We start from the raw sequence: 144179 nt of genomic DNA on the forward strand, positions 1-144179 counted from the left end.
TTTTCAACGTCCAATTCAGAATGTAATAAAACCAGATCCAGCTATAAAATGCATCATTCTTTTTTGTTTTAGACAACATTTCATGCACTGTTAAACATGTTAAAGCAAGTTGCAAGTGAAAATCTATGTCTCTGACTGAGTTTGCATTACTGTGATTTGACCTCTCTGCTGGCTGAGATAAGCTCATTTTCAACGTCCAATTCAGAATGTAATAAAACCAGATCCAGCTATAAAATGCATCATTCTTTTTTGTTTTAGACAACATTTCATGCACTGTTAAACATGTTAAAGCAAGTTGCAAGTGAAAATCTATGTCTCTGACTGAGTTTGCATTACTGTGATTTGACCTCTCTGCTGGCTGAGATAAGCTCATTTTCAACGTCCAATTCAGAATGTAATAAAACCAGATCCAGCCATAAAATGCATCATTCTTTTTTGTTTTAGACAACATTTCATGCACTGTTAAACATGTTAAAGCAAGTTGCAAGTGAAAATCTATGTCTCTGACTGAGTTTGCATTACTGTGATTTGACCTCTCTGCTGGCTGAGATAAGCTCATTTTCAACGTCCAATTCAGAATGTAATAAAACCWGATCCAGCTATAAAATGCATCATTCTTTTTTGTTTTAGACAACATTTCATGCACTGTTAAACATGTTAAAGCAAGTTGCAAGTGAAAATCTATGTCTCTGACTGAGTTTGCATTACTGTGATTTGACCTCTCTGCTGGCTGAGATAAGCTCATTTTCAACGTCCAATTCAGAATGTAATAAAACCAGATCCAGCCATAAAATGCATCATTCTTTTTTGTTTTAGACAACATTTCATGCACTGTTAAACATGTTAAAGCAAGTTGCAAGTGAAAATCTATGTCTCTGACTGAGTTTGCATTACTGTGATTTGACCTCTCTGCTGGCTGAGATAAGCTCATTTTCAACGTCCAATTCAGAATGTAATAAAACCAGATCCAGCTATAAAATGCATCATTCTTTTTTGTTTTAGACAACATTTCATGCACTGTTAAACATGTTAAAGCAAGTTGCAAGTGAAAATCTATGTCTCTGACTGAGTTTGCATTACTGTGATTTGACCTCTCTGCTGGCTGAGATAAGCTCATTTTCAACGTCCAATTCAGAATGTAATAAAACCAGATCCAGCTATAAAATGCATCATTCTTTTTTGTTTTAGACAACATTTCATGCACTGTTAAACATGTTAAAGCAAGTTGCAAGTGAAAATCTATGTCTCTGACTGAGTTTGCATTACTGTGATTTGACCTCTCTGCTGGCTGAGATAAGCTCATTTTCAACGTCCAATTCAGAATGTAATAAAACCAGATCCAGCCATAAAATGCATCATTCTTTTTTGTTTTAGACAACATTTCATGCACTGTTAAACATGTTAAAGCAAGTTGCAAGTGAAAATCTATGTCTCTGACTGAGTTTGCATTACTGTGATTTGACCTCTCTGCTGGCTGAGATAAGCTCATTTTCAACGTCCAATTCAGAAAGTGATAAAAACAGATCTAGCCATAAAATGCATCATTCTTTTTTGTTTTAGACAACATTTCATGCACTGTTAAACATGTTAAAGCAAGTTGCAAGTGAAAATCTATGTCTCTGACTGAGTTTGCATTACTGTGATTTGACCTCTCTGCTGGCTGAGATAAGCTCATTTTCAACGTCCAATTCAGAATGTAATAAAACCAGATCCAGCCATAAAATGCATCATTCTTTTTTGTTTTAGACAACATTTCATGCACTGTTAAACATGTTAAAGCAAGTTGCAAGTGAAAATCTATGTCTCTGACTGAGTTTGCATTACTGTGATTTGACCTCTCTGCTGGCTGAGATAAGCTCATTTTCAACGTCCAATTCAGAATGTAATAAAACCTGATCCAGCTATAAAATGCATCATTCTTTTTTGTTTTAGACAACATTTCATGCACTGTTAAACATGTTAAAGCAAGTTGCAAGTGAAAATCTATGTCTCTGACTGAGTTTGCATTACTGTGATTTGACCTCTCTGCTGGCTGAGATAAGCTCATTTTCAACGTCCAATTCAGAATGTAATAAAACCAGATCCAGCCATAAAATGCATCATTCTTTTTTGTTTTAGACAACATTTCATGCACTGTTAAACATGTTAAAGCAAGTTGCAAGTGAAAATCTATGTCTCTGACTGAGTTTGCATTACTGTGATTTGACCTCTCTGCTGGCTGAGATAAGCTCATTTTCAACGTCCAATTCAGAATGTAATAAAACCAGATCCAGCCATAAAATGCATCATTCTTTTTTGTTTTAGACAACATTTCATGCACTGTTAAACATGTTAAAGCAAGTTGCAAGTGAAAATCTATGTCTCTGACTGAGTTTGCATTACTGTGATTTGACCTCTCTGCTGGCTGAGATAAGCTCATTTTCAACGTCCAACTCAGAATGTAATAAAACCAGATCCAGCTATAAAATGCATCATTCTTTTTTGTTTTAGACAACATTTCATGCACTGTTAAACATGTTAAAGCAAGTTGCAAGTGAAAATCTATGTCTCTGACTGAGTTTGCATTACTGTGATTTGACCTCTCTGCTGGCTGAGATAAGCTCATTTTCAACGTCCAATTCAGAATGTAATAAAACCAGATCCAGCCATAAAATGCATCATTCTTTTTTGTTTTARACAACATTTCATGCACTGTTAAACATGTTAAAGCAAGTTGCAAGTGAAAATCTATGTCTCTGACTGAGTTTGCATTACTGTGATTTGACCTCTCTGCTGGCTGAGATAAGCTCATTTTCAACGTCCAATTCAGAATGTAATAAAACCTGATCCAGCTATAAAATGCATCATTCTTTTTTGTTTTAGACAACATTTCATGCACTGTTAAACATGTTAAAGCAAGTTGCAAGTGAAAATCTATGTCTCTGACTGAGTTTGCATTACTGTGATTTGACCTCTCTGCTGGCTGAGATAAGCTCATTTTCAACGTCCAATTCAGAATGTAATAAAACCAGATCCAGCCATAAAATGCATCATGCTTTTTTGTTTTAGACAACATTTCATGCACTGTTAAACATGTTAAAGCAAGTTGCAAGTGAAAATCTATGTCTCTGACTGAGTTTGCATTACTGTGATTTGACCTCTCTGCTGGCTGAGATAAGCTCATTTTCAACGTCCAATTCAGAATGTAATAAAACCAGATCCAGCTATAAAATGCACCATTCTTTTTTGTTTTAGACAACATTTCATGCACTGTTAAACATGTTAAAGCAAGTTGCAAGTGAAAATCTATGTCTCTGACTGATTTTGCATTACTGTGATTTGACCTCTCTGCTGGCTGAGATAAGCTCATTTTCAACGTCCAATTCAGAATGTAATAAAACCAGATCCAGCTATAAAATGCATCATTCTTTTTTGTTTTAGACAACATTTCATGCACTGTTAAACATGTTAAAGCAAGTTGCAAGTAAAAATCTATGTCTCTGACTGAGTTTGCATTACTGTGATTTGACCTCTCTGCTGGCTGAGATAAGCTCATTTTCAACGTCCAATTCAGAATGTAATAAAACCAGATCCAGCTATAAAATGCATCATTCTTTTTTGTTTTAGACAACATTTCATGCACTGTTAAACATGTTAAAGCAAGTTGCAAGTGAAAATCTATGTCTCTGACTGAGTTTGCATTACTGTGATTTGACCTCTCTGCTGGCTGAGATAAGCTCATTTTCAACGTCCAATTCAGAATGTAATAAAACCAGATCCAGCCATAAAATGCATCATTCTTTTTTGTTTTAGACAACATTTCATGCACTGTTAAACATGTTAAAGCAAGTTGCAAGTGAAAATCTATGTCTCTGACTGAGTTTGCATTACTGTGATTTGACCTCTCTGCTGGCTGAGATAAGCTCATTTTCAACGTCCAATTCAGAATGTAATAAAACCTGATCCAGCTATAAAATGCATCATTCTTTTTTGTTTTAGACAACATTTCATGCACTGTTAAACATGTTAAAGCAAGTTGCAAGTGAAAATCTATGTCTCTGACTGAGTTTGCATTACTGTGATTTGACCTCTCTGCTGGCTGAGATAAGCTCATTTTCAACGTCCAATTCAGAATGTAATAAAACCAGATCCAGCCATAAAATGCATCATTCTTTTTTGTTTTAGACAACATTTCATGCACTGTTAAACATGTTAAAGCAAGTTGCAAGTGAAAATCTATGTCTCTGACTGAGTTTGCATTACTGTGATTTGACCTCTCTGCTGGCTGAGATAAGCTCATTTTCAACGTCCAATTCAGAATGTAATAAAACCAGATCCAGCTATAAAATGCATCATTCTTTTTTGTTTTAGACAACATTTCATGCACTGTTAAACATGTTAAAGCAAGTTGCAAGTGAAAACCTATGTCTCTGACTGAGTTTGCATTACTGTGATTTGACCTCTCTGCTGGCTGAGATAAGCTCATTTTCAACGTCCAATTCAGAATGTAATAAAACCAGATCCAGCTATAAAATGCATCATTCTTTTTTGTTTTAGACAACATTTCATGCACTGTTAAACACGTTAAAGCAAGTTGCAAGTGAAAATCTATGTCTCTGACTGATTTTGCATTACTGTGATTTGACCTCTCTGCTGGCTGAGATAAGCTCATTTTCAACGTCCAATTCAGAATGTAATAAAACCAGATCCAGCCATAAAATGCATCATTCTTTTTTGTTTTAGACAACATTTCATGCACTGTTAAACATGTTAAAGCAAGTTGCAAGTGAAAATCTATGTCTCTGACTGAGTTTGCATTACTGTGATTTGACCTCTCTGCTGGCTGAGATAAGCTCATTTTCAACGTCCAATTCAGAATGTAATAAAACCTGATCCAGCTATAAAATGCATCATTCTTTTTTGTTTTAGACAACATTTCATGCACTGTTAAACATGTTAAAGCAAGTTGCAAGTGAAAATCTATGTCTCTGACTGAGTTTGCATTACTGTGATTTGACCTCTCTGCTGGCTGAGATAAGCTCATTTTCAACGTCCAATTCAGAATGTAATAAAACCAGATCCAGCCATAAAATGCATCATTCTTTTTTGTTTTAGACAACATTTCATGCACTGTTAAACATGTTAAAGCAAGTTGCAAGTGAAAATCTATGTCTCTGACTGAGTTTGCATTACTGTGATTTGACCTCTCTGCTGGCTGAGATAAGCTCATTTTCAACGTCCAATTCAGAATGTAATAAAACCAGATCCAGCTATAAAATGCATCATTCTTTTTTGTTTTAGACAACATTTCATGCACTGTTAAACATGTTAAAGCAAGTTGCAAGTGAAAATCTATGTCTCTGACTGATTTTGCATTACTGTGATTTGACCTCTCTGCTGGCTGAGATAAGCTCATTTTCAACATCCAATTCAGAATGTAATAAAACCAGATCCAGCCATAAAATGCATCATTCTTTTTTGTTTTAGACAACATTTCATGCACTGTTAAACATGTTAAAGCAAGTTGCAAGTGAAAATCTATGTCTCTGACTGAGTTTGCATTACTGTGATTTGACCTCTCTGCTGGCTGAGATAAGCTCATTTTCAACGTCCAATTCAGAATGTAATAAAACCAGATCCAGCTATAAAATGCATCATTCTTTTTTGTTTTAGACAACATTTCATGCACTGTTAAACATGTTAAAGCAAGTTGCAAGTGAAAATCTATGTCTCTGACTGAGTTTGCATTACTGTGATTTGACCTCTCTGCTGGCTGAGATAAGCTCATTTTCAACGTCCAATTCAGAATGTAATAAAACCAGATCCAGCTATAAAATGCATCATTCTTTTTTGTTTTAGACAACATTTCATGCACTGTTAAACACGTTAAAGCAAGTTGCAAGTGAAAATCTATGTCTCTGACTGATTTTGCATTACTGTGATTTGACCTCTCTGCTGGCTGAGATAAGCTCATTTTCAACGTCCAATTCAGAATGTAATAAAACCAGATCCAGCCATAAAATGCATCATTCTTTTTTGTTTTAGACAACATTTCATGCACTGTTAAACATGTTAAAGCAAGTTGCAAGTGAAAATCTATGTCTCTGACTGAGTTTGCATTACTGTGATTTGACCTCTCTGTTGGCTGAGATAAGCTCATTTTCAACGTCCAATTCAGAATGTAATAAAACCAGATCCAGCCATAAAATGCATCATTCTTTTTTGTTTTAGACAACATTTCATGCACTGTTAAACATGTTAAAGCAAGTTGCAAGTGAAAATCTATGTCTCTGACTGAGTTTGCATTACTGTGATTTGACCTCTCTGCTGGCTGAGATAAGCTCATTTTCAACGTCCAAATCAGAATGTAATAAAACCTGATCCAGCTATAAAATGCATCATTCTTTTTTGTTTTAGACAACATTTCATGCACTGTTAAACATGTTAAAGCAAGTTGCAAGTGAAAATCTATGTCTCTGACTGACTTTGCATTACTGTGATTTGACCTCTCTGCTGGCTGAGATAAGCTCATTTTCAACGTCCAATTCAGAATGTAATAAGACCAGATCCAGCCATAAAATGCATCATTCTTTTTTGTTTTAGACAACATTTCATGCACTGTTAAACATGTTAAAGCAAGTTGCAAGTGAAAATCTATGTCTCTGACTGAGTTTGCATTACTGTGATTTGACCTCTCTGCTGGCTGAGATAAGCTCATTTTCAACGTCCAATTCAGAATGTAATAAAACCAGATCCAGCTATAAAATGCACCATTCTTTTTTGTTTTAGACAACATTTCATGCACTGTTAAACATGTTAAAGCAAGTTGCAAGTGAAAATCTATGTCTCTGACTGATTTTGCATTACTGTGATTTGACCTCTCTGCTGGCTGAGATAAGCTCATTTTCAACGTCCAATTCAGAATGTAATAAAACCAGATCCAGCTATAAAATGCATCATTCTTTTTTGTTTTAGACAACATTTCATGCACTGTTAAACATGTTAAAGCAAGTTGCAAGTGAAAATCTATGTCTCTGACTGAGTTTGCATTACTGTGATTTGACCTCTCTGCTGGCTGAGATAAGCTCATTTTCAACGTCCAATTCAGAATGTAATAAAACCAGATCCAGCTATAAAATGCATCATTCTTTTTTGTTTTAGACAACATTTCATGCACTGTTAAACATGTTAAAGCAAGTTGCAAGTGAAAATCTATGTCTCTGACTGAGTTTGCATTACTGTGATTTGACCTCTCTGCTGGCTGAGATAAGCTCATTTTCAACGTCCAATTCAGAATGTAATAAAACCAGATCCAGCCATAAAATGCATCATTCTTTTTTGTTTTAGACAACATTTCATGTACTGTTAAACATGTTAAAGCAAGTTGCAAGTGAAAATCTATGTCTCTGACTGAGTTTGCATTACTGTGATTTGACCTCTCTGCTGGCTGAGATAAGCTCATTTTCAACGTCCAATTCAGAATGTAATAAAACCAGATCCAGCCATAAAATGCATCATTCTTTTTTGTTTTAGACAACATTTCATGCACTGTTAAACATGTTAAAGCAAGTTGCAAGTGAAAATCTATGTCTCTGACTGAGTTTGCATTACTGTGATTTGACCTCTCTGCTGGCTGAGATAAGCTCATTTTCAACGTCCAATTCAGAATGTAATAAAACCAGATCCAGCTATAAAATGCATCATTCTTTTTTGTTTTAGACAACATTTCATGCACTGTTAAACATGTTAAAGCAAGTTGCAAGTGAAAACCTATGTCTCTGACTGAGTTTGCATTACTGTGATTTGACCTCTCTGCTGGCTGAGATAAGCTCATTTTCAACGTCCAATTCAGAATGTAATAAAACCAGATCCAGCTATAAAATGCATCATTCTTTTTTGTTTTAGACAACATTTCATGCACTGTTAAACACGTTAAAGCAAGTTGCAAGTGAAAATCTATGTCTCTGACTGATTTTGCATTACTGTGATTTGACCTCTCTGCTGGCTGAGATAAGCTCATTTTCAACGTCCAATTCAGAATGTAATAAAACCAGATCCAGCCATAAAATGCATCATTCTTTTTTGTTTTAGACAACATTTCATGCACTGTTAAACATGTTAAAGCAAGTTGCAAGTAAAAATCTATGTCTCTGACTGAGTTTGCATTACTGTGATTTGACCTCTCTGCTGGCTGAGATAAGCTCATTTTCAACGTCCAATTCAGAATGTAATAAAACCTGATCCAGCTATAAAATGCATCATTCTTTTTTGTTTTAGACAACATTTCATGCACTGTTAAACATGTTAAAGCAAGTTGCAAGTGAAAATCTATGTCTCTGACTGAGTTTGCATTACTGTGATTTGACCTCTCTGCTGGCTGAGATAAGCTCATTTTCAACGTCCAATTCAGAATGTAATAAAACCAGATCCAGCCATAAAATGCATCATTCTTTTTTGTTTTAGACAACATTTCATGCACTGTTAAACATGTTAAAGCAAGTTGCAAGTGAAAATCTATGTCTCTGACTGAGTTTGCATTACTGTGATTTGACCTCTCTGCTGGCTGAGATAAGCTCATTTTCAACGTCCAATTCAGAATGTAATAAAACCAGATCCAGCTATAAAATGCATCATTCTTTTTTGTTTTAGACAACATTTTATGCACTGTTAAACATGTTAAAGCAAGTTGCAAGTGAAAATCTATGTCTCTGACTGATTTTGCATTACTGTGATTTGACCTCTCTGCTGGCTGAGATAAGCTCATTTTCAACATCCAATTCAGAATGTAATAAAACCAGATCCAGCCATAAAATGCATCATTCTTTTTTGTTTTAGACAACATTTCATGCACTGTTAAACATGTTAAAGCAAGTTGCAAGTGAAAATCTATGTCTCTGACTGAGTTTGCATTACTGTGATTTGACCTCTCTGCTGGCTGAGATAAGCTCATTTTCAACGTCCAATTCAGAATATAATAAAACCTGATCCAGCAATAAAATGCATCATTCTTTTTTGTTTTAGACAACATTTCATGCACTGTTAAACATGTTAAAGCAAGTTGCAAGTGAAAATCTATGTCTCTGACTGAGTTTGTATTACTGTGATTTGACCTCTCTGCTGGCTGAGATAAGCTCATTTTCAACGTCCAATTCAGAATGTAATAAAACCAGATCCAGCCATAAAATGCATCATTCTTTTTTGTTTTAGACAACATTTCATGCACTGTTAAACATGTTAAAGCAAGTTGCAAGTGAAAATCTATGTCTCTGACTGAGGTTGCATTACTGTGATTTGACCTCTCTGCTGGCTGAGATAAGCTCATTTTCAACGTCCAATTCAGAATATTATAAAACCAGATCCAGCCATAAAATGCATCATTCTTTTTTGTTTTAGACAACATTTCATGCACTGTTAAACATGTTAAAGCAAGTTGCAAGTGAAAATCTATGTCTCTGACTGAGTTTGCATAACTGTGATTTGACCTCTCTGCTGGCTGAGATAAGCTCATTTTCAACGTCCAATTCAGAATGTAATAAAACCAGATCCAGCTATAAAATGCATCATTCTTTTTTGTTTTAGACAACATTTCATGCACTGTTAAACATGTTAAAGCAAGTTGCAAGTGAAAATCTATGTCTCTGACTGAGTTTGCATTACTGTGATTTGACCTCTCTGCTGGCTGAGATAAGCTCATTTTCAACGTCCAATTCAGAATGTAATAAAACCAGATCCAGCCATAAAATGCATCATTCTTTTTTGTTTTAGACAACATTTCATGCACTGTTAAACATGTTAAAGCAAGTTGCAAGTGAAAATCTATGTCTCTGACTGAGTTTGCATTACTGTGATTTGACCTCTCTGCTGGCTGAGATAAGCTCATTTTCAACTTCCAATTCAGAAAGTGATAAAACCAGATCCAGCCATAAAATGCATCATTCTTTTTTGTTTTAGACAACAATTCATGCACTGTTAAACATGTTAAAGCAAGTTGCAAGTGAAAATCTATGTCTCTGACTGAGTTTGCATTACTGTGATTTGACCTCTCTGCTGGCTGAGATAAGCTCATTTTCAACGTCCAATTCAGAATATAATAAAACCAGATCCAGCCATAAAATGCATCATTCTTTTTTGTTTTAGACAACATTTCATGCACTGTTAAACATGTTAAAGCAAGTTGCAAGTGAAAATCTATGTCTCTGACTGAGTTTGCATTACTGTGATTTGACCTCTCTGCTGGCTGAGATAAGCTCATTTTCAACGTCCAATTCAGAATGTAATAAAACCAGATCCAGCTATAAAATGCATCATTCTTTTTTGTTTTAGACAACATTTCATGCACTGTTAAACATGTTAAAGCAAGTTGCAAGTGAAAATCTATGTCTCTGACTGAGTTTGCATTACTGTGATTTGACCTCTCTGCTGGCTGAGATAAGCTCATTTTCAACGTCCAATTCAGAATGTAATAAAACCAGATCCAGCCATAAAATGCATCATTCTTTTTTGTTTTAGACAACATTTCATGCACTGTTAAACATGTTAAAGCAAGTTGCAAGTGAAAATCTATGTCTCTGACTGAGTTTGCATTACTGTGATTTGACCTCTCTGCTGGCTGAGATAAGCTCATTTTCAACGTCCAATTCAGAATGTAATAAAACCTGATCCAGCTATAAAATGCATCATTCTTTTTTGTTTTAGACAACATTTCATGCACTGTTAAACATGTTAAAGCAAGTTGCAAGTGAAAATCTATGTCTCTGACTGAGTTTGCATTACTGTGATTTGACCTCTCTGCTGGCTGAGATAAGCTCATTTTCAACGTCCAATTCAGAATGTAATAAAACCAGATCCAGCCATAAAATGCATCATTCTTTTTTGTTTTAGACAACATTTCATGCACTGTTAAACATGTTAAAGCAAGTTGCAAGTGAAAATCTATGTCTCTGACTGAGTTTGCATTACTGTGATTTGACCTCTCTGCTGGCTGAGATAAGCTCATTTTCAACGTCCAATTCAGAATGTAATAAAACCAGATCCAGCTATAAAATGCATCATTCTTTTTTGTTTTAGACAACATTTCATGCACTGTTAAACATGTTAAAGCAAGTTGCAAGTGAAAACCTATGTCTCTGACTGAGTTTGCATTACTGTGATTTGACCTCTCTGCTGGCTGAGATAAGCTCATTTTCAACGTCCAATTCAGAATGTAATAAAACCAGATCCAGCTATAAAATGCATCATTCTTTTTTGTTTTAGACAACATTTCATGCACTGTTAAACACGTTAAAGCAAGTTGCAAGTGAAAATCTATGTCTCTGACTGATTTTGCATTACTGTGATTTGACCTCTCTGCTGGCTGAGATAAGCTCATTTTCAACGTCCAATTCAGAATGTAATAAAACCAGATCCAGCCATAAAATGCATCATTCTTTTTTGTTTTAGACAACATTTCATGCACTGTTAAACATGTTAAAGCAAGTTGCAAGTGAAAATCTATGTCTCTGACTGAGTTTGCATTACTGTGATTTGACCTCTCTGCTGGCTGAGATAAGCTCATTTTCAACGTCCAATTCAGAATGTAATAAAACCTGATCCAGCTATAAAATGCATCATTCTTTTTTGTTTTAGACAACATTTCATGCACTGTTAAACATGTTAAAGCAAGTTGCAAGTGAAAATCTATGTCTCTGACTGAGTTTGCATTACTGTGATTTGACCTCTCTGCTGGCTGAGATAAGCTCATTTTCAACGTCCAATTCAGAATGTAATAAAACCAGATCCAGCCATATAATGCATCATTCTTTTTTGTTTTAGACAACATTTCATGCACTGTTAAACATGTTAAAGCAAGTTGCAAGTGAAAATCTATGTCTCTGACTGAGTTTGCATTACTGTGATTTGACCTCTCTGCTGGCTGAGATAAGCTCATTTTCAACGTCCAATTCAGAATGTAATAAAACCAGATCCAGCTATAAAATGCATCATTCTTTTTTGTTTTAGACAACATTTTATGCACTGTTAAACATGTTAAAGCAAGTTGCAAGTGAAAATCTATGTCTCTGACTGAGTTTGCATTACTGTGATTTGACCTCTCTGCTGGCTGAGATAAGCTCATTTTCAACGTCCAATTCAGAATATAATAAAACCTGATCCAGCTATAAAATGCATCATTCTTTTTTGTTTTAGACAACATTTCATGCACTGTTAAACATGTTAAAGCAAGTTGCAAGTGAAAATCTATGTCTCTGACTGAGTTTGTATTACTGTGATTTGACCTCTCTGCTGGCTGAGATAAGCTCATTTTCAACGTCCAATTCAGAATGTAATAAAACCAGATCCAGCCATAAAATGCATCATTCTTTTTTGTTTTAGACAACATTTCATGCACTGTTAAACATGTTAAAGCAAGTTGCAAGTGAAAATCTATGTCTCTGACTGAGGTTGCATTACTGTGATTTGACCTCTCTGCTGGCTGAGATAAGCTCATTTTCAACGTCCAATTCAGAATATAATAAAACCAGATCCAGCCATAAAATGCATCATTCTTTTTTGTTTTAGACAACATTTCATGCACTGTTAAACATGTTAAAGCAAGTTGCAAGTGAAAATCTATGTCTCTGACTGATTTTGCATTACTGTGATTTGACCTCTCTGCTGGCTGAGATAAGCTCATTTTCAACATCCAATTCAGAATGTAATAAAACCAGATCCAGCCATAAAATGCATCATTCTTTTTTGTTTTAGACAACATTTCATGCACTGTTAAACATGTTAAAGCAAGTTGCAAGTGAAAATCTATGTCTCTGACTGAGTTTGCATTACTGTGATTTGACCTCTCTGCTGGCTGAGATAAGCTCATTTTCAACGTCCAATTCAGAATATAATAAAACCTGATCCAGCTATAAAATGCATCATTCTTTTTTGTTTTAGACAACATTTCATGCACTGTTAAACATGTTAAAGCAAGTTGCAAGTGAAAATCTATGTCTCTGACTGAGTTTGTATTACTGTGATTTGACCTCTCTGCTGGCTGAGATAAGCTCATTTTCAACGTCCAATTCAGAATGTAATAAAACCAGATCCAGCCATAAAATGCATCATTCTTTTTTGTTTTAGACAACATTTCATGCACTGTTAAACATGTTAAAGCAAGTTGCAAGTGAAAATCTATGTCTCTGACTGAGGTTGCATTACTGTGATTTGACCTCTCTGCTGGCTGAGATAAGCTCATTTTCAACGTCCAATTCAGAATATAATAAAACCAGATCCAGCCATAAAATGCATCATTCTTTTTTGTTTTAGACAACATTTCATGCACTGTTAAACATGTTAAAGCAAGTTGCAAGTGAAAATCTATGTCTCTGACTGAGTTTGCATAACTGTGATTTGACCTCTCTGCTGGCTGAGATAAGCTCATTTTCAACGTCCAATTCAGAATGTAATAAAACCAGATCCAGCTATAAAATGCATCATTCTTTTTTGTTTTAGACAACATTTCATGCACTGTTAAACATGTTAAAGCAAGTTGCAAGTGAAAATCTATGTCTCTGACTGAGTTTGCATTACTGTGATTTGACCTCTCTGCTGGCTGAGATAAGCTCATTTTCAACGTCCAATTCAGAATGTAATAAAACCAGATCCAGCCATAAAATGCATCATTCTTTTTTGTTTTAGACAACATTTCATGCACTGTTAAACATGTTAAAGCAAGTTGCAAGTGAAAATCTATGTCTCTGACTGAGTTTGCATTACTGTGATTTGACCTCTCTGCTGGCTGAGATAAGCTCATTTTTAACTTCCAATTCAGAAAGTGATAAAACCAGATCCAGCCATAAAATGCATCATTCTTTTTTGTTTTAGACAACATTTCATGCACTGTTAAACATGTTAAAGCAAGTTGCAAGTGAAAATCTATGTCTCTGACTGAGTTTGCATTACTGTGATTTGACCTCTCTGCTGGCTGAGATAAGCTCATTTTCAACGTCCAATTCAGAATATAATAAAACCAGATCCAGCCATAAAATGCATCATTCTTTTTTGTTTTAGACAACATTTCATGCACTGTTAAACATGTTAAAGCAAGTTGCAAGTGAAAATCTATGTCTCTGACTGAGTTTGCATTACTGTGATTTGACCTCTCTGCTGGCTGAGATAAGCTCATTTTCAACGTCCAATTCAGAATGTAATAAAACCAGATCCAGCTATAAAATGCATCATTCTTTTTTGTTTTAGACAACATTTCATGCACTGTTAAACATGTTAAAGCAAGTTGCAAGTGAAAATCTATGTCTCTGACTGATTTTGCATTACTGTGATTTGACCTCTCTGCTGGCTGAGATAAGCTCATTTTCAACGTCCAATTCAGAATGTAATAAAACCAGATCCAGCCATAAAATGCATCATTCTTTTTTGTTTTAGACAACATTTCATGCACTGTTAAACATGTTAAAGCAAGTTGCAAGTGAAAATCTATGTCTCTGACTGAGTTTGCATTACTGTGATTTGACCTCTCTGCTGGCTGAGATAAGCTCATTTTCAACGTCCAATTCAGAATGTAATAAAACCTGATCCAGCTATAAAATGCATCATTCTTTTTTGTTTTAGACAACATTTCATGCACTGTTAAACATGTTAAAGCAAGTTGCAAGTGAAAATCTATGTCTCTGACTGAGTTTGCATTACTGTGATTTGACCTCTCTGCTGGCTGAGATAAGCTCATTTTCAACGTCCAATTCAGAATGTAATAAAACCAGATCCAGCCATAAAATGCATCATTCTTTTTTGTTTTAGACAACATTTCATGCACTGTTAAACATGTTAAAGCAAGTTGCAAGTGAAAATCTATGTCTCTGACTGAGTTTGTATTACTGTGATTTGACCTCTCTGCTGGCTGAGTTAAGCTCATTTTCAACGTCCAATTCAGAATGTAATAAAACCAGATCCAGCCATAAAATGCATCATTCTTTTTTGTTTTAGACAACATTTCATGCACTGTTAAACATGTTAAAGCAAGTTGCAAGTGAAAATCTATGTCTCTGACTGAGTTTGCATTACTGTGATTTGACCTCTCTGCTGGCTGAGATAAGCTCATTTTCAACGTCCAATTCAGAATATAATAAAACCTGATCCAGCTATAAAATGCATCATTCTTTTTTGTTTTAGACAACATTTCATGCACTGTAAAACATGTTAAAGCAAGTTGCAAGTGAAAATCTATGTCTCTGACTGAGTTTGTATTACTGTGATTTGACCTCTCTGCTGGCTGAGATAAGCTCATTTTCAACGTCCAATTCAGAATGTAATAAAACCAGATCCAGCCATAAAATGCATCATTCTTTTTTGTTTTAGACAACATTTCATGCACTGTTAAACATGTTAAAGCAAGTTGCAAGTGAAAATCTATGTCTCTGACTGAGGTTGCATTACTGTGATTTGACCTCTCTGCTGGCTGAGATAAGCTCATTTTCAACGTCCAATTCAGAATATAATAAAACCTGATCCAGCTATAAAATGCATCATTCTTTTTTGTTTTAGACAACATTTCATGCACTGTTAAACATGTTAAAGCAAGTTGCAAGTGAAAATCTATGTCTCTGACTGAGTTTGCATTACTGTGATTTGACCTCTCTGCTGGCTGAGATAAGCTCATTTTCAACGTCCAATTCAGAATGTAATAAAACCTGATCCAGCTATAAAATGCATCATTCTTTTTTGTTTTAGACAACATTTCATGCACTGTTAAACATGTTAAAGCAAGTTGCAAGTGAAAATCTATGTCTCTGACTGAGTTTGCATTACTGTGATTTGACCTCTCTGCTGGCTGAGATAAGCTCATTTTCAACGTCCAATTCAGAATGTAATAAAACCAGATCCAGCCATAAAATGCATCATTCTTTTTTGTTTTAGACAACATTTCATGCACTGTTAAACATGTTAAAGCAAGTTGCAAGTGAAAATCTATGTCTCTGACTGAGTTTGCATTACTGTGATTTGACCTCTCTGCTGGCTGAGATAAGCTCATTTTCAACGTCCAATTCAGAATGTAATAAAACCAGATCCAGCTATAAAATGCATCATTCTTTTTTGTTTTAGACAACATTTTATGCACTGTTAAACATGTTAAAGCAAGTTGCAAGTGAAAATCTATGTCTCTGACTGATTTTGCATTACTGTGATTTGACCTCTCTGCTGGCTGAGATAAGCTCATTTTCAACATCCAATTCAGAATGTAATAAAACCAGATCCAGCCATAAAATGCATCATTCTTTTTTGTTTTAGACAACATTTCATGCACTGTTAAACATGTTAAAGCAAGTTGCAAGTGAAAATCTATGTCTCTGACTGAGTTTGCATTACTGTGATTTGACCTCTCTGCTGGCTGAGATAAGCTCATTTTCAACGTCCAATTCAGAATATAATAAAACCTGATCCAGCTATAAAATGCATCATTCTTTTTTGTTTTAGACAACATTTCATGCACTGTTAAACATGTTAAAGCAAGTTGCAAGTGAAAATCTATGTCTCTGACTGAGTTTGTATTACTGTGATTTGACCTCTCTGCTGGCTGAGATAAGCTCATTTTCAACGTCCAATTCAGAATGTAATAAAACCAGATCCAGCCATAAAATGCATCATTCTTTTTTGTTTTAGACAACATTTCATGCACTGTTAAACATGTTAAAGCAAGTTGCAAGTGAAAATCTATGTCTCTGACTGAGGTTGCATTACTGTGATTTGACCTCTCTGCTGGCTGAGATAAGCTCATTTTCAACGTCCAATTCAGAATATAATAAAACCAGATCCAGCCATAAAATGCATCATTCTTTTTTGTTTTAGACAACATTTCATGCACTGTTAAACATGTTAAAGCAAGTTGCAAGTGAAAATCTATGTCTCTGACTGATTTTGCATTACTGTGATTTGACCTCTCTGCTGGCTGAGATAAGCTCATTTTCAACATCCAATTCAGAATGTAATAAAACCAGATCCAGCCATAAAATGCATCATTCTTTTTTGTTTTAGACAACATTTCATGCACTGTTAAACATGTTAAAGCAAGTTGCAAGTGAAAATCTATGTCTCTGACTGAGTTTGCATTACTGTGATTTGACCTCTCTGCTGGCTGAGATAAGCTCATTTTCAACGTCCAATTCAGAATATAATAAAACCTGATCCAGCTATAAAATGCATCATTCTTTTTTGTTTTAGACAACATTTCATGCACTGTTAAACATGTTAAAGCAAGTTGCAAGTGAAAATCTATGTCTCTGACTGAGTTTGTATTACTGTGATTTGACCTCTCTGCTGGCTGAGATAAGCTCATTTTCAACGTCCAATTCAGAATGTAATAAAACCAGATCCAGCTATAAAATGCATCATTCTTTTTTGTTTTAGACAACATTTCATGCACTGTTAAACATGTTAAAGCAAGTTGCAAGTGAAAATCTATGTCTCTGACTGAGTTTGCATTACTGTGATTTGACCTCTCTGCTGGCTGAGATAAGCTCATTTTCAACGTCCAATTCAGAATGTAATAAAACCAGATCCAGCTATAAAATGCATCATTCTTTTTTGTTTTAGACAACATTTTATGCACTGTTAAACATGTTAAAGCAAGTTGCAAGTGAAAATCTATGTCTCTGACTGATTTTGCATTACTGTGATTTGACCTCTCTGCTGGCTGAGATAAGCTCATTTTCAACATCCAATTCAGAATGTAATAAAACCAGATCCAGCCATAAAATGCATCATTCTTTTTTGTTTTAGACAACATTTCATGCACTGTTAAACATGTTAAAGCAAGTTGCAAGTGAAAATCTATGTCTCTGACTGAGTTTGCATTACTGTGATTTGACCTCTCTGCTGGCTGAGATAAGCTCATTTTCAACGTCCAATTCAGAATATAATAAAACCTGATCCAGCTATAAAATGCATCATTCTTTTTTGTTTTAGACAACATTTCATGCACTGTTAAACATGTTAAAGCAAGTTGCAAGTGAAAATCTATGTCTCTGACTGAGTTTGTATTACTGTGATTTGACCTCTCTGCTGGCTGAGATAAGCTCATTTTCAACGTCCAATTCAGAATGTAATAAAACCAGATCCAGCCATAAAATGCATCATTCTTTTTTGTTTTAGACAACATTTCATGCACTGTTAAACATGTTAAAGCAAGTTGCAAGTGAAAATCTATGTCTCTGACTGAGGTTGCATTACTGTGATTTGACCTCTCTGCTGGCTGAGATAAGCTCATTTTCAACGTCCAATTCAGAATATAATAAAACCAGATCCAGCCATAAAATGCATCATTCTTTTTTGTTTTAGACAACATTTCATGCACTGTTAAACATGTTAAAGCAAGTTGCAAGTGAAAATCTATGTCTCTGACTGATTTTGCATTACTGTGATTTGACCTCTCTGCTGGCTGAGATAAGCTCATTTTCAACATCCAATTCAGAATGTAATAAAACCAGATCCAGCCATAAAATGCATCATTCTTTTTTGTTTTAGACAACATTTCATGCACTGTTAAACATGTTAAAGCAAGTTGCAAGTGAAAATCTATGTCTCTGACTGAGTTTGCATTACTGTGATTTGACCTCTCTGCTGGCTGAGATAAGCTCATTTTCAACGTCCAATTCAGAATATAATAAAACCTGATCCAGCTATAAAATGCATCATTCTTTTTTGTTTTAGACAACATTTCATGCACTGTTAAACATGTTAAAGCAAGTTGCAAGTGAAAATCTATGTCTCTGACTGAGTTTGTATTACTGTGATTTGACCTCTCTGCTGGCTGAGATAAGCTCATTTTCAACGTCCAATTCAGAATGTAATAAAACCAGATCCAGCCATAAAATGCATCATTCTTTTTTGTTTTAGACAACATTTCATGCACTGTTAAACATGTTAAAGCAAGTTGCAAGTGAAAATCTATGTCTCTGACTGAGGTTGCATTACTGTGATTTGACCTCTCTGCTGGCTGAGATAAGCTCATTTTCAACGTCCAATTCAGAATATAATAAAACCAGATCCAGCCATAAAATGCATCATTCTTTTTTGTTTTAGACAACATTTCATGCACTGTTAAACATGTTAAAGCAAGTTGCAAGTGAAAATCTATGTCTCTGACTGAGTTTGCATAACTGTGATTTGACCTCTCTGCTGGCTGAGATAAGCTCATTTTCAACGTCCAATTCAGAATGTAATAAAACCAGATCCAGCTATAAAATGCATCATTCTTTTTTGTTTTAGACAACATTTCATGCACTGTTAAACATGTTAAAGCAAGTTGCAAGTGAAAATCTATGTCTCTGACTGAGTTTGCATTACTGTGATTTGACCTCTCTGCTGGCTGAGATAAGCTCATTTTCAACGTCCAATTCAGAATGTAATAAAACCAGATCCAGCCATAAAATGCATCATTCTTTTTTGTTTTAGACAACATTTCATGCACTGTTAAACATGTTAAAGCAAGTTGCAAGTGAAAATCTATGTCTCTGACTGAGTTTGCATTACTGTGATTTGACCTCTCTGCTGGCTGAGATAAGCTCATTTTCAACTTCCAATTCAGAAAGTGATAAAACCAGATCCAGCCATAAAATGCATCATTCTTTTTTGTTTTAGACAACATTTCATGCACTGTTAAACATGTTAAAGCAAGTTGCAAGTGAAAATCTATGTCTCTGACTGAGTTTGCATTACTGTGATTTGACCTCTCTGCTGGCTGAGATAAGCTCATTTTCAACGTCCAATTCAGAATGTAATAAAACCAGATCCAGCTATAAAATGCATCATTCTTTTTTGTTTTAGACAACATTTCATGCACTGTTAAACATGTTAAAGCAAGTTGCAAGTGAAAATCTATGTCTCTGACTGATTTTGCATTACTGTGATTTGACCTCTCTGCTGGCTGAGATAAGCTCATTTTCAACGTCCAATTCAGAATGTAATAAAACCAGATCCAGCCATAAAATGCATCATTCTTTTTTGTTTTAGACAACATTTCATGCACTGTTAAACATGTTAAAGCAAGTTGCAAGTGAAAATCTATGTCTCTGACTGAGTTTGCATTACTGTGATTTGACCTCTCTGCTGGCTGAGATAAGCTCATTTTCAACGTCCAATTCAGAATGTAATAAAACCTGATCCAGCTATAAAATGCATCATTCTTTTTTGTTTTAGACAACATTTCATGCACTGTTAAACATGTTAAAGCAAGTTGCAAGTGAAAATCTATRTCTCTGACTGAGTTTGCATTACTGTGATTTGACCTCTCTGCTGGCTGAGATAAGCTCATTTTCAACGTCCAATTCAGAATGTAATAAAACCAGATCCAGCCATAAAATGCATCATTCTTTTTTGTTTTAGACAACATTTCATGCACTGTTAAACATGTTAAAGCAAGTTGCAAGTGAAAATCTATGTCTCTGACTGAGTTTGTATTACTGTGATTTGACCTCTCTGCTGGCTGAGTTAAGCTCATTTTCAACGTCCAATTCAGAATGTAATAAAACCAGATCCAGCCATAAAATGCATCATTCTTTTTTGTTTTAGACAACATTTCATGCACTGTTAAACATGTTAAAGCAAGTTGCAAGTGAAAATCTATGTCTCTGACTGAGTTTGCATTACTGTGATTTGACCTCTCTGCTGGCTGAGATAAGCTCATTTTCAACGTCCAATTCAGAATATAATAAAACCTGATCCAGCTATAAAATGCATCATTCTTTTTTGTTTTAGACAACATTTCATGCACTGTTAAACATGTTAAAGCAAGTTGCAAGTGAAAATCTATGTCTCTGACTGAGTTTGTATTACTGTGATTTGACCTCTCTGCTGGCTGAGATAAGCTCATTTTCAACGTCCAATTCAGAATGTAATAAAACCAGATCCAGCCATAAAATGCATCATTCTTTTTAGTTTTAGACAACATTTCATGCACTGTTAAACATGTTAAAGCAAGTTGCAAGTGAAAATCTATGTCTCTGACTGAGGTTGCATTACTGTGATTTGACCTCTCTGCTGGCTGAGATAAGCTCATTTTCAACGTCCAATTCAGAATATAATAAAACCAGATCCAGCCATAAAATGCATCATTCTTTTTTGTTTTAGACAACATTTCATGCACTGTTAAACATGTTAAAGCAAGTTGCAAGTGAAAATCTATGTCTCTGACTGAGTTTGCATAACTGTGATTTGACCTCTCTGCTGGCTGAGATAAGCTCATTTTCAACGTCCAATTCAGAATGTAATAAAACCTGATCCAGCTATAAAATGCATCTTTCTTTTTTGTTTTAGACAACATTTCATGCACTGTTAAACATGTTAAAGCAAGTTGCAAGTGAAAATCTATGTCTCTGACTGAGTTTGCATTACTGTGATTTGACCTCTCTGCTGGCTGAGATAAGCTCATTTTCAACGTCCAATTCAGAAAGTGATAAAAACAGATCCAGCCATAAAATGCATCATTCTTTTTTGTTTTAGACAACATTTCATGCACTGTTAAACATGTTAAAGCAAGTTGCAAGTGAAAATCTATGTCTCTGACTGAGTTTGCATTACTGTAATTTGACCTCTCTGCTGGCTGAGATAAGCTCATTTTCAACGTCCAATTCAGAATGTAATAAAACCTGATCCAGCTATAAAATGCATCATTCTTTTTTGTTTTAGACAACATTTCATGCACTGTTAAACATGTTAAAGCAAGTTGCAAGTGAAAATCTATGTCTCTGACTGAGTTTGCATTACTGTGATTTGACCTCTCTGCTGGCTGAGATAAGCTCATTTTCAACGTCCAATTCAGAATGTAATAAAACCAGATCCAGCCATAAAATGCATCATTCTTTTTTGTTTTAGACAACATTTCATGCACTGTTAAACATGTTAAAGCAAGTTGCAAGTGAAAATCTATGTCTCTGACTGAGTTTGCATTACTGTGATTTGACCTCTCTGCTGGCTGAGATAAGCTCATTTTCAACGTCCAATTCAGAATGTAATAAAACCAGATCCAGCCATAAAATGCATCATTCTTTTTTGTTTTAGACAACATTTCATGCACTGTTAAACATGTTAAAGCAAGTTGCAAGTGAAAATCTATGTCTCTGACTGAGTTTGCATTACTGTGATTTGACCTCTCTGCTGGCTGAGATAAGCTCATTTTCAACGTCCAATTCAGAATGTAATAAAACCAGATCCAGCCATAAAATGCATCATTCTTTTTTGTTTTAGACAACATTTCATGCACTGTTAAACATGTTAAAGCAAGTTGCAAGTGAAAATCTATGTCTCTGACTGAGTTTGCATTACTGTGATTTGACCTCTCTGCTGGCTGAGATAAGCTCATTTTCAACGTCCAATTCAGAATGTAATAAAACCAGATCCAGCCATAAAATGCATCATTCTTTTTTGTTTTAGACAACATTTCATGCACTGTTAAACATGTTAAAGCAAGTTGCAAGTGAAAATCTATGTCTCTGACTGAGTTTGCATTACTGTGATTTGACCTCTCTGCTGGCTGAGATAAGCTCATTTTCAACGTCCAATTCAGAATGTAATAAAACCTGATCCAGCTATAAAATGCATCATTCTTTTTTGTTTTAGACAACATTTCATGCACTGTTAAACATGTTAAAGCAAGTTGCAAGTGAAAATCTATGTCTCTGACTGAGTTTGCATTACTGTGATTTGACCTCTCTGCTGGCTGAGATAAACTCATTTTCAACGTCCAATTCAGAATATAATAAAACCAGATCCAGCCATAAAATGCATCATTCTTTTTTGTTTTAGACAACATTTCATGCACTGTTAAACATGTTAAAGCAAGTTGCAAGTGAAAATCTATGTCTCTGACTGAGTTTGCATAACTGTGATTTGACCTCTCTGCTGGCTGAGATAAGCTCATTTTCAACGTCCAATTCAGAATGTAATAAAACCTGATCCAGCTATAAAATGCATCTTTCTGTTTTGTTTTAGACAACATTTTATGCACTGTTAAACATGTTAAAGCAAGTTGCAAGTGAAAATCTATGTCTCTGACTGAGTTTGCATTACTGTGATTTGACCTCTCTGCTGGCTGAGATAAGCTCATTTTCAACGTCCAATTCAGAAAGTGATAAAAACAGATCCAGCCATAAAATGCATCATTCTTTTTTGTTTTAGACAACATTTCATGCACTGTTAAACATGTTAAAGCAAGTTGCAAGTGAAAATCTATGTCTCTGACTGAGTTTGCATTACTGTAATTTGACCTCTCTGCTGGCTGAGATAAGCTCATTTTCAACGTCCAATTCAGAATGTAATAAAACCTGATCCAGCTATAAAATGCATCATTCTTTTTTGTTTTAGACAACATTTCATGCACTGTTAAACATGTTAAAGCAAGTTGCAAGTGAAAATCTATGTCTCTGACTGAGTTTGCATTACTGTGATTTGACCTCTCTGCTGGCTGAGATAAGCTCATTTTCAACGTCCAATTCAGAATGTAATAAAACCAGATCCAGCCATAAAATGCATCATTCTTTTTTGTTTTAGACAACATTTCATGCACTGTTAAACATGTTAAAGCAAGTTGCAAGTGAAAATCTATGTCTCTGACTGAGTTTGCATTACTGTGATTTGACCTCTCTGCTGGCTGAGATAAGCTCATTTTCAACGTCCAATTCAGAATGTAATAAAACCAGATCCAGCCATAAAATGCATCATTCTTTTTTGTTTTAGACAACATTTCATGCACTGTTAAACATGTTAAAGCAAGTTGCAAGTGAAAATCTATGTCTCTGACTGAGTTTGCATTACTGTGATTTGACCTCTCTGCTGGCTGAGATAAGCTCATTTTCAACGTCCAATTCAGAATGTAATAAAACCAGATCCAGCCATAAAATGCATCATTCTTTTTTGTTTTAGACAACATTTCATGCACTGTTAAACATGTTAAAGCAAGTTGCAAGTGAAAATCTATGTCTCTGACTGAGTTTGCATTACTGTGATTTGACCTCTCTGCTGGCTGAGATAAGCTCATTTTCAACGTCCAATTCAGAATGTAATAAAACCAGATCCAGCCATAAAATGCATCATTCTTTTTTGTTTTAGACAACATTTCATGCACTGTTAAACATGTTAAAGCAAGTTGCAAGTGAAAATCTATGTCTCTGACTGAGTTTGCATTACTGTGATTTGACCTCTCTGCTGGCTGAGATAAGCTCATTTTCAACGTCCAATTCAGAATGTAATAAAACCAGATCCAGCCATAAAATGCATCATTCTTTTTTGTTTTAGACAACATTTCATGCACTGTTAAACATGTTAAAGCAAGTTGCAAGTGAAAATCTATGTCTCTGACTGAGTTTGCATTACTGTGATTTGACCTCTCTGCTGGCTGAGATAAGCTCATTTTCAACGTCCAATTCAGAATGTAATAAAACCAGATCCAGCCATAAAATGCATCATTCTTTTTTGTTTTAGACAACATTTCATGCACTGTTAAACATGTTAAAGCAAGTTGCAAGTGAAAATCTATGTCTCTGACTGAGTTTGCATTACTGTGATTTGACCTCTCTGCTGGCTGAGACAAGCTCATTTTCAACGTCCAATTCAGAATGTAATAAAACCAGATCCAGCTATAAAATGCATCATTCTTTTTTGTTTTAGACAACATTTCATGCACTGTTAAACATGTTAAAGCAAGTTGCAAGTGAAAATCTATGTCTCTGACTGAGTTTGCATTACTGTGATTTGACCTCTCTGCTGGCTGAGATAAGCTCATTTTCAACGTCCAATTCAGAATGTAATAAAACCAGATCCAGCCATAAAATGCATCATTCTTTTTTGTTTTAGACAACATTTCATGCACTGTTAAACATGTTAAAGCAAGTTGCAAGTGAAAATCTATGTCTCTGACTGAGTTTGCATTACTGTGATTTGACCTCTCTGCTGGCTGAGATAAGCTCATTTTCAACGTCCAATTCAGAATGTAATAAAACCWGATCCAGCTATAAAATGCATCATTCTTTTTTGTTTTAGACAACATTTCATGCACTGTTAAACATGTTAAAGCAAGTTGCAAGTGAAAATCTATGTCTCTGACTGAGTTTGCATTACTGTGATTTGACCTCTCTGCTGGCTGAGATAAGCTCATTTTCAACGTCCAATTCAGAATGTAATAAAACCAGATCCAGCCATAAAATGCATCATTCTKTTTTGTTTTAGACAACATTTCATGCACTGTTAAACATGTTAAAGCAAGTTGCAAGTGAAAATCTATGTCTCTGACTGAGTTTGCATTACTGTGATTTGACCTCTCTGCTGGCTGAGATAAGCTCATTTTCAACGTCCAATTCAGAATGTAATAAAACCAGATCCAGCTATAAAATGCATCATTCTTTTTTGTTTTAGACAACATTTCATGCACTGTTAAACATGTTAAAGCAAGTTGCAAGTGAAAATCTATGTCTCTGACTGATTTTGCATTACTGTGATTTGACCTCTCTGCTGGCTGAGATAAGCTCATTTTCAACGTCCAATTCAGAATGTAATAAAACCAGATCTAGCTATAAAATGCATCATTCTTTTTTTGTTTTAGACAACATTTCATGCACTGTTAAACATGTTAAAGCAAGTTGCAAGTGAAAATCTATGTCTCTGACTGAGTTTGCATTACTGTGATTTGACCTCTCTGCTGGCTGAGATAAGCTCATTTTCAACGTCCAATTCAGAATGTAATAAAACCAGATCCAGCCATAAAATGCATCATTCTTTTTTGTTTTAGACAACATTTCATGCACTGTTAAACATGTTAAAGCAAGTTGCAAGTGAAAATCTATGTCTCTGACTGAGTTTGCATTACTGTGATTTGACCTCTCTGCTGGCTGAGATAAGCTCATTTTCAACGTCCAATTCAGAATGTAATAAAACCTGATCCAGCTATAAAATGCATCATTCTTTTTTGTTTTAGACAACATTTCATGCACTGTTAAACATGTTAAAGCAAGTTGCAAGTGAAAATCTATGTCTCTGACTGAGTTTGCATTACTGTGATTTGACCTCTCTGCTGGCTGAGATAAGCTCATTTTCAACGTCCAATTCAGAATGTAATAAAACCAGATCCAGCCATAAAATGCATCATTCTTTTTTGTTTTAGACAACATTTCATGCACTGTTAAACATGTTAAAGCAAGTTGCAAGTGAAAATCTATGTCTCTGACTGAGTTTGCATTACTGTGATTTGACCTCTCTGCTGGCTGAGATAAGCTCATTTTCAACGTCCAATTCAGAATGTAATAAAACCAGATCCAGCTATAAAATGCATCATTCTTTTTTGTTTTAGACAACATTTCATGCACTGTTAAACATGTTAAAGCAAGTTGCAAGTGAAAATCTATGTCTCTGACTGAGTTTGCATTACTGTGATTTGACCTCTCTGCTGGCTGAGATAAGCTCATTTTCAACGTCCAATTCAGAATGTAATAAAACCAGATCCAGCTATAAAATGCATCATTCTTTTTTGTTTTAGACAACATTTCATGCACTGTTAAACACGTTAAAGCAAGTTGCAAGTGAAAATCTATGTCTCTGACTGATTTTGCATTACTGTGATTTGACCTCTCTGCTGGCTGAGATAAGCTCATTTTCAACGTCCAATTCAGAATGTAATAAAACCTGATCCAGCTATAAAATGCATCATTCTTTTTTGTTTTAGACAACATTTCATGCACTGTTAAACATGTTAAAGCAAGTTGCAAGTGAAAATCTATGTCTCTGACTGAGTTTGCATTACTGTGATTTGACCTCTCTGCTGGCTGAGATAAGCTCATTTTCAACGTCCAATTCAGAATGTAATAAAACCAGATCCAGCCATAAAATGCATAATTCTTTTTTGTTTTAGACAACATTTCATGCACTGTTAAACATGTTAAAGCAAGTTGCAAGTGAAAATCTATGTCTCTGACTGAGTTTGCATTACTGTGATTTGACCTCTCTGCTGGCTGAGATAAGCTCATTTTCAACGTCCAATTCAGAATGTAATAAAACCAGATCCAGCTATAAAATGCATCATTCTTTTTTGTTTTAGACAACATTTCATGCACTGTTAAACATGTTAAAGCAAGTTGCAAGTGAAAATCTATGTCTCTGACTGATTTTGCATTACTGTGATTTGACCTCTCTGCTGGCTGAGATAAGCTCATTTTCAACATCCAATTCAGAATGTAATAAAACCAGATCCAGCCATAAAATGCATCATTCTTTTTTGTTTTAGACAACATTTCATGCACTGTTAAACATGTTAAAGCAAGTTGCAAGTGAAAATCTATGTCTCTGACTGAGTTTGCATTACTGTGATTTGACCTCTCTGCTGGCTGAGATAAGCTCATTTTCAACGTCCAATTCAGAATGTAATAAAACCTGATCCAGCTATAAAATGCATCATTCTTTTTTGTTTTAGACAACATTTCATGCACTGTTAAACATGTTAAAGCAAGTTGCAAGTGAAAATCTATGTCTCTGACTGAGTTTGCATTACTGTGATTTGACCTCTCTGCTGGCTGAGATAAGCTCAATTTCAACGTCCAATTCAGAATGTAATAAAACCAGATCCAGCCATAAAATGCATCATTCTTTTTTGTTTTAGACAACATTTCATGCACTGTTAAACATGTTAAAGCAAGTTGCAAGTGAAAATCTATGTCTCTGACTGAGTTTGTATTACTGTGATTTGACCTCTCTGCTGGCTGAGTTAAGCTCATTTTCAACGTCCAATTCAGAATGTAATAAAACCAGATCCAGCCATAAAATGCATCATTCTTTTTTGTTTTAGACAACATTTCATGCACTGTTAAACATGTTAAAGCAAGTTGCAAGTGAAAATCTATGTCTCTGACTGAGTTTGCATTACTGTGATTTGACCTCTCTGCTGGCTGAGATAAGCTCATTTTCAACGTCCAATTCAGAATATAATAAAACCTGATCCAGCTATAAAATGCATCATTCTTTTTTGTTTTAGACAACATTTCATGCACTGTTAAACATGTTAAAGCAAGTTGCAAGTGAAAATCTATGTCTCTGACTGAGTTTGTATTACTGTGATTTGACCTCTCTGCTGGCTGAGATAAGCTCATTTTCAACGTCCAATTCAGAATGTAATAAAACCAGATCCAGCCATAAAATGCATCATTCTTTTTTGTTTTAGACAACATTTCATGCACTGTTAAACATGTTAAAGCAAGTTGCAAGTGAAAATCTATGTCTCTGACTGAGGTTGCATTACTGTGATTTGACCTCTCTGCTGGCTGAGATAAGCTCATTTTCAACGTCCAATTCAGAATATAATAAAACCAGATCCAGCCATAAAATGAATATTCTTTTTTGTTTTAGACAACATTTCATGCACTGTTAAACATGTTAAAGCAAGTTGCAAGTGAAAATCTATGTCTCTGACTGAGTTTGCATTACTGTGATTTGACCTCTCTGCTGGCTGAGATAAGCTCATTTTCAACTTCCAATTCAGAAAGTGATAAAACCAGATCCAGCCATAAAATGCATCATTCTTTTTTGTTTTAGACAACATTTCATGCACTGTTAAACATGTTAAAGCAAGTTGCAAGTGAAAATCTATGTCTCTGACTGAGTTTGCATTACTGTGATTTGACCTCTCTGCTGGCTGAGATAAGCTCATTTTCAACGTCCAATTCAGAATATAATAAAACCAGATCCAGCCATAAAATGCATCATTCTTTTTTGTTTTAGACAACATTTCATGCACTGTTAAACATGTTAAAGCAAGTTGCAAGTGAAAATCTATGTCTCTGACTGAGTTTGCATTACTGTGATTTGACCTCTCTGCTGGCTGAGATAAGCTCATTTTCAACGTCCAATTCAGAAAGTGATAAAAACAGATCCAGCCATAAAATGCATCATTCTTTTTTGTTTTAGACAACATTTCATGCACTGTTAAACATGTTAAAGCAAGTTGCAAGTGAAAATCTATGTCTCTGACTGATTTTGCATTACTGTGATTTGACCTCTCTGCTGGCTGAGATAAGCTCATTTTCAACGTCCAATTCAGAATGTAATAAAACCAGATCCAGCTATAAAATGCATCATTCTTTTTTGTTTTAGACAACATTTCATGCACTGTTAAACATGTTAAAGCAAGTTGCAAGTGAAAATCTATGTCTCTGACTGATTTTGCATTACTGTGATTTGACCTCTCTGCTGGCTGAGATAAGCTCATTTTCAACGTCCAATTCAGAATGTAATAAAACCAGATCCAGCCATAAAATGCATCATTCTTTTTTGTTTTAGACAACATTTCATGCACTGTTAAACATGTTAAAGCAAGTTGCAAGTGAAAATCTATGTCTCTGACTGAGTTTGCATTACTGTGATTTGACCTCTCTGCTGGCTGAGATAAGCTCATTTTCAACGTCCAATTCAGAATGTAATAAAACCTGATCCAGCTATAAAATGCATCATTCTTTTTTGTTTTAGACAACATTTCATGCACTGTTAAACATGTTAAAGCAAGTTGCAAGTGAAAATCTATGTCTCTGACTGAGTTTGCATTACTGTGATTTGACCTCTCTGCTGGCTGAGATAAGCTCATTTTCAACGTCCAATTCAGAATGTAATAAAACCAGATCCAGCCATAAAATGCATCATTCTTTTTTGTTTTAGACAACATTTCATGCACTGTTAAACATGTTAAAGCAAGTTGCAAGTGAAAATCTATGTCTCTGACTGAGTTTGTATTACTGTGATTTGACCTCTCTGCTGGCTGAGTTAAGCTCATTTTCAACGTCCAATTCAGAATGTAATAAAACCAGATCCAGCCATAAAATGCATCATTCTTTTTTGTTTTAGACAACATTTCATGCACTGTTAAACATGTTAAAGCAAGTTGCAAGTGAAAATCTATGTCTCTGACTGAGTTTGCATTACTGTGATTTGACCTCTCTGCTGGCTGAGATAAGCTCATTTTCAACGTCCAATTCAGAATATAATAAAACCTGATCCAGCTATAAAATGCATCATTCTTTTTTGTTTTAGACAACATTTCATGCACTGTTAAACATGTTAAAGCAAGTTGCAAGTGAAAATCTATGTCTCTGACTGAGTTTGCATTACTGTGATTTGACCTCTCTGCTGGCTGAGATAAGCTCATTTTCAACGTCCAATTCAGAATGTAATAAAACCAGATCCAGCTATAAAATGCATCATTCTTTTTTGTTTTAGACAACATTACATGCACTGTTAAACATGTTAAAGCAAGTTGCAAGTGAAAATCTATGTCTCTGACTGATTTTGCATTACTGTGATTTGACCTCTCTGCTGGCTGAGATAAGCTCATTTTTAACATCCAATTCAGAATGTAATAAAACCAGATCCAGCCATAAAATGCATCATTCTTTTTTGTTTTAGACAACATTTCATGCACTGTTAAACATGTTAAAGCAAGTTGCAAGTGAAAATCTATGTCTCTGACTGAGTTTGCATTACTGTGATTTGACCTCTCTGCTGGCTGAGATAAGCTCATTTTCAACGTCCAATTCAGAATGTAATAAAACCTGATCCAGCTATAAAATGCATCATTCTTTTTTGTTTTAGACAACATTTCATGCACTGTTAAACATGTTAAAGCAAGTTGCAAGTGAAAATCTATGTCTCTGACTGAGTTTGCATTACTGTGATTTGACCTCTCTGCTGGCTGAGATAAGCTCAATTTCAATGTCCAATTCAGAATGTAATAAAACCAGATCCAGCCATAAAATGCATCATTCTTTTTTGTTTTAGACAACATTTCATGCACTGTTAAACATGTTAAAGCAAGTTGCAAGTGAAAATCTATGTCTCTGACTGAGTTTGTATTACTGTGATTTGACCTCTCTGCTGGCTGAGTTAAGCTCATTTTCAACGTCCAATTCAGAATGTAATAAAACCAGATCCAGCCATAAAATGCATCATTCTTTTTTGTTTTAGACAACATTTCATGCACTGTTAAACATGTTAAAGCAAGTTGCAAGTGAAAATCTATGTCTCTGACTGAGTTTGCATTACTGTGATTTGACCTCTCTGCTGGCTGAGATAAGCTCATTTTCAACGTCCAATTCAGAATATAATAAAACCTGATCCAGCTATAAAATGCATCATTCTTTTTTGTTTTAGACAACATTTCATGCACTGTTAAACATGTTAAAGCAAGTTGCAAGTGAAAATCTATGTCTCTGACTGAGTTTGTATTACTGTGATTTGACCTCTCTGCTGGCTGAGATAAGCTCATTTTCAACGTCCAATTCAGAATGTAATAAAACCAGATCCAGCCATAAAATGCATCATTCTTTTTTGTTTTAGACAACATTTCATGCACTGTTAAACATGTTAAAGCAAGTTGCAAGTGAAAATCTATGTCTCTGACTGAGGTTGCATTACTGTGATTTGACCTCTCTGCTGGCTGAGATAAGCTCATTTTCAACGTCCAATTCAGAATGTAATAAAACCAGATCCAGCCATAAAATGCATCATTCTTTTTTGTTTTAGACAACATTTCATGCACTGTTAAACATGTTAAAGCAAGTTGCAAGTGAAAATCTATGTCTCTGACTGAGTTTGCATAACTGTGATTTGACCTCTCTGCTGACTGAGATAAGCTCATTTTCAACGTCCAATTCAGAATGTAATAAAACCAGATCCAGCTATAAAATGCATCATTCTTTTTTGTTTTAGACAACATTTCATGCACTGTTAAACATGTTAAAGCAAGTTGCAAGTGAAAATCTATGTCTCTGACTGAGTTTGCATTACTGTGATTTGACCTCTCTGCTGGCTGAGATAAGCTCATTTTCAACGTCCAATTCAGAATGTAATAAAACCAGATCCAGCCATAAAATGCATCATTCTTTTTTGTTTTAGACAACATTTCATGCACTGTTAAACATGTTAAAGCAAGTTGCAAGTGAAAATCTATGTCTCTGACTGAGTTTGCATTACTGTGATTTGACCTCTCTGCTGGCTGAGATAAGCTCATTTTCAACTTCCAATTCAGAAAGTGATAAAACCAGATCCAGCCATAAAATGCATCATTCTTTTTTGTTTTAGACAACATTTCATGCACTGTTAAACATGTTAAAGCAAGTTGCAAGTGAAAATCTATGTCTCTGACTGAGTTTGCATTACTGTGATTTGACCTCTCTGCTGGCTGAGATAAGCTCATTTTCAACGTCCAATTCAGAATATAATAAAACCAGATCCAGCCATAAAATGCATCATTCTTTTTTGTTTTAGACAACATTTCATGCACTGTTAAACATGTTAAAGCAAGTTGCAAGTGAAAATCTATGTCTCTGACTGAGTTTGCATTACTGTGATTTGACCTCTCTGCTGGCTGAGATAAGCTCATTTTCAACGTCCAATTCAGAATGTAATAAAACCAGATCCAGCTATAAAATGCATCATTCTTTTTTGTTTTAGACAACATTTCATGCACTGTTAAACATGTTAAAGCAAGTTGCAAGTGAAAATCTATGTCTCTGACTGATTTTGCATTACTGTGATTTGACCTCTCTGCTGGCTGAGATAAGCTCATTTTCAACGTCCAATTCAGAATGTAATAAAACCAGATCCAGCCATAAAATGCATCATTCTTTTTTGTTTTAGACAACATTTCATGCACTGTTAAACATGTTAAAGCAAGTTGCAAGTGAAAATCTATGTCTCTGACTGAGTTTGCATTACTGTGATTTGACCTCTCTGCTGGCTGAGATAAGCTCATTTTCAACGTTCAATTCAGAATGTAATAAAACCTGATCCAGCTATAAAATGCATCATTCTTTTTTGTTTTAGACAACATTTCATGCACTGTTAAACATGTTAAAGCAAGTTGCAAGTGAAAATCTATGTCTCTGACTGAGTTTGCATTACTGTGATTTGACCTCTCTGCTGGCTGAGATAAGCTCATTTTCAACGTCCAATTCAGAATGTAATAAAACCAGATCCAGCCATAAAATGCATCATTCTTTTTTGTTTTAGACAACATTTCATGCACTGTTAAACATGTTAAAGCAAGTTGCAAGTGAAAATCTATGTCTCTGACTGAGTTTGTATTACTGTGATTTGACCTCTCTGCTGGCTGAGTTAAGCTCATTTTCAACGTCCAATTCAGAATGTAATAAAACCAGATCCAGCCATAAAATGCATCATTCTTTTTTGTTTTAGACAACATTTCATGCACTGATAAACATGTTAAAGCAAGTTGCAAGTGAAAATCTATGTCTCTGACTGAGTTTGCATTACTGTGATTTGACCTCTCTGCTGGCTGAGATAAGCTCATTTTCAACGTCCAATTCAGAATATAATAAAACCTGATCCAGCTATAAAATGCATCATTCTTTTTTGTTTTAGACAACATTTCATGCACTGTTAAACATGTTAAAGCAAGTTGCAAGTGAAAATCTATGTCTCTGACTGAGTTTGTATTACTGTGATTTGACCTCTCTGCTGGCTGAGATAAGCTCATTTTCAACGTCCAATTCAGAATGTAATAAAACCAGATCCAGCCATAAAATGCATCATTCTTTTTTGTTTTAGACAACATTTCATGCACTGTTAAACATGTTAAAGCAAGTTGCAAGTGAAAATCTATGTCTCTGACTGAGGTTGCATTACTGTGATTTGACCTCTCTGCTGGCTGAGATAAGCTCATTTTCAACGTCCAATTCAGAATGTAATAAAACCAGATCCAGCTATAAAATGCATCATTCTTTTTTGTTTTAGACAACATTTCATGCACTGTTAAACATGTTAAAGCAAGTTGCAAGTGAAAATCTATGTCTCTGACTGAGTTTGCATTACTGTGATTTGACCTCTCTGCTGGCTGAGATAAGCTCATTTTCAACGTCCAATTCAGAATGTAATAAAACCAGATCCAGCTATAAAATGCATCATTCTTTTTTGTTTTAGACAACATTTCATGCACTGTTAAACACGTTAAAGCAAGTTGCAAGTGAAAATCTATGTCTCTGACTGATTTTGCATTACTGTGATTTGACCTCTCTGCTGGCTGAGATAAGCTCATTTTCAACGTCCAATTCAGAATGTAATAAAACCAGATCCAGCCATAAAATGCATCATTCTTTTTTGTTTTAGACAACATTTCATGCACTGTTAAACATGTTAAAGCAAGTTGCAAGTGAAAATCTATGTCTCTGACTGAGTTTGCATTACTGTGATTTGACCTCTCTGTTGGCTGAGATAAGCTCATTTTCAACGTCCAATTCAGAATGTAATAAAACCAGATCCAGCCATAAAATGCATCATTCTTTTTTGTTTTAGACAACATTTCATGCACTGTTAAACATGTTAAAGCAAGTTGCAAGTGAAAATCTATGTCTCTGACTGAGTTTGCATTACTGTGATTTGACCTCTCTGCTGGCTGAGATAAGCTCATTTTCAACGTCCAAATCAGAATGTAATAAAACCTGATCCAGCTATAAAATGCATCATTCTTTTTTGTTTTAGACAACATTTCATGCACTGTTAAACATGTTAAAGCAAGTTGCAAGTGAAAATCTATGTCTCTGACTGACTTTGCATTACTGTGATTTGACCTCTCTGCTGGCTGAGATAAGCTCATTTTCAACGTCCAATTCAGAATGTAATAAGACCAGATCCAGCCATAAAATGCATCATTCTTTTTTGTTTTAGACAACATTTCATGCACTGTTAAACATGTTAAAGCAAGTTGCAAGTGAAAATCTATGTCTCTGACTGAGTTTGCATTACTGTGATTTGACCTCTCTGCTGGCTGAGATAAGCTCATTTTCAACGTCCAATTCAGAATGTAATAAAACCAGATCCAGCTATAAAATGCACCATTCTTTTTTGTTTTAGACAACATTTCATGCACTGTTAAACATGTTAAAGCAAGTTGCAAGTGAAAATCTATGTCTCTGACTGATTTTGCATTACTGTGATTTGACCTCTCTGCTGGCTGAGATAAGCTCATTTTCAACGTCCAATTCAGAATGTAATAAAACCAGATCCAGCTATAAAATGCATCATTCTTTTTTGTTTTAGACAACATTTCATGCACTGTTAAACATGTTAAAGCAAGTTGCAAGTGAAAATCTATGTCTCTGACTGAGTTTGCATTACTGTGATTTGACCTCTCTGCTGGCTGAGATAAGCTCATTTTCAACGTCCAATTCAGAATGTAATAAAACCAGATCCAGCTATAAAATGCATCATTCTTTTTTGTTTTAGACAACATTTCATGCACTGTTAAACATGTTAAAGCAAGTTGCAAGTGAAAATCTATGTCTCTGACTGAGTTTGCATTACTGTGATTTGACCTCTCTGCTGGCTGAGATAAGCTCATTTTCAACGTCCAATTCAGAATGTAATAAAACCAGATCCAGCCATAAAATGCATCATTCTTTTTTGTTTTAGACAACATTTCATGTACTGTTAAACATGTTAAAGCAAGTTGCAAGTGAAAATCTATGTCTCTGACTGAGTTTGCATTACTGTGATTTGACCTCTCTGCTGGCTGAGATAAGCTCATTTTCAACGTCCAATTCAGAATGTAATAAAACCAGATCCAGCCATAAAATGCATCATTCTTTTTTGTTTTAGACAACATTTCATGCACTGTTAAACATGTTAAAGCAAGTTGCAAGTGAAAATCTATGTCTCTGACTGAGTTTGCATTACTGTGATTTGACCTCTCTGCTGGCTGAGATAAGCTCATTTTCAACGTCCAATTCAGAATGTAATAAAACCAGATCCAGCTATAAAATGCATCATTCTTTTTTGTTTTAGACAACATTTCATGCACTGTTAAACATGTTAAAGCAAGTTGCAAGTGAAAACCTATGTCTCTGACTGAGTTTGCATTACTGTGATTTGACCTCTCTGCTGGCTGAGATAAGCTCATTTTCAACGTCCAATTCAGAATGTAATAAAACCAGATCCAGCTATAAAATGCATCATTCTTTTTTGTTTTAGACAACATTTCATGCACTGTTAAACACGTTAAAGCAAGTTGCAAGTGAAAATCTATGTCTCTGACTGATTTTGCATTACTGTGATTTGACCTCTCTGCTGGCTGAGATAAGCTCATTTTCAACGTCCAATTCAGAATGTAATAAAACCAGATCCAGCCATAAAATGCATCATTCTTTTTTGTTTTAGACAACATTTCATGCACTGTTAAACATGTTAAAGCAAGTTGCAAGTAAAAATCTATGTCTCTGACTGAGTTTGCATTACTGTGATTTGACCTCTCTGCTGGCTGAGATAAGCTCATTTTCAACGTCCAATTCAGAATGTAATAAAACCTGATCCAGCTATAAAATGCATCATTCTTTTTTGTTTTAGACAACATTTCATGCACTGTTAAACATGTTAAAGCAAGTTGCAAGTGAAAATCTATGTCTCTGACTGAGTTTGCATTACTGTGATTTGACCTCTCTGCTGGCTGAGATAAGCTCATTTTCAACGTCCAATTCAGAATGTAATAAAACCAGATCCAGCCATAAAATGCATCATTCTTTTTTGTTTTAGACAACATTTCATGCACTGTTAAACATGTTAAAGCAAGTTGCAAGTGAAAATCTATGTCTCTGACTGAGTTTGCATTACTGTGATTTGACCTCTCTGCTGGCTGAGATAAGCTCATTTTCAACGTCCAATTCAGAATGTAATAAAACCAGATCCAGCTATAAAATGCATCATTCTTTTTTGTTTTAGACAACATTTTATGCACTGTTAAACATGTTAAAGCAAGTTGCAAGTGAAAATCTATGTCTCTGACTGATTTTGCATTACTGTGATTTGACCTCTCTGCTGGCTGAGATAAGCTCATTTTCAACATCCAATTCAGAATGTAATAAAACCAGATCCAGCCATAAAATGCATCATTCTTTTTTGTTTTAGACAACATTTCATGCACTGTTAAACATGTTAAAGCAAGTTGCAAGTGAAAATCTATGTCTCTGACTGAGTTTGCATTACTGTGATTTGACCTCTCTGCTGGCTGAGATAAGCTCATTTTCAACGTCCAATTCAGAATATAATAAAACCTGATCCAGCAATAAAATGCATCATTCTTTTTTGTTTTAGACAACATTTCATGCACTGTTAAACATGTTAAAGCAAGTTGCAAGTGAAAATCTATGTCTCTGACTGAGTTTGTATTACTGTGATTTGACCTCTCTGCTGGCTGAGATAAGCTCATTTTCAACGTCCAATTCAGAATGTAATAAAACCAGATCCAGCCATAAAATGCATCATTCTTTTTTGTTTTAGACAACATTTCATGCACTGTTAAACATGTTAAAGCAAGTTGCAAGTGAAAATCTATGTCTCTGACTGAGGTTGCATTACTGTGATTTGACCTCTCTGCTGGCTGAGATAAGCTCATTTTCAACGTCCAATTCAGAATATTATAAAACCAGATCCAGCCATAAAATGCATCATTCTTTTTTGTTTTAGACAACATTTCATGCACTGTTAAACATGTTAAAGCAAGTTGCAAGTGAAAATCTATGTCTCTGACTGAGTTTGCATAACTGTGATTTGACCTCTCTGCTGGCTGAGATAAGCTCATTTTCAACGTCCAATTCAGAATGTAATAAAACCAGATCCAGCTATAAAATGCATCATTCTTTTTTGTTTTAGACAACATTTCATGCACTGTTAAACATGTTAAAGCAAGTTGCAAGTGAAAATCTATGTCTCTGACTGAGTTTGCATTACTGTGATTTGACCTCTCTGCTGGCTGAGATAAGCTCATTTTCAACGTCCAATTCAGAATGTAATAAAACCAGATCCAGCCATAAAATGCATCATTCTTTTTTGTTTTAGACAACATTTCATGCACTGTTAAACATGTTAAAGCAAGTTGCAAGTGAAAATCTATGTCTCTGACTGAGTTTGCATTACTGTGATTTGACCTCTCTGCTGGCTGAGATAAGCTCATTTTCAACTTCCAATTCAGAAAGTGATAAAACCAGATCCAGCCATAAAATGCATCATTCTTTTTTGTTTTAGACAACAATTCATGCACTGTTAAACATGTTAAAGCAAGTTGCAAGTGAAAATCTATGTCTCTGACTGAGTTTGCATTACTGTGATTTGACCTCTCTGCTGGCTGAGATAAGCTCATTTTCAACGTCCAATTCAGAATATAATAAAACCAGATCCAGCCATAAAATGCATCATTCTTTTTTGTTTTAGACAACATTTCATGCACTGTTAAACATGTTAAAGCAAGTTGCAAGTGAAAATCTATGTCTCTGACTGAGTTTGCATTACTGTGATTTGACCTCTCTGCTGGCTGAGATAAGCTCATTTTCAACGTCCAATTCAGAATGTAATAAAACCAGATCCAGCTATAAAATGCATCATTCTTTTTTGTTTTAGACAACATTTCATGCACTGTTAAACATGTTAAAGCAAGTTGCAAGTGAAAATCTATGTCTCTGACTGAGTTTGCATTACTGTGATTTGACCTCTCTGCTGGCTGAGATAAGCTCATTTTCAACGTCCAATTCAGAATGTAATAAAACCAGATCCAGCCATAAAATGCATCATTCTTTTTTGTTTTAGACAACATTTCATGCACTGTTAAACATGTTAAAGCAAGTTGCAAGTGAAAATCTATGTCTCTGACTGAGTTTGCATTACTGTGATTTGACCTCTCTGCTGGCTGAGATAAGCTCATTTTCAACGTCCAATTCAGAATGTAATAAAACCTGATCCAGCTATAAAATGCATCATTCTTTTTTGTTTTAGACAACATTTCATGCACTGTTAAACATGTTAAAGCAAGTTGCAAGTGAAAATCTATGTCTCTGACTGAGTTTGCATTACTGTGATTTGACCTCTCTGCTGGCTGAGATAAGCTCATTTTCAACGTCCAATTCAGAATGTAATAAAACCAGATCCAGCCATAAAATGCATCATTCTTTTTTGTTTTAGACAACATTTCATGCACTGTTAAACATGTTAAAGCAAGTTGCAAGTGAAAATCTATGTCTCTGACTGAGTTTGCATTACTGTGATTTGACCTCTCTGCTGGCTGAGATAAGCTCATTTTCAACGTCCAATTCAGAATGTAATAAAACCAGATCCAGCTATAAAATGCATCATTCTTTTTTGTTTTAGACAACATTTCATGCACTGTTAAACATGTTAAAGCAAGTTGCAAGTGAAAACCTATGTCTCTGACTGAGTTTGCATTACTGTGATTTGACCTCTCTGCTGGCTGAGATAAGCTCATTTTCAACGTCCAATTCAGAATGTAATAAAACCAGATCCAGCTATAAAATGCATCATTCTTTTTTGTTTTAGACAACATTTCATGCACTGTTAAACACGTTAAAGCAAGTTGCAAGTGAAAATCTATGTCTCTGACTGATTTTGCATTACTGTGATTTGACCTCTCTGCTGGCTGAGATAAGCTCATTTTCAACGTCCAATTCAGAATGTAATAAAACCAGATCCAGCCATAAAATGCATCATTCTTTTTTGTTTTAGACAACATTTCATGCACTGTTAAACATGTTAAAGCAAGTTGCAAGTGAAAATCTATGTCTCTGACTGAGTTTGCATTACTGTGATTTGACCTCTCTGCTGGCTGAGATAAGCTCATTTTCAACGTCCAATTCAGAATGTAATAAAACCTGATCCAGCTATAAAATGCATCATTCTTTTTTGTTTTAGACAACATTTCATGCACTGTTAAACATGTTAAAGCAAGTTGCAAGTGAAAATCTATGTCTCTGACTGAGTTTGCATTACTGTGATTTGACCTCTCTGCTGGCTGAGATAAGCTCATTTTCAACGTCCAATTCAGAATGTAATAAAACCAGATCCAGCCATATAATGCATCATTCTTTTTTGTTTTAGACAACATTTCATGCACTGTTAAACATGTTAAAGCAAGTTGCAAGTGAAAATCTATGTCTCTGACTGAGTTTGCATTACTGTGATTTGACCTCTCTGCTGGCTGAGATAAGCTCATTTTCAACGTCCAATTCAGAATGTAATAAAACCAGATCCAGCTATAAAATGCATCATTCTTTTTTGTTTTAGACAACATTTTATGCACTGTTAAACATGTTAAAGCAAGTTGCAAGTGAAAATCTATGTCTCTGACTGAGTTTGCATTACTGTGATTTGACCTCTCTGCTGGCTGAGATAAGCTCATTTTCAACGTCCAATTCAGAATATAATAAAACCTGATCCAGCTATAAAATGCATCATTCTTTTTTGTTTTAGACAACATTTCATGCACTGTTAAACATGTTAAAGCAAGTTGCAAGTGAAAATCTATGTCTCTGACTGAGTTTGTATTACTGTGATTTGACCTCTCTGCTGGCTGAGATAAGCTCATTTTCAACGTCCAATTCAGAATGTAATAAAACCAGATCCAGCCATAAAATGCATCATTCTTTTTTGTTTTAGACAACATTTCATGCACTGTTAAACATGTTAAAGCAAGTTGCAAGTGAAAATCTATGTCTCTGACTGAGGTTGCATTACTGTGATTTGACCTCTCTGCTGGCTGAGATAAGCTCATTTTCAACGTCCAATTCAGAATATAATAAAACCAGATCCAGCCATAAAATGCATCATTCTTTTTTGTTTTAGACAACATTTCATGCACTGTTAAACATGTTAAAGCAAGTTGCAAGTGAAAATCTATGTCTCTGACTGATTTTGCATTACTGTGATTTGACCTCTCTGCTGGCTGAGATAAGCTCATTTTCAACATCCAATTCAGAATGTAATAAAACCAGATCCAGCCATAAAATGCATCATTCTTTTTTGTTTTAGACAACATTTCATGCACTGTTAAACATGTTAAAGCAAGTTGCAAGTGAAAATCTATGTCTCTGACTGAGTTTGCATTACTGTGATTTGACCTCTCTGCTGGCTGAGATAAGCTCATTTTCAACGTCCAATTCAGAATATAATAAAACCTGATCCAGCTATAAAATGCATCATTCTTTTTTGTTTTAGACAACATTTCATGCACTGTTAAACATGTTAAAGCAAGTTGCAAGTGAAAATCTATGTCTCTGACTGAGTTTGTATTACTGTGATTTGACCTCTCTGCTGGCTGAGATAAGCTCATTTTCAACGTCCAATTCAGAATGTAATAAAACCAGATCCAGCCATAAAATGCATCATTCTTTTTTGTTTTAGACAACATTTCATGCACTGTTAAACATGTTAAAGCAAGTTGCAAGTGAAAATCTATGTCTCTGACTGAGGTTGCATTACTGTGATTTGACCTCTCTGCTGGCTGAGATAAGCTCATTTTCAACGTCCAATTCAGAATATAATAAAACCAGATCCAGCCATAAAATGCATCATTCTTTTTTGTTTTAGACAACATTTCATGCACTGTTAAACATGTTAAAGCAAGTTGCAAGTGAAAATCTATGTCTCTGACTGAGTTTGCATAACTGTGATTTGACCTCTCTGCTGGCTGAGATAAGCTCATTTTCAACGTCCAATTCAGAATGTAATAAAACCAGATCCAGCTATAAAATGCATCATTCTTTTTTGTTTTAGACAACATTTCATGCACTGTTAAACATGTTAAAGCAAGTTGCAAGTGAAAATCTATGTCTCTGACTGAGTTTGCATTACTGTGATTTGACCTCTCTGCTGGCTGAGATAAGCTCATTTTCAACGTCCAATTCAGAATGTAATAAAACCAGATCCAGCCATAAAATGCATCATTCTTTTTTGTTTTAGACAACATTTCATGCACTGTTAAACATGTTAAAGCAAGTTGCAAGTGAAAATCTATGTCTCTGACTGAGTTTGCATTACTGTGATTTGACCTCTCTGCTGGCTGAGATAAGCTCATTTTTAACTTCCAATTCAGAAAGTGATAAAACCAGATCCAGCCATAAAATGCATCATTCTTTTTTGTTTTAGACAACATTTCATGCACTGTTAAACATGTTAAAGCAAGTTGCAAGTGAAAATCTATGTCTCTGACTGAGTTTGCATTACTGTGATTTGACCTCTCTGCTGGCTGAGATAAGCTCATTTTCAACGTCCAATTCAGAATATAATAAAACCAGATCCAGCCATAAAATGCATCATTCTTTTTTGTTTTAGACAACATTTCATGCACTGTTAAACATGTTAAAGCAAGTTGCAAGTGAAAATCTATGTCTCTGACTGAGTTTGCATTACTGTGATTTGACCTCTCTGCTGGCTGAGATAAGCTCATTTTCAACGTCCAATTCAGAATGTAATAAAACCAGATCCAGCTATAAAATGCATCATTCTTTTTTGTTTTAGACAACATTTCATGCACTGTTAAACATGTTAAAGCAAGTTGCAAGTGAAAATCTATGTCTCTGACTGAKTTTGCATTACTGTGATTTGACCTCTCTGCTGGCTGAGATAAGCTCATTTTCAACGTCCAATTCAGAATGTAATAAAACCAGATCCAGCCATAAAATGCATCATTCTTTTTTGTTTTAGACAACATTTCATGCACTGTTAAACATGTTAAAGCAAGTTGCAAGTGAAAATCTATGTCTCTGACTGAGTTTGCATTACTGTGATTTGACCTCTCTGCTGGCTGAGATAAGCTCATTTTCAACGTCCAATTCAGAATGTAATAAAACCTGATCCAGCTATAAAATGCATCATTCTTTTTTGTTTTAGACAACATTTCATGCACTGTTAAACATGTTAAAGCAAGTTGCAAGTGAAAATCTATGTCTCTGACTGAGTTTGCATTACTGTGATTTGACCTCTCTGCTGGCTGAGATAAGCTCATTTTCAACGTCCAATTCAGAATGTAATAAAACCAGATCCAGCCATAAAATGCATCATTCTTTTTTGTTTTAGACAACATTTCATGCACTGTTAAACATGTTAAAGCAAGTTGCAAGTGAAAATCTATGTCTCTGACTGAGTTTGTATTACTGTGATTTGACCTCTCTGCTGGCTGAGWTAAGCTCATTTTCAACGTCCAATTCAGAATGTAATAAAACCAGATCCAGCCATAAAATGCATCATTCTTTTTTGTTTTAGACAACATTTCATGCACTGTTAAACATGTTAAAGCAAGTTGCAAGTGAAAATCTATGTCTCTGACTGAGTTTGCATTACTGTGATTTGACCTCTCTGCTGGCTGAGATAAGCTCATTTTCAACGTCCAATTCAGAATATAATAAAACCTGATCCAGCTATAAAATGCATCATTCTTTTTTGTTTTAGACAACATTTCATGCACTGTWAAACATGTTAAAGCAAGTTGCAAGTGAAAATCTATGTCTCTGACTGAGTTTGTATTACTGTGATTTGACCTCTCTGCTGGCTGAGATAAGCTCATTTTCAACGTCCAATTCAGAATGTAATAAAACCAGATCCAGCCATAAAATGCATCATTCTTTTTTGTTTTAGACAACATTTCATGCACTGTTAAACATGTTAAAGCAAGTTGCAAGTGAAAATCTATGTCTCTGACTGAGGTTGCATTACTGTGATTTGACCTCTCTGCTGGCTGAGATAAGCTCATTTTCAACGTCCAATTCAGAATATAATAAAACCTGATCCAGCTATAAAATGCATCATTCTTTTTTGTTTTAGACAACATTTCATGCACTGTTAAACATGTTAAAGCAAGTTGCAAGTGAAAATCTATGTCTCTGACTGAGTTTGCATTACTGTGATTTGACCTCTCTGCTGGCTGAGATAAGCTCATTTTCAACGTCCAATTCAGAATGTAATAAAACCTGATCCAGCTATAAAATGCATCATTCTTTTTTGTTTTAGACAACATTTCATGCACTGTTAAACATGTTAAAGCAAGTTGCAAGTGAAAATCTATGTCTCTGACTGAGTTTGCATTACTGTGATTTGACCTCTCTGCTGGCTGAGATAAGCTCATTTTCAACGTCCAATTCAGAATGTAATAAAACCAGATCCAGCCATAAAATGCATCATTCTTTTTTGTTTTAGACAACATTTCATGCACTGTTAAACATGTTAAAGCAAGTTGCAAGTGAAAATCTATGTCTCTGACTGAGTTTGCATTACTGTGATTTGACCTCTCTGCTGGCTGAGATAAGCTCATTTTCAACGTCCAATTCAGAATGTAATAAAACCAGATCCAGCTATAAAATGCATCATTCTTTTTTGTTTTAGACAACATTTTATGCACTGTTAAACATGTTAAAGCAAGTTGCAAGTGAAAATCTATGTCTCTGACTGATTTTGCATTACTGTGATTTGACCTCTCTGCTGGCTGAGATAAGCTCATTTTCAACATCCAATTCAGAATGTAATAAAACCAGATCCAGCCATAAAATGCATCATTCTTTTTTGTTTTAGACAACATTTCATGCACTGTTAAACATGTTAAAGCAAGTTGCAAGTGAAAATCTATGTCTCTGACTGAGTTTGCATTACTGTGATTTGACCTCTCTGCTGGCTGAGATAAGCTCATTTTCAACGTCCAATTCAGAATATAATAAAACCTGATCCAGCTATAAAATGCATCATTCTTTTTTGTTTTAGACAACATTTCATGCACTGTTAAACATGTTAAAGCAAGTTGCAAGTGAAAATCTATGTCTCTGACTGAGTTTGTATTACTGTGATTTGACCTCTCTGCTGGCTGAGATAAGCTCATTTTCAACGTCCAATTCAGAATGTAATAAAACCAGATCCAGCCATAAAATGCATCATTCTTTTTTGTTTTAGACAACATTTCATGCACTGTTAAACATGTTAAAGCAAGTTGCAAGTGAAAATCTATGTCTCTGACTGAGGTTGCATTACTGTGATTTGACCTCTCTGCTGGCTGAGATAAGCTCATTTTCAACGTCCAATTCAGAATATAATAAAACCAGATCCAGCCATAAAATGCATCATTCTTTTTTGTTTTAGACAACATTTCATGCACTGTTAAACATGTTAAAGCAAGTTGCAAGTGAAAATCTATGTCTCTGACTGATTTTGCATTACTGTGATTTGACCTCTCTGCTGGCTGAGATAAGCTCATTTTCAACATCCAATTCAGAATGTAATAAAACCAGATCCAGCCATAAAATGCATCATTCTTTTTTGTTTTAGACAACATTTCATGCACTGTTAAACATGTTAAAGCAAGTTGCAAGTGAAAATCTATGTCTCTGACTGAGTTTGCATTACTGTGATTTGACCTCTCTGCTGGCTGAGATAAGCTCATTTTCAACGTCCAATTCAGAATATAATAAAACCTGATCCAGCTATAAAATGCATCATTCTTTTTTGTTTTAGACAACATTTCATGCACTGTTAAACATGTTAAAGCAAGTTGCAAGTGAAAATCTATGTCTCTGACTGAGTTTGTATTACTGTGATTTGACCTCTCTGCTGGCTGAGATAAGCTCATTTTCAACGTCCAATTCAGAATGTAATAAAACCAGATCCAGCTATAAAATGCATCATTCTTTTTTGTTTTAGACAACATTTCATGCACTGTTAAACATGTTAAAGCAAGTTGCAAGTGAAAATCTATGTCTCTGACTGAGTTTGCATTACTGTGATTTGACCTCTCTGCTGGCTGAGATAAGCTCATTTTCAACGTCCAATTCAGAATGTAATAAAACCAGATCCAGCTATAAAATGCATCATTCTTTTTTGTTTTAGACAACATTTTATGCACTGTTAAACATGTTAAAGCAAGTTGCAAGTGAAAATCTATGTCTCTGACTGATTTTGCATTACTGTGATTTGACCTCTCTGCTGGCTGAGATAAGCTCATTTTCAACATCCAATTCAGAATGTAATAAAACCAGATCCAGCCATAAAATGCATCATTCTTTTTTGTTTTAGACAACATTTCATGCACTGTTAAACATGTTAAAGCAAGTTGCAAGTGAAAATCTATGTCTCTGACTGAGTTTGCATTACTGTGATTTGACCTCTCTGCTGGCTGAGATAAGCTCATTTTCAACGTCCAATTCAGAATATAATAAAACCTGATCCAGCTATAAAATGCATCATTCTTTTTTGTTTTAGACAACATTTCATGCACTGTTAAACATGTTAAAGCAAGTTGCAAGTGAAAATCTATGTCTCTGACTGAGTTTGTATTACTGTGATTTGACCTCTCTGCTGGCTGAGATAAGCTCATTTTCAACGTCCAATTCAGAATGTAATAAAACCAGATCCAGCCATAAAATGCATCATTCTTTTTTGTTTTAGACAACATTTCATGCACTGTTAAACATGTTAAAGCAAGTTGCAAGTGAAAATCTATGTCTCTGACTGAGGTTGCATTACTGTGATTTGACCTCTCTGCTGGCTGAGATAAGCTCATTTTCAACGTCCAATTCAGAATATAATAAAACCAGATCCAGCCATAAAATGCATCATTCTTTTTTGTTTTAGACAACATTTCATGCACTGTTAAACATGTTAAAGCAAGTTGCAAGTGAAAATCTATGTCTCTGACTGATTTTGCATTACTGTGATTTGACCTCTCTGCTGGCTGAGATAAGCTCATTTTCAACATCCAATTCAGAATGTAATAAAACCAGATCCAGCCATAAAATGCATCATTCTTTTTTGTTTTAGACAACATTTCATGCACTGTTAAACATGTTAAAGCAAGTTGCAAGTGAAAATCTATGTCTCTGACTGAGTTTGCATTACTGTGATTTGACCTCTCTGCTGGCTGAGATAAGCTCATTTTCAACGTCCAATTCAGAATATAATAAAACCTGATCCAGCTATAAAATGCATCATTCTTTTTTGTTTTAGACAACATTTCATGCACTGTTAAACATGTTAAAGCAAGTTGCAAGTGAAAATCTATGTCTCTGACTGAGTTTGTATTACTGTGATTTGACCTCTCTGCTGGCTGAGATAAGCTCATTTTCAACGTCCAATTCAGAATGTAATAAAACCAGATCCAGCCATAAAATGCATCATTCTTTTTTGTTTTAGACAACATTTCATGCACTGTTAAACATGTTAAAGCAAGTTGCAAGTGAAAATCTATGTCTCTGACTGAGGTTGCATTACTGTGATTTGACCTCTCTGCTGGCTGAGATAAGCTCATTTTCAACGTCCAATTCAGAATATAATAAAACCAGATCCAGCCATAAAATGCATCATTCTTTTTTGTTTTAGACAACATTTCATGCACTGTTAAACATGTTAAAGCAAGTTGCAAGTGAAAATCTATGTCTCTGACTGAGTTTGCATWACTGTGATTTGACCTCTCTGCTGGCTGAGATAAGCTCATTTTCAACGTCCAATTCAGAATGTAATAAAACCAGATCCAGCTATAAAATGCATCATTCTTTTTTGTTTTAGACAACATTTCATGCACTGTTAAACATGTTAAAGCAAGTTGCAAGTGAAAATCTATGTCTCTGACTGAGTTTGCATTACTGTGATTTGACCTCTCTGCTGGCTGAGATAAGCTCATTTTCAACGTCCAATTCAGAATGTAATAAAACCAGATCCAGCCATAAAATGCATCATTCTTTTTTGTTTTAGACAACATTTCATGCACTGTTAAACATGTTAAAGCAAGTTGCAAGTGAAAATCTATGTCTCTGACTGAGTTTGCATTACTGTGATTTGACCTCTCTGCTGGCTGAGATAAGCTCATTTTCAACTTCCAATTCAGAAAGTGATAAAACCAGATCCAGCCATAAAATGCATCATTCTTTTTTGTTTTAGACAACATTTCATGCACTGTTAAACATGTTAAAGCAAGTTGCAAGTGAAAATCTATGTCTCTGACTGAGTTTGCATTACTGTGATTTGACCTCTCTGCTGGCTGAGATAAGCTCATTTTCAACGTCCAATTCAGAATGTAATAAAACCAGATCCAGCTATAAAATGCATCATTCTTTTTTGTTTTAGACAACATTTCATGCACTGTTAAACATGTTAAAGCAAGTTGCAAGTGAAAATCTATGTCTCTGACTGAKTTTGCATTACTGTGATTTGACCTCTCTGCTGGCTGAGATAAGCTCATTTTCAACGTCCAATTCAGAATGTAATAAAACCAGATCCAGCCATAAAATGCATCATTCTTTTTTGTTTTAGACAACATTTCATGCACTGTTAAACATGTTAAAGCAAGTTGCAAGTGAAAATCTATGTCTCTGACTGAGTTTGCATTACTGTGATTTGACCTCTCTGCTGGCTGAGATAAGCTCATTTTCAACGTCCAATTCAGAATGTAATAAAACCTGATCCAGCTATAAAATGCATCATTCTTTTTTGTTTTAGACAACATTTCATGCACTGTTAAACATGTTAAAGCAAGTTGCAAGTGAAAATCTATATCTCTGACTGAGTTTGCATTACTGTGATTTGACCTCTCTGCTGGCTGAGATAAGCTCATTTTCAACGTCCAATTCAGAATGTAATAAAACCAGATCCAGCCATAAAATGCATCATTCTTTTTTGTTTTAGACAACATTTCATGCACTGTTAAACATGTTAAAGCAAGTTGCAAGTGAAAATCTATGTCTCTGACTGAGTTTGTATTACTGTGATTTGACCTCTCTGCTGGCTGAGTTAAGCTCATTTTCAACGTCCAATTCAGAATGTAATAAAACCAGATCCAGCCATAAAATGCATCATTCTTTTTTGTTTTAGACAACATTTCATGCACTGTTAAACATGTTAAAGCAAGTTGCAAGTGAAAATCTATGTCTCTGACTGAGTTTGCATTACTGTGATTTGACCTCTCTGCTGGCTGAGATAAGCTCATTTTCAACGTCCAATTCAGAATATAATAAAACCTGATCCAGCTATAAAATGCATCATTCTTTTTTGTTTTAGACAACATTTCATGCACTGTTAAACATGTTAAAGCAAGTTGCAAGTGAAAATCTATGTCTCTGACTGAGTTTGTATTACTGTGATTTGACCTCTCTGCTGGCTGAGATAAGCTCATTTTCAACGTCCAATTCAGAATGTAATAAAACCAGATCCAGCCATAAAATGCATCATTCTTTTTAGTTTTAGACAACATTTCATGCACTGTTAAACATGTTAAAGCAAGTTGCAAGTGAAAATCTATGTCTCTGACTGAGKTTGCATTACTGTGATTTGACCTCTCTGCTGGCTGAGATAAGCTCATTTTCAACGTCCAATTCAGAATATAATAAAACCAGATCCAGCCATAAAATGCATCATTCTTTTTTGTTTTAGACAACATTTCATGCACTGTTAAACATGTTAAAGCAAGTTGCAAGTGAAAATCTATGTCTCTGACTGAGTTTGCATAACTGTGATTTGACCTCTCTGCTGGCTGAGATAAGCTCATTTTCAACGTCCAATTCAGAATGTAATAAAACCTGATCCAGCTATAAAATGCATCTTTCTTTTTTGTTTTAGACAACATTTCATGCACTGTTAAACATGTTAAAGCAAGTTGCAAGTGAAAATCTATGTCTCTGACTGAGTTTGCATTACTGTGATTTGACCTCTCTGCTGGCTGAGATAAGCTCATTTTCAACGTCCAATTCAGAAAGTGATAAAAACAGATCCAGCCATAAAATGCATCATTCTTTTTTGTTTTAGACAACATTTCATGCACTGTTAAACATGTTAAAGCAAGTTGCAAGTGAAAATCTATGTCTCTGACTGAGTTTGCATTACTGTRATTTGACCTCTCTGCTGGCTGAGATAAGCTCATTTTCAACGTCCAATTCAGAATGTAATAAAACCTGATCCAGCTATAAAATGCATCATTCTTTTTTGTTTTAGACAACATTTCATGCACTGTTAAACATGTTAAAGCAAGTTGCAAGTGAAAATCTATGTCTCTGACTGAGTTTGCATTACTGTGATTTGACCTCTCTGCTGGCTGAGATAAGCTCATTTTCAACGTCCAATTCAGAATGTAATAAAACCAGATCCAGCCATAAAATGCATCATTCTTTTTTGTTTTAGACAACATTTCATGCACTGTTAAACATGTTAAAGCAAGTTGCAAGTGAAAATCTATGTCTCTGACTGAGTTTGCATTACTGTGATTTGACCTCTCTGCTGGCTGAGATAAGCTCATTTTCAACGTCCAATTCAGAATGTAATAAAACCAGATCCAGCCATAAAATGCATCATTCTTTTTTGTTTTAGACAACATTTCATGCACTGTTAAACATGTTAAAGCAAGTTGCAAGTGAAAATCTATGTCTCTGACTGAGTTTGCATTACTGTGATTTGACCTCTCTGCTGGCTGAGATAAGCTCATTTTCAACGTCCAATTCAGAATGTAATAAAACCAGATCCAGCCATAAAATGCATCATTCTTTTTTGTTTTAGACAACATTTCATGCACTGTTAAACATGTTAAAGCAAGTTGCAAGTGAAAATCTATGTCTCTGACTGAGTTTGCATTACTGTGATTTGACCTCTCTGCTGGCTGAGATAAGCTCATTTTCAACGTCCAATTCAGAATGTAATAAAACCAGATCCAGCCATAAAATGCATCATTCTTTTTTGTTTTAGACAACATTTCATGCACTGTTAAACATGTTAAAGCAAGTTGCAAGTGAAAATCTATGTCTCTGACTGAGTTTGCATTACTGTGATTTGACCTCTCTGCTGGCTGAGATAAGCTCATTTTCAACGTCCAATTCAGAATGTAATAAAACCTGATCCAGCTATAAAATGCATCATTCTTTTTTGTTTTAGACAACATTTCATGCACTGTTAAACATGTTAAAGCAAGTTGCAAGTGAAAATCTATGTCTCTGACTGAGTTTGCATTACTGTGATTTGACCTCTCTGCTGGCTGAGATAAACTCATTTTCAACGTCCAATTCAGAATATAATAAAACCAGATCCAGCCATAAAATGCATCATTCTTTTTTGTTTTAGACAACATTTCATGCACTGTTAAACATGTTAAAGCAAGTTGCAAGTGAAAATCTATGTCTCTGACTGAGTTTGCATAACTGTGATTTGACCTCTCTGCTGGCTGAGATAAGCTCATTTTCAACGTCCAATTCAGAATGTAATAAAACCTGATCCAGCTATAAAATGCATCTTTCTGTTTTGTTTTAGACAACATTTTATGCACTGTTAAACATGTTAAAGCAAGTTGCAAGTGAAAATCTATGTCTCTGACTGAGTTTGCATTACTGTGATTTGACCTCTCTGCTGGCTGAGATAAGCTCATTTTCAACGTCCAATTCAGAAAGTGATAAAAACAGATCCAGCCATAAAATGCATCATTCTTTTTTGTTTTAGACAACATTTCATGCACTGTTAAACATGTTAAAGCAAGTTGCAAGTGAAAATCTATGTCTCTGACTGAGTTTGCATTACTGTAATTTGACCTCTCTGCTGGCTGAGATAAGCTCATTTTCAACGTCCAATTCAGAATGTAATAAAACCTGATCCAGCTATAAAATGCATCATTCTTTTTTGTTTTAGACAACATTTCATGCACTGTTAAACATGTTAAAGCAAGTTGCAAGTGAAAATCTATGTCTCTGACTGAGTTTGCATTACTGTGATTTGACCTCTCTGCTGGCTGAGATAAGCTCATTTTCAACGTCCAATTCAGAATGTAATAAAACCAGATCCAGCCATAAAATGCATCATTCTTTTTTGTTTTAGACAACATTTCATGCACTGTTAAACATGTTAAAGCAAGTTGCAAGTGAAAATCTATGTCTCTGACTGAGTTTGCATTACTGTGATTTGACCTCTCTGCTGGCTGAGATAAGCTCATTTTCAACGTCCAATTCAGAATGTAATAAAACCAGATCCAGCCATAAAATGCATCATTCTTTTTTGTTTTAGACAACATTTCATGCACTGTTAAACATGTTAAAGCAAGTTGCAAGTGAAAATCTATGTCTCTGACTGAGTTTGCATTACTGTGATTTGACCTCTCTGCTGGCTGAGATAAGCTCATTTTCAACGTCCAATTCAGAATGTAATAAAACCAGATCCAGCCATAAAATGCATCATTCTTTTTTGTTTTAGACAACATTTCATGCACTGTTAAACATGTTAAAGCAAGTTGCAAGTGAAAATCTATGTCTCTGACTGAGTTTGCATTACTGTGATTTGACCTCTCTGCTGGCTGAGATAAGCTCATTTTCAACGTCCAATTCAGAATGTAATAAAACCAGATCCAGCCATAAAATGCATCATTCTTTTTTGTTTTAGACAACATTTCATGCACTGTTAAACATGTTAAAGCAAGTTGCAAGTGAAAATCTATGTCTCTGACTGAGTTTGCATTACTGTGATTTGACCTCTCTGCTGGCTGAGATAAGCTCATTTTCAACGTCCAATTCAGAATGTAATAAAACCAGATCCAGCCATAAAATGCATCATTCTTTTTTGTTTTAGACAACATTTCATGCACTGTTAAACATGTTAAAGCAAGTTGCAAGTGAAAATCTATGTCTCTGACTGAGTTTGCATTACTGTGATTTGACCTCTCTGCTGGCTGAGATAAGCTCATTTTCAACGTCCAATTCAGAATGTAATAAAACCAGATCCAGCCATAAAATGCATCATTCTTTTTTGTTTTAGACAACATTTCATGCACTGTTAAACATGTTAAAGCAAGTTGCAAGTGAAAATCTATGTCTCTGACTGAGTTTGCATTACTGTGATTTGACCTCTCTGCTGGCTGAGACAAGCTCATTTTCAACGTCCAATTCAGAATGTAATAAAACCAGATCCAGCTATAAAATGCATCATTCTTTTTTGTTTTAGACAACATTTCATGCACTGTTAAACATGTTAAAGCAAGTTGCAAGTGAAAATCTATGTCTCTGACTGAGTTTGCATTACTGTGATTTGACCTCTCTGCTGGCTGAGATAAGCTCATTTTCAACGTCCAATTCAGAATGTAATAAAACCAGATCCAGCCATAAAATGCATCATTCTTTTTTGTTTTAGACAACATTTCATGCACTGTTAAACATGTTAAAGCAAGTTGCAAGTGAAAATCTATGTCTCTGACTGAGTTTGCATTACTGTGATTTGACCTCTCTGCTGGCTGAGATAAGCTCATTTTCAACGTCCAATTCAGAATGTAATAAAACCTGATCCAGCTATAAAATGCATCATTCTTTTTTGTTTTAGACAACATTTCATGCACTGTTAAACATGTTAAAGCAAGTTGCAAGTGAAAATCTATGTCTCTGACTGAGTTTGCATTACTGTGATTTGACCTCTCTGCTGGCTGAGATAAGCTCATTTTCAACGTCCAATTCAGAATGTAATAAAACCAGATCCAGCCATAAAATGCATCATTCTGTTTTGTTTTAGACAACATTTCATGCACTGTTAAACATGTTAAAGCAAGTTGCAAGTGAAAATCTATGTCTCTGACTGAGTTTGCATTACTGTGATTTGACCTCTCTGCTGGCTGAGATAAGCTCATTTTCAACGTCCAATTCAGAATGTAATAAAACCAGATCCAGCTATAAAATGCATCATTCTTTTTTGTTTTAGACAACATTTCATGCACTGTTAAACATGTTAAAGCAAGTTGCAAGTGAAAATCTATGTCTCTGACTGATTTTGCATTACTGTGATTTGACCTCTCTGCTGGCTGAGATAAGCTCATTTTCAACGTCCAATTCAGAATGTAATAAAACCAGATCTAGCTATAAAATGCATCATTCTTTTTTTGTTTTAGACAACATTTCATGCACTGTTAAACATGTTAAAGCAAGTTGCAAGTGAAAATCTATGTCTCTGACTGAGTTTGCATTACTGTGATTTGACCTCTCTGCTGGCTGAGATAAGCTCATTTTCAACGTCCAATTCAGAATGTAATAAAACCAGATCCAGCCATAAAATGCATCATTCTTTTTTGTTTTAGACAACATTTCATGCACTGTTAAACATGTTAAAGCAAGTTGCAAGTGAAAATCTATGTCTCTGACTGAGTTTGCATTACTGTGATTTGACCTCTCTGCTGGCTGAGATAAGCTCATTTTCAACGTCCAATTCAGAATGTAATAAAACCTGATCCAGCTATAAAATGCATCATTCTTTTTTGTTTTAGACAACATTTCATGCACTGTTAAACATGTTAAAGCAAGTTGCAAGTGAAAATCTATGTCTCTGACTGAGTTTGCATTACTGTGATTTGACCTCTCTGCTGGCTGAGATAAGCTCATTTTCAACGTCCAATTCAGAATGTAATAAAACCAGATCCAGCCATAAAATGCATCATTCTTTTTTGTTTTAGACAACATTTCATGCACTGTTAAACATGTTAAAGCAAGTTGCAAGTGAAAATCTATGTCTCTGACTGAGTTTGCATTACTGTGATTTGACCTCTCTGCTGGCTGAGATAAGCTCATTTTCAACGTCCAATTCAGAATGTAATAAAACCAGATCCAGCTATAAAATGCATCATTCTTTTTTGTTTTAGACAACATTTCATGCACTGTTAAACATGTTAAAGCAAGTTGCAAGTGAAAATCTATGTCTCTGACTGAGTTTGCATTACTGTGATTTGACCTCTCTGCTGGCTGAGATAAGCTCATTTTCAACGTCCAATTCAGAATGTAATAAAACCAGATCCAGCTATAAAATGCATCATTCTTTTTTGTTTTAGACAACATTTCATGCACTGTTAAACACGTTAAAGCAAGTTGCAAGTGAAAATCTATGTCTCTGACTGATTTTGCATTACTGTGATTTGACCTCTCTGCTGGCTGAGATAAGCTCATTTTCAACGTCCAATTCAGAATGTAATAAAACCTGATCCAGCTATAAAATGCATCATTCTTTTTTGTTTTAGACAACATTTCATGCACTGTTAAACATGTTAAAGCAAGTTGCAAGTGAAAATCTATGTCTCTGACTGAGTTTGCATTACTGTGATTTGACCTCTCTGCTGGCTGAGATAAGCTCATTTTCAACGTCCAATTCAGAATGTAATAAAACCAGATCCAGCCATAAAATGCATAATTCTTTTTTGTTTTAGACAACATTTCATGCACTGTTAAACATGTTAAAGCAAGTTGCAAGTGAAAATCTATGTCTCTGACTGAGTTTGCATTACTGTGATTTGACCTCTCTGCTGGCTGAGATAAGCTCATTTTCAACGTCCAATTCAGAATGTAATAAAACCAGATCCAGCTATAAAATGCATCATTCTTTTTTGTTTTAGACAACATTTCATGCACTGTTAAACATGTTAAAGCAAGTTGCAAGTGAAAATCTATGTCTCTGACTGATTTTGCATTACTGTGATTTGACCTCTCTGCTGGCTGAGATAAGCTCATTTTCAACATCCAATTCAGAATGTAATAAAACCAGATCCAGCCATAAAATGCATCATTCTTTTTTGTTTTAGACAACATTTCATGCACTGTTAAACATGTTAAAGCAAGTTGCAAGTGAAAATCTATGTCTCTGACTGAGTTTGCATTACTGTGATTTGACCTCTCTGCTGGCTGAGATAAGCTCATTTTCAACGTCCAATTCAGAATGTAATAAAACCTGATCCAGCTATAAAATGCATCATTCTTTTTTGTTTTAGACAACATTTCATGCACTGTTAAACATGTTAAAGCAAGTTGCAAGTGAAAATCTATGTCTCTGACTGAGTTTGCATTACTGTGATTTGACCTCTCTGCTGGCTGAGATAAGCTCAATTTCAACGTCCAATTCAGAATGTAATAAAACCAGATCCAGCCATAAAATGCATCATTCTTTTTTGTTTTAGACAACATTTCATGCACTGTTAAACATGTTAAAGCAAGTTGCAAGTGAAAATCTATGTCTCTGACTGAGTTTGTATTACTGTGATTTGACCTCTCTGCTGGCTGAGTTAAGCTCATTTTCAACGTCCAATTCAGAATGTAATAAAACCAGATCCAGCCATAAAATGCATCATTCTTTTTTGTTTTAGACAACATTTCATGCACTGTTAAACATGTTAAAGCAAGTTGCAAGTGAAAATCTATGTCTCTGACTGAGTTTGCATTACTGTGATTTGACCTCTCTGCTGGCTGAGATAAGCTCATTTTCAACGTCCAATTCAGAATATAATAAAACCTGATCCAGCTATAAAATGCATCATTCTTTTTTGTTTTAGACAACATTTCATGCACTGTTAAACATGTTAAAGCAAGTTGCAAGTGAAAATCTATGTCTCTGACTGAGTTTGTATTACTGTGATTTGACCTCTCTGCTGGCTGAGATAAGCTCATTTTCAACGTCCAATTCAGAATGTAATAAAACCAGATCCAGCCATAAAATGCATCATTCTTTTTTGTTTTAGACAACATTTCATGCACTGTTAAACATGTTAAAGCAAGTTGCAAGTGAAAATCTATGTCTCTGACTGAGGTTGCATTACTGTGATTTGACCTCTCTGCTGGCTGAGATAAGCTCATTTTCAACGTCCAATTCAGAATATAATAAAACCAGATCCAGCCATAAAATGAATATTCTTTTTTGTTTTAGACAACATTTCATGCACTGTTAAACATGTTAAAGCAAGTTGCAAGTGAAAATCTATGTCTCTGACTGAGTTTGCATTACTGTGATTTGACCTCTCTGCTGGCTGAGATAAGCTCATTTTCAACTTCCAATTCAGAAAGTGATAAAACCAGATCCAGCCATAAAATGCATCATTCTTTTTTGTTTTAGACAACATTTCATGCACTGTTAAACATGTTAAAGCAAGTTGCAAGTGAAAATCTATGTCTCTGACTGAGTTTGCATTACTGTGATTTGACCTCTCTGCTGGCTGAGATAAGCTCATTTTCAACGTCCAATTCAGAATATAATAAAACCAGATCCAGCCATAAAATGCATCATTCTTTTTTGTTTTAGACAACATTTCATGCACTGTTAAACATGTTAAAGCAAGTTGCAAGTGAAAATCTATGTCTCTGACTGAGTTTGCATTACTGTGATTTGACCTCTCTGCTGGCTGAGATAAGCTCATTTTCAACGTCCAATTCAGAAAGTGATAAAAACAGATCCAGCCATAAAATGCATCATTCTTTTTTGTTTTAGACAACATTTCATGCACTGTTAAACATGTTAAAGCAAGTTGCAAGTGAAAATCTATGTCTCTGACTGATTTTGCATTACTGTGATTTGACCTCTCTGCTGGCTGAGATAAGCTCATTTTCAACGTCCAATTCAGAATGTAATAAAACCAGATCCAGCTATAAAATGCATCATTCTTTTTTGTTTTAGACAACATTTCATGCACTGTTAAACATGTTAAAGCAAGTTGCAAGTGAAAATCTATGTCTCTGACTGATTTTGCATTACTGTGATTTGACCTCTCTGCTGGCTGAGATAAGCTCATTTTCAACGTCCAATTCAGAATGTAATAAAACCAGATCCAGCCATAAAATGCATCATTCTTTTTTGTTTTAGACAACATTTCATGCACTGTTAAACATGTTAAAGCAAGTTGCAAGTGAAAATCTATGTCTCTGACTGAGTTTGCATTACTGTGATTTGACCTCTCTGCTGGCTGAGATAAGCTCATTTTCAACGTCCAATTCAGAATGTAATAAAACCTGATCCAGCTATAAAATGCATCATTCTTTTTTGTTTTAGACAACATTTCATGCACTGTTAAACATGTTAAAGCAAGTTGCAAGTGAAAATCTATGTCTCTGACTGAGTTTGCATTACTGTGATTTGACCTCTCTGCTGGCTGAGATAAGCTCATTTTCAACGTCCAATTCAGAATGTAATAAAACCAGATCCAGCCATAAAATGCATCATTCTTTTTTGTTTTAGACAACATTTCATGCACTGTTAAACATGTTAAAGCAAGTTGCAAGTGAAAATCTATGTCTCTGACTGAGTTTGTATTACTGTGATTTGACCTCTCTGCTGGCTGAGTTAAGCTCATTTTCAACGTCCAATTCAGAATGTAATAAAACCAGATCCAGCCATAAAATGCATCATTCTTTTTTGTTTTAGACAACATTTCATGCACTGTTAAACATGTTAAAGCAAGTTGCAAGTGAAAATCTATGTCTCTGACTGAGTTTGCATTACTGTGATTTGACCTCTCTGCTGGCTGAGATAAGCTCATTTTCAACGTCCAATTCAGAATATAATAAAACCTGATCCAGCTATAAAATGCATCATTCTTTTTTGTTTTAGACAACATTTCATGCACTGTTAAACATGTTAAAGCAAGTTGCAAGTGAAAATCTATGTCTCTGACTGAGTTTGCATTACTGTGATTTGACCTCTCTGCTGGCTGAGATAAGCTCATTTTCAACGTCCAATTCAGAATGTAATAAAACCAGATCCAGCTATAAAATGCATCATTCTTTTTTGTTTTAGACAACATTACATGCACTGTTAAACATGTTAAAGCAAGTTGCAAGTGAAAATCTATGTCTCTGACTGATTTTGCATTACTGTGATTTGACCTCTCTGCTGGCTGAGATAAGCTCATTTTTAACATCCAATTCAGAATGTAATAAAACCAGATCCAGCCATAAAATGCATCATTCTTTTTTGTTTTAGACAACATTTCATGCACTGTTAAACATGTTAAAGCAAGTTGCAAGTGAAAATCTATGTCTCTGACTGAGTTTGCATTACTGTGATTTGACCTCTCTGCTGGCTGAGATAAGCTCATTTTCAACGTCCAATTCAGAATGTAATAAAACCTGATCCAGCTATAAAATGCATCATTCTTTTTTGTTTTAGACAACATTTCATGCACTGTTAAACATGTTAAAGCAAGTTGCAAGTGAAAATCTATGTCTCTGACTGAGTTTGCATTACTGTGATTTGACCTCTCTGCTGGCTGAGATAAGCTCAATTTCAATGTCCAATTCAGAATGTAATAAAACCAGATCCAGCCATAAAATGCATCATTCTTTTTTGTTTTAGACAACATTTCATGCACTGTTAAACATGTTAAAGCAAGTTGCAAGTGAAAATCTATGTCTCTGACTGAGTTTGTATTACTGTGATTTGACCTCTCTGCTGGCTGAGTTAAGCTCATTTTCAACGTCCAATTCAGAATGTAATAAAACCAGATCCAGCCATAAAATGCATCATTCTTTTTTGTTTTAGACAACATTTCATGCACTGTTAAACATGTTAAAGCAAGTTGCAAGTGAAAATCTATGTCTCTGACTGAGTTTGCATTACTGTGATTTGACCTCTCTGCTGGCTGAGATAAGCTCATTTTCAACGTCCAATTCAGAATATAATAAAACCTGATCCAGCTATAAAATGCATCATTCTTTTTTGTTTTAGACAACATTTCATGCACTGTTAAACATGTTAAAGCAAGTTGCAAGTGAAAATCTATGTCTCTGACTGAGTTTGTATTACTGTGATTTGACCTCTCTGCTGGCTGAGATAAGCTCATTTTCAACGTCCAATTCAGAATGTAATAAAACCAGATCCAGCCATAAAATGCATCATTCTTTTTTGTTTTAGACAACATTTCATGCACTGTTAAACATGTTAAAGCAAGTTGCAAGTGAAAATCTATGTCTCTGACTGAGGTTGCATTACTGTGATTTGACCTCTCTGCTGGCTGAGATAAGCTCATTTTCAACGTCCAATTCAGAATGTAATAAAACCAGATCCAGCCATAAAATGCATCATTCTTTTTTGTTTTAGACAACATTTCATGCACTGTTAAACATGTTAAAGCAAGTTGCAAGTGAAAATCTATGTCTCTGACTGAGTTTGCATAACTGTGATTTGACCTCTCTGCTGACTGAGATAAGCTCATTTTCAACGTCCAATTCAGAATGTAATAAAACCAGATCCAGCTATAAAATGCATCATTCTTTTTTGTTTTAGACAACATTTCATGCACTGTTAAACATGTTAAAGCAAGTTGCAAGTGAAAATCTATGTCTCTGACTGAGTTTGCATTACTGTGATTTGACCTCTCTGCTGGCTGAGATAAGCTCATTTTCAACGTCCAATTCAGAATGTAATAAAACCAGATCCAGCCATAAAATGCATCATTCTTTTTTGTTTTAGACAACATTTCATGCACTGTTAAACATGTTAAAGCAAGTTGCAAGTGAAAATCTATGTCTCTGACTGAGTTTGCATTACTGTGATTTGACCTCTCTGCTGGCTGAGATAAGCTCATTTTCAACTTCCAATTCAGAAAGTGATAAAACCAGATCCAGCCATAAAATGCATCATTCTTTTTTGTTTTAGACAACATTTCATGCACTGTTAAACATGTTAAAGCAAGTTGCAAGTGAAAATCTATGTCTCTGACTGAGTTTGCATTACTGTGATTTGACCTCTCTGCTGGCTGAGATAAGCTCATTTTCAACGTCCAATTCAGAATATAATAAAACCAGATCCAGCCATAAAATGCATCATTCTTTTTTGTTTTAGACAACATTTCATGCACTGTTAAACATGTTAAAGCAAGTTGCAAGTGAAAATCTATGTCTCTGACTGAGTTTGCATTACTGTGATTTGACCTCTCTGCTGGCTGAGATAAGCTCATTTTCAACGTCCAATTCAGAATGTAATAAAACCAGATCCAGCTATAAAATGCATCATTCTTTTTTGTTTTAGACAACATTTCATGCACTGTTAAACATGTTAAAGCAAGTTGCAAGTGAAAATCTATGTCTCTGACTGATTTTGCATTACTGTGATTTGACCTCTCTGCTGGCTGAGATAAGCTCATTTTCAACGTCCAATTCAGAATGTAATAAAACCAGATCCAGCCATAAAATGCATCATTCTTTTTTGTTTTAGACAACATTTCATGCACTGTTAAACATGTTAAAGCAAGTTGCAAGTGAAAATCTATGTCTCTGACTGAGTTTGCATTACTGTGATTTGACCTCTCTGCTGGCTGAGATAAGCTCATTTTCAACGTTCAATTCAGAATGTAATAAAACCTGATCCAGCTATAAAATGCATCATTCTTTTTTGTTTTAGACAACATTTCATGCACTGTTAAACATGTTAAAGCAAGTTGCAAGTGAAAATCTATGTCTCTGACTGAGTTTGCATTACTGTGATTTGACCTCTCTGCTGGCTGAGATAAGCTCATTTTCAACGTCCAATTCAGAATGTAATAAAACCAGATCCAGCCATAAAATGCATCATTCTTTTTTGTTTTAGACAACATTTCATGCACTGTTAAACATGTTAAAGCAAGTTGCAAGTGAAAATCTATGTCTCTGACTGAGTTTGTATTACTGTGATTTGACCTCTCTGCTGGCTGAGTTAAGCTCATTTTCAACGTCCAATTCAGAATGTAATAAAACCAGATCCAGCCATAAAATGCATCATTCTTTTTTGTTTTAGACAACATTTCATGCACTGATAAACATGTTAAAGCAAGTTGCAAGTGAAAATCTATGTCTCTGACTGAGTTTGCATTACTGTGATTTGACCTCTCTGCTGGCTGAGATAAGCTCATTTTCAACGTCCAATTCAGAATATAATAAAACCTGATCCAGCTATAAAATGCATCATTCTTTTTTGTTTTAGACAACATTTCATGCACTGTTAAACATGTTAAAGCAAGTTGCAAGTGAAAATCTATGTCTCTGACTGAGTTTGTATTACTGTGATTTGACCTCTCTGCTGGCTGAGATAAGCTCATTTTCAACGTCCAATTCAGAATGTAATAAAACCAGATCCAGCCATAAAATGCATCATTCTTTTTTGTTTTAGACAACATTTCATGCACTGTTAAACATGTTAAAGCAAGTTGCAAGTGAAAATCTATGTCTCTGACTGAGGTTGCATTACTGTGATTTGACCTCTCTGCTGGCTGAGATAAGCTCATTTTCAACGTCCAATTCAGAATATAATAAAACCAGATCCAGCCATAAAATGCATCATTCTTTTTTGTTTTAGACAACATTTCATGCACTGTTAAACATGTTAAAGCAAGTTGCAAGTGAAAATCTATGTCTCTGACTGAGTTTGCATAACTGTGATTTGACCTCTCTGCTGGCTGAGATAAGCTCATTTTCAACGTCCAATTCAGAATGTAATAAAACCTGATCCAGCTATAAAATGCATCTTTCTTTTTTGTTTTAGACAACATTTCATGCACTGTTAAACATGTTAAAGCAAGTTGCAAGTGAAAATCTATGTCTCTGACTGAGTTTGCATTACTGTGATTTGACCTCTCTGCTGGCTGAGATAAGCTCATTTTCAACGTCCAATTCAGAATGTAATAAAACCAGATCCAGCCATAAAATGCACCATTCTTTTTTGTTTTAGACAACATTTCATGCACTGTTAAACATGTTAAAGCAAGTTGCAAGTGAAAATCTATGTCTCTGACTGAGTTTGCATTACTGTGATTTGACCTCTCTGCTGGCTGAGATAAGCTCATTTTCAACGTCCAATTCAGAAAGTGATAAAAACAGATCCAGCCATAAAATGCATCATTCTTTTTTGTTTTAGACAACATTTCATGCACTGTTAAACATGTTAAAGCAAGTTGCAAGTGAAAATCTATGTCTCTGACTGAGTTTGCATTACTGTGATTTGACCTCTCTGCTGGCTGAGATAAGCTCATTTTCAACGTCCAATTCAGAATGTAATAAAACCTGATCCAGCTATAAAATGCATCATTCTTTTTTGTTTTAGACAACATTTCATGCACTGTTAAATATGTTAAAGCAAGTTGCAAGTGAAAATGTATGTCTCTGACTGAGTTTGCATTACTGTGATTTGACCTCTCTGCTGGCTGAGATAAGCTCATTTTCAACGTCCAATTCAGAATGTAATAAAACCAGATCCAGCCATAAAATGCATCATTCTTTTTTGTTTTAGACAACATTTCATGCACTGTTAAACATGTTAAAGCAAGTTGCAAGTGAAAATCTATGTCTCTGACTGAGTTTGCATTACTGTGATTTGACCTCTCTGCTGGCTGAGATAAGCTCATTTTCAACGTCCAATTCAGAATGTAATAAAACCAGATCCAGCCATAAAATGCATCATTCTTTTTTGTTTTAGACAACATTTTATGCACTGTTAAACATGTTAAAGCAAGTTGCAAGTGAAAATCTATGTCTCTGACTGAGTTTGCATTACTGTGATTTGACCTCTCTGCTGGCTGAGATAAGCTCATTTTCAACGTCCAATTCAGAATGTAATAAAACCAGATCCAGCCATAAAATGCATCATTCTTTTTTGTTTTAGACAACATTTCATGCACTGTTAAACATGTTAAAGCAAGTTGCAAGTGAAAATCTTTGTCTCTGACTGAGTTTGCATTACTGTGATTTGACCTCTCTGCTGGCTGAGATAAGCTCATTTTCAACGTCCAATTCAGAATGTAATAAAACCTGATCCAGCTATAAAATGCATCATTCTTTTTTGTTTTAGACAACATTTCATGCACTGTTAAACATGTTAAAGCAAGTTGCAAGTGAAAATCTATGTCTCTGACTGAGTTTGCATTACTGTGATTTGACCTCTCTGCTGGCTGAGATAAGCTCATTTTCAACGTCCAATTCAGAATATAATAAAACCTGATCCAGCCATAAAATGGATCATTCTTTTTTGTTTTAGACAACATTTCATGCACTGTTAAACATGTTAAAGCAAGTTGCAAGTGAAAATCTATGTCTCTGACTGAGTTTGCATTACTGTGATTTGACCTCTCTGCTGGCTGAGATAAGCTCATTTTCAACGTCCAATTCAGAATGTAATAAAACCAGATCCAGCCATAAAATGCATCATTCTTTTTTGTTTTAGACAACATTTCATGCACTGTTAAACATGTTAAAGCAAGTTGCAAGTGAAAATCTATGTCTCTGACTGAGTTTGCATTACTGTGATTTGACCTCTCTGCTGGCTGAGATAAGCTCATTTTCAACGTCCAATTCAGAAAGTGATAAAAACAGATCCAGCCATAAAATGGATCATTCTTTTTTGTTTTAGACAACATTTCATGCACTGTTAAACATGTTAAAGCAAGTTGCAAGAGAAAATCTATGTCTCTGACTGAGTTTGCATTACTGTGATTTGACCTCTCTGCTGGCTGAGATAAACTCATTTTCAACGTCCAATTCAGAATGTAATAAAACCAGATCCAGCCAAAAAATGCATCATTCTTTTTTGTTTTAGACAACATTCCATGCACTGTTAAACATGTTAAAGCAAGTTGCAAGTGAAAATCTATGTCTCTTACTGAGTTTGCATTACTGTGATTTGACCTCTCTGCTGGCTGAGATAAGCTCATTTTCAACGTCCAATTCAGAATGTAATAAAACCTGATCCAGCTATAAAATGCATCATTCTTTTTTGTTTTAGACAACATTTCATGCACTGTTAAACATGTTAAAGCAAGTTGCAAGTGAAAATCTATGTCTCTGACTGAGTTTGCATAACTGTGATTTGACCTCTCTGCTGGCTGAGATAAGCTCATTTTCAACGTCCAATTCAGAATGTAATAAAACCAGATCCAGCCATAAAATGCATCATTCTTTTTTGTTTTAGACAACATTTCATGCACTGTTAAACATGTTAAAGCAAGTTGCAAGTGAAAATCTATGTCTCTGACTGAGTTTGCATTACTGTGATTTGACCTCTCTGCTGGCTGAGATAAGCTCATTTTCAACGTCCAATTCAGAATATAATAAAACCTGATCCAGCTATAAAATGCATCATTCTTTTTTGTTTTAGACAACATTTCATGCACTGTTAAACATGTTAAAGCAAGTTGCAAGTGAAAATCTATGTCTCTGACTGAGTTTGTATTACTGTGATTTGACCTCTCTGCTGGCTGAGATAAGCTCATTTTCAACGTCCAATTCAGAATGTAATAAAACCAGATCCAGCCATAAAATGCACCATTCTTTTTTGTTTTAGACAACATTTCATGCACTGTTAAACATGTTAAAGCAAGTTGCAAGTGAAAATCTATGTCTCTGACTGAGTTTGCATTACTGTGATTTGACCTCTCTGCTGGCTGAGATAAGCTCATTTTCAACGTCCAATTCAGAATATAATAAAACCTGATCCAGCTATAAAATGCATCATTCTTTTTTGTTTTAGACAACATTTCATGCACTGTTAAACATGTTAAAGCAAGTTGCAAGTGAAAATCTATGTCTCTGACTGAGTTTGCATTACTGTGATTTGACCTCTCTGCTGGCTGAGATAAGCTCATTTTCAACGTCCAATTCAGAATGTAATAAAACCAGATCCAGCCATAAAATGCATCATTCTTTTTTGTTTTAGACAACATTTCATGCACTGTTAAACATGTTAAAGCAAGTTGCAAGTGAAAATCTATGTCTCTGACTGAGTTTGCATTACTGTGATTTGACCTCTCTGCTGGCTGAGATAAGCTCATTTTCAACGTCCAATTCAGAATATAATAAAACCTGATCCAGCTATAAAATGCATTATTCTTTTTTTGTTTTAGACAACATTTCATGCACTGTTAAACATGCTAAAGCAAGTTGCAAGTGAAAATCTATGTCTCTGACTGAGTTTGTATTACTGTGATTTGACCTCTCTGCTGGCTGAGATAAGCTCATTTTCAACGTCCAATTCAGAATGTAATAAAACCAGATCCAGCCATAAAATGCATCATTCTTTTTTGTTTTAGACAACATTTCATGCACTGTTAAACATGTTAAAGCAAGTTGCAAGTGAAAATCTATGTCTCTGACTGAGTTTGCATTACTGTGATTTGACCTCTCTGCTGGCTGAGATAAGCTCATTTTCAACGTCCAATTCAGAATGTAATAAAACCAGATCCAGCCATAAAATGCATCATTCTTTTTTGTTTTAGACAACATTTCATGCACTGTTAAACATGTTAAAGCAAGTTGCAAGTGAAAATCTATGTCTCTGACTGAGTTTGCATTACTGTGATTTGACCTCTCTGCTGGCTGAGATAAGCTCATTTTCAACGTCCAATTCAGAAAGTGATAAAAACAGATCCAGCCATAAAATGGATCATTCTTTTTTGTTTTAGACAACATTTCATGCACTGTTAAACATGTTAAAGCAAGTTGCAAGTGAAAATCTATGTCTCTGACTGAGTTTGCATTACTGTGATTTGACCTCTCTGCTGGCTGAGATAAACTCATTTTCAACGTCCAATTCAGAATGTAATAAAACCAGATCCAGCCAAAAAATGCATCATTCTTTTTTGTTTTAGACAACATTCCATGCACTGTTAAACATGTTAAAGCAAGTTGCAAGTGAAAATCTATGTCTCTGACTGAGTTTGCATTACTGTGATTTGACCTCTCTGCTGGCTGAGATAAGCTCATTTTCAACGTCCAATTCAGAATGTAATAAAACCTGATCCAGCTATAAAATGCATCATTCTTTTTTGTTTTAGACAACATTTCATGCACTGTTAAACATGTTAAAGCAAGTTGCAAGTGAAAATCTATGTCTCTGACTGAGTTTGCATAACTGTGATTTGACCTCTCTGCTGGCTGAGATAAGCTCATTTTCAACGTCCAATTCAGAATGTAATAAAACCAGATCCAGCCATAAAATGCATCATTCTTTTTTGTTTTAGACAACATTTCATGCACTGTTAAACATGTTCAAGCAAGTTGCAAGTGAAAATCTATGTCTCTGACTGAGTTTGCATTACTGTGATTTGACCTCTCTGCTGGCTGAGATAAGCTCATTTTCAACGTCCAATTCAGAATATAATAAAACCTGATCCAGCTATAAAATGCATCATTCTTTTTTGTTTTAGACAACATTTCATGCACTGTTAAACATGTTAAAGCAAGTTGCAAGTGAAAATCTATGTCTCTGACTGAGTTTGTATTACTGTGATTTGACCTCTCTGCTGGCTGAGATAAGCTCATTTTCAACGTCCAATTCAGAATGTAATAAAACCAGATCCAGCCATAAAATGCATCATTCTTTTTTGTTTTAGACAACATTTCATGCAATGTTAAACATGTTCAAGCAAGTTGCAAGTGAAAATCTATGTCTCTGACTGAGTTTGCATTACTGTGATTTGACCTCTCTGCTGGCTGAGATAAGCTCATTTTCAACGTCCAATTCAGAATATAATAAAACCTGATCCAGCTATAAAATGCATCATTCTTTTTTGTTTTAGACAACATTTCATGCACTGTTAAACATGTTAAAGCAAGTTGCAAGTGAAAATCTATGTCTCTGACTGAGTTTGCATTACTGTGATTTGACCTCTCTGCTGGCTGAGATAAGCTCATTTTCAACGTCCAATTCAGAATGTAATAAAACCAGATCCAGCCATAAAATGCATCATTCTTTTTTGTTTTAGACAACATTTCATGCACTGTTAAACATGTTAAAGCAAGTTGCAAGTGAAAATCTATGTCTCTGACTGAGTTTGCATTACTGTGATTTGACCTCTCTGCTGGCTGAGATAAGCTCATTTTCAACGTCCAATTCAGAATATAATAAAACCTGATCCAGCTATAAAATGCATTATTCTTTTTTGTTTTAGACAACATTTCATGCACTGTTAAACATGCTAAAGCAAGTTGCAAGTGAAAATCTATGTCTCTGACTGAGTTTGTATTACTGTGATTTGACCTCTCTGCTGGCTGAGATAAGCTCATTTTCAACGTCCAATTCAGAATGTAATAAAACCAGATCCAGCCATAAAATGCATCATTCTTTTTTGTTTTAGACAACATTTCATGCACTGTTAAACATGTTAAAGCAAGTTGCAAGTGAAAATCTATGTCTCTGACTGAGTTTGCATTACTGTGATTTGACCTCTCTGCTGGCTGAGATAAGCTCATTTTCAACGTCCAATTCAGAAAGTGATAAAAACAGATCCAGCCATAAAATGGATCATTCTTTTTTGTTTTAGACAACATTTCATGCACTGTTAAACATGGTAAAGCAAGTTGCAAGTGAAAATCTATGTCTCTGACTGAGTTTGCATTACTGTGATTTGACCTCTCTGCTGGCTGAGATAAACTCATTTTCAACGTCCAATTCAGAATGTAATAAAACCAGATCCAGCCATAAAATGCATCATTCTTTTTTGTTTTAGACAACATTTCATGCACTGTTAAACATGTTAAAGCAAGTTGCAAGTTAAAATCTATGTCTCTGACTGAGTTTGCATTACTGTGATTTGACCTCTCTGCTGGCTGAGATAAGCTCATTTTCAACGTCCAATTCAGAATGTAATAAAACCAGATCCAGCCATAAAATGCATCATTCTTTTTTGTTTTAGACAACATTTCATGCACTGTTAAACATGTTAAAGCAAGTTGCAAGTGAAAATCTATGTCTCTGACTGAGTTTGCATTACTGTGATTTGACCTCTCTGCTGGCTGAGATAAGCTCATTTTCAACGTCCAATTCAGAATGTAATAAAACCTGATCCAGCCATAATATGCATAATTCTTTTTTGTTTTAGACAACATTTCATGCACTGTTAAACATGTTAAAGCAAGTTGCAAGTGAAAATCTATGTCTCTGACTGAGTTTGCATTACTGTGATTTGACCTCTCTGCTGGCTGAGATAAGCTCATTTTCAACGTCCAATTCAGAAAGTGATAAAAACAGATCCAGCCATAAAATGGATCATTCTTTTTTGTTTTAGACAACATTTCATGCACTGTTAAACATGGTAAAGCAAGTTGCAAGTGAAAATCTATGTCTCTGACTGAGTTTGCATTACTGTGATTTGACCTCTCTGCTGGCTGAGATAAACTCATTTTCAACGTCCAATTCAGAATGTAATAAAACCAGATCCAGCCATAAAATGCATCATTCTTTTTTGTTTTAGACAACATTTCATGCACTGTTAAACATGTTAAAGCAAGTTGCAAGTTAAAATCTATGTCTCTGACTGAGTTTGCATTACTGTGATTTGACCTCTCTGCTGGCTGAGATAAGCTCATTTTCAACGTCCAATTCAGAATGTAATAAAACCAGATCCAGCCATAAAATGCATCATTCTTTTTTGTTTTAGACAACATTTCATGCACTGTTAAACATGTTAAAGCAAGTTGCAAGTGAAAATCTATGTCTCTGACTGAGTTTGCATTACTGTGATTTGACCTCTCTGCTGGCTGAGATAAGCTCATTTTCAACGTCCAATTCAGAATGTAATAAAACCTGATCCAGCCATAATATGCATAATTCTTTTTTGTTTTAGACAACATTTCATGCACTGTTAAACATGTTAAAGCAAGTTGCAAGTGAAAATCTATGTCTCTGACTGAGTTTGCATTACTGTGATTTGACCTCTCTGCTGGCTGAGATAAGCTCATTTTCAACGTCCAATTCAGAATGTAATAAAACCAGATCCAGCCATAAAATGCATCATTCTTTTTTGTTTTAGACAACATTTCATGCACTGTTAAACATGTTAAAGCAAGTTGCAAGTGAAAATCTATGTCTCTGACTGAGTTTGCATTACTGTGATTTGACCTCTCTGCTGGCTGAGATAAGCTCATTTTCAACGTCCAATTCAGAATGTAATAAAACCTGATCCAGCTTAAAATGCATCATTCTTTTTTGTTTTAGACAACATTTCATGCAAGGTTAAACATGTTAAAGCAAGTTGCAAGTGAAAATCTATGTCTCTGACTGAGTTTGCATTACTGTGATTTGACCTCTCTGCTGGCTGAGATAAGCTCATTTTCAACGTCCAATTCAGAATATAATAAAACCAGATCCAGCCATAAAATGCATCATTCTTTTTTGTTTTAGACAACATTTCATGCACTGTTAAACATGTTAAAGCAAGTTGCAAGTGAAAATCTATGTCTCTGACTGAGTTTGCATTACTGTGATTTGACCTCTCTGCTGGCTGAGATAAGCTCATTTTCAACGTCCAATTCAGAATGTAATAAAACCTGATCCAGCTATAAAATGCATCATTCTTTTTTGTTTTAGACAACATTTCATGCACTGTTAAACATGTTAAAGCAAGTTGCAAGTGAAAATCTATGTCTCTGACTGAGTTTGCATTACTGTGATTTGACCTCTCTGCTGGCTGAGATAAGCTCATTTTCAACGTCCAATTCAGAAAGTGATAAAAACAGATCCAGCCATAAAATGGATCATTCTTTTTTGTTTTAGACAACATTTCATGCACTGTTAAACATGTTAAAGCAAGTTGCAAGTGAAAATCTATGTCTCTGACTGAGTTTGCATTACTGTGATTTGACCTCTCTGCTGGCTGAGATAAACTCATTTTCAACGTCCAATTCAGAATGTAATAAAACCAGATCCAGCCAAAAAATGCATCATTCTTTTTTGTTTTAGACAACATTCCATGCACTGTTAAACATGTTAAAGCAAGTTGCAAGTGAAAATCTATGTCTCTGACTGAGTTTGCATTACTGTGATTTGACCTCTCTGCTGGCTGAGATAAGCTCATTTTCAACGTCCAATTCAGAATGTAATAAAACCTGATCCAGCTATAAAATGCATCATTCTTTTTTGTTTTAGACAACATTTCATGCACTGTTAAACATGTTAAAGCAAGTTGCAAGTGAAAATCTATGTCTCTGACTGAGTTTGCATTACTGTGATTTGACCTCTCTGCTGGCTGAGATAAGCTCATTTTCAACGTCCAATTCAGAATATAATAAAACCTGATCCAGCTATAAAATGCATTATTCTTTTTTGTTTTAGACAACATTTCATGCACTGTTAAACATGCTAAAGCAAGTTGCAAGTGAAAATCTATGTCTCTGACTGAGTTTGTATTACTGTGATTTGACCTCTCTGCTGGCTGAGATAAGCTCATTTTCAACGTCCAATTTAGAATGTAATAAAACCAGATCCAGCCATAAAATGCATCATTCTTTTTTGTTTTAGACAACATTTCATGCACTGTTAAACATGTTAAAGCAAGTTGCAAGTGAAAATCTATGTCTCTGACTGAGTTTGCATTACTGTGATTTGACCTCTCTGCTGGCTGAGATAAGCTCATTTTCAACGTCCAATTCAGAATATAATAAAACCAGATCCAGCCATAAAATGCATCATTCTTTTTTGTTTTAGACAACATTTCATGCACTGTTAAACATGTTAAAGCAAGTTGCAAGTGAAAATCTATGTCTCTGACTGAGTTTGCATTACTGTGATTTGACCTCTCTGCTGGCTGAGATAAGCTCATTTTCAACGTCCAATTCAGAATATAATAAAACCTGATCCAGCTATAAAATGCATTATTCTTTTTTGTTTTAGACAACATTTCATGCACTGTTAAACATGTTAAAGCAAGTTGCAAGTGAAAATCTATGTCTCTGACTGAGTTTGCATTACTGTGATTTGACCTCTCTGCTGGCTGAGATAAGCTCATTTTCAACGTCCAATTCAGAATGTAATAAAACCTGATCCAGCCATAAAATGCATCATTCTTTTTTGTTTTAGACAACATTTCATGCACTGTTAAACATGTTAAAGCAAGTTGCAAGTGAAAATCTATGTCTCTGACTGAGTTTGCATTACTGTGATTTGACCTCTCTGCTGGCTGAGATAAGCTCATTTTCAACGTCCAATTCAGAATGTAATAAAACCTGATCCAGCTTAAAATGCATCATTCTTTTTTGTTTTAGACAACATTTCATGCAAGGTTAAACATGTTAAAGCAAGTTGCAAGTGAAAATCTATGTCTCTGACTGAGTTTGCATTACTGTGATTTGACCTCTCTGCTGGCTGAGATAAGCTCATTTTCAACGTCCAATTCAGAAAGTGATAAAAACAGATCCAGCCATAAAATGGATCATTCTTTTTTGTTTTAGACAACATTTCATGCACTGTTAAACATGGTAAAGCAAGTTGCAAGTGAAAATCTATGTCTCTGACTGAGTTTGCATTACTGTGATTTGACCTCTCTGCTGGCTGAGATAAACTCATTTTCAACGTCCAATTCAGAATGTAATAAAACCAGATCCAGCCATAAAATGCATCATTCTTTTTTGTTTTAGACAACATTTCATGCACTGTTAAACATGTTCAAGCAAGTTGCAAGTGAAAATCTATGTCTCTGACTGAGTTTGCATTACTGTGATTTGACCTCTCTGCTGGCTGAGATAAGCTCATTTTCAACGTCCAATTCAGAATATAATAAAACCTGATCCAGCTATAAAATGCATCATTCTTTTTTGTTTTAGACAACATTTCATGCACTGTTAAACATGTTAAAGCAAGTTGCAAGTGAAAATCTATGTCTCTGACTGAGTTTGCATTACTGTGATTTGACCTCTCTGCTGGCTGAGATAAGCTCATTTTCAACGTCCAATTCAGAATGTAATAAAACCAGATCCAGCCATAAAATGCATCATTCTTTTTTGTTTTAGACAACATTTCATGCACTGTTAAACATGTTAAAGCAAGTTGCAAGTGAAAATCTATGTCTCTGACTGAGTTTGCATTACTGTGATTTGACCTCTCTGCTGGCTGAGATAAGCTCATTTTCAACGTCCAATTCAGAATATAATAAAACCTGATCCAGCTATAAAATGCATTATTCTTTTTTGTTTTAGACAACATTTCATGCACTGTTAAACATGCTAAAGCAAGTTGCAAGTGAAAATCTATGTCTCTGACTGAGTTTGTATTACTGTGATTTGACCTCTCTGCTGGCTGAGATAAGCTCATTTTCAACGTCCAATTCAGAATGTAATAAAACCAGATCCAGCCATAAAATGCATCATTCTTTTTTGTTTTAGACAACATTTCATGCACTGTTAAACATGTTAAAGCAAGTTGCAAGTGAAAATCTATGTCTCTGACTGAGTTTGCATTACTGTGATTTGACCTCTCTGCTGGCTGAGATAAGCTCATTTTCAACGTCCAATTCAGAATATAATAAAACCAGATCCAGCCATAAAATGCATCATTCTTTTTTGTTTTAGACAACATTTCATGCACTGTTAAACATGTTCAAGCAAGTTGCAAGTGAAAATCTATGTCTCTGACTGAGTTTGCATTACTGTGATTTGACCTCTCTGCTGGCTGAGATAAGCTCATTTTCAACGTCCAATTCAGAATATAATAAAACCTGATCCAGCTATAAAATGCATCATTCTTTTTTGTTTTAGACAACATTTCATGCACTGTTAAACACGTTAAAGCAAGTTGCAAGTGAAAATCTATGTCTCTGACTGAGTTTGCATTACTGTGATTTGACCTCTCTGCTGGCTGAGATAAGCTCATTTTCAACGTCCAATTCAGAAAGTGATAAAAACAGATCCAGCCATAAAATGGATCATTCTTTTTTGTTTTAGACAACATTTCATGCACTGTTAAACATGGTAAAGCAAGTTGCAAGTGAAAATCTATGTCTCTGACTGAGTTTGCATTACTGTGATTTGACCTCTCTGCTGGCTGAGATAAACTCATTTTCAACGTCCAATTCAGAATGTAATAAAACCAGATCCAGCCATAAAATGCATCATTCTTTTTTGTTTTAGACAACATTTCATGCACTGTTAAACATGTTAAAGCAAGTTGCAAGTTAAAATCTATGTCTCTGACTGAGTTTGCATTACTGTGATTTGACCTCTCTGCTGGCTGAGATAAGCTCATTTTCAACGTCCAATTCAGAATGTAATAAAACCAGATCCAGCCATAAAATGCATCATTCTTTTTTGTTTTAGACAACATTTCATGCACTGTTAAACATGTTAAAGCAAGTTGCAAGTGAAAATCTATGTCTCTGACTGAGTTTGCATTACTGTGATTTGACCTCTCTGCTGGCTGAGATAAGCTCATTTTCAACGTCCAATTCAGAATGTAATAAAACCAGATCCAGCCATAATATGCATCATTCTTTTTTGTTTTAGACAACATTTCATGCACTGTTAAACATGTTAAAGCAAGTTGCAAGTGAAAATCTATGTCTCTGACTGAGTTTGCATTACTGTGATTTGACCTCTCTGCTGGCTGAGATAAGCTCATTTTCAACGTCCAATTCAGAATGTAATAAAACCAGATCCAGCCATAAAATGCATCATTCTTTTTTGTTTTAGACAACATTTCATGCACTGTTAAACATGTTAAAGCAAGTTGCAAGTGAAAATCTATGTCTCTGACTGAGTTTGTATTACTGTGATTTGACCTCTCTGCTGGCTGAGTTAAGCTCATTTTCAACGTCCAATTCAGAATGTAATAAAACCAGATCCAGCCATAAAATGCATCATTCTTTTTTGTTTTAGACAACATTTCATGCACTGTTAAACATGTTAAAGCAAGTTGCAAGTGAAAATCTATGTCTCTGACTGAGTTTGCATTACTGTGATTTGACCTCTCTGCTGGCTGAGATAAGCTCATTTTCAACGTCCAATTCAGAATATAATAAAACCTGATCCAGCTATAAAATGCATCATTCTTTTTTGTTTTAGACAACATTTCATGCACTGTTAAACATGTTAAAGCAAGTTGCAAGTGAAAATCTATGTCTCTGACTGAGTTTGTATTACTGTGATTTGACCTCTCTGCTGGCTGAGATAAGCTCATTTTCAACGTCCAATTCAGAATGTAATAAAACCAGATCCAGCCATAAAATGCATCATTCTTTTTTGTTTTAGACAACATTTCATGCACTGTTAAACATGTTAAAGCAAGTTGCAAGTGAAAATCTATGTCTCTGACTGAGGTTGCATTACTGTGATTTGACCTCTCTGCTGGCTGAGATAAGCTCATTTTCAACGTCCAATTCAGAATGTAATAAAACCTGATCCAGCTATAAAATGCATCATTCTTTTTTGTTTTAGACAACATTTCATGCACTGTTAAACATGTTAAAGCAAGTTGCAAGTGAAAATCTATGTCTCTGACTGAGTTTGCATAACTGTGATTTGACCTCTCTGCTGGCTGAGATAAGCTCATTTTCAACGTCCAATTCAGAATGTAATAAAACCAGATCCAGCCATAAAATGCATAATTCTTTTTTGTTTTAGACAACATTTCATGCACTGTTAAACATGTTCAAGCAAGTTGCAAGTGAAAATCTATGTCTCTGACTGAGTTTGCATTACTGTGATTTGACCTCTCTGCTGGCTGAGATAAGCTCATTTTCAACGTCCAATTCAGAATATAATAAAACCTGATCCAGCTATAAAATGCATCATTCTTTTTTGTTTTAGACAACATTTCATGCACTGTTAAACATGTTAAAGCAAGTTGCAAGTGAAAATCTATGTCTCTGACTGAGTTTGTATTACTGTGATTTGACCTCTCTGCTGGCTGAGATAAGCTCATTTTCAACGTCCAATTCAGAATGTAATAAAACCAGATCCAGCCATAAAATGCATCATTCTTTTTTGTTTTAGACAACATTTCATGCACTGTTAAACATGTTCAAGCAAGTTGCAAGTGAAAATCTATGTCTCTGACTGAGTTTGCATTACTGTGATTTGACCTCTCTGCTGGCTGAGATAAGCTCATTTTCAACGTCCAATTCAGAATATAATAAAACCTGATCCAGCTATAAAATGCATCATTCTTTTTTGTTTTAGACAACATTTCATGCACTGTTAAACATGTTAAAGCAAGTTGCAAGTGAAAATCTATGTCTCTGACTGAGTTTGCATTACTGTGATTTGACCTCTCTGCTGGCTGAGATAAGCTCATTTTCAACGTCCAATTCAGAATGTAATAAAACCAGATCCAGCCATAAAATGCATCATTCTTTTTTGTTTTAGACAACATTTCATGCACTGTTAAACATGTTAAAGCAAGTTGCAAGTGAAAATCTATGTCTCTGACTGAGTTTGCATTACTGTGATTTGACCTCTCTGCTGGCTGAGATAAGCTCATTTTCAACGTCCAATTCAGAATATAATAAAACCTGATCCAGCTATAAAATGCATTATTCTTTTTTGTTTTAGACAACATTTCATGCACTGTTAAACATGCTAAAGCAAGTTGCAAGTGAAAATCTATGTCTCTGACTGAGTTTGTATTACTGTGATTTGACCTCTCTGCTGGCTGAGATAAGCTCATTTTCAACGTCCAATTCAGAATGTAATAAAACCAGATCCAGCCATAAAATGCATCATTCTTTTTTGTTTTAGACAACATTTCATGCACTGTTAAACATGTTAAAGCAAGTTGCAAGTGAAAATCTATGTCTCTGACTGAGTTTGCATTACTGTGATTTGACCTCTCTGCTGGCTGAGATAAGCTCATTTTCAACGTCCAATTCAGAAAGTGATAAAAACAGATCCAGCCATAAAATGGATCATTCTTTTTTGTTTTAGACAACATTTCATGCACTGTTAAACATGGTAAAGCAAGTTGCAAGTGAAAATCTATGTCTCTGACTGAGTTTGCATTACTGTGATTTGACCTCTCTGCTGGCTGAGATAAACTCATTTTCAACGTCCAATTCAGAATGTAATAAAACCAGATCCAGCCATAAAATGCATCATTCTTTTTTGTTTTAGACAACATTTCATGCACTGTTAAACATGTTAAAGCAAGTTGCAAGTTAAAATCTATGTCTCTGACTGAGTTTGCATTACTGTGATTTGACCTCTCTGCTGGCTGAGATAAGCTCATTTTCAACGTCCAATTCAGAATGTAATAAAACCAGATCCAGCCATAAAATGCATCATTCTTTTTTGTTTTAGACAACATTTCATGCACTGTTAAACATGTTAAAGCAAGTTGCAAGTGAAAATCTATGTCTCTGACTGAGTTTGCATTACTGTGATTTGACCTCTCTGCTGGCTGAGATAAGCTCATTTTCAACGTCCAATTCAGAATGTAATAAAACCTGATCCAGCCATAATATGCATAATTCTTTTTTGTTTTAGACAACATTTCATGCACTGTTAAACATGTTAAAGCAAGTTGCAAGTGAAAATCTATGTCTCTGACTGAGTTTGCATTACTGTGATTTGACCTCTCTGCTGGCTGAGATAAGCTCATTTTCAACGTCCAATTCAGAAAGTGATAAAAACAGATCCAGCCATAAAATGGATCATTCTTTTTTGTTTTAGACAACATTTCATGCACTGTTAAACATGGTAAAGCAAGTTGCAAGTGAAAATCTATGTCTCTGACTGAGTTTGCATTACTGTGATTTGACCTCTCTGCTGGCTGAGATAAACTCATTTTCAACGTCCAATTCAGAATGTAATAAAACCAGATCCAGCCATAAAATGCATCATTCTTTTTTGTTTTAGACAACATTTCATGCACTGTTAAACATGTTAAAGCAAGTTGCAAGTTAAAATCTATGTCTCTGACTGAGTTTGCATTACTGTGATTTGACCTCTCTGCTGGCTGAGATAAGCTCATTTTCAACGTCCAATTCAGAATGTAATAAAACCAGATCCAGCCATAAAATGCATCATTCTTTTTTGTTTTAGACAACATTTCATGCACTGTTAAACATGTTAAAGCAAGTTGCAAGTGAAAATCTATGTCTCTGACTGAGTTTGCATTACTGTGATTTGACCTCTCTGCTGGCTGAGATAAGCTCATTTTCAACGTCCAATTCAGAATGTAATAAAACCTGATCCAGCCATAATATGCATAATTCTTTTTTGTTTTAGACAACATTTCATGCACTGTTAAACATGTTAAAGCAAGTTGCAAGTGAAAATCTATGTCTCTGACTGAGTTTGCATTACTGTGATTTGACCTCTCTGCTGGCTGAGATAAGCTCATTTTCAACGTCCAATTCAGAATGTAATAAAACCAGATCCAGCCATAAAATGCATCATTCTTTTTTGTTTTAGACAACATTTCATGCACTGTTAAACATGTTAAAGCAAGTTGCAAGTGAAAATCTATGTCTCTGACTGAGTTTGCATTACTGTGATTTGACCTCTCTGCTGGCTGAGATAAGCTCATTTTCAACGTCCAATTCAGAATGTAATAAAACCTGATCCAGCTTAAAATGCATCATTCTTTTTTGTTTTAGACAACATTTCATGCAAGGTTAAACATGTTAAAGCAAGTTGCAAGTGAAAATCTATGTCTCTGACTGAGTTTGCATTACTGTGATTTGACCTCTCTGCTGGCTGAGATAAGCTCATTTTCAACGTCCAATTCAGAATATAATAAAACCAGATCCAGCCATAAAATGCATCATTCTTTTTTGTTTTAGACAACATTTCATGCACTGTTAAACATGTTAAAGCAAGTTGCAAGTGAAAATCTATGTCTCTGACTGAGTTTGCATTACTGTGATTTGACCTCTCTGCTGGCTGAGATAAGCTCATTTTCAACGTCCAATTCAGAATGTAATAAAACCTGATCCAGCTATAAAATGCATCATTCTTTTTTGTTTTAGACAACATTTCATGCACTGTTAAACATGTTAAAGCAAGTTGCAAGTGAAAATCTATGTCTCTGACTGAGTTTGCATTACTGTGATTTGACCTCTCTGCTGGCTGAGATAAGCTCATTTTCAACGTCCAATTCAGAAAGTGATAAAAACAGATCCAGCCATAAAATGGATCATTCTTTTTTGTTTTAGACAACATTTCATGCACTGTTAAACATGTTAAAGCAAGTTGCAAGTGAAAATCTATGTCTCTGACTGAGTTTGCATTACTGTGATTTGACCTCTCTGCTGGCTGAGATAAACTCATTTTCAACGTCCAATTCAGAATGTAATAAAACCAGATCCAGCCAAAAAATGCATCATTCTTTTTTGTTTTAGACAACATTCCATGCACTGTTAAACATGTTAAAGCAAGTTGCAAGTGAAAATCTATGTCTCTGACTGAGTTTGCATTACTGTGATTTGACCTCTCTGCTGGCTGAGATAAGCTCATTTTCAACGTCCAATTCAGAATGTAATAAAACCTGATCCAGCTATAAAATGCATCATTCTTTTTTGTTTTAGACAACATTTCATGCACTGTTAAACATGTTAAAGCAAGTTGCAAGTGAAAATCTATGTCTCTGACTGAGTTTGCATTACTGTGATTTGACCTCTCTGCTGGCTGAGATAAGCTCATTTTCAACGTCCAATTCAGAATATAATAAAACCTGATCCAGCTATAAAATGCATTATTCTTTTTTGTTTTAGACAACATTTCATGCACTGTTAAACATGCTAAAGCAAGTTGCAAGTGAAAATCTATGTCTCTGACTGAGTTTGCATTACTGTGATTTGACCTCTCTGCTGGCTGAGATAAGCTCATTTTCAACGTCCAATTCAGAATATAATAAAACCAGATCCAGCCATAAAATGTATCATTCTTTTTTGTTTTAGACAACATTTCATGCACTGTTAAACATGTTAAAGCAAGTTGCAAGTGAAAATCTATGTCTCTGACTGAGTTTGCATTACTGTGATTTGACCTCTCTGCTGGCTGAGATAAGCTCATTTTCAACGTCCAATTCAGAATATAATAAAACCTGATCCAGCTATAAAATGCATTATTCTTTTTTGTTTTAGACAACATTTCATGCACTGTTAAACATGTTAAAGCAAGTTGCAAGTGAAAATCTATGTCTCTGACTGAGTTTGCATTACTGTGATTTGACCTCTCTGCTGGCTGAGATAAGCTCATTTTCAACGTCCAATTCAGAATGTAATAAAACCTGATCCAGCCATAAAATGCATCATTCTTTTTTGTTTTAGACAACATTTCATGCACTGTTAAACATGTTAAAGCAAGTTGCAAGTGAAAATCTATGTCTCTGACTGAGTTTGCATTACTGTGATTTGACCTCTCTGCTGGCTGAGATAAGCTCATTTTCAACGTCCAATTCAGAATGTAATAAAACCTGATCCAGCTTAAAATGCATCATTCTTTTTTGTTTTAGACAACATTTCATGCAAGGTTAAACATGTTAAAGCAAGTTGCAAGTGAAAATCTATGTCTCTGACTGAGTTTGCATTACTGTGATTTGACCTCTCTGCTGGCTGAGATAAGCTCATTTTCAACGTCCAATTCAGAAAGTGATAAAAACAGATCCAGCCATAAAATGGATCATTCTTTTTTGTTTTAGACAACATTTCATGCACTGTTAAACATGTTAAAGCAAGTTGCAAGTGAAAATCTATGTCTCTGACTGAGTTTGCATTACTGTGATTTGACCTCTCTGCTGGCTGAGATAAACTCATTTTCAACGTCCAATTCAGAATGTAATAAAACCAGATCCAGCCAAAAAATGCATCATTCTTTTTTGTTTTAGACAACATTCCATGCACTGTTAAACATGTTAAAGCAAGTTGCAAGTGAAAATCTATGTCTCTGACTGAGTTTGCATTACTGTGATTTGACCTCTCTGCTGGCTGAGATAAGCTCATTTTCAACGTCCAATTCAGAATGTAATAAAACCTGATCCAGCTATAAAATGCATCATTCTTTTTTGTTTTAGACAACATTTCATGCACTGTTAAACATGTTAAAGCAAGTTGCAAGTGAAAATCTATGTCTCTGACTGAGTTTGCATTACTGTGATTTGACCTCTCTGCTGGCTGAGATAAGCTCATTTTCAACGTCCAATTCAGAATATAATAAAACCTGATCCAGCTATAAAATGCATTATTCTTTTTTGTTTTAGACAACATTTCATGCACTGTTAAACATGCTAAAGCAAGTTGCAAGTGAAAATCTATGTCTCTGACTGAGTTTGCATTACTGTGATTTGACCTCTCTGCTGGCTGAGATAAGCTCATTTTCAACGTCCAATTCAGAATATAATAAAACCAGATCCAGCCATAAAATGTATCATTCTTTTTTGTTTTAGACAACATTTCATGCACTGTTAAACATGTTAAAGCAAGTTGCAAGTGAAAATCTATGTCTCTGACTGAGTTTGCATTACTGTGATTTGACCTCTCTGCTGGCTGAGATAAGCTCATTTTCAACGTCCAATTCAGAATATAATAAAACCTGATCCAGCTATAAAATGCATTATTCTTTTTTGTTTTAGACAACATTTCATGCACTGTTAAACATGTTAAAGCAAGTTGCAAGTGAAAATCTATGTCTCTGACTGAGTTTGCATTACTGTGATTTGACCTCTCTGCTGGCTGAGATAAGCTCATTTTCAACGTCCAATTCAGAATGTAATAAAACCTGATCCAGCCATAAAATGCATCATTCTTTTTTGTTTTAGACAACATTTCATGCACTGTTAAACATGTTAAAGCAAGTTGCAAGTGAAAATCTATGTCTCTGACTGAGTTTGCATTACTGTGATTTGACCTCTCTGCTGGCTGAGATAAGCTCATTTTCAACGTCCAATTCAGAATGTAATAAAACCTGATCCAGCTTAAAATGCATCATTCTTTTTTGTTTTAGACAACATTTCATGCAAGGTTAAACATGTTAAAGCAAGTTGCAAGTGAAAATCTATGTCTCTGACTGAGTTTGCATTACTGTGATTTGACCTCTCTGCTGGCTGAGATAAGCTCATTTTCAACGTCCAATTCAGAAAGTGATAAAAACAGATCCAGCCATAAAATGGATCATTCTTTTTTGTTTTAGACAACATTTCATGCACTGTTAAACATGGTAAAGCAAGTTGCAAGTGAAAATCTATGTCTCTGACTGAGTTTGCATTACTGTGATTTGACCTCTCTGCTGGCTGAGATAAACTCATTTTCAACGTCCAATTCAGAATGTAATAAAACCAGATCCAGCCATAAAATGCATCATTCTTTTTTGTTTTAGACAACATTTCATGCACTGTTAAACATGTTCAAGCAAGTTGCAAGTGAAAATCTATGTCTCTGACTGAGTTTGCATTACTGTGATTTGACCTCTCTGCTGGCTGAGATAAGCTCATTTTCAACGTCCAATTCAGAATATAATAAAACCTGATCCAGCTATAAAATGCATCATTCTTTTTTGTTTTAGACAACATTTCATGCACTGTTAAACATGTTAAAGCAAGTTGCAAGTGAAAATCTATGTCTCTGACTGAGTTTGCATTACTGTGATTTGACCTCTCTGCTGGCTGAGATAAGCTCATTTTCAACGTCCAATTCAGAATGTAATAAAACCAGATCCAGCCATAAAATGCATCATTCTTTTTTGTTTTAGACAACATTTCATGCACTGTTAAACATGTTAAAGCAAGTTGCAAGTGAAAATCTATGTCTCTGACTGAGTTTGCATTACTGTGATTTGACCTCTCTGCTGGCTGAGATAAGCTCATTTTCAACGTCCAATTCAGAATATAATAAAACCTGATCCAGCTATAAAATGCATTATTCTTTTTTGTTTTAGACAACATTTCATGCACTGTTAAACATGCTAAAGCAAGTTGCAAGTGAAAATCTATGTCTCTGACTGAGTTTGTATTACTGTGATTTGACCTCTCTGCTGGCTGAGATAAGCTCATTTTCAACGTCCAATTCAGAATGTAATAAAACCAGATCCAGCCATAAAATGCATCATTCTTTTTTGTTTTAGACAACATTTCATGCACTGTTAAACATGTTAAAGCAAGTTGCAAGTGAAAATCTATGTCTCTGACTGAGTTTGCATTACTGTGATTTGACCTCTCTGCTGGCTGAGATAAGCTCATTTTCAACGTCCAATTCAGAATATAATAAAACCAGATCCAGCCATAAAATGCATCATTCTTTTTTGTTTTAGACAACATTTCATGCACTGTTAAACATGTTCAAGCAAGTTGCAAGTGAAAATCTATGTCTCTGACTGAGTTTGCATTACTGTGATTTGACCTCTCTGCTGGCTGAGATAAGCTCATTTTCAACGTCCAATTCAGAATATAATAAAACCTGATCCAGCTATAAAATGCATCATTCTTTTTTGTTTTAGACAACATTTCATGCACTGTTAAACACGTTAAAGCAAGTTGCAAGTGAAAATCTATGTCTCTGACTGAGTTTGCATTACTGTGATTTGACCTCTCTGCTGGCTGAGATAAGCTCATTTTCAACGTCCAATTCAGAAAGTGATAAAAACAGATCCAGCCATAAAATGGATCATTCTTTTTTGTTTTAGACAACATTTCATGCACTGTTAAACATGGTAAAGCAAGTTGCAAGTGAAAATCTATGTCTCTGACTGAGTTTGCATTACTGTGATTTGACCTCTCTGCTGGCTGAGATAAACTCATTTTCAACGTCCAATTCAGAATGTAATAAAACCAGATCCAGCCATAAAATGCATCATTCTTTTTTGTTTTAGACAACATTTCATGCACTGTTAAACATGTTAAAGCAAGTTGCAAGTTAAAATCTATGTCTCTGACTGAGTTTGCATTACTGTGATTTGACCTCTCTGCTGGCTGAGATAAGCTCATTTTCAACGTCCAATTCAGAATGTAATAAAACCAGATCCAGCCATAAAATGCATCATTCTTTTTTGTTTTAGACAACATTTCATGCACTGTTAAACATGTTAAAGCAAGTTGCAAGTGAAAATCTATGTCTCTGACTGAGTTTGCATTACTGTGATTTGACCTCTCTGCTGGCTGAGATAAGCTCATTTTCAACGTCCAATTCAGAATGTAATAAAACCAGATCCAGCCATAATATGCATCATTCTTTTTTGTTTTAGACAACATTTCATGCACTGTTAAACATGTTAAAGCAAGTTGCAAGTGAAAATCTATGTCTCTGACTGAGTTTGCATTACTGTGATTTGACCTCTCTGCTGGCTGAGATAAGCTCATTTTCAACGTCCAATTCAGAATGTAATAAAACCAGATCCAGCCATAAAATGCATCATTCTTTTTTGTTTTAGACAACATTTCATGCACTGTTAAACATGTTAAAGCAAGTTGCAAGTGAAAATCTATGTCTCTGACTGAGTTTGTATTACTGTGATTTGACCTCTCTGCTGGCTGAGTTAAGCTCATTTTCAACGTCCAATTCAGAATGTAATAAAACCAGATCCAGCCATAAAATGCATCATTCTTTTTTGTTTTAGACAACATTTCATGCACTGTTAAACATGTTAAAGCAAGTTGCAAGTGAAAATCTATGTCTCTGACTGAGTTTGCATTACTGTGATTTGACCTCTCTGCTGGCTGAGATAAGCTCATTTTCAACGTCCAATTCAGAATATAATAAAACCTGATCCAGCTATAAAATGCATCATTCTTTTTTGTTTTAGACAACATTTCATGCACTGTTAAACATGTTAAAGCAAGTTGCAAGTGAAAATCTATGTCTCTGACTGAGTTTGTATTACTGTGATTTGACCTCTCTGCTGGCTGAGATAAGCTCATTTTCAACGTCCAATTCAGAATGTAATAAAACCAGATCCAGCCATAAAATGCATCATTCTTTTTTGTTTTAGACAACATTTCATGCACTGTTAAACATGTTAAAGCAAGTTGCAAGTGAAAATCTATGTCTCTGACTGAGKTTGCATTACTGTGATTTGACCTCTCTGCTGGCTGAGATAAGCTCATTTTCAACGTCCAATTCAGAATATAATAAAACCAGATCCAGCCATAAAATGCATCATTCTTTTTTGTTTTAGACAACATTTCATGCACTGTTAAACATGTTAAAGCAAGTTGCAAGTGAAAATCTATGTCTCTGACTGAGTTTGCATTACTGTGATTTGACCTCTCTGCTGGCTGAGATAAGCTCATTTTCAACGTCCAATTCAGAATGTAATAAAACCAGATCCAGCCATAAAATGCATCATTCTTTTTTGTTTTAGACAACATTTCATGCACTGTTAAACATGTTAAAGCAAGTTGCAAGTTAAAATCTATGTCTCTGACTGAGTTTGCATTACTGTGATTTGACCTCTCTGCTGGCTGAGATAAGCTCATTTTCAACGTCCAATTCAGAATGTAATAAAACCAGATCCAGCCATAAAATGCATCATTCTTTTTTGTTTTAGACAACATTTCATGCACTGTTAAACATGTTAAAGCAAGTTGCAAGTGAAAATCTATGTCTCTGACTGAGTTTGCATTACTGTGATTTGACCTCTCTGCTGGCTGAGATAAGCTCATTTTCAACGTCCAATTCAGAATGTAATAAAACCAGATCCAGCCATAAAATGCATCATTCTTTTTTGTTTTAGACAACATTTCATGCACTGTTAAACATGTTAAAGCAAGTTGCAAGTGAAAATCTATGTCTCTGACTGAGTTTGCATTACTGTAATTTGACCTCTCTGCTGGCTGAGATAAGCTCATTTTCAACGTCCAATTCAGAATGTAATAAAACCAGATCCAGCCTTAAAATGCATCATTCTTTTTTGTTTTAGACAACATTTCATGCACTGTTAAACATGTTAAAGCAAGTTGCAAGTGAAAATCTATGTATCTGACTGAGTTTGCATTACTGTGATTTGACCTCTCTGCTGGCTGAGATAAGCTTATTTTCAACGTCCAATTCAGAAAGTGATAAAAACAGATCTAGCCATAAAATGCATCATTCTTTTTTGTTTTAGACAACATTTCATGCACTGTTAAACATGTTAAAGCAAGTTGCAAGTGAAAATCTGTCTCTGACTGAGTTTGCATTACTGTGATTTGACCTCTCTGCTGGCTGAGATAAGCTCATTTTCAACGTCCAATTCAGAATGTAATAAAACCAGATCCAGCCATAAAATGCATCATTCTTTTTTGTTTTAGACAACATTTCATGCACTGTTAAACATGTTAAAGCAAGTTGCAAGTGAAAATCTATGTCTCTGACTGAGTTTGCATTACTGTGATTTGACCTCTCTGCTGGCTGAGATAAGCTCATTTTCAACGTCCAATTCAGAATGTAATAAAACCTGATCCAGCTATAAAATGCATCATTCTTTTTTGTTTTAGACAACATTTCATGCACTGTTAAACATGTTAAAGCAAGTTGCAAGTGAAAATCTATGTCTCTGACTGAGTTTGCATTACTGTGATTTGACCTCTCTGCTGGCTGAGATAAGCTCATTTTCAACGTCCAATTCAGAATGTAATAAAACCAGATCCAGCCATAAAATGCATCATTCTTTTTTGTTTTAGACAACATTTCATGCACTGTTAAACATGTTAAAGCAAGTTGCAAGTGAAAATCTATGTCTCTGACTGAGTTTGCATTACTGTGATTTGACCTCTCTGCTGGCTGAGATAAGCTCATTTTCAACGTCCAATTCAGAATGTAATAAAACCTGATCCAGCTATAAAATGCATCATTCTTTTTTGTTTTAGACAACATTTCATGCACTGTTAAACATGTTAAAGCAAGTTGCAAGTGAAAATCTATGTCTCTGACTGAGTTTGCATTACTGTGATTTGACCTCTCTGCTGGCTGAGATAAGCTCATTTTCAACGTCCAATTCAGAATGTAATAAAAAYAGATCCAGCCATAAAATGCATCATTCTTTTTTGTTTTAGACAACATTTCATGCACTGTTAAACATGTTAAAGCAAGTTGCAAGTGAAAATCTATGTCTCTGACTGAGTTTGCATTACTGTGATTTGACCTCTCTGCTGGCTGAGATAAGCTCATTTTCAACGTCCAATTCAGAAAGTGATAAAACCAGATCCAGCCATAAAATGCATCATTCTTTTTTGTTTTAGACAACATTTCATGCACTGTTAAACATGTTAAAGCAAGTTGCAAGTGAAAATCTATGTCTCTGACTGAGTTTGCATTACTGTGATTTGACCTCTCTGCTGGCTGAGATAAGCTCATTTTCAACGTCCAATTCAGAAAGTGATAAAAACAGATCCAGCCATAAAATGGATCATTCTTTTTTGTTTTAGACAACATTTCATGCACTGTTAAACATGTTAAAGCAAGTTGCAAGTGAAAATCTATGTCTCTGACTGAGTTTGCATTACTGTGATTTGACCTCTCTGCTGGCTGAGATAAACTCATTTTCAACGTCCAATTCAGAATGTAATAAAACCAGATCCAGCCAAAAAATGCATCATTCTTTTTTGTTTTAGACAACATTCCATGCACTGTTAAACATGTTAAAGCAAGTTGCAAGTGAAAATCTATGTCTCTGACTGAGTTTGCATTACTGTGATTTGACCTCTCTGCTGGCTGAGATAAGCTCATTTTCAACGTCCAATTCAGAATGTAATAAAACCTGATCCAGCTATAAAATGCATCATTCTTTTTTGTTTTAGACAACATTTCATGCACTGTTAAACATGTTAAAGCAAGTTGCAAGTGAAAATCTATGTCTCTGACTGAGTTTGCATAACTGTGATTTGACCTCTCTGCTGGCTGAGATAAGCTCATTTTCAACGTCCAATTCAGAATGTAATAAAACCAGATCCAGCCATAAAATGCATCATTCTTTTTTGTTTTAGACAACATTTCATGCACTGTTAAACATGTTCAAGCAAGTTGCAAGTGAAAATCTATGTCTCTGACTGAGTTTGCATTACTGTGATTTGACCTCTCTGCTGGCTGAGATAAGCTCATTTTCAACGTCCAATTCAGAATATAATAAAACCTGATCCAGCTATAAAATGCATCATTCTTTTTTGTTTTAGACAACATTTCATGCACTGTTAAACATGTTAAAGCAAGTTGCAAGTGAAAATCTATGTCTCTGACTGAGTTTGTATTACTGTGATTTGACCTCTCTGCTGGCTGAGATAAGCTCATTTTCAACGTCCAATTCAGAATGTAATAAAACCAGATCCAGCCATAAAATGCATCATTCTTTTTTGTTTTAGACAACATTTCATGCACTGTTAAACATGTTCAAGCAAGTTGCAAGTGAAAATCTATGTCTCTGACTGAGTTTGCATTACTGTGATTTGACCTCTCTGCTGGCTGAGATAAGCTCATTTTCAACGTCCAATTCAGAATATAATAAAACCTGATCCAGCTATAAAATGCATCATTCTTTTTTGTTTTAGACAACATTTCATGCACTGTTAAACATGTTAAAGCAAGTTGCAAGTGAAAATCTATGTCTCTGACTGAGTTTGCATTACTGTGATTTGACCTCTCTGCTGGCTGAGATAAGCTCATTTTCAACGTCCAATTCAGAATGTAATAAAACCAGATCCAGCCATAAAATGCATCATTCTTTTTTGTTTTAGACAACATTTCATGCACTGTTAAACATGTTAAAGCAAGTTGCAAGTGAAAATCTATGTCTCTGACTGAGTTTGCATTACTGTGATTTGACCTCTCTGCTGGCTGAGATAAGCTCATTTTCAACGTCCAATTCAGAATATAATAAAACCTGATCCAGCTATAAAATGCATTATTCTTTTTTGTTTTAGACAACATTTCATGCACTGTTAAACATGCTAAAGCAAGTTGCAAGTGAAAATCTATGTCTCTGACTGAGTTTGTATTACTGTGATTTGACCTCTCTGCTGGCTGAGATAAGCTCATTTTCAACGTCCAATTCAGAATGTAATAAAACCAGATCCAGCCATAAAATGCATCATTCTTTTTTGTTTTAGACAACATTTCATGCACTGTTAAACATGTTAAAGCAAGTTGCAAGTGAAAATCTATGTCTCTGACTGAGTTTGCATTACTGTGATTTGACCTCTCTGCTGGCTGAGATAAGCTCATTTTCAACGTCCAATTCAGAAAGTGATAAAAACAGATCCAGCCATAAAATGGATCATTCTTTTTTGTTTTAGACAACATTTCATGCACTGTTAAACATGGTAAAGCAAGTTGCAAGTGAAAATCTATGTCTCTGACTGAGTTTGCATTACTGTGATTTGACCTCTCTGCTGGCTGAGATAAACTCATTTTCAACGTCCAATTCAGAATGTAATAAAACCAGATCCAGCCATAAAATGCATCATTCTTTTTTGTTTTAGACAACATTTCATGCACTGTTAAACATGTTAAAGCAAGTTGCAAGTTAAAATCTATGTCTCTGACTGAGTTTGCATTACTGTGATTTGACCTCTCTGCTGGCTGAGATAAGCTCATTTTCAACGTCCAATTCAGAATGTAATAAAACCAGATCCAGCCATAAAATGCATCATTCTTTTTTGTTTTAGACAACATTTCATGCACTGTTAAACATGTTAAAGCAAGTTGCAAGTGAAAATCTATGTCTCTGACTGAGTTTGCATTACTGTGATTTGACCTCTCTGCTGGCTGAGATAAGCTCATTTTCAACGTCCAATTCAGAATGTAATAAAACCTGATCCAGCCATAATATGCATAATTCTTTTTTGTTTTAGACAACATTTCATGCACTGTTAAACATGTTAAAGCAAGTTGCAAGTGAAAATCTATGTCTCTGACTGAGTTTGCATTACTGTGATTTGACCTCTCTGCTGGCTGAGATAAGCTCATTTTCAACGTCCAATTCAGAATGTAATAAAACCAGATCCAGCCATAAAATGCATCATTCTTTTTTGTTTTAGACAACATTTCATGCACTGTTAAACATGTTAAAGCAAGTTGCAAGTGAAAATCTATGTCTCTGACTGAGTTTGCATAACTGTGATTTGACCTCTCTGCCTGCTGAGATAAGCTCATTTTCAACGTCCAATTCAGAATGTAATAAAACCAGATCCAGCCATAAAATGCATCATTCTTTTTTGTTTTAGACAACATTTCATGCACTGTTAAACATGTTCAAGCAAGTTGCAAGTGAAAATCTATGTCTCTGACTGAGTTTGCATTACTGTGATTTGACCTCTCTGCTGGCTGAGATAAGCTCATTTTCAACGTCCAATTCAGAATATAATAAAACCTGATCCAGCTATAAAATGCATCATTCTTTTTTGTTTTAGACAACATTTCATGCACTGTTAAACATGTTAAAGCAAGTTGCAAGTGAAAATCTATGTCTCTGACTGAGTTTGTATTACTGTGATTTGACCTCTCTGCTGGCTGAGATAAGCTCATTTTCAACGTCCAATTCAGAATGTAATAAAACCAGATCCAGCCATAAAATGCATCATTCTTTTTTGTTTTAGACAACATTTCATGCACTGTTAAACATGTTAAAGCAAGTTGCAAGTGAAAATCTATGTCTCTGACTGAGTTTGCATTACTGTGATTTGACCTCTCTGCTGGCTGAGATAAGCTCATTTTCAACGTCCAATTCAGAATATAATAAAACCTGATCCAGCTATAAAATGCATCATTCTTTTTTGTTTTAGACAACATTTCATGCACTGTTAAACATGTTAAAGCAAGTTGCAAGTGAAAATCTATGTCTCTGACTGAGTTTGCATTACTGTGATTTGACCTCTCTGCTGGCTGAGATAAGCTCATTTTCAACGTCCAATTCAGAATATAATAAAACCTGATCCAGCTATAAAATGCATTATTCTTTTTTGTTTTAGACAACATTTCATGCACTGTTAAACATGCTAAAGCAAGTTGCAAGTGAAAATCTATGTCTCTGACTGAGTTTGTATTACTGTGATTTGACCTCTCTGCTGGCTGAGATAAGCTCATTTTCAACGTCCAATTCAGAATGTAATAAAACCAGATCCAGCCATAAAATGCATCATTCTTTTTTGTTTTAGACAACATTTCATGCACTGTTAAACATGTTAAAGCAAGTTGCAAGTGAAAATCTATGTCTCTGACTGAGTTTGCATTACTGTGATTTGACCTCTCTGCTGGCTGAGATAAGCTCATTTTCAACGTCCAATTCAGAAAGTGATAAAAACAGATCCAGCCATAAAATGSATCATTCTTTTTTGTTTTAGACAACATTTCATGCACTGTTAAACATGGTAAAGCAAGTTGCAAGTGAAAATCTATGTCTCTGACTGAGTTTGCATTACTGTGATTTGACCTCTCTGCTGGCTGAGATAARCTCATTTTCAACGTCCAATTCAGAATGTAATAAAACCAGATCCAGCCATAAAATGCATCATTCTTTTTTGTTTTAGACAACATTTCATGCACTGTTAAACATGTTAAAGCAAGTTGCAAGTKAAAATCTATGTCTCTGACTGAGTTTGCATTACTGTGATTTGACCTCTCTGCTGGCTGAGATAAGCTCATTTTCAACGTCCAATTCAGAATGTAATAAAACCAGATCCAGCCATAAAATGCATCATTCTTTTTTGTTTTAGACAACATTTCATGCACTGTTAAACATGTTAAAGCAAGTTGCAAGTGAAAATCTATGTCTCTGACTGAGTTTGCATTACTGTGATTTGACCTCTCTGCTGGCTGAGATAAGCTCATTTTCAACGTCCAATTCAGAATGTAATAAAACCTGATCCAGCYATAATATGCATMATTCTTTTTTGTTTTAGACAACATTTCATGCACTGTTAAACATGTTAAAGCAAGTTGCAAGTGAAAATCTATGTCTCTGACTGAGTTTGCATTACTGTGATTTGACCTCTCTGCTGGCTGAGATAAGCTCATTTTCAACGTCCAATTCAGAATGTAATAAAACCAGATCCAGCCATAAAATGCATCATTCTTTTTTGTTTTAGACAACATTTCATGCACTGTTAAACATGTTAAAGCAAGTTGCAAGTGAAAATCTATGTCTCTGACTGAGTTTGCATAACTGTGATTTGACCTCTCTGCYKGCTGAGATAAGCTCATTTTCAACGTCCAATTCAGAATGTAATAAAACCAGATCCAGCCATAAAATGCATCATTCTTTTTTGTTTTAGACAACATTTCATGCACTGTTAAACATGTTCAAGCAAGTTGCAAGTGAAAATCTATGTCTCTGACTGAGTTTGCATTACTGTGATTTGACCTCTCTGCTGGCTGAGATAAGCTCATTTTCAACGTCCAATTCAGAATATAATAAAACCTGATCCAGCTATAAAATGCATCATTCTTTTTTGTTTTAGACAACATTTCATGCACTGTTAAACATGTTAAAGCAAGTTGCAAGTGAAAATCTATGTCTCTGACTGAGTTTGTATTACTGTGATTTGACCTCTCTGCTGGCTGAGATAAGCTCATTTTCAACGTCCAATTCAGAATGTAATAAAACCAGATCCAGCCATAAAATGCATCATTCTTTTTTGTTTTAGACAACATTTCATGCACTGTTAAACATGTTAAAGCAAGTTGCAAGTGAAAATCTATGTCTCTGACTGAGTTTGCATTACTGTGATTTGACCTCTCTGCTGGCTGAGATAAGCTCATTTTCAACGTCCAATTCAGAATATAATAAAACCTGATCCAGCTATAAAATGCATCATTCTTTTTTGTTTTAGACAACATTTCATGCACTGTTAAACATGTTAAAGCAAGTTGCAAGTGAAAATCTATGTCTCTGACTGAGTTTGCATTACTGTGATTTGACCTCTCTGCTGGCTGAGATAAGCTCATTTTCAACGTCCAATTCAGAATATAATAAAACCTGATCCAGCTATAAAATGCATTATTCTTTTTTGTTTTAGACAACATTTCATGCACTGTTAAACATGCTAAAGCAAGTTGCAAGTGAAAATCTATGTCTCTGACTGAGTTTGTATTACTGTGATTTGACCTCTCTGCTGGCTGAGATAAGCTCATTTTCAACGTCCAATTCAGAAAGTGATAAAAACAGATCCAGCCATAAAATGGATCATTCTTTTTTGTTTTAGACAACATTTCATGCACTGTTAAACATGTTAAAGCAAGTTGCAAGTGAAAATCTATGTCTCTGACTGAGTTTGCATTACTGTGATTTGACCTCTCTGCTGGCTGAGATAAACTCATTTTCAACGTCCAATTCAGAATGTAATAAAACCAGATCCAGCCAAAAAATGCATCATTCTTTTTTGTTTTAGACAACATTCCATGCACTGTTAAACATGTTAAAGCAAGTTGCAAGTGAAAATCTATGTCTCTGACTGAGTTTGCATTACTGTGATTTGACCTCTCTGCTGGCTGAGATAAGCTCATTTTCAACGTCCAATTCAGAATGTAATAAAACCTGATCCAGCTATAAAATGCATCATTCTTTTTTGTTTTAGACAACATTTCATGCACTGTTAAACATGTTAAAGCAAGTTGCAAGTGAAAATCTATGTCTCTGACTGAGTTTGCATAACTGTGATTTGACCTCTCTGCTGGCTGAGATAAGCTCATTTTCAACGTCCAATTCAGAATGTAATAAAACCAGATCCAGCCATAAAATGCATCATTCTTTTTTGTTTTAGACAACATTTCATGCACTGTTAAACATGTTCAAGCAAGTTGCAAGTGAAAATCTAAGTCTCTGACTGAGTTTGCATTACTGTGATTTGACCTCTCTGCTGGCTGAGATAAGCTCATTTTCAACGTCCAATTCAGAATATAATAAAACCTGATCCAGCTATAAAATGCATCATTCTTTTTTGTTTTAGACAACATTTCATGCACTGTTAAACATGTTAAAGCAAGTTGCAAGTGAAAATCTATGTCTCTGACTGAGTTTGTATTACTGTGATTTGACCTCTCTGCTGGCTGAGATAAGCTCATTTTCAACGTCCAATTCAGAATGTAATAAAACCAGATCCAGCCATAAAATGCATCATTCTTTTTTGTTTTAGACAACATTTCATGCACTGTTAAACATGTTAAAGCAAGTTGCAAGTGAAAATCTATGTCTCTGACTGAGTTTGCATTACTGTGATTTGACCTCTCTGCTGGCTGAGATAAGCTCATTTTCAACGTCCAATTCAGAATATAATAAAACCTGATCCAGCTATAAAATGCATCATTCTTTTTTGTTTTAGACAACATTTCATGCACTGTTAAACATGTTAAAGCAAGTTGCAAGTGAAAATCTATGTCTCTGACTGAGTTTGCATTACTGTGATTTGACCTCTCTGCTGGCTGAGATAAGCTCATTTTCAACGTCCAATTCAGAATGTAATAAAACCAGATCCAGCCATAAAATGCATCATTCTTTTTTGTTTTAGACAACATTTCATGCACTGTTAAACATGTTAAAGCAAGTTGCAAGTGAAAATCTATGTCTCTGACTGAGTTTGCATTACTGTGATTTGACCTCTCTGCTGGCTGAGATAAGCTCATTTTCAACGTCCAATTCAGAATATAATAAAACCTGATCCAGCTATAAAATGCATTATTCTTTTTTGTTTTAGACAACATTTCATGCACTGTTAAACATGTTAAAGCAAGTTGCAAGTGAAAATCTATGTCTCTGACTGAGTTTGTATTACTGTGATTTGACCTCTCTGCTGGCTGAGATAAGCTCATTTTCAACGTCCAATTCAGAATGTAATAAAACCAGATCCAGCCATAAAATGCATCATTCTTTTTTGTTTTAGACAACATTTCATGCACTGTTAAACATGTTAAAGCAAGTTGCAAGTGAAAATCTATGTCTCTGACTGAGTTTGCATTACTGTGATTTGACCTCTCTGCTGGCTGAGATAAACTCATTTTCAACGTCCAATTCAGAATGTAATAAAACCAGATCCAGCCAAAAAATGCATCATTCTTTTTTGTTTTAGACAACATTCCATGCACTGTTAAACATGTTAAAGCAAGTTGCAAGTGAAAATCTATGTCTCTGACTGAGTTTGCATTACTGTGATTTGACCTCTCTGCTGGCTGAGATAAGCTCATTTTCAACGTCCAATTCAGAATGTAATAAAACCTGATCCAGCTATAAAATGCATCATTCTTTTTTGTTTTAGACAACATTTCATGCACTGTTAAACATGTTAAAGCAAGTTGCAAGTGAAAATCTATGTCTCTGACTGAGTTTGCATAACTGTGATTTGACCTCTCTGCTGGCTGAGATAAGCTCATTTTCAACGTCCAATTCAGAATGTAATAAAACCAGATCCAGCCATAAAATGCATCATTCTTTTTTGTTTTAGACAACATTTCATGCACTGTTAAACATGTTCAAGCAAGTTGCAAGTGAAAATCTAAGTCTCTGACTGAGTTTGCATTACTGTGATTTGACCTCTCTGCTGGCTGAGATAAGCTCATTTTCAACGTCCAATTCAGAATATAATAAAACCTGATCCAGCTATAAAATGCATCATTCTTTTTTGTTTTAGACAACATTTCATGCACTGTTAAACATGTTAAAGCAAGTTGCAAGTGAAAATCTATGTCTCTGACTGAGTTTGTATTACTGTGATTTGACCTCTCTGCTGGCTGAGATAAGCTCATTTTCAACGTCCAATTCAGAATGTAATAAAACCAGATCCAGCCATAAAATGCATCATTCTTTTTTGTTTTAGACAACATTTCATGCACTGTTAAACATGTTAAAGCAAGTTGCAAGTGAAAATCTATGTCTCTGACTGAGTTTGCATTACTGTGATTTGACCTCTCTGCTGGCTGAGATAAGCTCATTTTCAACGTCCAATTCAGAATATAATAAAACCTGATCCAGCTATAAAATGCATCATTCTTTTTTGTTTTAGACAACATTTCATGCACTGTTAAACATGTTAAAGCAAGTTGCAAGTGAAAATCTATGTCTCTGACTGAGTTTGCATTACTGTGATTTGACCTCTCTGCTGGCTGAGATAAGCTCATTTTCAACGTCCAATTCAGAATGTAATAAAACCAGATCCAGCCATAAAATGCATCATTCTTTTTTGTTTTAGACAACATTTCATGCACTGTTAAACATGTTAAAGCAAGTTGCAAGTGAAAATCTATGTCTCTGACTGAGTTTGCATTACTGTGATTTGACCTCTCTGCTGGCTGAGATAAGCTCATTTTCAACGTCCAATTCAGAATATAATAAAACCTGATCCAGCTATAAAATGCATTATTCTTTTTTGTTTTAGACAACATTTCATGCACTGTTAAACATGTTAAAGCAAGTTGCAAGTGAAAATCTATGTCTCTGACTGAGTTTGTATTACTGTGATTTGACCTCTCTGCTGGCTGAGATAAGCTCATTTTCAACGTCCAATTCAGAATGTAATAAAACCAGATCCAGCCATAAAATGCATCATTCTTTTTTGTTTTAGACAACATTTCATGCACTGTTAAACATGTTAAAGCAAGTTGCAAGTGAAAATCTATGTCTCTGACTGAGTTTGCATTACTGTGATTTGACCTCTCTGCTGGCTGAGATAAGCTAATTTTCAACGTCCAATTCAGAATATAATAAAACCAGATCCAGCCATAAAATGCATCATTCTTTTTTGTTTTAGACAACATTTCATGCACTGTTAAACATGTTAAAGCAAGTTGCAAGTGAAAATCTATGTCTCTGACTGAGTTTGCATTACTGTGATTTGACCTCTCTGCTGGCTGAGATAAGCTCATTTTCAACGTCCAATTCAGAATGTAATAAAACCAGATCCAGCTATAAAATGCATCATTCTTTTTTGTTTTAGACAACATTTCATGCACTGTTAAACATGTTAAAGCAAGTTGCAAGTGAAAATCTATGTCTCTGACTGAGTTTGCATTACTGTGATTTGACCTCTCTGCTGGCTGAGATAAGTTCATTTTCAACGTCCAATTCAGAAAGTGATAAAAACAGATCCAGCCATAAAATGGATCATTCTTTTTGTTTTAGACAACATTTCATGCACTGTTAAACATGTTAAAGCAAGTTGCAAGTGAAAATCTATGTCTCTGACTGAGTTTGCATTACTGTGATTTGACCTCTCTGCTGGCTGAGATAAACTCATTTTCAACGTCCAATTCAGAATGTAATAAAACCAGATCCAGCCAAAAAATGCATCATTCTTTTTTGTTTTAGACAACATTTCATGCACTGTTAAACATGTTAAAGCAAGTTGCAAGTGAAAATCTATGTCTCTGACTGAGTTTGCATTACTGTGATTTGACCTCTCTGCTGGCTGAGATAAGCTCATTTTCAACGTCCAATTCAGAAAGTGATAAAACCAGATCCAGCCATAAAATGCATCATTCTTTTTTGTTTTAGACAACATTTCATGCACTGTTAAACATGTTAAAGCAAGTTGCAAGTGAAAATCTATGTCTCTGACTGAGTTTGCATTACTGTGATTTGACCTCTCTGCTGGCTGAGATAAGCTCATTTTCAACGTCCAATTCAGAAAGTGATAAAAACAGATCCAGCCATAAAATGGATCATTCTTTTTTGTTTTAGACAACATTTCATGCACTGTTAAACATGTTAAAGCAAGTTGCAAGTGAAAATCTATGTCTCTGACTGAGTTTGCATTACTGTGATTTGACCTCTCTGCTGGCTGAGATAAACTCATTTTCAACGTCCAATTCAGAATGTAATAAAACCAGATCCAGCCAAAAAATGCATCATTCTTTTTTGTTTTAGACAACATTCCATGCACTGTTAAACATGTTAAAGCAAGTTGCAAGTGAAAATCTATGTCTCTGACTGAGTTTGCATTACTGTGATTTGACCTCTCTGCTGGCTGAGATAAGCTCATTTTCAACGTCCAATTCAGAATGTAATAAAACCTGATCCAGCTATAAAATGCATCATTCTTTTTTGTTTTAGACAACATTTCATGCACTGTTAAACATGTTAAAGCAAGTTGCAAGTGAAAATCTATGTCTCTGACTGAGTTTGCATAACTGTGATTTGACCTCTCTGCTGGCTGAGATAAGCTCATTTTCAACGTCCAATTCAGAATGTAATAAAACCAGATCCAGCCATAAAATGCATCATTCTTTTTTGTTTTAGACAACATTTCATGCACTGTTAAACATGTTCAAGCAAGTTGCAAGTGAAAATCTATGTCTCTGACTGAGTTTGCATTACTGTGATTTGACCTCTCTGCTGGCTGAGATAAGCTCATTTTCAACGTCCAATTCAGAATATAATAAAACCTGATCCAGCTATAAAATGCATCATTCTTTTTTGTTTTAGACAACATTTCATGCACTGTTAAACATGTTAAAGCAAGTTGCAAGTGAAAATCTATGTCTCTGACTGAGTTTGTATTACTGTGATTTGACCTCTCTGCTGGCTGAGATAAGCTCATTTTCAACGTCCAATTCAGAATGTAATAAAACCAGATCCAGCCATAAAATGCATCATTCTTTTTTGTTTTAGACAACATTTCATGCACTGTTAAACATGTTCAAGCAAGTTGCAAGTGAAAATCTATGTCTCTGACTGAGTTTGCATTACTGTGATTTGACCTCTCTGCTGGCTGAGATAAGCTCATTTTCAACGTCCAATTCAGAATATAATAAAACCTGATCCAGCTATAAAATGCATCATTCTTTTTTGTTTTAGACAACATTTCATGCACTGTTAAACATGTTAAAGCAAGTTGCAAGTGAAAATCTATGTCTCTGACTGAGTTTGCATTACTGTGATTTGACCTCTCTGCTGGCTGAGATAAGCTCATTTTCAACGTCCAATTCAGAATGTAATAAAACCAGATCCAGCCATAAAATGCATCATTCTTTTTTGTTTTAGACAACATTTCATGCACTGTTAAACATGTTAAAGCAAGTTGCAAGTGAAAATCTATGTCTCTGACTGAGTTTGCATTACTGTGATTTGACCTCTCTGCTGGCTGAGATAAGCTCATTTTCAACGTCCAATTCAGAATATAATAAAACCTGATCCAGCTATAAAATGCATCATTCTTTTTTGTTTTAGACAACATTTCATGCACTGTTAAACATGTTAAAGCAAGTTGCAAGTGAAAATCTATGTCTCTGACTGAGTTTGTATTACTGTGATTTGACCTCTCTGCTGGCTGAGATAAGCTCATTTTCAACGTCCAATTCAGAATGTAATAAAACCAGATCCAGCCATAAAATGCATCATTCTTTTTTGTTTTAGACAACATTTCATGCACTGTTAAACATGTTAAAGCAAGTTGCAAGTGAAAATCTATGTCTCTGACTGAGTTTGCATTACTGTGATTTGACCTCTCTGCTGGCTGAGATAAACTCATTTTCAACGTCCAATTCAGAATGTAATAAAACCAGATCCAGCCAAAAAATGCATCATTCTTTTTTGTTTTAGACAACATTCCATGCACTGTTAAACATGTTAAAGCAAGTTGCAAGTGAAAATCTATGTCTCTGACTGAGTTTGCATTACTGTGATTTGACCTCTCTGCTGGCTGAGATAAGCTCATTTTCAACGTCCAATTCAGAATGTAATAAAACCTGATCCAGCTATAAAATGCATCATTCTTTTTTGTTTTAGACAACATTTCATGCACTGTTAAACATGTTAAAGCAAGTTGCAAGTGAAAATCTATGTCTCTGACTGAGTTTGCATAACTGTGATTTGACCTCTCTGCTGGCTGAGATAAGCTCATTTTCAACGTCCAATTCAGAATGTAATAAAACCAGATCCAGCCATAAAATGCATCATTCTTTTTTGTTTTAGACAACATTTCATGCACTGTTAAACATGTTCAAGCAAGTTGCAAGTGAAAATCTAAGTCTCTGACTGAGTTTGCATTACTGTGATTTGACCTCTCTGCTGGCTGAGATAAGCTCATTTTCAACGTCCAATTCAGAATATAATAAAACCTGATCCAGCTATAAAATGCATCATTCTTTTTTGTTTTAGACAACATTTCATGCACTGTTAAACATGTTAAAGCAAGTTGCAAGTGAAAATCTATGTCTCTGACTGAGTTTGTATTACTGTGATTTGACCTCTCTGCTGGCTGAGATAAGCTCATTTTCAACGTCCAATTCAGAATGTAATAAAACCAGATCCAGCCATAAAATGCATCATTCTTTTTTGTTTTAGACAACATTTCATGCACTGTTAAACATGTTAAAGCAAGTTGCAAGTGAAAATCTATGTCTCTGACTGAGTTTGCATTACTGTGATTTGACCTCTCTGCTGGCTGAGATAAGCTCATTTTCAACGTCCAATTCAGAATATAATAAAACCTGATCCAGCTATAAAATGCATCATTCTTTTTTGTTTTAGACAACATTTCATGCACTGTTAAACATGTTAAAGCAAGTTGCAAGTGAAAATCTATGTCTCTGACTGAGTTTGCATTACTGTGATTTGACCTCTCTGCTGGCTGAGATAAGCTCATTTTCAACGTCCAATTCAGAATGTAATAAAACCAGATCCAGCCATAAAATGCATCATTCTTTTTTGTTTTAGACAACATTTCATGCACTGTTAAACATGTTAAAGCAAGTTGCAAGTGAAAATCTATGTCTCTGACTGAGTTTGCATTACTGTGATTTGACCTCTCTGCTGGCTGAGATAAGCTCATTTTCAACGTCCAATTCAGAATATAATAAAACCTGATCCAGCTATAAAATGCATTATTCTTTTTTGTTTTAGACAACATTTCATGCACTGTTAAACATGTTAAAGCAAGTTGCAAGTGAAAATCTATGTCTCTGACTGAGTTTGTATTACTGTGATTTGACCTCTCTGCTGGCTGAGATAAGCTCATTTTCAACGTCCAATTCAGAATGTAATAAAACCAGATCCAGCCATAAAATGCATCATTCTTTTTTGTTTTAGACAACATTTCATGCACTGTTAAACATGTTAAAGCAAGTTGCAAGTGAAAATCTATGTCTCTGACTGAGTTTGCATTACTGTGATTTGACCTCTCTGCTGGCTGAGATAAGCTAATTTTCAACGTCCAATTCAGAATATAATAAAACCAGATCCAGCCATAAAATGCATCATTCTTTTTTGTTTTAGACAACATTTCATGCACTGTTAAACATGTTAAAGCAAGTTGCAAGTGAAAATCTATGTCTCTGACTGAGTTTGCATTACTGTGATTTGACCTCTCTGCTGGCTGAGATAAGCTCATTTTCAACGTCCAATTCAGAATGTAATAAAACCAGATCCAGCTATAAAATGCATCATTCTTTTTTGTTTTAGACAACATTTCATGCACTGTTAAACATGTTAAAGCAAGTTGCAAGTGAAAATCTATGTCTCTGACTGAGTTTGCATTACTGTGATTTGACCTCTCTGCTGGCTGAGATAAGTTCATTTTCAACGTCCAATTCAGAAAGTGATAAAAACAGATCCAGCCATAAAATGGATCATTCTTTTTGTTTTAGACAACATTTCATGCACTGTTAAACATGTTAAAGCAAGTTGCAAGTGAAAATCTATGTCTCTGACTGAGTTTGCATTACTGTGATTTGACCTCTCTGCTGGCTGAGATAAACTCATTTTCAACGTCCAATTCAGAATGTAATAAAACCAGATCCAGCCAAAAAATGCATCATTCTTTTTTGTTTTAGACAACATTTCATGCACTGTTAAACATGTTAAAGCAAGTTGCAAGTGAAAATCTATGTCTCTGACTGAGTTTGCATTACTGTGATTTGACCTCTCTGCTGGCTGAGATAAGCTCATTTTCAACGTCCAATTCAGAAAGTGATAAAACCAGATCCAGCCATAAAATGCATCATTCTTTTTTGTTTTAGACAACATTTCATGCACTGTTAAACATGTTAAAGCAAGTTGCAAGTGAAAATCTATGTCTCTGACTGAGTTTGCATTACTGTGATTTGACCTCTCTGCTGGCTGAGATAAGCTCATTTTCAACGTCCAATTCAGAAAGTGATAAAAACAGATCCAGCCATAAAATGGATCATTCTTTTTTGTTTTAGACAACATTTCATGCACTGTTAAACATGTTAAAGCAAGTTGCAAGTGAAAATCTATGTCTCTGACTGAGTTTGCATTACTGTGATTTGACCTCTCTGCTGGCTGAGATAAACTCATTTTCAACGTCCAATTCAGAATGTAATAAAACCAGATCCAGCCAAAAAATGCATCATTCTTTTTTGTTTTAGACAACATTCCATGCACTGTTAAACATGTTAAAGCAAGTTGCAAGTGAAAATCTATGTCTCTGACTGAGTTTGCATTACTGTGATTTGACCTCTCTGCTGGCTGAGATAAGCTCATTTTCAACGTCCAATTCAGAATGTAATAAAACCTGATCCAGCTATAAAATGCATCATTCTTTTTTGTTTTAGACAACATTTCATGCACTGTTAAACATGTTAAAGCAAGTTGCAAGTGAAAATCTATGTCTCTGACTGAGTTTGCATAACTGTGATTTGACCTCTCTGCTGGCTGAGATAAGCTCATTTTCAACGTCCAATTCAGAATGTAATAAAACCAGATCCAGCCATAAAATGCATCATTCTTTTTTGTTTTAGACAACATTTCATGCACTGTTAAACATGTTCAAGCAAGTTGCAAGTGAAAATCTATGTCTCTGACTGAGTTTGCATTACTGTGATTTGACCTCTCTGCTGGCTGAGATAAGCTCATTTTCAACGTCCAATTCAGAATATAATAAAACCTGATCCAGCTATAAAATGCATCATTCTTTTTTGTTTTAGACAACATTTCATGCACTGTTAAACATGTTAAAGCAAGTTGCAAGTGAAAATCTATGTCTCTGACTGAGTTTGTATTACTGTGATTTGACCTCTCTGCTGGCTGAGATAAGCTCATTTTCAACGTCCAATTCAGAATGTAATAAAACCAGATCCAGCCATAAAATGCATCATTCTTTTTTGTTTTAGACAACATTTCATGCACTGTTAAACATGTTCAAGCAAGTTGCAAGTGAAAATCTATGTCTCTGACTGAGTTTGCATTACTGTGATTTGACCTCTCTGCTGGCTGAGATAAGCTCATTTTCAACGTCCAATTCAGAATATAATAAAACCTGATCCAGCTATAAAATGCATCATTCTTTTTTGTTTTAGACAACATTTCATGCACTGTTAAACATGTTAAAGCAAGTTGCAAGTGAAAATCTATGTCTCTGACTGAGTTTGCATTACTGTGATTTGACCTCTCTGCTGGCTGAGATAAGCTCATTTTCAACGTCCAATTCAGAATGTAATAAAACCAGATCCAGCCATAAAATGCATCATTCTTTTTTGTTTTAGACAACATTTCATGCACTGTTAAACATGTTAAAGCAAGTTGCAAGTGAAAATCTATGTCTCTGACTGAGTTTGCATTACTGTGATTTGACCTCTCTGCTGGCTGAGATAAGCTCATTTTCAACGTCCAATTCAGAATATAATAAAACCTGATCCAGCTATAAAATGCATTATTCTTTTTTGTTTTAGACAACATTTCATGCACTGTTAAACATGCTAAAGCAAGTTGCAAGTGAAAATCTATGTCTCTGACTGAGTTTGTATTACTGTGATTTGACCTCTCTGCTGGCTGAGATAAGCTCATTTTCAACGTCCAATTCAGAATGTAATAAAACCAGATCCAGCCATAAAATGCATCATTCTTTTTTGTTTTAGACAACATTTCATGCACTGTTAAACATGTTAAAGCAAGTTGCAAGTGAAAATCTATGTCTCTGACTGAGTTTGCATTACTGTGATTTGACCTCTCTGCTGGCTGAGATAAGCTCATTTTCAACGTCCAATTCAGAAAGTGATAAAAACAGATCCAGCCATAAAATGGATCATTCTTTTTTGTTTTAGACAACATTTCATGCACTGTTAAACATGGTAAAGCAAGTTGCAAGTGAAAATCTATGTCTCTGACTGAGTTTGCATTACTGTGATTTGACCTCTCTGCTGGCTGAGATAAACTCATTTTCAACGTCCAATTCAGAATGTAATAAAACCAGATCCAGCCATAAAATGCATCATTCTTTTTTGTTTTAGACAACATTTCATGCACTGTTAAACATGTTAAAGCAAGTTGCAAGTTAAAATCTATGTCTCTGACTGAGTTTGCATTACTGTGATTTGACCTCTCTGCTGGCTGAGATAAGCTCATTTTCAACGTCCAATTCAGAATGTAATAAAACCAGATCCAGCCATAAAATGCATCATTCTTTTTTGTTTTAGACAACATTTCATGCACTGTTAAACATGTTAAAGCAAGTTGCAAGTGAAAATCTATGTCTCTGACTGAGTTTGCATTACTGTGATTTGACCTCTCTGCTGGCTGAGATAAGCTCATTTTCAACGTCCAATTCAGAATGTAATAAAACCTGATCCAGCCATAATATGCATAATTCTTTTTTGTTTTAGACAACATTTCATGCACTGTTAAACATGTTAAAGCAAGTTGCAAGTGAAAATCTATGTCTCTGACTGAGTTTGCATTACTGTGATTTGACCTCTCTGCTGGCTGAGATAAGCTCATTTTCAACGTCCAATTCAGAATGTAATAAAACCAGATCCAGCCATAAAATGCATCATTCTTTTTTGTTTTAGACAACATTTCATGCACTGTTAAACATGTTAAAGCAAGTTGCAAGTGAAAATCTATGTCTCTGACTGAGTTTGCATAACTGTGATTTGACCTCTCTGCCTGCTGAGATAAGCTCATTTTCAACGTCCAATTCAGAATGTAATAAAACCAGATCCAGCCATAAAATGCATCATTCTTTTTTGTTTTAGACAACATTTCATGCACTGTTAAACATGTTCAAGCAAGTTGCAAGTGAAAATCTATGTCTCTGACTGAGTTTGCATTACTGTGATTTGACCTCTCTGCTGGCTGAGATAAGCTCATTTTCAACGTCCAATTCAGAATATAATAAAACCTGATCCAGCTATAAAATGCATCATTCTTTTTTGTTTTAGACAACATTTCATGCACTGTTAAACATGTTAAAGCAAGTTGCAAGTGAAAATCTATGTCTCTGACTGAGTTTGTATTACTGTGATTTGACCTCTCTGCTGGCTGAGATAAGCTCATTTTCAACGTCCAATTCAGAATGTAATAAAACCAGATCCAGCCATAAAATGCATCATTCTTTTTTGTTTTAGACAACATTTCATGCACTGTTAAACATGTTAAAGCAAGTTGCAAGTGAAAATCTATGTCTCTGACTGAGTTTGCATTACTGTGATTTGACCTCTCTGCTGGCTGAGATAAGCTCATTTTCAACGTCCAATTCAGAATATAATAAAACCTGATCCAGCTATAAAATGCATCATTCTTTTTTGTTTTAGACAACATTTCATGCACTGTTAAACATGTTAAAGCAAGTTGCAAGTGAAAATCTATGTCTCTGACTGAGTTTGCATTACTGTGATTTGACCTCTCTGCTGGCTGAGATAAGCTCATTTTCAACGTCCAATTCAGAATATAATAAAACCTGATCCAGCTATAAAATGCATTATTCTTTTTTGTTTTAGACAACATTTCATGCACTGTTAAACATGCTAAAGCAAGTTGCAAGTGAAAATCTATGTCTCTGACTGAGTTTGTATTACTGTGATTTGACCTCTCTGCTGGCTGAGATAAGCTCATTTTCAACGTCCAATTCAGAATGTAATAAAACCAGATCCAGCCATAAAATGCATCATTCTTTTTTGTTTTAGACAACATTTCATGCACTGTTAAACATGTTAAAGCAAGTTGCAAGTGAAAATCTATGTCTCTGACTGAGTTTGCATTACTGTGATTTGACCTCTCTGCTGGCTGAGATAAGCTCATTTTCAACGTCCAATTCAGAAAGTGATAAAAACAGATCCAGCCATAAAATGGATCATTCTTTTTTGTTTTAGACAACATTTCATGCACTGTTAAACATGGTAAAGCAAGTTGCAAGTGAAAATCTATGTCTCTGACTGAGTTTGCATTACTGTGATTTGACCTCTCTGCTGGCTGAGATAAACTCATTTTCAACGTCCAATTCAGAATGTAATAAAACCAGATCCAGCCATAAAATGCATCATTCTTTTTTGTTTTAGACAACATTTCATGCACTGTTAAACATGTTAAAGCAAGTTGCAAGTTAAAATCTATGTCTCTGACTGAGTTTGCATTACTGTGATTTGACCTCTCTGCTGGCTGAGATAAGCTCATTTTCAACGTCCAATTCAGAATGTAATAAAACCAGATCCAGCCATAAAATGCATCATTCTTTTTTGTTTTAGACAACATTTCATGCACTGTTAAACATGTTAAAGCAAGTTGCAAGTGAAAATCTATGTCTCTGACTGAGTTTGCATTACTGTGATTTGACCTCTCTGCTGGCTGAGATAAGCTCATTTTCAACGTCCAATTCAGAATGTAATAAAACCTGATCCAGCCATAATATGCATAATTCTTTTTTGTTTTAGACAACATTTCATGCACTGTTAAACATGTTAAAGCAAGTTGCAAGTGAAAATCTATGTCTCTGACTGAGTTTGCATTACTGTGATTTGACCTCTCTGCTGGCTGAGATAAGCTCATTTTCAACGTCCAATTCAGAATGTAATAAAACCAGATCCAGCCATAAAATGCATCATTCTTTTTTGTTTTAGACAACATTTCATGCACTGTTAAACATGTTAAAGCAAGTTGCAAGTGAAAATCTATGTCTCTGACTGAGTTTGCATAACTGTGATTTGACCTCTCTGCCTGCTGAGATAAGCTCATTTTCAACGTCCAATTCAGAATGTAATAAAACCAGATCCAGCCATAAAATGCATCATTCTTTTTTGTTTTAGACAACATTTCATGCACTGTTAAACATGTTCAAGCAAGTTGCAAGTGAAAATCTATGTCTCTGACTGAGTTTGCATTACTGTGATTTGACCTCTCTGCTGGCTGAGATAAGCTCATTTTCAACGTCCAATTCAGAATATAATAAAACCTGATCCAGCTATAAAATGCATCATTCTTTTTTGTTTTAGACAACATTTCATGCACTGTTAAACATGTTAAAGCAAGTTGCAAGTGAAAATCTATGTCTCTGACTGAGTTTGTATTACTGTGATTTGACCTCTCTGCTGGCTGAGATAAGCTCATTTTCAACGTCCAATTCAGAATGTAATAAAACCAGATCCAGCCATAAAATGCATCATTCTTTTTTGTTTTAGACAACATTTCATGCACTGTTAAACATGTTAAAGCAAGTTGCAAGTGAAAATCTATGTCTCTGACTGAGTTTGCATTACTGTGATTTGACCTCTCTGCTGGCTGAGATAAGCTCATTTTCAACGTCCAATTCAGAATATAATAAAACCTGATCCAGCTATAAAATGCATCATTCTTTTTTGTTTTAGACAACATTTCATGCACTGTTAAACATGTTAAAGCAAGTTGCAAGTGAAAATCTATGTCTCTGACTGAGTTTGCATTACTGTGATTTGACCTCTCTGCTGGCTGAGATAAGCTCATTTTCAACGTCCAATTCAGAATATAATAAAACCTGATCCAGCTATAAAATGCATTATTCTTTTTTGTTTTAGACAACATTTCATGCACTGTTAAACATGCTAAAGCAAGTTGCAAGTGAAAATCTATGTCTCTGACTGAGTTTGTATTACTGTGATTTGACCTCTCTGCTGGCTGAGATAAGCTCATTTTCAACGTCCAATTCAGAATGTAATAAAACCAGATCCAGCCATAAAATGCATCATTCTTTTTTGTTTTAGACAACATTTCATGCACTGTTAAACATGTTAAAGCAAGTTGCAAGTGAAAATCTATGTCTCTGACTGAGTTTGCATTACTGTGATTTGACCTCTCTGCTGGCTGAGATAAGCTCATTTTCAACGTCCAATTCAGAAAGTGATAAAAACAGATCCAGCCATAAAATGGATCATTCTTTTTTGTTTTAGACAACATTTCATGCACTGTTAAACATGGTAAAGCAAGTTGCAAGTGAAAATCTATGTCTCTGACTGAGTTTGCATTACTGTGATTTGACCTCTCTGCTGGCTGAGATAAACTCATTTTCAACGTCCAATTCAGAATGTAATAAAACCAGATCCAGCCATAAAATGCATCATTCTTTTTTGTTTTAGACAACATTTCATGCACTGTTAAACATGTTAAAGCAAGTTGCAAGTTAAAATCTATGTCTCTGACTGAGTTTGCATTACTGTGATTTGACCTCTCTGCTGGCTGAGATAAGCTCATTTTCAACGTCCAATTCAGAATGTAATAAAACCAGATCCAGCCATAAAATGCATCATTCTTTTTTGTTTTAGACAACATTTCATGCACTGTTAAACATGTTAAAGCAAGTTGCAAGTGAAAATCTATGTCTCTGACTGAGTTTGCATTACTGTGATTTGACCTCTCTGCTGGCTGAGATAAGCTCATTTTCAACGTCCAATTCAGAATGTAATAAAACCTGATCCAGCCATAATATGCATAATTCTTTTTTGTTTTAGACAACATTTCATGCACTGTTAAACATGTTAAAGCAAGTTGCAAGTGAAAATCTATGTCTCTGACTGAGTTTGCATTACTGTGATTTGACCTCTCTGCTGGCTGAGATAAGCTCATTTTCAACGTCCAATTCAGAATGTAATAAAACCAGATCCAGCCATAAAATGCATCATTCTTTTTTGTTTTAGACAACATTTCATGCACTGTTAAACATGTTAAAGCAAGTTGCAAGTGAAAATCTATGTCTCTGACTGAGTTTGCATAACTGTGATTTGACCTCTCTGCCTGCTGAGATAAGCTCATTTTCAACGTCCAATTCAGAATGTAATAAAACCAGATCCAGCCATAAAATGCATCATTCTTTTTTGTTTTAGACAACATTTCATGCACTGTTAAACATGTTCAAGCAAGTTGCAAGTGAAAATCTATGTCTCTGACTGAGTTTGCATTACTGTGATTTGACCTCTCTGCTGGCTGAGATAAGCTCATTTTCAACGTCCAATTCAGAATATAATAAAACCTGATCCAGCTATAAAATGCATCATTCTTTTTTGTTTTAGACAACATTTCATGCACTGTTAAACATGTTAAAGCAAGTTGCAAGTGAAAATCTATGTCTCTGACTGAGTTTGTATTACTGTGATTTGACCTCTCTGCTGGCTGAGATAAGCTCATTTTCAACGTCCAATTCAGAATGTAATAAAACCAGATCCAGCCATAAAATGCATCATTCTTTTTTGTTTTAGACAACATTTCATGCACTGTTAAACATGTTAAAGCAAGTTGCAAGTGAAAATCTATGTCTCTGACTGAGTTTGCATTACTGTGATTTGACCTCTCTGCTGGCTGAGATAAGCTCATTTTCAACGTCCAATTCAGAATATAATAAAACCTGATCCAGCTATAAAATGCATCATTCTTTTTTGTTTTAGACAACATTTCATGCACTGTTAAACATGTTAAAGCAAGTTGCAAGTGAAAATCTATGTCTCTGACTGAGTTTGCATTACTGTGATTTGACCTCTCTGCTGGCTGAGATAAGCTCATTTTCAACGTCCAATTCAGAATATAATAAAACCTGATCCAGCTATAAAATGCATTATTCTTTTTTGTTTTAGACAACATTTCATGCACTGTTAAACATGCTAAAGCAAGTTGCAAGTGAAAATCTATGTCTCTGACTGAGTTTGTATTACTGTGATTTGACCTCTCTGCTGGCTGAGATAAGCTCATTTTCAACGTCCAATTCAGAAAGTGATAAAAACAGATCCAGCCATAAAATGGATCATTCTTTTTTGTTTTAGACAACATTTCATGCACTGTTAAACATGTTAAAGCAAGTTGCAAGTGAAAATCTATGTCTCTGACTGAGTTTGCATTACTGTGATTTGACCTCTCTGCTGGCTGAGATAAACTCATTTTCAACGTCCAATTCAGAATGTAATAAAACCAGATCCAGCCAAAAAATGCATCATTCTTTTTTGTTTTAGACAACATTCCATGCACTGTTAAACATGTTAAAGCAAGTTGCAAGTGAAAATCTATGTCTCTGACTGAGTTTGCATTACTGTGATTTGACCTCTCTGCTGGCTGAGATAAGCTCATTTTCAACGTCCAATTCAGAATGTAATAAAACCTGATCCAGCTATAAAATGCATCATTCTTTTTTGTTTTAGACAACATTTCATGCACTGTTAAACATGTTAAAGCAAGTTGCAAGTGAAAATCTATGTCTCTGACTGAGTTTGCATAACTGTGATTTGACCTCTCTGCTGGCTGAGATAAGCTCATTTTCAACGTCCAATTCAGAATGTAATAAAACCAGATCCAGCCATAAAATGCATCATTCTTTTTTGTTTTAGACAACATTTCATGCACTGTTAAACATGTTCAAGCAAGTTGCAAGTGAAAATCTAAGTCTCTGACTGAGTTTGCATTACTGTGATTTGACCTCTCTGCTGGCTGAGATAAGCTCATTTTCAACGTCCAATTCAGAATATAATAAAACCTGATCCAGCTATAAAATGCATCATTCTTTTTTGTTTTAGACAACATTTCATGCACTGTTAAACATGTTAAAGCAAGTTGCAAGTGAAAATCTATGTCTCTGACTGAGTTTGTATTACTGTGATTTGACCTCTCTGCTGGCTGAGATAAGCTCATTTTCAACGTCCAATTCAGAATGTAATAAAACCAGATCCAGCCATAAAATGCATCATTCTTTTTTGTTTTAGACAACATTTCATGCACTGTTAAACATGTTAAAGCAAGTTGCAAGTGAAAATCTATGTCTCTGACTGAGTTTGCATTACTGTGATTTGACCTCTCTGCTGGCTGAGATAAGCTCATTTTCAACGTCCAATTCAGAATATAATAAAACCTGATCCAGCTATAAAATGCATCATTCTTTTTTGTTTTAGACAACATTTCATGCACTGTTAAACATGTTAAAGCAAGTTGCAAGTGAAAATCTATGTCTCTGACTGAGTTTGCATTACTGTGATTTGACCTCTCTGCTGGCTGAGATAAGCTCATTTTCAACGTCCAATTCAGAATGTAATAAAACCAGATCCAGCCATAAAATGCATCATTCTTTTTTGTTTTAGACAACATTTCATGCACTGTTAAACATGTTAAAGCAAGTTGCAAGTGAAAATCTATGTCTCTGACTGAGTTTGCATTACTGTGATTTGACCTCTCTGCTGGCTGAGATAAGCTCATTTTCAACGTCCAATTCAGAATATAATAAAACCTGATCCAGCTATAAAATGCATTATTCTTTTTTGTTTTAGACAACATTTCATGCACTGTTAAACATGTTAAAGCAAGTTGCAAGTGAAAATCTATGTCTCTGACTGAGTTTGTATTACTGTGATTTGACCTCTCTGCTGGCTGAGATAAGCTCATTTTCAACGTCCAATTCAGAATGTAATAAAACCAGATCCAGCCATAAAATGCATCATTCTTTTTTGTTTTAGACAACATTTCATGCACTGTTAAACATGTTAAAGCAAGTTGCAAGTGAAAATCTATGTCTCTGACTGAGTTTGCATTACTGTGATTTGACCTCTCTGCTGGCTGAGATAAACTCATTTTCAACGTCCAATTCAGAATGTAATAAAACCAGATCCAGCCAAAAAATGCATCATTCTTTTTTGTTTTAGACAACATTCCATGCACTGTTAAACATGTTAAAGCAAGTTGCAAGTGAAAATCTATGTCTCTGACTGAGTTTGCATTACTGTGATTTGACCTCTCTGCTGGCTGAGATAAGCTCATTTTCAACGTCCAATTCAGAATGTAATAAAACCTGATCCAGCTATAAAATGCATCATTCTTTTTTGTTTTAGACAACATTTCATGCACTGTTAAACATGTTAAAGCAAGTTGCAAGTGAAAATCTATGTCTCTGACTGAGTTTGCATAACTGTGATTTGACCTCTCTGCTGGCTGAGATAAGCTCATTTTCAACGTCCAATTCAGAATGTAATAAAACCAGATCCAGCCATAAAATGCATCATTCTTTTTTGTTTTAGACAACATTTCATGCACTGTTAAACATGTTCAAGCAAGTTGCAAGTGAAAATCTAAGTCTCTGACTGAGTTTGCATTACTGTGATTTGACCTCTCTGCTGGCTGAGATAAGCTCATTTTCAACGTCCAATTCAGAATATAATAAAACCTGATCCAGCTATAAAATGCATCATTCTTTTTTGTTTTAGACAACATTTCATGCACTGTTAAACATGTTAAAGCAAGTTGCAAGTGAAAATCTATGTCTCTGACTGAGTTTGTATTACTGTGATTTGACCTCTCTGCTGGCTGAGATAAGCTCATTTTCAACGTCCAATTCAGAATGTAATAAAACCAGATCCAGCCATAAAATGCATCATTCTTTTTTGTTTTAGACAACATTTCATGCACTGTTAAACATGTTAAAGCAAGTTGCAAGTGAAAATCTATGTCTCTGACTGAGTTTGCATTACTGTGATTTGACCTCTCTGCTGGCTGAGATAAGCTCATTTTCAACGTCCAATTCAGAATATAATAAAACCTGATCCAGCTATAAAATGCATCATTCTTTTTTGTTTTAGACAACATTTCATGCACTGTTAAACATGTTAAAGCAAGTTGCAAGTGAAAATCTATGTCTCTGACTGAGTTTGCATTACTGTGATTTGACCTCTCTGCTGGCTGAGATAAGCTCATTTTCAACGTCCAATTCAGAATGTAATAAAACCAGATCCAGCCATAAAATGCATCATTCTTTTTTGTTTTAGACAACATTTCATGCACTGTTAAACATGTTAAAGCAAGTTGCAAGTGAAAATCTATGTCTCTGACTGAGTTTGCATTACTGTGATTTGACCTCTCTGCTGGCTGAGATAAGCTCATTTTCAACGTCCAATTCAGAATATAATAAAACCTGATCCAGCTATAAAATGCATTATTCTTTTTTGTTTTAGACAACATTTCATGCACTGTTAAACATGTTAAAGCAAGTTGCAAGTGAAAATCTATGTCTCTGACTGAGTTTGTATTACTGTGATTTGACCTCTCTGCTGGCTGAGATAAGCTCATTTTCAACGTCCAATTCAGAATGTAATAAAACCAGATCCAGCCATAAAATGCATCATTCTTTTTTGTTTTAGACAACATTTCATGCACTGTTAAACATGTTAAAGCAAGTTGCAAGTGAAAATCTATGTCTCTGACTGAGTTTGCATTACTGTGATTTGACCTCTCTGCTGGCTGAGATAAGCTAATTTTCAACGTCCAATTCAGAATATAATAAAACCAGATCCAGCCATAAAATGCATCATTCTTTTTTGTTTTAGACAACATTTCATGCACTGTTAAACATGTTAAAGCAAGTTGCAAGTGAAAATCTATGTCTCTGACTGAGTTTGCATTACTGTGATTTGACCTCTCTGCTGGCTGAGATAAGCTCATTTTCAACGTCCAATTCAGAATGTAATAAAACCAGATCCAGCTATAAAATGCATCATTCTTTTTTGTTTTAGACAACATTTCATGCACTGTTAAACATGTTAAAGCAAGTTGCAAGTGAAAATCTATGTCTCTGACTGAGTTTGCATTACTGTGATTTGACCTCTCTGCTGGCTGAGATAAGTTCATTTTCAACGTCCAATTCAGAAAGTGATAAAAACAGATCCAGCCATAAAATGGATCATTCTTTTTGTTTTAGACAACATTTCATGCACTGTTAAACATGTTAAAGCAAGTTGCAAGTGAAAATCTATGTCTCTGACTGAGTTTGCATTACTGTGATTTGACCTCTCTGCTGGCTGAGATAAACTCATTTTCAACGTCCAATTCAGAATGTAATAAAACCAGATCCAGCCAAAAAATGCATCATTCTTTTTTGTTTTAGACAACATTTCATGCACTGTTAAACATGTTAAAGCAAGTTGCAAGTGAAAATCTATGTCTCTGACTGAGTTTGCATTACTGTGATTTGACCTCTCTGCTGGCTGAGATAAGCTCATTTTCAACGTCCAATTCAGAAAGTGATAAAACCAGATCCAGCCATAAAATGCATCATTCTTTTTTGTTTTAGACAACATTTCATGCACTGTTAAACATGTTAAAGCAAGTTGCAAGTGAAAATCTATGTCTCTGACTGAGTTTGCATTACTGTGATTTGACCTCTCTGCTGGCTGAGATAAGCTCATTTTCAACGTCCAAGTCAGAATGTAATAAAACCAGATCCAGCCATAAAATGCATCATTCTTTTTTGTTTTAGACAACATTTCATGCACTGTTAAACATGTTAAAGCAAGTTGCAAGTGAAAATCTATGTCTCTGACTGAGTTTGCATTACTGTGATTTGACCTCTCTGCTGGCTGAGATAAGCTCATTTTCAACGTCCAATTCAGAATATAATAAAACCTGATCCAGCTATAAAATGCATCATTCTTTTTTGTTTTAGACAACATTTCATGCACTGTTAAACATGTTAAAGCAAGTTGCAAGTGAAAATCTATGTCTCTGACTGAGTTTGTATTACTGTTATTTGACCTCTCTGCTGGCTGAGATAAGCTCATTTTCAAGGTCCAATTCAGAATGTAATAAAACCAGATCCAGCCATAAAATGCATCATTCTTTTTTGTTTTAGACAACATTTCATGCACTGTTAAACATGTTAAAGCAAGTTGCAAGTGAAAATCTATGTCTCTGACTGAGTTTGCATTACTGTGATTTGACCTCTCTGCTGGCTGAGATAAGCTCATTTTCAACGTCCAATTCAGAATATAATAAAACCTGATCCAGCTATAAAATGCATCATTCTTTTTTGTTTTAGACAACATTTCATGCACTGTTAAACATGTTAAAGCAAGTTGCAAGTGAAAATCTATGTCTCTGACTGAGTTTGCATAACTGTGATTTGACCTCTCTGCTGGCTGAGATAAGCTCATTTTCAACGTCCAATTCAGAATGTAATAAAACCAGATCCAGCCATAAAATGCATCATTCTTTTTTGTTTTAGATAACATTTCATGCACTGTTAAACATGTTAAAGCAAGTTGCAAGTGAAAATCTATGTCTCTGACTGAGTTTGCATTACTGTGATTTGACCTCTCTGCTGGCTGAGATAAGCTCATTTTCAACGTCCAATTCAGAATATAATAAAACCTGATCCAGCTATAAAATGCATCATTCTTTTTTGTTTTAGACAACATTTCATGCACTGTTAAACATGTTAAAGCAAGTTGCAAGTGAAAATCTATGTCTCTGACTGAGTTTGTATTACTGTGATTTGACCTCTCTGCTGGCTGAGATAAGCTCATTTTCAACGTCCAATTCAGAATGTAATAAAACCAGATCCAGCCATAAAATGCATCATTCTTTTTTGTTTTAGACAACATTTCATGCACTGTTAAACATGTTCAAGCAAGTTGCAAGTGAAAATCTATGTCTCTGACTGAGTTTGCATTACTGTGATTTGACCTCTCTGCTGGCTGAGATAAGCTCATTTTCAACGTCCAATTCAGAATATAATAAAACCTGATCCAGCTATAAAATGCATCATTCTTTTTTGTTTTAGACAACATTTCATGCACTGTTAAACATGTTAAAGCAAGTTGCAAGTGAAAATCTATGTCTCTGACTGAGTTTGCATTACTGTGATTTGACCTCTCTGCTGGCTGAGATAAGCTCATTTTCAACGTCCAATTCAGAATGTAATAAAACCAGATCCAGCCATAAAATGCATCATTCTTTTTTGTTTTAGACAACATTTCATGCACTGTTAAACATGTTAAAGCAAGTTGCAAGTGAAAATCTATGTCTCTGACTGAGTTTGCATTACTGTGATTTGACCTCTCTGCTGGCTGAGATAAGCTCATTTTCAACGTCCAATTCAGAATATAATAAAACCTGATCCAGCTATAAAATGCATTATTCTTTTTTGTTTTAGACAACATTTCATGCACTGTTAAACATGCTAAAGCAAGTTGCAAGTGAAAATCTATGTCTCTGACTGAGTTTGTATTACTGTGATTTGACCTCTCTGCTGGCTGAGATAAGCTCATTTTCAACGTCCAATTCAGAATGTAATAAAACCAGATCCAGCCATAAAATGCATCATTCTTTTTTGTTTTAGACAACATTTCATGCACTGTTAAACATGTTAAAGCAAGTTGCAAGTGAAAATCTATGTCTCTGACTGAGTTTGCATTACTGTGATTTGACCTCTCTGCTGGCTGAGATAAGCTCATTTTCAACGTCCAATTCAGAAAGTGATAAAAACAGATCCAGCCATAAAATGGATCATTCTTTTTTGTTTTAGACAACATTTCATGCACTGTTAAACATGGTAAAGCAAGTTGCAAGTGAAAATCTATGTCTCTGACTGAGTTTGCATTACTGTGATTTGACCTCTCTGCTGGCTGAGATAAACTCATTTTCAACGTCCAATTCAGAATGTAATAAAACCAGATCCAGCCATAAAATGCATCATTCTTTTTTGTTTTAGACAACATTTCATGCACTGTTAAACATGTTAAAGCAAGTTGCAAGTTAAAATCTATGTCTCTGACTGAGTTTGCATTACTGTGATTTGACCTCTCTGCTGGCTGAGATAAGCTCATTTTCAACGTCCAATTCAGAATGTAATAAAACCAGATCCAGCCATAAAATGCATCATTCTTTTTTGTTTTAGACAACATTTCATGCACTGTTAAACATGTTAAAGCAAGTTGCAAGTGAAAATCTATGTCTCTGACTGAGTTTGCATTACTGTGATTTGACCTCTCTGCTGGCTGAGATAAGCTCATTTTCAACGTCCAATTCAGAATGTAATAAAACCTGATCCAGCCATAATATGCATAATTCTTTTTTGTTTTAGACAACATTTCATGCACTGTTAAACATGTTAAAGCAAGTTGCAAGTGAAAATCTATGTCTCTGACTCAGTTTGCATTACTGTGATTTGACCTCTCTGCTGGCTGAGATAAGCTCATTTTCAACGTCCAATTCAGAATGTAATAAAACCAGATCCAGCCATAAAATGCATCATTCTTTTTTGTTTTAGACAACATTTCATGCACTGTTAAACATGTTAAAGCAAGTTGCAAGTGAAAATCTATGTCTCTGACTGAGTTTGCATTACTGTGATTTGACCTCTCTGCTGGCTGAGATAAGCTCATTTTCAACGTCCAATTCAGAATATAATAAAACCTGATCCAGCTATAAAATGCATCATTCTTTTTTGTTTTAGACAACATTTCATGCACTGTTAAACATGTTAAAGCAAGTTGCAAGTGAAAATCTATGTCTCTGACTGAGTTTGCATAACTGTGATTTGACCTCTCTGCTGGCTGAGATAAGCTCATTTTCAACGTCCAATTCAGAATGTAATAAAACCAGATCCAGCCATAAAATGCATCATTCTTTTTTGTTTTAGATAACATTTCATGCACTGTTAAACATGTTAAAGCAAGTTGCAAGTGAAAATCTATGTCTCTGACTGAGTTTGCATTACTGTGATTTGACCTCTCTGCTGGCTGAGATAAGCTCATTTTCAACGTCCAATTCAGAATATAATAAAACCTGATCCAGCTATAAAATGCATCATTCTTTTTTGTTTTAGACAACATTTCATGCACTGTTAAACATGTTAAAGCAAGTTGCAAGTGAAAATCTATGTCTCTGACTGAGTTTGTATTACTGTGATTTGACCTCTCTGCTGGCTGAGATAAGCTCATTTTCAACGTCCAATTCAGAATGTAATAAAACCAGATCCAGCCATAAAATGCATCATTCTTTTTTGTTTTAGACAACATTTCATGCACTGTTAAACATGTTCAAGCAAGTTGCAAGTGAAAATCTATGTCTCTGACTGAGTTTGCATTACTGTGATTTGACCTCTCTGCTGGCTGAGATAAGCTCATTTTCAACGTCCAATTCAGAATATAATAAAACCTGATCCAGCTATAAAATGCATCATTCTTTTTTGTTTTAGACAACATTTCATGCACTGTTAAACATGTTAAAGCAAGTTGCAAGTGAAAATCTATGTCTCTGACTGAGTTTGCATTACTGTGATTTGACCTCTCTGCTGGCTGAGATAAGCTCATTTTCAACGTCCAATTCAGAATGTAATAAAACCAGATCCAGCCATAAAATGCATCATTCTTTTTTGTTTTAGACAACATTTCATGCACTGTTAAACATGTTAAAGCAAGTTGCAAGTGAAAATCTATGTCTCTGACTGAGTTTGCATTACTGTGATTTGACCTCTCTGCTGGCTGAGATAAGCTCATTTTCAACGTCCAATTCAGAATATAATAAAACCTGATCCAGCTATAAAATGCATTATTCTTTTTTGTTTTAGACAACATTTCATGCACTGTTAAACATGCTAAAGCAAGTTGCAAGTGAAAATCTATGTCTCTGACTGAGTTTGTATTACTGTGATTTGACCTCTCTGCTGGCTGAGATAAGCTCATTTTCAACGTCCAATTCAGAATGTAATAAAACCAGATCCAGCCATAAAATGCATCATTCTTTTTTGTTTTAGACAACATTTCATGCACTGTTAAACATGTTAAAGCAAGTTGCAAGTGAAAATCTATGTCTCTGACTGAGTTTGCATTACTGTGATTTGACCTCTCTGCTGGCTGAGATAAGCTCATTTTCAACGTCCAATTCAGAAAGTGATAAAAACAGATCCAGCCATAAAATGGATCATTCTTTTTTGTTTTAGACAACATTTCATGCACTGTTAAACATGGTAAAGCAAGTTGCAAGTGAAAATCTATGTCTCTGACTGAGTTTGCATTACTGTGATTTGACCTCTCTGCTGGCTGAGATAAACTCATTTTCAACGTCCAATTCAGAATGTAATAAAACCAGATCCAGCCATAAAATGCATCATTCTTTTTTGTTTTAGACAACATTTCATGCACTGTTAAACATGTTAAAGCAAGTTGCAAGTTAAAATCTATGTCTCTGACTGAGTTTGCATTACTGTGATTTGACCTCTCTGCTGGCTGAGATAAGCTCATTTTCAACGTCCAATTCAGAATGTAATAAAACCAGATCCAGCCATAAAATGCATCATTCTTTTTTGTTTTAGACAACATTTCATGCACTGTTAAACATGTTAAAGCAAGTTGCAAGTGAAAATCTATGTCTCTGACTGAGTTTGCATTACTGTGATTTGACCTCTCTGCTGGCTGAGATAAGCTCATTTTCAACGTCCAATTCAGAATGTAATAAAACCTGATCCAGCCATAATATGCATAATTCTTTTTTGTTTTAGACAACATTTCATGCACTGTTAAACATGTTAAAGCAAGTTGCAAGTGAAAATCTATGTCTCTGACTCAGTTTGCATTACTGTGATTTGACCTCTCTGCTGGCTGAGATAAGCTCATTTTCAACGTCCAATTCAGAATGTAATAAAACCAGATCCAGCCATAAAATGCATCATTCTTTTTTGTTTTAGACAACATTTCATGCACTGTTAAACATGTTAAAGCAAGTTGCAAGTGAAAATCTATGTCTCTGACTGAGTTTGCATAACTGTGATTTGACCTCTCTGCCTGCTGAGATAAGCTCATTTTCAACGTCCAATTCAGAATGTAATAAAACCAGATCCAGCCATAAAATGCATCATTCTTTTTTGTTTTAGACAACATTTCATGCACTGTTAAACATGTTCAAGCAAGTTGCAAGTGAAAATCTATGTCTCTGACTGAGTTTGCATTACTGTGATTTGACCTCTCTGCTGGCTGAGATAAGCTCATTTTCAACGTCCAATTCAGAATATAATAAAACCTGATCCAGCTATAAAATGCATCATTCTTTTTTGTTTTAGACAACATTTCATGCACTGTTAAACATGTTAAAGCAAGTTGCAAGTGAAAATCTATGTCTCTGACTGAGTTTGTATTACTGTGATTTGACCTCTCTGCTGGCTGAGATAAGCTCATTTTCAACGTCCAATTCAGAATGTAATAAAACCAGATCCAGCCATAAAATGCATCATTCTTTTTTGTTTTAGACAACATTTCATGCACTGTTAAACATGTTAAAGCAAGTTGCAAGTGAAAATCTATGTCTCTGACTGAGTTTGCATTACTGTGATTTGACCTCTCTGCTGGCTGAGATAAGCTCATTTTCAACGTCCAATTCAGAATATAATAAAACCTGATCCAGCTATAAAATGCATCATTCTTTTTTGTTTTAGACAACATTTCATGCACTGTTAAACATGTTAAAGCAAGTTGCAAGTGAAAATCTATGTCTCTGACTGAGTTTGCATTACTGTGATTTGACCTCTCTGCTGGTTGAGATAAGCTCATTTTCAACGTCCAATTCAGAATGTAATAAAACCAGATCCAGCCATAAAATGCATCATTCTTTTTTGTTTTAGACAACATTTCATGCACTGTTAAACATGTTAAAGCAAGTTGCAAGTGAAAATCTATGTCTCTGACTGAGTTTGCATTACTGTGATTTGACCTCTCTGCTGGCTGAGATAAGCTCATTTTCAACGTCCAATTCAGAATATAATAAAACCTGATCCAGCTATAAAATGCATTATTCTTTTTTGTTTTAGACAACATTTCATGCACTGTTAAACATGCTAAAGCAAGTTGCAAGTGAAAATCTATGTCTCTGACTGAGTTTGTATTACTGTGATTTGACCTCTCTGCTGGCTGAGATAAGCTCATTTTCAACGTCCAATTCAGAATGTAATAAAACCAGATCCAGCCATAAAATGCATCATTCTTTTTTGTTTTAGACAACATTTCATGCACTGTTAAACATGTTAAAGCAAGTTGCAAGTGAAAATCTATGTCTCTGACTGAGTTTGCATTACTGTGATTTGACCTCTCTGCTGGCTGAGATAAGCTCATTTTCAACGTCCAATTCAGAATGTAATAAAACCAGATCCAGCCATAAAATGCATCATTCTTTTTTGTTTTAGACAACATTTCATGCACTGTTAAACATGTTAAAGCAAGTTGCAAGTGAAAATCTATGTCTCTGACTGAGTTTGCATTACTGTGATTTGACCTCTCTGCTGGCTGAGATAAGCTCATTTTCAACGTCCAATTCAGAAAGTGATAAAAACAGATCCAGCCATAAAATGGATCATTCTTTTTTGTTTTAGACAACATTTCATGCACTGTTAAACATGTTAAAGCAAGTTGCAAGTGAAAATCTATGTCTCTGACTGAGTTTGCATTACTGTGATTTGACCTCTCTGCTGGCTGAGATAAACTCATTTTCAACGTCCAATTCAGAATGTAATAAAACCAGATCCAGCCAAAAAAATGCATCATTCTTTTTTGTTTTAGACAACATTCCATGCACTGTTAAACATGTTAAAGCAAGTTGCAAGTGAAAATCTATGTCTCTGACTGAGTTTGCATTACTGTGATTTGACCTCTCTGCTGGCTGAGATAAGCTCATTTTCAACGTCCAATTCAGAATGTAATAAAACCTGATCCAGCTATAAAATGCATCATTCTTTTTTGTTTTAGACAACATTTCATGCACTGTTAAACATGTTAAAGCAAGTTGCAAGTGAAAATCTATGTCTCTGACTGAGTTTGCATAACTGTGATTTGACCTCTCTGCTGGCTGAGATAAGCTCATTTTCAACGTCCAATTCAGAATGTAATAAAACCAGATCCAGCCATAAAATGCATCATTCTTTTTTGTTTTAGACAACATTTCATGCACTGTTAAACATGTTCAAGCAAGTTGCAAGTGAAAATCTAAGTCTCTGACTGAGTTTGCATTACTGTGATTTGACCTCTCTGCTGGCTGAGATAAGCTCATTTTCAACGTCCAATTCAGAATATAATAAAACCTGATCCAGCTATAAAATGCATCATTCTTTTTTGTTTTAGACAACATTTCATGCACTGTTAAACATGTTAAAGCAAGTTGCAAGTGAAAATCTATGTCTCTGACTGAGTTTGTATTACTGTGATTTGACCTCTCTGCTGGCTGAGATAAGCTCATTTTCAACGTCCAATTCAGAATGTAATAAAACCAGATCCAGCCAAAAAAATGCATCATTCTTTTTTGTTTTAGACAACATTCCATGCACTGTTAAACATGTTAAAGCAAGTTGCAAGTGAAAATCTATGTCTCTGACTGAGTTTGCATTACTGTGATTTGACCTCTCTGCTGGCTGAGATAAGCTCATTTTCAACGTCCAATTCAGAATGTAATAAAACCTGATCCAGCTATAAAATGCATCATTCTTTTTTGTTTTAGACAACATTTCATGCACTGTTAAACATGTTAAAGCAAGTTGCAAGTGAAAATCTATGTCTCTGACTGAGTTTGCATAACTGTGATTTGACCTCTCTGCTGGCTGAGATAAGCTCATTTTCAACGTCCAATTCAGAATGTAATAAAACCAGATCCAGCCATAAAATGCATCATTCTTTTTTGTTTTAGACAACATTTCATGCACTGTTAAACATGTTCAAGCAAGTTGCAAGTGAAAATCTAAGTCTCTGACTGAGTTTGCATTACTGTGATTTGACCTCTCTGCTGGCTGAGATAAGCTCATTTTCAACGTCCAATTCAGAATATAATAAAACCTGATCCAGCTATAAAATGCATCATTCTTTTTTGTTTTAGACAACATTTCATGCACTGTTAAACATGTTAAAGCAAGTTGCAAGTGAAAATCTATGTCTCTGACTGAGTTTGTATTACTGTGATTTGACCTCTCTGCTGGCTGAGATAAGCTCATTTTCAACGTCCAATTCAGAATGTAATAAAACCAGATCCAGCCATAAAATGCATCATTCTTTTTTGTTTTAGACAACATTTCATGCACTGTTAAACATGTTAAAGCAAGTTGCAAGTGAAAATCTATGTCTCTGACTGAGTTTGCATTACTGTGATTTGACCTCTCTGCTGGCTGAGATAAGCTCATTTTCAACGTCCAATTCAGAATATAATAAAACCTGATCCAGCTATAAAATGCATCATTCTTTTTTGTTTTAGACAACATTTCATGCACTGTTAAACATGTTAAAGCAAGTTGCAAGTGAAAATCTATGTCTCTGACTGAGTTTGCATTACTGTGATTTGACCTCTCTGCTGGCTGAGATAAGCTCATTTTCAACGTCCAATTCAGAATGTAATAAAACCAGATCCAGCCATAAAATGCATCATTCTTTTTTGTTTTAGACAACATTTCATGCACTGTTAAACATGTTAAAGCAAGTTGCAAGTGAAAATCTATGTCTCTGACTGAGTTTGCATTACTGTGATTTGACCTCTCTGCTGGCTGAGATAAGCTCATTTTCAACGTCCAATTCAGAATATAATAAAACCTGATCCAGCTATAAAATGCATTATTCTTTTTTGTTTTAGACAACATTTCATGCACTGTTAAACATGTTAAAGCAAGTTGCAAGTGAAAATCTATGTCTCTGACTGAGTTTGTATTACTGTGATTTGACCTCTCTGCTGGCTGAGATAAGCTCATTTTCAACGTCCAATTCAGAATGTAATAAAACCAGATCCAGCCATAAAATGCATCATTCTTTTTTGTTTTAGACAACATTTCATGCACTGTTAAACATGTTAAAGCAAGTTGCAAGTGAAAATCTATGTCTCTGACTGAGTTTGCATTACTGTGATTTGACCTCTCTGCTGGCTGAGATAAGCTAATTTTCAACGTCCAATTTAGAATATAATAAAACCAGATCCAGCCATAAAATGCATCATTCTTTTTTGTTTTAGACAACATTTCATGCACTGTTAAACATGTTAAAGCAAGTTGCAAGTGAAAATCTATGTCTCTGACTGAGTTTGCATTACTGTGATTTGACCTCTCTGCTGGCTGAGATAAGCTCATTTTCAACGTCCAATTCAGAATGTAATAAAACCAGATCCAGCTATAAAATGCATCATTCTTTTTTGTTTTAGACAACATTTCATGCACTGTTAAACATGTTAAAGCAAGTTGCAAGTGAAAATCTATGTCTCTGACTGAGTTTGCATTACTGTGATTTGACCTCTCTGCTGGCTGAGATAAGTTCATTTTCAACGTCCAATTCAGAAAGTGATAAAAACAGATCCAGCCATAAAATGGATCATTCTTTTTGTTTTAGACAACATTTCATGCACTGTTAAACATGTTAAAGCAAGTTGCAAGTGAAAATCTATGTCTCTGACTGAGTTTGCATTACTGTGATTTGACCTCTCTGCTGGCTGAGATAAACTCATTTTCAACGTCCAATTCAGAATGTAATAAAACCAGATCCAGCCAAAAAATGCATCATTCTTTTTTGTTTTAGACAACATTTCATGCACTGTTAAACATGTTAAAGCAAGTTGCAAGTGAAAATCTATGTCTCTGACTGAGTTTGCATTACTGTGATTTGACCTCTCTGCTGGCTGAGATAAGCTCATTTTCAACGTCCAATTCAGAAAGTGATAAAACCAGATCCAGCCATAAAATGCATCATTCTTTTTTGTTTTAGACAACATTTCATGCACTGTTAAACATGTTAAAGCAAGTTGCAAGTGAAAATCTATGTCTCTGACTGAGTTTGCATTACTGTGATTTGACCTCTCTGCTGGCTGAGATAAGCTCATTTTCAACGTCCAAGTCAGAATGTAATAAAACCAGATCCAGCCATAAAATGCATCATTCTTTTTTGTTTTAGACAACATTTCATGCACTGTTAAACATGTTAAAGCAAGTTGCAAGTGAAAATCTATGTCTCTGACTGAGTTTGCATTACTGTGATTTGACCTCTCTGCTGGCTGAGATAAGCTCATTTTCAACGTCCAATTCAGAATATAATAAAACCTGATCCAGCTATAAAATGCATCATTCTTTTTTGTTTTAGACAACATTTCATGCACTGTTAAACATGTTAAAGCAAGTTGCAAGTGAAAATCTATGTCTCTGACTGAGTTTGTATTACTGTTATTTGACCTCTCTGCTGGCTGAGATAAGCTCATTTTCAAGGTCCAATTCAGAATGTAATAAAACCAGATCCAGCCATAAAATGCATCATTCTTTTTTGTTTTAGACAACATTTCATGCACTGTTAAACATGTTAAAGCAAGTTGCAAGTGAAAATCTATGTCTCTGACTGAGTTTGCATTACTGTGATTTGACCTCTCTGCTGGCTGAGATAAGCTCATTTTCAACGTCCAATTCAGAATATAATAAAACCTGATCCAGCTATAAAATGCATCATTCTTTTTTGTTTTAGACAACATTTCATGCACTGTTAAACATGTTAAAGCAAGTTGCAAGTGAAAATCTATGTCTCTGACTGAGTTTGCATAACTGTGATTTGACCTCTCTGCTGGCTGAGATAAGCTCATTTTCAACGTCCAATTCAGAATGTAATAAAACCAGATCCAGCCATAAAATGCATCATTCTTTTTTGTTTTAGACAACATTTCATGCACTGTTAAACATGTTAAAGCAAGTTGCAAGTGAAAATCTATGTCTCTGACTGAGTTTGCATTACTGTGATTTGACCTCTCTGCTGGCTGAGATAAGCTCATTTTCAACGTCCAATTCAGAATATAATAAAACCTGATCCAGCTATAAAATGCATCATTCTTTTTTGTTTTAGACAACATTTCATGCACTGTTAAACATGTTAAAGCAAGTTGCAAGTGAAAATCTATGTCTCTGACTGAGTTTGTATTACTGTGATTTGACCTCTCTGCTGGCTGAGATAAGCTCATTTTCAACGTCCAATTCAGAATGTAATAAAACCAGATCCAGCCATAAAATGCATCATTCTTTTTTGTTTTAGACAACATTTCATGCACTGTTAAACATGTTCAAGCAAGTTGCAAGTGAAAATCTATGTCTCTGACTGAGTTTGCATTACTGTGATTTGACCTCTCTGCTGGCTGAGATAAGCTCATTTTCAACGTCCAATTCAGAATATAATAAAACCTGATCCAGCTATAAAATGCATCATTCTTTTTTGTTTTAGACAACATTTCATGCACTGTTAAACATGTTAAAGCAAGTTGCAAGTGAAAATCTATGTCTCTGACTGAGTTTGCATTACTGTGATTTGACCTCTCTGCTGGCTGAGATAAGCTCATTTTCAACGTCCAATTCAGAATGTAATAAAACCAGATCCAGCCATAAAATGCATCATTCTTTTTTGTTTTAGACAACATTTCATGCACTGTTAAACATGTTAAAGCAAGTTGCAAGTGAAAATCTATGTCTCTGACTGAGTTTGCATTACTGTGATTTGACCTCTCTGCTGGCTGAGATAAGCTCATTTTCAACGTCCAATTCAGAATATAATAAAACCTGATCCAGCTATAAAATGCATTATTCTTTTTTGTTTTAGACAACATTTCATGCACTGTTAAACATGCTAAAGCAAGTTGCAAGTGAAAATCTATGTCTCTGACTGAGTTTGTATTACTGTGATTTGACCTCTCTGCTGGCTGAGATAAGCTCATTTTCAACGTCCAATTCAGAATGTAATAAAACCAGATCCAGCCATAAAATGCATCATTCTTTTTTGTTTTAGACAACATTTCATGCACTGTTAAACATGTTAAAGCAAGTTGCAAGTGAAAATCTATGTCTCTGACTGAGTTTGCATTACTGTGATTTGACCTCTCTGCTGGCTGAGATAAGCTCATTTTCAACGTCCAATTCAGAAAGTGATAAAAACAGATCCAGCCATAAAATGGATCATTCTTTTTTGTTTTAGACAACATTTCATGCACTGTTAAACATGGTAAAGCAAGTTGCAAGTGAAAATCTATGTCTCTGACTGAGTTTGCATTACTGTGATTTGACCTCTCTGCTGGCTGAGATAAACTCATTTTCAACGTCCAATTCAGAATGTAATAAAACCAGATCCAGCCATAAAATGCATCATTCTTTTTTGTTTTAGACAACATTTCATGCACTGTTAAACATGTTAAAGCAAGTTGCAAGTTAAAATCTATGTCTCTGACTGAGTTTGCATTACTGTGATTTGACCTCTCTGCTGGCTGAGATAAGCTCATTTTCAACGTCCAATTCAGAATGTAATAAAACCAGATCCAGCCATAAAATGCATCATTCTTTTTTGTTTTAGACAACATTTCATGCACTGTTAAACATGTTAAAGCAAGTTGCAAGTGAAAATCTATGTCTCTGACTGAGTTTGCATTACTGTGATTTGACCTCTCTGCTGGCTGAGATAAGCTCATTTTCAACGTCCAATTCAGAATGTAATAAAACCTGATCCAGCCATAATATGCATAATTCTTTTTTGTTTTAGACAACATTTCATGCACTGTTAAACATGTTAAAGCAAGTTGCAAGTGAAAATCTATGTCTCTGACTGAGTTTGCATTACTGTGATTTGACCTCTCTGCTGGCTGAGATAAGCTCATTTTCAACGTCCAATTCAGAATGTAATAAAACCAGATCCAGCCATAAAATGCATCATTCTTTTTTGTTTTAGACAACATTTCATGCACTGTTAAACATGTTAAAGCAAGTTGCAAGTGAAAATCTATGTCTCTGACTGAGTTTGCATAACTGTGATTTGACCTCTCTGCCTGCTGAGATAAGCTCATTTTCAACGTCCAATTCAGAATGTAATAAAACCAGATCCAGCCATAAAATGCATCATTCTTTTTTGTTTTAGACAACATTTCATGCACTGTTAAACATGTTCAAGCAAGTTGCAAGTGAAAATCTATGTCTCTGACTGAGTTTGCATTACTGTGATTTGACCTCTCTGCTGGCTGAGATAAGCTCATTTTCAACGTCCAATTCAGAATATAATAAAACCTGATCCAGCTATAAAATGCATCATTCTTTTTTGTTTTAGACAACATTTCATGCACTGTTAAACATGTTAAAGCAAGTTGCAAGTGAAAATCTATGTCTCTGACTGAGTTTGTATTACTGTGATTTGACCTCTCTGCTGGCTGAGATAAGCTCATTTTCAACGTCCAATTCAGAATGTAATAAAACCAGATCCAGCCATAAAATGCATCATTCTTTTTTGTTTTAGACAACATTTCATGCACTGTTAAACATGTTAAAGCAAGTTGCAAGTGAAAATCTATGTCTCTGACTGAGTTTGCATTACTGTGATTTGACCTCTCTGCTGGCTGAGATAAGCTCATTTTCAACGTCCAATTCAGAATATAATAAAACCTGATCCAGCTATAAAATGCATCATTCTTTTTTGTTTTAGACAACATTTCATGCACTGTTAAACATGTTAAAGCAAGTTGCAAGTGAAAATCTATGTCTCTGACTGAGTTTGCATTACTGTGATTTGACCTCTCTGCTGGTTGAGATAAGCTCATTTTCAACGTCCAATTCAGAATGTAATAAAACCAGATCCAGCCATAAAATGCATCATTCTTTTTTGTTTTAGACAACATTTCATGCACTGTTAAACATGTTAAAGCAAGTTGCAAGTGAAAATCTATGTCTCTGACTGAGTTTGCATTACTGTGATTTGACCTCTCTGCTGGCTGAGATAAGCTCATTTTCAACGTCCAATTCAGAATATAATAAAACCTGATCCAGCTATAAAATGCATTATTCTTTTTTGTTTTAGACAACATTTCATGCACTGTTAAACATGCTAAAGCAAGTTGCAAGTGAAAATCTATGTCTCTGACTGAGTTTGTATTACTGTGATTTGACCTCTCTGCTGGCTGAGATAAGCTCATTTTCAACGTCCAATTCAGAATGTAATAAAACCAGATCCAGCCATAAAATGCATCATTCTTTTTTGTTTTAGACAACATTTCATGCACTGTTAAACATGTTAAAGCAAGTTGCAAGTGAAAATCTATGTCTCTGACTGAGTTTGCATTACTGTGATTTGACCTCTCTGCTGGCTGAGATAAGCTCATTTTCAAGGTCCAATTCAGAATGTAATAAAACCAGATCCAGCCATAAAATGCATCATTCTTTTTTGTTTTAGACAACATTTCATGCACTGTTAAACATGTTAAAGCAAGTTGCAAGTGAAAATCTATGTCTCTGACTGAGTTTGCATTACTGTGATTTGACCTCTCTGCTGGCTGAGATAAGCTCATTTTCAACGTCCAATTCAGAAAGTGATAAAAACAGATCCAGCCATAAAATGGATCATTCTTTTTTGTTTTAGACAACATTTCATGCACTGTTAAACATGTTAAAGCAAGTTGCAAGTGAAAATCTATGTCTCTGACTGAGTTTGCATTACTGTGATTTGACCTCTCTGCTGGCTGAGATAAACTCATTTTCAACGTCCAATTCAGAATGTAATAAAACCAGATCCAGCCAAAAAATGCATCATTCTTTTTTGTTTTAGACAACATTCCATGCACTGTTAAACATGTTAAAGCAAGTTGCAAGTGAAAATCTATGTCTCTGACTGAGTTTGCATTACTGTGATTTGACCTCTCTGCTGGCTGAGATAAGCTCATTTTCAACGTCCAATTCAGAATGTAATAAAACCTGATCCAGCTATAAAATGCATCATTCTTTTTTGTTTTAGACAACATTTCATGCACTGTTAAACATGTTAAAGCAAGTTGCAAGTGAAAATCTATGTCTCTGACTGAGTTTGCATAACTGTGATTTGACCTCTCTGCTGGCTGAGATAAGCTCATTTTCAACGTCCAATTCAGAATGTAATAAAACCAGATCCAGCCATAAAATGCATCATTTTTTTTTGTTTTAGACAACATTTCATGCACTGTTAAACATGTTCAAGCAAGTTGCAAGTGAAAATCTAAGTCTCTGACTGAGTTTGCATTACTGTGATTTGACCTCTCTGCTGGCTGAGATAAGCTCATTTTCAACGTCCAATTCAGAATATAATAAAACCTGATCCAGCTATAAAATGCATCATTCTTTTTTGTTTTAGACAACATTTCATGCACTGTTAAACATGTTAAAGCAAGTTGCAAGTGAAAATCTATGTCTCTGACTGAGTTTGTATTACTGTGATTTGACCTCTCTGCTGGCTGAGATAAGCTCATTTTCAACGTCCAATTCAGAATGTAATAAAACCAGATCCAGCCATAAAATGCATCATTCTTTTTTGTTTTAGACAACATTTCATGCACTGTTAAACATGTTAAAGCAAGTTGCAAGTGAAAATCTATGTCTCTGACTGAGTTTGCATTACTGTGATTTGACCTCTCTGCTGGCTGAGATAAGCTCATTTTCAACGTCCAATTCAGAATATAATAAAACCTGATCCAGCTATAAAATGCATCATTCTTTTTTGTTTTAGACAACATTTCATGCACTGTTAAACATGTTAAAGCAAGTTGCAAGTGAAAATCTATGTCTCTGACTGAGTTTGCATTACTGTGATTTGACCTCTCTGCTGGCTGAGATAAGCTCATTTTCAACGTCCAATTCAGAATGTAATAAAACCAGATCCAGCCATAAAATGCATCATTCTTTTTTGTTTTAGACAACATTTCATGCACTGTTAAACATGTTAAAGCAAGTTGCAAGTGAAAATCTATGTCTCTGACTGAGTTTGCATTACTGTGATTTGACCTCTCTGCTGGCTGAGATAAGCTCATTTTCAACGTCCAATTCAGAATATAATAAAACCTGATCCAGCTATAAAATGCATTATTCTTTTTTGTTTTAGACAACATTTCATGCACTGTTAAACATGTTAAAGCAAGTTGCAAGTGAAAATCTATGTCTCTGACTGAGTTTGTATTACTGTGATTTGACCTCTCTGCTGGCTGAGATAAGCTCATTTTCAACGTCCAATTCAGAATGTAATAAAACCAGATCCAGCCATAAAATGCATCATTCTTTTTTGTTTTAGACAACATTTCATGCACTGTTAAACATGTTAAAGCAAGTTGCAAGTGAAAATCTATGTCTCTGACTGAGTTTGCATTACTGTGATTTGACCTCTCTGCTGGCTGAGATAAGCTAATTTTCAACGTCCAATTCAGAATATAATAAAACCAGATCCAGCCATAAAATGCATCATTCTTTTTTGTTTTAGACAACATTTCATGCACTGTTAAACATGTTAAAGCAAGTTGCAAGTGAAAATCTATGTCTCTGACTGAGTTTGCATTACTGTGATTTGACCTCTCTGCTGGCTGAGATAAGCTCATTTTCAACGTCCAATTCAGAATGTAATAAAACCAGATCCAGCTATAAAATGCATCATTCTTTTTTGTTTTAGACAACATTTCATGCACTGTTAAACATGTTAAAGCAAGTTGCAAGTGAAAATCTATGTCTCTGACTGAGTTTGCATTACTGTGATTTGACCTCTCTGCTGGCTGAGATAAGTTCATTTTCAACGTCCAATTCAGAAAGTGATAAAAACAGATCCAGCCATAAAATGGATCATTCTTTTTGTTTTAGACAACATTTCATGCACTGTTAAACATGTTAAAGCAAGTTGCAAGTGAAAATCTATGTCTCTGACTGAGTTTGCATTACTGTGATTTGACCTCTCTGCTGGCTGAGATAAACTCATTTTCAACGTCCAATTCAGAATGTAATAAAACCAGATCCAGCCAAAAAATGCATCATTCTTTTTTGTTTTAGACAACATTTCATGCACTGTTAAACATGTTAAAGCAAGTTGCAAGTGAAAATCTATGTCTCTGACTGAGTTTGCATTACTGTGATTTGACCTCTCTGCTGGCTGAGATAAGCTCATTTTCAACGTCCAATTCAGAAAGTGATAAAACCAGATCCAGCCATAAAATGCATCATTCTTTTTTGTTTTAGACAACATTTCATGCACTGTTAAACATGTTAAAGCAAGTTGCAAGTGAAAATCTATGTCTCTGACTGAGTTTGCATTACTGTGATTTGACCTCTCTGCTGGCTGAGATAAGCTCATTTTCAACGTCCAAGTCAGAATGTAATAAAACCAGATCCAGCCATAAAATGCATCATTCTTTTTTGTTTTAGACAACATTTCATGCACTGTTAAACATGTTAAAGCAAGTTGCAAGTGAAAATCTATGTCTCTGACTGAGTTTGCATTACTGTGATTTGACCTCTCTGCTGGCTGAGATAAGCTCATTTTCAACGTCCAATTCAGAATATAATAAAACCTGATCCAGCTATAAAATGCATCATTCTTTTTTGTTTTAGACAACATTTCATGCACTGTTAAACATGTTAAAGCAAGTTGCAAGTGAAAATCTATGTCTCTGACTGAGTTTGTATTACTGTTATTTGACCTCTCTGCTGGCTGAGATAAGCTCATTTTCAAGGTCCAATTCAGAATGTAATAAAACCAGATCCAGCCATAAAATGCATCATTCTTTTTTGTTTTAGACAAGATTTCATGCACTGTTAAACATGTTAAAGCAAGTTGCAAGTGAAAATCTATGTCTCTGACTGAGTTTGCATTACTGTGATTTGACCTCTCTGCTGGCTGAGATAAGCTCATTTTCAACGTCCAATTCAGAATATAATAAAACCTGATCCAGCTATAAAATGCATCATTCTTTTTTGTTTTAGACAACATTTCATGCACTGTTAAACATGTTAAAGCAAGTTGCAAGTGAAAATCTATGTCTCTGACTGAGTTTGCATTACTGTGATTTGACCTCTCTGCTGGCTGAGATAAGCTCATTTTCAACGTCCAATTCAGAATGTAATAAAACCAGATCCAGCCATAAAATGCATCATTCTTTTTTGTTTTAGACAACATTTCATGCACTGTTAAACATGTTAAAGCAAGTTGCAAGTGAAAATCTATGTCTCTGACTGAGTTTGCATTACTGTGATTTGACCTCTCTGCTGGCTGAGATAAGCTCATTTTCAACGTCCAATTCAGAATGTAATAAAACCTGATCCAGCTTAAAATGCATCATTCTTTTTTGTTTTAGACAACATTTCATGCAAGGTTAAACATGTTAAAGCAAGTTGCAAGTGAAAATCTATGTCTCTGACTGAGTTTGCATTACTGTGATTTGACCTCTCTGCTGGCTGAGATAAGCTCATTTTCAACGTCCAATTCAGAATATAATAAAACCAGATCCAGCCATAAAATGCATCATTCTTTTTTGTTTTAGACAACATTTCATGCACTGTTAAACATGTTAAAGCAAGTTGCAAGTGAAAATCTATGTCTCTGACTGAGTTTGCATTACTGTGATTTGACCTCTCTGCTGGCTGAGATAAGCTCATTTTCAACGTCCAATTCAGAATGTAATAAAACCTGATCCAGCTATAAAATGCATCATTCTTTTTTGTTTTAGACAACATTTCATGCACTGTTAAACATGTTAAAGCAAGTTGCAAGTGAAAATCTATGTCTCTGACTGAGTTTGCATTACTGTGATTTGACCTCTCTGCTGGCTGAGATAAGCTCATTTTCAACGTCCAATTCAGAAAGTGATAAAAACAGATCCAGCCATAAAATGGATCATTCTTTTTTGTTTTAGACAACATTTCATGCACTGTTAAACATGTTAAAGCAAGTTGCAAGTGAAAATCTATGTCTCTGACTGAGTTTGCATTACTGTGATTTGACCTCTCTGCTGGCTGAGATAAACTCATTTTCAACGTCCAATTCAGAATGTAATAAAACCAGATCCAGCCAAAAAATGCATCATTCTTTTTTGTTTTAGACAACATTCCATGCACTGTTAAACATGTTAAAGCAAGTTGCAAGTGAAAATCTATGTCTCTGACTGAGTTTGCATTACTGTGATTTGACCTCTCTGCTGGCTGAGATAAGCTCATTTTCAACGTCCAATTCAGAATGTAATAAAACCTGATCCAGCTATAAAATGCATCATTCTTTTTTGTTTTAGACAACATTTCATGCACTGTTAAACATGTTAAAGCAAGTTGCAAGTGAAAATCTATGTCTCTGACTGAGTTTGCATTACTGTGATTTGACCTCTCTGCTGGCTGAGATAAGCTCATTTTCAACGTCCAATTCAGAATATAATAAAACCTGATCCAGCTATAAAATGCATTATTCTTTTTTGTTTTAGACAACATTTCATGCACTGTTAAACATGCTAAAGCAAGTTGCAAGTGAAAATCTATGTCTCTGACTGAGTTTGTATTACTGTGATTTGACCTCTCTGCTGGCTGAGATAAGCTCATTTTCAACGTCCAATTTAGAATGTAATAAAACCAGATCCAGCCATAAAATGCATCATTCTTTTTTGTTTTAGACAACATTTCATGCACTGTTAAACATGTTAAAGCAAGTTGCAAGTGAAAATCTATGTCTCTGACTGAGTTTGCATTACTGTGATTTGACCTCTCTGCTGGCTGAGATAAGCTCATTTTCAACGTCCAATTCAGAATATAATAAAACCAGATCCAGCCATAAAATGCATCATTCTTTTTTGTTTTAGACAACATTTCATGCACTGTTAAACATGTTAAAGCAAGTTGCAAGTGAAAATCTATGTCTCTGACTGAGTTTGCATTACTGTGATTTGACCTCTCTGCTGGCTGAGATAAGCTCATTTTCAACGTCCAATTCAGAATGTAATAAAACCTGATCCAGCTATAAAATGCATCATTCTTTTTTGTTTTAGACAACATTTCATGCACTGTTAAACATGTTAAAGCAAGTTGCAAGTGAAAATCTATGTCTCTGACTGAGTTTGCATTACTGTGATTTGACCTCTCTGCTGGCTGAGATAAGCTCATTTTCAACGTCCAATTCAGAATGTAATAAAACCAGATCCAGCCATAAAATGCATCATTCTTTTTTGTTTTAGACAACATTTCATGCACTGTTAAACATGTTAAAGCAAGTTGCAAGTGAAAATCTATGTCTCTGACTGAGTTTGCATTACTGTGATTTGACCTCTCTGCTGGCTGAGATAAGCTCATTTTCAACGTCCAATTCAGAATGTAATAAAACCAGATCCAGCTATAAAATGCATCATTCTTTTTTGTTTTAGACAACATTTCATGCACTGTTAAACATGTTAAAGCAAGTTGCAAGTGAAAACCTATGTCTCTGACTGAGTTTGCATTACTGTGATTTGACCTCTCTGCTGGCTGAGATAAGCTCATTTTCAACGTCCAATTCAGAATGTAATAAAACCAGATCCAGCTATAAAATGCATCATTCTTTTTTGTTTTAGACAACATTTCATGCACTGTTAAACACGTTAAAGCAAGTTGCAAGTGAAAATCTATGTCTCTGACTGATTTTGCATTACTGTGATTTGACCTCTCTGCTGGATGAGATAAGCTCATTTTCAACGTCCAATTCAGAATGTAATAAAACCAGATCCAGCCAAAAAATGCATCATTCTTTTTTGTTTTAGACAACATTTCATGCACTGTTAAACATGTTAAAGCAAGTTGCAAGTGAAAATCTATGTCTCTGACTGAGTTTGCATTACTGTGATTTGACCTCTCTGCTGGCTGAGATAAGCTCATTTTCAACGTCCAATTCAGAATGTAATAAAACCTGATCCAGCTATAAAATGCATCATTCTTTTTTGTTTTAGACAACATTTCATGCACTGTTAAACATGTTAAAGCAAGTTGCAAGTGAAAATCTATGTCTCTGACTGAGTTTGCATTACTGTGATTTGACCTCTCTGCTGGCTGAGATAAGCTCATTTTCAACGTCCAATTCAGAATGTAATAAAACCAGATCCAGCCATAAAATGCATCATTCTTTTTTGTTTTAGACAACATTTCATGCACTGTTAAACATGTTAAAGCAAGTTGCAAGTGAAAATCTATGTCTCTGACTGAGTTTGCATTACTGTGATTTGACCTCTCTGCTGGCTGAGATAAGCTCATTTTCAACGTCCAATTCAGAATGTAATAAAACCAGATCCAGCTATAAAATGCATCATTCTTTTTTGTTTTAGACAACATTTTATGCACTGTTAAACATGTTAAAGCAAGTTGCAAGTGAAAATCTATGTCTCTGACTGATTTTGCATTACTGTGATTTGACCTCTCTGCTGGCTGAGATAAGCTCATTTTCAACATCCAATTCAGAATGTAATAAAACCAGATCCAGCCATAAAATGCATCATTCTTTTTTGTTTTAGACAACATTTCATGCACTGTTAAACATGTTAAAGCAAGTTGCAAGTGAAAATCTATGTCTCTGACTGAGTTTGCATTACTGTGATTTGACCTCTCTGCTGGCTGAGATAAGCTCATTTTCAACGTCCAATTCAGAATATAATAAAACCTGATCCAGCTATAAAATGCATCATTCTTTTTTGTTTTAGACAACATTTCATGCACTGTTAAACATGTTAAAGCAAGTTGCAAGTGAAAATCTATGTCTCTGACTGAGTTTGTATTACTGTGATTTGACCTCTCTGCTGGCTGAGATAAGCTCATTTTCAACGTCCAATTCAGAATGTAATAAAACCAGATCCAGCCATAAAATGCATCATTCTTTTTTGTTTTAGACAACATTTCATGCACTGTTAAACATGTTAAAGCAAGTTGCAAGTGAAAATCTATGTCTCTGACTGAGGTTGCATTACTGTGATTTGACCTCTCTGCTGGCTGAGATAAGCTCATTTTCAACGTCCAATTCAGAATATAATAAAACCAGATCCAGCCATAAAATGCATCATTCTTTTTTGTTTTAGACAACATTTCATGCACTGTTAAACATGTTAAAGCAAGTTGCAAGTGAAAATCTATGTCTCTGACTGAGTTTGCATAACTGTGATTTGACCTCTCTGCTGGCTGAGATAAGCTCATTTTCAACGTCCAATTCAGAATGTAATAAAAACAGATCCAGCCATAAAATGGATCATTCTTTTTTGTTTTAGACAACATTTCATGCACTGTTAAACATGTTAAAGCAAGTTGCAAGTGAAAATCTATGTCTCTTTCTGAGTTTGCATTACTGTGATTTGACCTCTCTGCTGGCTGAGATAAGCTCATTTTCAACGTCCAATTCAGAATGTAATAAAACCAGATCCAGCCATAAAATGCATCATTCTTTTTTGTTTTAGACAACATTTCATGCACTGTTAAACATGTTAAAGCAAGTTGCAAGTGAAAATCTATGTCTCTGACTGAGTTTGCATTACTGTGATTTGACCTCTCTGCTGGCTGAGATAAGCTCATTTTCAACTTCCAATTCAGAAAGTGATAAAACCAGATCCAGCCATAAAATGCATCATTCTTTTTTGTTTTAGACAACATTTCATGCACTGTTAAACATGTTAAAGCAAGTTGCAAGTGAAAATCTATGTCTCTGACTGAGTTTGCATTACTGTGATTTGACCTCTCTGCTGGCTGAGATAAGCTCATTTTCAACGTCCAATTCAGAATATAATAAAACCAGATCCAGCCATAAAATGCATCATTCTTTTTTGTTTTAGACAACATTTCATGCACTGTTAAACATGTTAAAGCAAGTTGCAAGTGAAAATCTATGTCTCTGACTGAGTTTGCATTACTGTGATTTGACCTCTCTGCTGGCTGAGATAAGCTCATTTTCAACGTCCAATTCAGAATGTAATAAAACCAGATCCAGCTATAAAATGCATCATTCTTTTTTGTTTTAGACAACATTTCATGCACTGTTAAACATGTTAAAGCAAGTTGCAAGTGAAAATCTATGTCTCTGACTGAGTTTGCATTACTGTGATTTGACCTCTCTGCTGGCTGAGATAAGCTCATTTTCAACGTCCAATTCAGAATGTAATAAAACCAGATCCAGCCATAAAATGCATCATTCTTTTTTGTTTTAGACAACATTTCATGCACTGTTAAACATGTTAAAGCAAGTTGCAAGTGAAAATCTATGTCTCTGACTGAGTTTGCATTACTGTGATTTGACCTCTCTGCTGGCTGAGATAAGCTCATTTTCAACGTCCAATTCAGAATGTAATAAAACCTGATCCAGCTATAAAATGCATCATTCTTTTTTGTTTTAGACAACATTTCATGCACTGTTAAACATGTTAAAGCAAGTTGCAAGTGAAAATCTATGTCTCTGACTGAGTTTGCATTACTGTGATTTGACCTCTCTGCTGGCTGAGATAAGCTCATTTTCAACGTCCAATTCAGAATGTAATAAAACCAGATCCAGCCATAAAATGCATCATTCTTTTTTGTTTTAGACAACATTTCATGCACTGTTAAACATGTTAAAGCAAGTTGCAAGTGAAAATCTATGTCTCTGACTGAGTTTGCATTACTGTGATTTGACCTCTCTGCTGGCTGAGATAAGCTCATTTTCAACGTCCAATTCAGAATGTAATAAAACCAGATCCAGCTATAAAATGCATCATTCTTTTTTGTTTTAGACAACATTTCATGCACTGTTAAACATGTTAAAGCAAGTTGCAAGTGAAAACCTATGTCTCTGACTGAGTTTGCATTACTGTGATTTGACCTCTCTGCTGGCTGAGATAAGCTCATTTTCAACGTCCAATTCAGAATGTAATAAAACCAGATCCAGCTATAAAATGCATCATTCTTTTTTGTTTTAGACAACATTTCATGCACTGTTAAACACGTTAAAGCAAGTTGCAAGTGAAAATCTATGTCTCTGACTGATTTTGCATTACTGTGATTTGACCTCTCTGCTGGCTGAGATAAGCTCATTTTCAACGTCCAATTCAGAATGTAATAAAACCAGATCCAGCCATAAAATGCATCATTCTTTTTTGTTTTAGACAACATTTCATGCACTGTTAAACATGTTAAAGCAAGTTGCAAGTGAAAATCTATGTCTCTGACTGAGTTTGCATTACTGTGATTTGACCTCTCTGCTGGCTGAGATAAGCTCATTTTCAACGTCCAATTCAGAATGTAATAAAACCTGATCCAGCTATAAAATGCATCATTCTTTTTTGTTTTAGACAACATTTCATGCACTGTTAAACATGTTAAAGCAAGTTGCAAGTGAAAATCTATGTCTCTGACTGAGTTTGCATTACTGTGATTTGACCTCTCTGCTGGCTGAGATAAGCTCATTTTCAACGTCCAATTCAGAATGTAATAAAACCAGATCCAGCCATAAAATGCATCATTCTTTTTTGTTTTAGACAACATTTCATGCACTGTTAAACATGTTAAAGCAAGTTGCAAGTGAAAATCTATGTCTCTGACTGAGTTTGCATTACTGTGATTTGACCTCTCTGCTGGCTGAGATAAGCTCATTTTCAACGTCCAATTCAGAATGTAATAAAACCAGATCCAGCTATAAAATGCATCATTCTTTTTTGTTTTAGACAACATTTTATGCACTGTTAAACATGTTAAAGCAAGTTGCAAGTGAAAATCTATGTCTCTGACTGATTTTGCATTACTGTGATTTGACCTCTCTGCTGGCTGAGATAAGCTCATTTTCAACATCCAATTCAGAATGTAATAAAACCAGATCCAGCCATAAAATGCATCATTCTTTTTTGTTTTAGACAACATTTCATGCACTGTTAAACATGTTAAAGCAAGTTGCAAGTGAAAATCTATGTCTCTGACTGAGTTTGCATTACTGTGATTTGACCTCTCTGCTGGCTGAGATAAGCTCATTTTCAACGTCCAATTCAGAATATAATAAAACCTGATCCAGCTATAAAATGCATCATTCTTTTTTGTTTTAGACAACATTTCATGCACTGTTAAACATGTTAAAGCAAGTTGCAAGTGAAAATCTATGTCTCTGACTGAGTTTGTATTACTGTGATTTGACCTCTCTGCTGGCTGAGATAAGCTCATTTTCAACGTCCAATTCAGAATGTAATAAAACCAGATCCAGCCATAAAATGCATCATTCTTTTTTGTTTTAGACAACATTTCATGCACTGTTAAACATGTTAAAGCAAGTTGCAAGTGAAAATCTATGTCTCTGACTGAGGTTGCATTACTGTGATTTGACCTCTCTGCTGGCTGAGATAAGCTCATTTTCAACGTCCAATTCAGAATATAATAAAACCAGATCCAGCCATAAAATGCATCATTCTTTTTTGTTTTAGACAACATTTCATGCACTGTTAAACATGTTAAAGCAAGTTGCAAGTGAAAATCTATGTCTCTGACTGAGTTTGCATAACTGTGATTTGACCTCTCTGCTGGCTGAGATAAGCTCATTTTCAACGTCCAATTCAGAATGTAATAAAACCAGATCCAGCTATAAAATGCATCATTCTTTTTTGTTTTAGACAACATTTCATGCACTGTTAAACATGTTAAAGCAAGTTGCAAGTGAAAATCTATGTCTCTGACTGAGTTTGCATTACTGTGATTTGACCTCTCTGCTGGCTGAGATAAGCTCATTTTCAACGTCCAATTCAGAATGTAATAAAACCAGATCCAGCCATAAAATGCATCATTCTTTTTTGTTTTAGACAACATTTCATGCACTGTTAAACATGTTAAAGCAAGTTGCAAGTGAAAATCTATGTCTCTGACTGAGTTTGCATTACTGTGATTTGACCTCTCTGCTGGCTGAGATAAGCTCATTTACAACTTCCAATTCAGAAAGTGATAAAACCAGATCCAGCCATAAAATGCATCATTCTTTTTTGTTTTAGACAACATTTCATGCACTGTTAAACATGTTAAAGCAAGTTGCAAGTGAAAATCTATGTCTCTGACTGAGTTTGCATTACTGTGATTTGACCTCTCTGCTGGCTGAGATAAGCTCATTTTCAACGTCCAATTCAGAATATAATAAAACCAGATCCAGCCATAAAATGCATCATTCTTTTTTGTTTTAGACAACATTTCATGCACTGTTAAACATGTTAAAGCAAGTTGCAAGTGAAAATCTATGTCTCTGACTGAGTTTGCATTACTGTGATTTGACCTCTCTGCTGGCTGAGATAAGCTCATTTTCAACGTCCAATTCAGAATGTAATAAAACCAGATCCAGCTATAAAATGCATCATTCTTTTTTGTTTTAGACAACATTTCATGCACTGTTAAACATGTTAAAGCAAGTTGCAAGTGAAAATCTATGTCTCTGACTGAGTTTGCATTACTGTGATTTGACCTCTCTGCTGGCTGAGATAAGCTCATTTTCAACGTCCAATTCAGAATGTAATAAAACCAGATCCAGCCATAAAATGCATCATTCTTTTTTGTTTTAGACAACATTTCATGCACTGTTAAACATGTTAAAGCAAGTTGCAAGTGAAAATCTATGTCTCTGACTGAGTTTGCATTACTGTGATTTGACCTCTCTGCTGGCTGAGATAAGCTCATTTTCAACGTCCAATTCAGAATGTAATAAAACCTGATCCAGCTATAAAATGCATCATTCTTTTTTGTTTTAGACAACATTTCATGCACTGTTAAACATGTTAAAGCAAGTTGCAAGTGAAAATCTATGTCTCTGACTGAGTTTGCATTACTGTGATTTGACCTCTCTGCTGGCTGAGATAAGCTCATTTTCAACGTCCAATTCAGAATGTAATAAAACCAGATCCAGCCATAAAATGCATCATTCTTTTTTGTTTTAGACAACATTTCATGCACTGTTAAACATGTTAAAGCAAGTTGCAAGTGAAAATCTATGTCTCTGACTGAGTTTGCATTACTGTGATTTGACCTCTCTGCTGGCTGAGATAAGCTCATTTTCAACGTCCAATTCAGAATGTAATAAAACCAGATCCAGCTATAAAATGCATCATTCTTTTTTGTTTTAGACAACATTTCATGCACTGTTAAACATGTTAAAGCAAGTTGCAAGTGAAAATCTATGTCTCTGACTGAGTTTGCATTACTGTGATTTGACCTCTCTGCTGGCTGAGATAAGCTCATTTTCAACGTCCAATTCAGAATGTAATAAAACCAGATCCAGCTATAAAATGCATCATTCTTTTTTGTTTTAGACAACATTTCATGCACTGTTAAACACGTTAAAGCAAGTTGCAAGTGAAAATCTATGTCTCTGACTGATTTTGCATTACTGTGATTTGACCTCTCTGCTGGCTGAGATAAGCTCATTTTCAACGTCCAATTCAGAATGTAATAAAACCAGATCCAGCCATAAAATGCATCATTCTTTTTTGTTTTAGACAACATTTCATGCACTGTTAAACATGTTAAAGCAAGTTGCAAGTGAAAATCTATGTCTCTGACTGAGTTTGCATTACTGTGATTTGACCTCTCTGCTGGCTGAGATAAGCTCATTTTCAACGTCCAATTCAGAATGTAATAAAACCTGATCCAGCTATAAAATGCATCATTCTTTTTTGTTTTAGACAACATTTCATGCACTGTTAAACATGTTAAAGCAAGTTGCAAGTGAAAATCTATGTCTCTGACTGAGTTTGCATTACTGTGATTTGACCTCTCTGCTGGCTGAGATAAGCTCATTTTCAACGTCCAATTCAGAATGTAATAAAACCAGATCCAGCCATAAAATGCATCATTCTTTTTTGTTTTAGACAACATTTCATGCACTGTTAAACATGTTAAAGCAAGTTGCAAGTGAAAATCTATGTCTCTGACTGAGTTTGCATTACTGTGATTTGACCTCTCTGCTGGCTGAGATAAGCTCATTTTCAACGTCCAATTCAGAATGTAATAAAACCAGATCCAGCTATAAAATGCATCATTCTTTTTTGTTTTAGACAACATTTTATGCACTGTTAAACATGTTAAAGCAAGTTGCAAGTGAAAATCTATGTCTCTGACTGATTTTGCATTACTGTGATTTGACCTCTCTGCTGGCTGAGATAAGCTCATTTTCAACATCCAATTCAGAATGTAATAAAACCAGATCCAGCCATAAAATGCATCATTCTTTTTTGTTTTAGACAACATTTCATGCACTGTTAAACATGTTAAAGCAAGTTGCAAGTGAAAATCTATGTCTCTGACTGAGTTTGCATTACTGTGATTTGACCTCTCTGCTGGCTGAGATAAGCTCATTTTCAACGTCCAATTCAGAATATAATAAAACCTGATCCAGCCATAAAATGCATCATTCTTTTTTGTTTTAGACAACATTTCATGCACTGTTAAACATGTTAAAGCAAGTTGCAAGTGAAAATCTATGTCTCTGACTGAGTTTGTATTACTGTGATTTGACCTCTCTGCTGGCTGAGATAAGCTCATTTTCAACGTCCAATTCAGAATGTAATAAAACCAGATCCAGCCATAAAATGCATCATTCTTTTTTGTTTTAGACAACATTTCATGCACTGTTAAACATGTTAAAGCAAGTTGCAAGTGAAAATCTATGTCTCTGACTGAGGTTGCATTACTGTGATTTGACCTCTCTGCTGGCTGAGATAAGCTCATTTTCAACGTCCAATTCAGAATATAATAAAACCAGATCCAGCCATAAAATGCATCATTCTTTTTTGTTTTAGACAACATTTCATGCACTGTTAAACATGTTAAAGCAAGTTGCAAGTGAAAATCTATGTCTCTGACTGATTTTGCATTACTGTGATTTGACCTCTCTGCTGGCTGAGATAAGCTCATTTTCAACATCCAATTCAGAATGTAATAAAACCAGATCCAGCCATAAAATGCATCATTCTTTTTTGTTTTAGACAACATTTCATGCACTGTTAAACATGTTAAAGCAAGTTGCAAGTGAAAATCTATGTCTCTGACTGAGTTTGTATTACTGTGATTTGACCTCTCTGCTGGCTGAGATAAGCTCATTTTCAACGTCCAATTCAGAATGTAATAAAACCAGATCCAGCCATAAAATGCATCATTCTTTTTTGTTTTAGACAACATTTCATGCACTGTTAAACATGTTAAAGCAAGTTGCAAGTGAAAATCTATGTCTCTGACTGAGGTTGCATTACTGTGATTTGACCTCTCTGCTGGCTGAGATAAGCTCATTTTCAACGTCCAATTCAGAATATAATAAAACCAGATCCAGCCATAAAATGCATCATTCTTTTTTGTTTTAGACAACATTTCATGCACTGTTAAACATGTTAAAGCAAGTTGCAAGTGAAAATCTATGTCTCTGACTGATTTTGCATTACTGTGATTTGACCTCTCTGCTGGCTGAGATAAGCTCATTTTCAACATCCAATTCAGAATGTAATAAAACCAGATCCAGCCATAAAATGCATCATTCTTTTTTGTTTTAGACAACATTTCATGCACTGTTAAACATGTTAAAGCAAGTTGCAAGTGAAAATCTATGTCTCTGACTGAGTTTGCATTACTGTGATTTGACCTCTCTGCTGGCTGAGATAAGCTCATTTTCAACGTCCAATTCAGAATATAATAAAACCTGATCCAGCTATAAAATGCATCATTCTTTTTTGTTTTAGACAACATTTCATGCACTGTTAAACATGTTAAAGCAAGTTGCAAGTGAAAATCTATGTCTCTGACTGAGTTTGTATTACTGTGATTTGACCTCTCTGCTGGCTGAGATAAGCTCATTTTCAACGTCCAATTCAGAATGTAATAAAACCAGATCCAGCCATAAAATGCATCATTCTTTTTTGTTTTAGACAACATTTCATGCACTGTTAAACATGTTAAAGCAAGTTGCAAGTGAAAATCTATGTCTCTGACTGAGGTTGCATTACTGTGATTTGACCTCTCTGCTGGCTGAGATAAGCTCATTTTCAACGTCCAATTCAGAATATAATAAAACCAGATCCAGCCATAAAATGCATCATTCTTTTTTGTTTTAGACAACATTTCATGCACTGTTAAACATGTTAAAGCAAGTTGCAAGTGAAAATCTATGTCTCTGACTGAGTTTGCATAACTGTGATTTGACCTCTCTGCTGGCTGAGATAAGCTCATTTTCAACGTCCAATTCAAAATGTAATAAAACCAGATCCAGCTATAAAATGCATCATTCTTTTTTGTTTTAGACAACATTTCATGCACTGTTAAACATGCTAAAGCAAGTTGCAAGTGAAAATCTATGTCTCTGACTGAGTTTGCATTACTGTGATTTGACCTCTCTGCTGGCTGAGATAAGCTCATTTTCAACGTCCAATTCAGAATGTAATAAAACCAGATCC

Source organism: Danio rerio, chromosome 11, assembly GCF_049306965.1.
Source record: "Danio rerio strain Tuebingen ecotype United States chromosome 11, GRCz12tu, whole genome shotgun sequence".
NCBI lineage: Eukaryota > Metazoa > Chordata > Actinopteri > Cypriniformes > Danionidae > Danio > Danio rerio.